Source organism: Microtus oregoni, unplaced genomic scaffold (genome assembly GCF_018167655.1).
Source record: "Microtus oregoni isolate MIOR12 unplaced genomic scaffold, Mior012 000003F_ref0000135, whole genome shotgun sequence".
NCBI lineage: Eukaryota > Metazoa > Chordata > Mammalia > Rodentia > Cricetidae > Microtus > Microtus oregoni.
The window spans coordinates 51,573,783-51,716,936 of NW_024543062.1; the positions used below are offsets into that span (position 1 = coordinate 51,573,783).

The 143,154-nt window shown below is 46.5% G+C and overlaps 3 protein-coding genes across 4 annotated transcripts in view; 1 reads left to right on the top strand and 2 right to left on the bottom strand.

Moving 5' to 3' along the window:
• Positions 1–7,722: 7,722 nt before the first annotated feature.
• Ccdc93 (coiled-coil domain containing 93) lies at positions 7,723–90,339 on the top strand. Of its 2 annotated transcripts, XM_041648114.1 has the most exons (25): positions 7,723–7,878; positions 10,615–10,728; positions 12,988–13,082; positions 16,988–17,099; positions 21,792–21,890; positions 23,940–23,996; positions 33,893–33,993; positions 35,083–35,100; positions 38,373–38,409; positions 38,786–38,878; positions 39,120–39,170; positions 40,056–40,142; positions 50,953–51,069; positions 55,293–55,355; positions 58,433–58,506; positions 59,511–59,592; positions 60,195–60,260; positions 69,472–69,525; positions 71,001–71,063; positions 75,548–75,656; positions 76,732–76,814; positions 78,411–78,448; positions 80,244–80,328; positions 82,115–82,228; positions 84,400–90,339. In XM_041648114.1, exons 1-25 carry the CDS (start codon positions 7,837–7,839, stop codon positions 84,451–84,453), a joined length of 1,908 nt encoding a protein of 635 aa, XP_041504048.1. In that variant the 5' UTR covers positions 7,723–7,836; the 3' UTR covers positions 84,454–90,339. The 2 variants fall into 2 exon arrangements, with proteins under 2 accessions (XP_041504048.1, XP_041504049.1); XM_041648115.1 differs by lacking the exon at positions 35,083–35,100.
• A 4,101-nt stretch (positions 90,340–94,440) lies between these two features.
• On the bottom strand, positions 94,441–115,622 carry LOC121446509 (5-hydroxytryptamine receptor 5B). Its single transcript, XM_041649177.1, has 2 exons — positions 114,739–115,622; positions 94,441–95,538 (listed from the first exon to the last, which is right to left on the bottom strand). Exons 1-2 carry the CDS (start codon positions 115,513–115,515, stop codon positions 95,203–95,205), a joined length of 1,113 nt encoding a protein of 370 aa, XP_041505111.1. The 5' UTR covers positions 115,516–115,622; the 3' UTR covers positions 94,441–95,202.
• A 23,166-nt stretch (positions 115,623–138,788) lies between these two features.
• Positions 138,789–143,154, bottom strand: part of Ddx18 (DEAD-box helicase 18) — a 15,596-nt gene continuing 11,230 nt past the window's right edge. Inside the window, exons 11-13 of the mRNA XM_041646175.1 lie at positions 141,957–142,013; positions 141,550–141,727; positions 138,789–140,621 (exon numbers count right to left, since the gene is read on the bottom strand). Coding sequence (XP_041502109.1) covers positions 140,479–140,621; positions 141,550–141,727; positions 141,957–142,013 — 378 coding nt within the window. The 3' untranslated portion in view covers positions 138,789–140,478. The remainder of the gene's footprint in view (positions 140,622–141,549; positions 141,728–141,956; positions 142,014–143,154) is intronic.

Genomic DNA, 143,154 nt, shown 5'->3' on the forward strand with positions numbered 1-143,154 from the left:
TGTGTTGTCACACATGCTACAGTGTGAGTCCGTATGTGGAGGTCAGGGGACAAGCTACACTCGCCAGTTCTCTTCTTCTACTACGTGTGTCCTGGAGAGGTAACTCAGGCTGTAGGTTTGACGGGAGGACCTCGGCAAAGGACTGGAAGCCAAACGAAGTCCTTCCACCCTCTAAGTGGCTTTTGTTAAGGGAGTTTCATTCATCACAGCAAATCAGAGAAGCCAGTGAAAACTCCAACTGCCCCCTGAGTACAGGCTGAGTCACTGACAGAATGCTTGGTGAGCCAGGAACTTCGCCAATTCACCTTCTTGAACTTGTGAGGGAAATTCAGTGAGCAGTACCAACCTACTTCAGCAGCATTAAACAGTGTTCCTTCAATTCAGGAAGCATACTTCATTTTGACTTTCTAAATGAAGCTGAAATTTCCTTATCTGTTTGGTGACAATTTCCTTGAGGAATTCTCTATTCAAGTCTCACACTCATGTTTCTATTCAATTTTCCTTCCTTGTTTGTAAGTCTTCTTGTCACAAGCAATGAACATCCCCTGACCGGTTTGTCTTTTAAGTGTTTAAATGTGTTCTTCTTTTTGAAAGGCACACATTGTTAATATTTATAGAGCCTCCCGTCTCAACCTCTTCTTTCATTCCTAAGTACACACTTTCATTGACAACAGAATGCTCCACAAATGCAAAAGCCATATTTAACCAGACCTTTATTAAAGGTTTTTATATGAACTCTGTTTTTTTTTTCTTAGTTCATCAGTGTTATATACAGAAGCCCTAAAAATGCATCAGGGACTGGGGAGCTGTTTCTGCCAGTAAAGCACCTATGGGGTGAGTGAGCTGATCCGAGTCCAGACCGTAGGAAAGCGGTATATAGTTAATATTAGGTTCAGAGTGGTTATTTGGGAAGTGGAGGGTGGGAGAGGAGCCTCCAGTTACATCCATGAGCTCCACCATCAGTGAGAAACCCTTTCCCAAAAGCAGAAGAAAGAGAGCGACCAAGGAAGACAACTGGGTTTGACCTCTTCTGACTCCACACAAGTGTATACATCCCACATAAATACTGACATATAACACACACACACACACACACACACACACACACACACACACTCAATGCAAGCATCATACCCAAGGATATATTTGAAGTTCTTGTCTATTTGGCAAGCTACTATTGAAACCCTACCCTTAGACCCCACAACCCAGGTTCCCAGTCTGCTGTGCATCAATTTACCTTGGGGCCACGCCGAGACCATTACACTCCACGCCCTCCTGATGACGCGCTTGCTGGTCAGCTTTATATAACAATAGGCGAAGAAACTGTTCTGAGAGGGGGTCTGCAGGGCACAGGGAGTGGTGTGCTGTGCACCTCAGTGCCCCTTCTCTGAGATGCTTTCTTTGGGGTTTCTTATGACACCTTCCTAAGCTTCAATCCTTCCCTCAAATAGCATGAGAGAACTTCATCCTGGCATTTTCCTGTAAAAAGACCCTGTCTTCAACTGTTCCCTAGCCCATTAAATAGTTTTTTTCCCCTTAATAGCATTTATTTCTACCAGACATTATCTTATTAATTTACATGCTTAATTTCCTTTGGTAATTATCTTGTCTAGTTTGTTGGCTACAGTAACTCCAGCACCAAGAAGAACTTCTGGCACAAATTCTTGTCAAATTGGATGTTCCCTGGAATCACCTGTGAAGACTTAAAAATCCATTTGCGGGGGGTGGGGAATAACTGGCAGTTGGCAAGGTGCCTGCTGTGCAAGCCTGAGGACCTAGTTCAATCCCTATCACCCACATGTAAAGTAGGTTCATTAGCATGCGTTTAGAAACCCAGCTGTTGGGAGCTAGGGACAGCTATCCATCCCTGGGGCTCAGTGACCAGCCATGCCTAAACTAAGGGACCAGCTCCAGGCCCTGAGAGACCCTGTCTAAAGAATCATGGGGTTCTTCCTGGGGAGTAAGACCTGAGGTTGACTCCTGGCCTCCAAACATACATAGACACTTATACATACACATACACGAGCACACACATGCAACTGTGCACACACTTGCACCTGAACTTACACAAACTTTCTTGCAAACACACATGCATGTGCGTGTGCGCACGCGCACACACACACACACACACACACATTCACTTGCTCTGCCATCATAGAAAATGCCAATAAAATGTTAAGTATACTTTTTTTCAGGAGACAAAGAATGCTGAAATGTTTTCATTAGGGGATATAGCAGATACTCTCTGATGTGTTTTATTCATTGCTGTGGCGCTGGGTCCTTGTCAAATCATTTTAAATCATGTTAATAGAGTATGGTTGTGAAAATTAGTTAAATCTGTTAATAAAATTATCCTTTGTTTTAGAGAATTGCTAGAGGAACTCAAGCGTGCGTGCACGTGTGTGTGTGTGTGTGTGTGTGTATGTGTGTGCATGTGTGTATGTGTGTGCGTGTGTGTGTTGGGTTATTTTATGTTTAGTTCAGAGGACATAGTGTTTAAATCAGAGGTTCTCAACCTGTGGATTATAACCCTTTGGGGTTGCATCTCAGAAATCCTGTATACCATGTATTTACATTATGGTTAATAATGTAAATGTCTGTAGCAGAGCCACAACTAGACATAGCAGTGAAATAATTTTATTGTTGGGGGTCCCTGCACCATAAAGAACAATATTAAAGGGTTGCAGCATTGGAAAGGTTGAGAACCACTTGTTTAAACCACCCTGCCGTGTACTATAAGGTCTCTACCTTTGTGTTGTAGAAATGTCACATGCTGTCAACCTTAGTGGCCCAGCATACAGGCTAGCTCCTCAGGAGTCTGGTGCAGGAGAGTTCCAAGTTCAGGGCGATCTTGAGCTCCAGAGTGAGTTCATAACTATCCTGGGCAACGTAGTGAGATGCTCTCTCAAAAGAGTGAAAAGAGGGTGGGGGAGGTAGTTCGGCGGTAGAGTGCTAGCCTAGCTTCTGCAGTGCCCCAGAGTCAATCCCTAGTAGAAAATCAAGTCATGCCAAATATAGAGCGCACATTGCACAACTGTCCAAACTTTACCACGTAAGGATAACATACGGTTACGAAATTTCAGGAAGAAGAGAGAGATTGACAGCCCAGTGGGTAAAGTGCTTGCCTTGCATGCCTGAGAACTGAGTTTTAGCCCCAGAACCAACACTTTAGAAAAGGAGGAGAAGAAGCAGCCTGGAGAGATGGTTTAGTGGTTAGGAGTACTTGGTGTTCTTCCAGAACCCATGTGAAGAGGCTCATAATTGCCTGTAACTCCTCTTCTGCCTTCCTGTACACCTCCACACACGTGGTAGACACACACACACACACACACACACATATGCAAGCACACACACACACACACACACACGTGTCACAGTTTACTTTCTATTTACTGTGATAAACACCATGACCAAAATCAACTTGGGAGGAAAGGGTTTATTTCATGAGTAGGGAACTCATGACAGGAACTCAAGACAGAAAACATGAGGAACTGAAGCAAGGCCGTAGAGGAGAGGTATTGGGACCAATTGGAGTCCTGGCCTTCAGCTGCTCTTCCCTGCTAGATTGCTAGTGATTGGCATTACTAAAAGCGGTGCCTTGAGGATCAGAGGATGGGGTTTTCACCTGTTGGCCCACTTGACTGCTGGGTATTTAAGCCTCCATGGTGCTATTAAAAAGGACTTTTTACCAGTGATTAGACTTCCGTGTGTCTGTCTGTCTCTATGTGAGTTTGTGTATTTCAACCTCCAGCCCCTTGCCCGAAGTTTGCAAACTGCATTGTACCGCATAGAGCACAGACTGTGGCGCAGTGCGCTACAGAGAGGTGGATTTCTTATTCTTTCCCAGAACTACAGGCCTAGGGGTGGCACTACCCACAGTAGGCTGGGCCCTTCCACATCAATTATCAATTAACAAATGCCCCCATAGACTTGCCTACAGACCAATCCAGGGGAAGTCCTTTTTTTCAACTGAGGTTCTCTCTTCCAAGATACTTGAACTTGTGTCAACATGACTAAAAAATGAAAGAAAGAAAAAAAGGGGGAGGAAGGAAGGAAAGAAAAGGAAAAGAAAAAGCTAACCAACACACATAAATGACAATAAAATAAATTTTAAAAGTTGGGCATGGTGACACATGCTTATAACCCCAGCACTGGGGAAATGAAGACAATAGTTCCTGCAGACTCTGGTTAGCCAGCCCAGCCACATGAGCTCTGGGCCAAAGAAAGAAAGGGCAACGGGAAAAGGGCCCAGGGAAAGACACCTAAGGTTAATGATCTCTGATCTCAACACATGTGCACATGCGACCGAACATATATTTTCCCCGCTTGTATCTGTGTGTGTGTGTGTGTGTGTGTGTGTGTGTGTGTGTGTGTGTGTGTGTTTCTGGGCAAAGATTTCTATACTATCTTCATCATTCTTTTTTTTTCAGACTTCACTCAATCCTCCTGGGCTCTTGCTATAACCAACAAGGAGAATCCTGGATATATAGATATAGATATAAATATAGACATCGATATAGATAGATATATCTTCAGGATAGGAAAGGGGTGATCATAATCTTCAAATATCCTACTAGGAAATGTTGGGAGGTAGCTGGTGTCACAGGAGGTGAATGTTGTATTTAACTGACAGTCTTCATAAATCTTTTCCCCTCTGAAGTGTGTTCTGCTCAGAGCTCCGTGACTGCTATCATGCTTTGCTGATGGGAGAGACAGGTAGAGACGGAGAGACAGACCGAGAGAATGAACACTGCTGAGCCAGCTGTGTTGCAATCATTCTACAGGAATAGTTAAATAATAAAGTTAGCTGCTCGTGTTTATTTTTAACACTGCAAAGGGCGGGTGGCTGGAGAGAGGCTGTCAGGAGTTAGTACAGCGCAACCAGTAACTCTAGCTCCAACGGTTTTGATGCCCTCTGCTGGCTTCCAAGAGCTCCTGCACTCACTTGCACAAACCCATACATAGACACATAGACATTTTATCTTTTACTTAAAACATCGTGAAGGCATTTACAACAGGGTACTGTGTCATGGTATCCCTGTGTCCTGTTCTTGAGGCCTATGACCTGGGCTGCTTTATAACCGGGTGTCTAAGTTCCCCTGTCCAGCGTCAGCAGTCCATATTTGACCCTGTGTGGCTACAGTTCTGTCTAAATGCATGTCATGTCAGCGAAGGACAGTTTTAAGGTTATAAAGTTAAGATCTTTTGAGAATTATGAGTGGTCACTTTACAAATGAGTTTTCACGTGTGAGAGCAAGATCTGCAACCCAGGGTGTTCTCTTCTTAACACTTGACTTTGTTCAGATTTCTCCTGTTATTGGAAACATCCTCCTCGTTTTGGCTTCACAGTTTTCTGGAGTTCACTGTTAAGGCCAAGATGGTGGTTAGTAAGCTCCAGGCATCCGCCTGTCTTTGCCTCCTCAGCAGGGGAATATAAGCATGCCACCACTTCTGGAATTTCCCCAGAGATTCTGGGGATTGTTCTCAGACCTTCATTCTCGAAAAGCAATCCCTTTACAGACTGGGCTCTGTCTCCAGGCCGTGCATGACGTTCTCAAGGCTCTTCCTACCACTTGTGTGCCCTGGGCCCAGAGAAGCCACTGTTCGGTTTGGATAAACCCCAAAAGCACAAAGTGCAAAGTTCTCCAAGGACAAACATTTACTTAGTATCAATTCTTAAGACTTCAGGGATAGGAGCTGTATTAGTCAGATTCTCTGTGGTAGCAACATATAGAATGAATCTCTGAATGACTTACGGGCTGCAGTCCAGCTAATCCAACAATGGCTGGCTATGGACCAAAAGTTCAAGAATCCAGTAGTTGCTCAGTTCACAAGGCTGGATGTGTGGCTGGTCTTTAGAATATGCTGGAATCCTGAAGTAAGCTCTAATGTCAGTGTAGGGATGGGTGCGCTAGCAAGGCAAGGGCAAACAGGCAAAGAGCAAAAGCTTCCTTCTTCTGTGTCCTTCCAGCAGAAGGTATGGCCCATATTAAGGGCACATCTTCCCACCTTCAGATTCAGATCAAAGGCATCCTGCCTCAAAGGTCTGGACTAGAAGTGGATTCACACACTTCACACCAAGCAAAAGGTCTCGCACAGGTGTGCTCTCCATTCTGGATTGTAGTTCATTCCGGATGTGGTCAAGTTGACCACCAAGCATAGCCTTCACAGAAACTGGAGAGATGGCTCAGAGGTTAAGAGCTCTTACTGCTCTAGCAGAGGACCCAGGTTTGATTCCCAGTGGCCGCAGGGTAGCTCACAACTCTCTGTAAACTCACGTTCCAGGGGATCTCATACCCCTGGACTTCTGCGCGTTCCAATCATGCACAAGGTGTACTGGCATACAGGGAGGCAAGACTCCATACACCTAAAATAAAATAAATAAACCTTAAAAGTTGAAGTATCAGAGGTATAAAGAGGAAGAGGGGAAGCGAACACAAAACCGCTTTAATTGCAAGCACACGTTTTTACAGTCCTCTCCCCCTCCCAGCCCTGCTTCAGTACAGATCTACAGCAAAGGAGTTCATGGCACTTCTGCCTCTATCTCTTAAAAAAAAAGAAAATAAGCCGAGAAGCCGTTACGGAGCTGGAGAGAAAAGAGACAACTCTTCGTGCAGCTGCCACCCTCTTGGACAGACAAAGGGTACGTTATAAAAGTGATGTAGCAGTCCATCTTACATGAGTGCAGGACTCTGCATTCTGCAAAGGACTTCTCCCAGCAAGACTCCAAACATCAGGATGGGATGGCGTGGGGATTATTAACTCACCCCAAGTTTCCTGGAAATAAAATGCAGAGGCAACAGACCTAAATAATCTCTTTTAGGGGTTTCTGTCCCTGCGCCCATGTATTGATAACTTGCACAAGAGCTTTTTAAAGATGCCTGGAACTGGGCCTTAGCTACATAAAGAACGCCCAAGTGCATCTGGGCGGGGATTGACTGTGGAGCTCAGAGCTTCCAAAGCTAGGCTTGAAGAGAGATCTTGCAGGAAAGGAAAGTGAAGGGAGGGGAGAGGGAAGAGAGGGGAGAAAAGGGGAGGAGCAGGGATGGGAGAAATCCTCAAGACATAGGGGGGAATACCTTTTAAGAAGCCCCTCGGAGGCCAAGAAACTAGAAGAGTCCTTGAGAGGACAAAAGAGGCTTTGAGGGAGCCGGTGGGAACGGTCACAGAACGCAGGTGGTATGACAGCTGAAAGGAGGGATACTGGAGGAGTAAGACTGTAAGAAGGGAAGGATGGGGCAATGAGAAAACAACATGGGTGTTCAAGTAAAATTAAGGATTACGAAATTGCCATAAGGAAATCTGCTGCTTTGTAAACTGATTTAAAAAAAATAGAGTTGGGCATGGTGACATATACCTATAATCTCATTATGTGGGGTGTGGAAGCAGGAGGATCATAAATCCAAGGTCCTCCTTAGCTATGCAGCAAATGCTAAGCCAGGCTGACTAAGGCACTGTGTCAAGAAAATGAAAGAAGGAAAGAAAAAAACTAAAAAAAACTTAGAAAGAAAATATTTTTAAGGGAAAATATTTTAAAATAAATAAATAAAAAGAAAGAAAGAAAAAGTAGTCCGGGCGTAATCTTCAGCTCAGTACCACCCCTAAAGGGAGGATCGGTTACTTAGGGTCCCGCCCCGCTCAGCCGCTTCTGCCCTTGCGCAGGCGCAGTGGTACAGCGCTTCCGCCCTAGTGCGCATGCTCAGCGGGGCCACGGTTCTCCGACCGGCTGTGGTAGTGTCAGCTCCTGTGAAGGAAGTTTCCGCTTTGCACCCCACCCGGATCACAGTTCGGTTGTAGGACCCGCTCCCTCCCAATCCACATCAGCGCATCCGGATCATGGGGCTACCCAAAGGGCCGGAGGGCCAGGGGCTCCCCGAGGTGAGGACCTCTGTCCCTGACACCCTGGGGTTGCTGGGGAGAGAGGGCCGAGCCCGGGGCGGCGGGCAGGGACCGGCTTGGGAGGCGGCGGGGACGCTACGCCGTTGTTCAGGGTGTCTGCCCCAAGGCGGGCCCTAGATACCCTGGAGGGACAACTGACTGGTCCCCGGCGTGCAAGGGTGCAGCGTGTTGCTGGGTGCAAACTTAAAGATTCCTGGGTCCTCTAGGGACGGGGAACATCCAGATCCCTACCCAGATGCAGCCTCACACATCACGAGGTCTCCGGGAGTCCTGTCTCGGGCTGTCTAGAAGCCCCTCACGTTGCGAGACTGGCTTCCCGAGGCCAAGACTGCTGCGCTCAGGAGTCTCAGCAGTCACGAGACAGACGTTCAGTGGGACTGTCCTGGCCCCTGGTGTCCAAGGGCGGTGACCTTGGGACCACACGTCTCTCTCTGCGGGGGTCTAGGTGACCAGCCTCTCAATCCCTTTTGTCGGGAAGGAATGCCCCCTCTCAGCTTGTAGAGCCCCCGCTGTCCGGGCCCGGGAGGACGGAGGAAGTTTGGGAGACTTGCGCACATCGGGGTGGTGGCCAGAGTTGAGGACACCCTCTCTTGTGGTGCCCTGTGCCTGGACAGGAGGATTGCTGCTTGTACTAAAGAGGGGCCACCTTTTCACGTGCGGTGCGGTTGTACTCCAGTACTTGGTCAGTACTCGTTCCATCCTAGGGATAGGATTTCTATACTTGCACGGAAATAAAAACTCAGCTATCCTCTTTGGGCCACCGTTAGAGCTTGGCTACCGGATTTCCAGTTATTCTTCCAGTTGCTTTACTCAGTGAAGAGTCCCAGTTTCCAGAGAGAAATAGGGAACACCTCTGCTGCGCCTGGACCCCTTTCTAAGGTTGGCTTTGGCAGAGATGCGCCTGGTTCTTTGACACTGTGCCTAGTACCCTTTGGTATTCTCCTGTACCGATTGTGCCTCCCTGCGCGCCTCACAAATCCGTCTGTTACTTGTTCATCCTACTCTTTACACAGTCGCAGTGTTCTGTGCTCAGGTGAGTATATAGTAGCAGAAGGGCTGGCGTGGTCATCAGTTCTCACAGCCCCTGCACTGGATAAAATTCCATGTATGTGTTGTTCTGATTTTACCGGGATTGTGCGAAGTGGGGTTTGCACTGTAATTCTTCAACTTTTCTTTGCTACTTAATATCTCTCTCTCTCTCTCTCTCTCTCTCTCTCTCTCTCTCTGTGTGTGTGTGTGTGTGTGTGTGCTTGCTTAGCATGCTTGAGCCCTGGGTTCTGTCCCCAGCACAACAAAAATTGGGTGGTGGTGCACGCCCACGATCTCAGGACTGAGGAAGCAGAAGAATGAGAAATTCAAGGTCATTGGCCTTAACTGCAGGGCAAGTTCAAGGCCAATCTCAGGTACCTCAGACCCTGTCTTGAAAGACAAAACAGCATTCTTGTCACCTGGCTCTCACTAATCCAGTTAGTTCATGCCATTCAGTTTTTAAGCCCTTTTGTGTCTCTATTAAAGAAAGAAAGATAGCTAAACCCTTCTAGCTTCTGGGAGCTAGAAGTTTATTCGAGAGAGTATTTGGCCTGGCTTAAGGGCTCATGGTGATTCTTCTTCATCGGTGTCCTGATTACAGACTTATTTATTTTTACTTATGTATATGTCTGTGTGTCTTTATGTGTGAGTGATTTTGGGTCCTTATGAAGTCCAGAGAAAGGTATCAGATACCCTGGAGATGAATTCAGGTGTTTATGAGCTGACTGGTGTGGGCTAGGGGAACTGAACTTGGGTCCTCTAGAAGAATGATCTCTTCACTCAACCACTGAACTATCTCTCTCTGACCCTTAGTATTCTGGGTTTAGTAACTGGACATATTAACCAGTGTGGGTTTCTTTTTATGGCTTTGAGAAATGCTGGTTTTTGTTCTCTGTGCATCAGCCCTTGGCCCCTTCCCATTTTGCTGCAGTGCAGATGGGTAAAGTGAGTTTGGAATCAAACATCCCCCTCGGTGTCTTGTGCCAAAACTTGTCTCCCTGGATCTCTTGTAAAAGTATAGTTCTTCATTCTAGGGTGAGTGGACGGGAGGCCTCAGCCATACACTTGCATAGTAGCCTACGGGAATGCTGTGAACGTGAGTTGAGGTGGGAGGTGGTCCTTCCAGGATGCAGTGGGCTCTTCTTGGCAGTATCTTCAAGGCACACGATGGCTTGAAGGATTCCTATTTTATTTATGCGTGTGTGGTGTCTCCACATGTTTATGCATGTATGGATGGATGTTCCCATGTGTGTGAGTACGTGTGTGTGTTTGGATACGCAAGTGCATGTGGAGGCCTGAGGTTGACATCTGACAACAGGTTTCTTCCTCAGTCCGTCTCCGCCTGGTTCACTGAGGCAAGACCTCTCAGTTGAACCCAGAGCTTACCAGTTGGGCTAGTCTAGCTACTGAGAGCTAGTTTGTGGTCTTTGCCTTCCAAGTGTGGGACCACAGGTGGTCATCATGCCTGCCCAGCTTTCCATGGCTTCTGAGGATCTGAACTCTGGTCCTCATGCCGATGCGATAAGTGCTCTGTCCACTGAGCCATCTTAGGAGTTTTGGGAAAATAGCGCAGTGATTCAGCTGAAGTCAGTAGACTCTTGGCAATGTGAGCATGGCACCAGAAGGATGTATTTCATTTCCATTCTATCAAGATGGCCTTTATCAGTTATACACATCCGTTTTCAGGTGGAAACGAGAGAAGATGAAGAACAAAATGTCAAGTTGACTGAAATTCTGGAGCTCTTGGTTGCAGCTGGGTATTTCAGAGCAAGAATTAAAGGCTTGTCTCCTTTCGACAAGGTAAGAGAAAGCCTTGCTAACCACTAGGCTATTCGCTATTCTTCTATAGCATGGTTAGTGTAAGGGTAGTGGGGGATGAAGTGGTTGTGTTTTTACTTTCTCTGTACCATTCCTTCCAAGCCAGATTCGTCATGGATGTCCTCGGACTTTCTATTCAAAGAGAACTATAAGTCAGTAGATACAATTGGATTCTTTTTCTGTACACTGTGTTTTTAGGAAATGTGAATAAGCAAAAGAACTATTTCCTCAGGCTGGGGAGATGGGGAGATGGCTCAGTCAGTCAGTAAAATGCTTACTAGGAAAGCATGGGGACCTGACTTGGATCCCTAGAACCCAGGCATGGTGGCATGCTTATAATTCCAGTATTGGGAAAGTGGAGACAGGCAAACCCCTGGCACTCCCAGACTGGCCAACCTAGCCAAATTGATAAGTTTTAGGACAGTGAGAGACCCTGTGTCAACTAGTGGCCTGTGGCCTCTACATGTATGCATGTATGTATATGTACACATGCATACACATGAGCAGTACTCACACACGAAATTGTTTCTCTTTTAAGGTGCATACAGTTCGGATAGAACAATAAAGCATATATGAAAATAGGCTGAGTTCATAGGTATACTGAACCACATACTTAGAGACAGTGGCGGATATTCTGTAGATGGCAGCTGCTATGTTTAGAGGTGGGAGCTTCACCATGGGATGGGATCTTAAGATTTTTAATTAAATGTGTAATTGTGTGTGTGTGTACAGGTGCCCATGAGGCTGACGGAGGGCATTGGATATCTTGGGGCTGGAGTTACAGTATGGGTGTTGGGAACCAAACTCAAGTTCTCTGCAGGGGTAGCAGGCACTCTTAACACTGAGCCATCTCTCCAGCCCCGGGATGGCATCTTTTAAATTAAGAGAGCTGTGAACAGTTACCGTGCATAGGACAGAGGAAGGGGTATTGAGGACACAGAGATAAACAGTAGCCCTTTGCCCAGAGATGTCCCCTGTTACAGAGAAGAATGACAAGTGAACCATCAGGCAGGGACTAAATTATATGATACCGAATAGACTGTGCTTCTCAAGCGTCTGGGACCAATGGCAAGGAAGGCCAGGGAAACCTTTGAAGCTTGAGCTCCATGCTCTGGAGTGTTGCCCTCCTCCCGTTTGTACCAGAACCCGCGAGGGATGCTGGTAAGAAGCATGTCCAGGCCTTCTTCATCAACCTTCTGCTTAGGCAGGTCTGGGCTCGGGACCTGGAAATGTGCATTTGATTGTACATCTCAGCTTTTAAATAAGGAGCCAGAGAATGTCAGCTTTGCTGCCCACGTGGCCGGTTGGTCAAACTCATAATGCCTCTCAATCTGGCACTCGGAAGCTGGGTTACTAAATCTCTCATAGGTGTGCAGGCATGAGGGTCTGAGTTCAGTCTCCGGAACACATGTGAAAAGCTAGCCATGGTGGTGGGCAGTTGTGCTCCCAGCGCTGGGGAGATAGAGGCTGTGGTGAGCTCCCAGTCCAGCAAGAAAGCCTGTCTCAAAAACTTCAGGCATAGAACAAAAGAGGACACCTGATGTCTCCCTGGCCCACAAAAGGTGAACACTCGTGCACGCACACACCTATCACAAACACACATACAAAAGAAATCTCTGAACACTTAGTGTCTGACCCTTCCCTTGGAAGAGGATCGATGAGCAACGAGACCTTTTCATGGTCACAGTCAGCTTCTCAGTGCCACGGCAGCACTTTGGTGCTCAGTAACCACACAGGGCCAGGAGCTGCTGCAGCAGTGTCACAGTGTAGGCATGGCCGTTGCCACCACTGCAGGGGGACTTCGAGCAGTGCTGGCTGGTGAGTGGTGGCTAAGGAAGACACATTCCCTCTAAAGATATATCATTGGGAGGACTGCGGAGACAGATGTCAGTAAAGTGTTATATATGCGTGACGACCCAAGTTCAAGCCCCAGAATCCGTGTACAAATCTGGGTGCTGTGGTGGGCACTTGTCATCCCAGCACTGGGGACATGGAGACAGGAAAATCTGCGGGGCTCAGGGGCCAGCCTGCATAATCAAATCGGCAAGGTCCAGGCCCATGAGAGACTCTGTCTCAATAAACAAGGTCTACCGCATCTGAGGATCAATACCAGAGTTTGGTATCTGGCCTCCACGTGCGAGTGCACACACATGAACACACATGCATCTACACCAGACAGTTGTAGCTCTGTGTACTCAAGTGTGTAGGGTCCGTGAGAAGCAGCACTCTCCCTTCTTGCAGGTAGTGGGAGGGATGACGTGGTGCATCAGCACCTGCAACTTCGACGTGGACGTGGATCTGCTCTTTCAGGAGAACTCTACCATCGGGCAAAAAATGTAAGTTCCCAGGGTTTGCCAAAGAAGGGTCTGAGGGGGGAGGGGCTTTATGGTGGAGACAGTGCTTACATGTTTATATCCTCATCCTTTTCATTCCTCATGCTGTAAAGCTGTGTTTAACGTGTGTGTGTGTGTGTGTGTGTGTGTGTGTGTGTGTTTGTGCGCGCGCGAGCAAGCCTGGGGATGAGCTCTTGTTCCTCAAGCACTGTCTACCTTTTGAAACTTGCCAAGTAGGCTAGGTTGCCAGACCAGTATTTCTCCACCTCTCGAGGGCTGGGATTCCGGTGATGTTTGCCCAAGCCTGGCTCCCCCATGGTTTTAGGATTACAGCTCAGGTCCTTGGGCTTGCAAGACGTTCCCTTTACTCACCGAGCCATCTCCCCAGCCCACGCTTCTTCTTAACCCACTAACGTTGTGTGGTTTCTCCTGGTTTCTGAGTATTTAGAGTAGACATTTTAGCATCTCTGTTTGGCCTTCCATCTCCAACTACCATCCTAACATTACCTTTGAAATGATAAGAGCAGGCAGAATGTTTATGCTAACGGTTAATTTTCTATGATTTATCTGCAGGTAGGTTCTTAAGTGTATAATCATTTTATGGTAATTACTAAATACAGGAATGAGCTCAGAAGAAAGAGAAAATACAATTTTCTTTACCTAATGGCACTTAAAAGTGTGTGTGTGTGTGTGTGTGTGTGTGTGTGTGTGTGTGTAGATCAGAAGACAGCTGGAGGGAATCAATTTCTCCTTCCATCATTTAGGTCCCAGGGATTGAACTCAGGTTGTCAGGACTAGTGGCAAGTTTCTTAACCCACTGAGCCATCTTGCCAGTGTAAAGGAGAAAGCTGAAAGAGTCTCTGTTAATCCTTTCAATAAACATTCATCAAGACCGTATGAATACTGCGGGTCAGACATTGTTGGCTCTTTGGGAACACTCAGGAGACGTGCCCTGCCTTAGCAAAGCTTATTCTCAGTATGGCTCAGACTACATAAGGATAAACTGCGGGGCTGAAGAAATGGCTTCATGGTTGAGAATGCACATGCTCTTGCAGGGGTCAGAGTTCTGTGCTCAGCATAAGGCTGGGCAGCTCACAGCTCTCTGTGTTGCACCTTAGTGATGAAAGGGATAATTTCACTCACAGTTTCACATCACAGTCTGTCTTAGAAGGAAGCCAAGGCAGGGACCTGGAGGCAGGAAGTAGAGAGGTGCTACTTACTGGCTTGCTCGCCAAGGCTTGCTCAGCCTGCTTTCTTACACAGCCCAGAACCACCAGCCTGGGTGGCACCATACACAGTGGGCTGCCCCCCACCCCACATCAATATCTAATTAAAGAAAATGCACCACCGACTTACCCACAGGTCATTTTTGTGGCTGTATTTTCTCAGCTGGTGGTCCCTCTTCCAAATTACACTAGCTTGTGTCAAGGTGACATAAAACTAGCCAGCACAGCCTAATTCTAGCTTCAGAGAATCCGATGCCTTTTTCTGGGTATGCACATACATAATTAAAAAGTAAAAAGTCAATCTTGGAGGAGTAAAATTATATGGAAGCTGCATAAGCACTGGGAACAGCTCCAACTGGGGGAGAGTGTGGGAAGGAGCGCAGTGGGAACACTGTGAACAGTTGCAGGTGGGGAGCTTGTGGGGAGGAGCATGGTGGGAACACTGCAAGCAGTTCCAGCTGGGGAGAGTGTGGGGAGGAGCACGGTGGGAACACTGAGAGCAGTTGCAGCTGGGGAGCGTGTGGGGAGGAGCACAGTGGGAGCATTCTGAGCTGTCCCAACTAGGGGAGAGTGTAGGGAGGAGCACGGTGGGAGCACTCTGAGCTGTTCCAGCTGGGGAGAGGGTGGGGAAGAGCAAGGTGGGAAGTGTGTGCAGGTTTGAGTGCCATGAGCATGGGCTGCTGTGGGACTGAGGCTTGAGGGGACAGGGTTCTAGGTGAAGGGAACCTCTTCCCAGCGCTGTGCATGCAATTTGCCATTTGTCCTGCCTTTGGTCGGTGAGATGAGGATTATTTCCTCTCCCACGTTTGAAGTGTTTTACTCTGTGTGCGTGTGTGTGTGTTCTGTGGTTTGCATGTGGAATTGGACACATGTGAAAGTTGGCCCTCTCCTTCCACCATGTGGGTCCTGGAGACTGATCTCAGGTTGTCAGGTTTGCCACGAATGTTTTTACCCTCTGAGTCATCTTCCGTCCCAGTTGTTTCTCCCTGGGTTGTTCCTCACCCAGTTGTTTTGTTGTGGGTCTGTCAACCCAAGCTGGTGACTAGCCAGAAGTCCCAGAGATGGTGATAGGGCTGGGGTTTAGATCCAGGGCAAGTCGACTATGGTGGAGGAGGAAATAGTGTGTCTATGGCTGGGTGTGTGGTACACATCTATAATCCAGGCATTCAGGAAGCTGAGGCAGGAGGATTACAATTTTGAGGCTATTTTGGGCTATGACAAGATCCTGTCTAAAAAGAAAATACCCTTAAAGTCAGATTTGTAATCTGTAATGGCAGTGGTCATGCTAAAATCTTAAGCTAGGAAGCTTGCCTGGTGACCTATACTTGTCCTTTGTTTTATTAATTTTGCTCAGTTGCTGTGATAGACACCATGATCAAAAGCAGCTTAGGAGAGGAAAGAGATTATTTGGAGTACAAGTCACAGTCCATCTTTGAAGAAGTCAGGGCAGCATCTCGAGCAGGAACGGGAGTAGTATCCATGGCAGAATCTTGCCGGCTCACTCACTTCCAGGCTCATGCTTAGCTAACTTTCTTGTACACCCCAGAGCAACCTGCGTAGGGATGGTGCTGCCCACTGTGGACTGTGCACTCCTATAGCAGCTAACTAGACAACCCCAGGCTTACACACAAACCAGTCTGATCTGGGCAGTACCTCAGTTGAGGCTCTCCACTCAGATGATCCAGGCTGTGTCAGGTTGACAAGCTCACCAGGACACCCCTTCTCCTGAGTTTTTCGGGAAGCCCGAGTTCCCCTGGCAAAGCAGAGGGTGGCTGGTGATGCTCTCTAAGACATCTTCCTTCCTTCCTTCCTTCCTTCCTTCCTTCCTTCCCCTGCCCTTCGTCCCCACCCTTTGTGCTTCCTTCCCTGTCTCTCCTGCCATCAGGGTTAGTGCTGGCAGCCACTTCCACTTGTCGCTGGGACTGTCTGGACTTGGCTGTAGTTTCTGGGAGGCAGTTTTAAGAGACTCATAAAACCCACAATGACTTGCTATATCCTTCCCTCCGGGCGTTTATGAATTGCCTGATTAAGCTGGCTATGAGGAGTGGCCAGGGAGAACCCTTTCCAAAGGCATAAGTCTGGCTGTGTGTTGTTGAAGTCTCAGCCTCTGGATTTGACGCTGAATTTTAAGGTTCATTGTATAGATAAAAGCTATAGCTCTGGCCCACTAGAGGGAGCACCCCTCCGGTTGAAGAAGATGGCACTAAAGAACAGCACGATGCTTTGCTGATCATAAAGACCAACTCTGACCCAGGAACCTGAACCAGTGGAGCTGCTTGTCTCCATTGGCTGAGCGTAGAGTCTGGGTGGATTATCCCCAGCACCACATGTCATAGGGCATGGTGGCACACGCCTGTAACACCAGCACCAGCACCGAGGTGGAGACAGAGGATCATCCTTGTCTACTTAGCAAGTCTGAGGCCAGCCTGGGCTGCATTAGACCTTGCCAAAAGAAGGAAGGAAGGAAGGAAGGAAGGACGGAAGGAAGGAAGGAAGGAAGGAAGAAAGGAAGGAGGGGGGAGGCAGTAAAGGGTGAGAAGACCCAGTTTCGTGACCGTCCATGCACACAGCTGAATTGTGTTTCCCGGGTGCTGAGATTTCTCAACAGGACTCCTTGAACGTTAGAGATGTCTTCAGAGCCTCTCAGCATGGCCTCACTCTGCTTCTTTTTTTTCTGGGCAGAGCTCTATCGGAAAAGATCGTCTCAGTTCTCCCAAGGATGAAGTGTCCCCACCAGCTGGAGCCCCACCAGATCCAGGGCATGGATTTTATTCACATATTCCCTGTTGTGCAGGTGAGGGCTTCTGTGTGGATTCTTGTGTCTGAATTAAGAGTTCCTGGAACACATCTGGCTCTCAGACAGCCCAGCCTGGACCTTGGGTTTAGTGCGTGCAGGATGGATTTGGTGCAGCATACTCAACAGGTATCCTGGCCATCATTCTTAGAAAGGTAGCTGCTATTCCATGTGCCATGGTCTCACACTGGCCTCTGCTACGATCTTTGAATGTTCCCATCAGATGCTGTTTTTCAAGTGTGTGTGTGCGCGTGTGTTGTCAGCATGCATGTTTTGTTAGTGCACACATGTGTGGGGGCCTACAAGTGTGTGTAGGTGTCCTTGTGTATGTGCATACATGTGAGCGCAGGCATATGAAAGTCAGAGGGCAGTGTTGGACATTGATCATTTGGTGTCTGCTTGCCAAGTAGACTAGAGCAGCTGACTAAGACACGCCTTTTCCTCCCATTCTGGATCTGAGTCTATGAACGTAGATGCTGTTTTGGGCGCTAGGGGGGAGTCACAGTAGAAAATGGCTGTCTGTTAGGAGGTTCCCTCATTAGCTTTGACAGCGGGGACTCTTGAACAGGTTCTCTGAGGGGCTCCTGGGATACAGCCTTCTTTCCCCTCTCTGCCGGATCACACTCTCTGTGACCCAAAGAACATCTCCTCACATGGAATAGTAACAGACACGAAAGGTCAGAACCAGCATCCAGTGAGCCATCTACAAGGAAGTAGAGATGAACTGAGATGAATGCTGCATGTTTAGTTTGGTTTTTCATTGTTGTTTTGTTGGGTTTTTATTTTTTGGGACAGGATTTCTCTGTGTATCTCTGGCTGTCCTGAAACTCACTCTGTAGACCTGACTGGCCTCAGACTCCCAGAGATCCGCCTGCCTCTGCCTCCAGAGTGCTGGGATTAACAGCATGTGCCACCACACCTGGCTACATGGTTAGTTCTTGTGTTCTCATCTTCAATGTGACACAACCTAGAACCACACTGGGAGGGGGTCGTACTGGGTTGTGTAGGTCAGCTTGGCCTGTGGGTGTGTCTGTGATTGCCATAAGGGATGTGGGAAGACCCCGCCTGGAGTGAGCACCATTCCTGGTTTGATCTGTAAGAGTAGCGAAAGTTAGCTGAGGCTAGGCCTGCATGCATCCTTTCTCTCTGGCCTTGGCTGGGCTTGGCCTGTAACTGTGGGATGAAATAAATGTTTCCTCCTCTGCTTTGCTTTATGTTGGGATTTTTTAGCACAACAACAGAAAGGCAACTAGGGCAGACACCACGTGACCCAGAGCCATGGTTCTTGGTGGAAACAGAGGAGGCTCCAATACAGCCTGATTCTCTCCCTTCCTGCCCTCTCATGATTTCAGGTGGGGTCCACTGGGGTGGGGCTGGTGCTCTAGTGAAATAAGCAGAAGAGGTGCTAATTAACAACAGAAGAATGTTCTTCCTGGGGTGTGCACAGCACAGGAACATGTCCCATGGTATATGTGCTGTGTAGCATGTTATTTTCATGAAGCTAACCTATTTTGGGCACCTGCTTCCTAAGCATGCCCTTTACATGTGCTGGCTGCAGAACATGCAGAATTTGAGCCATTGAAATGACTGTAGGTAAAGCACTGTGAAACCCTGGAGGCCTAAGTGTGATTCCCAGAGCTCACATAAAGATGGATGAGGAGAAGTGACCCCACAAGGTTGTTCTCCCACCTCCACGTCTGAGCTGTGGCATATGTGTGTGCACCCTGCCTGCATACATGTAGTTAAAAAATAAACTATAGAACTTACCTATTCCTACAGGAGTGCCCTGCTATGGGCCATATATCTCGGTGTCTAGGCAACTTGACCTGGCCAAGTATGCCATGAGTTGGTAAACCCCACTGTCCCCAAATGGCTTTGAGGATGTAGAAGTGCTCTTTGAGGAGGGACTGTCAACACTGACAAGTGGTTCTTTCTTCCAGTGTGCTCTTGAATGATGGAAAGAATGAATGAAGAGCAGGAACAAGTAGAGGCTCAGTGCTTGCATTGTCCACAGGGTGTGTGTGTGTGTCTGTGTCTGTGTGTGTTGTACATATTTGTGTTTGTGTATATGTTGTGTGACAGAACTGTTCCTGGGGGGACATACACTTATGTCTACTCACCTCAGGCAGGGAGCCTACACCAGATCAAAGTGTGGATATCACCACAGTCCAACCTGGTGAACCGGTGGGTGTTATAAGACTTGCAGGAATATGGGTGAGGAATTAGTTACAGGAGCAGAAATGACTCAGTTATTGCTGCATCGCCAAGGCCCACCTGAGCATAGCTGACAGCTCACAAAGCTGGGACCCTGGAGCACCCTGCACAGCCTGCAGGCAGCTCAGCAGGGTGGAGAGTGTCCTTTCCAGGTCTCAACCTCTTCCAGAAGGGAGCTGCCCTGGTTTCTGCTGCTCTGATCTCAGAGTCGTCTGCAGCCTTGGTTGTCTGAGAGTCTTCTTTACAGCCTGCCTTCCCTCTGTCTGGGAGAGTTTCTCAGTCTTTGTTGCAAGGAGGGGCCGAGTGAGTCTGGTCAATTTGGGGGAATTCCTGACGTTATTTTGAGATGTTTGCAGTCTTGTTTAAGGAATGTTCCTGTAGGATGAAATGTTTCAGTCTTAGAGGGAAATGTTACATAATAGCGTGTGTGTGTGTGTGTGTGTGTGTGTGTGTGTGTGTGTGTGTGTGTATTTTAATCCCAGGAGTTTTTGAACCCCAGCCTCATGGGACTGGGAACCATAATAGTCCATTTGGCGTATTTTTTTCTGCCTGAAGTCATGTTAATGTCTGTGGCCCTTGCTGCAGCCAGAAACTATGTAGAAGTCCATAGTATGTGCTCCCACTGACTGCAAAGGGCAAGGAAGCTTCTTTTGCAGGGGTGTCTGACTGCAGACTCACAGTTGAGAATGAGAGTCGCAGAAGGCTTCTGTTACAACCCCGCCCAAAAGAAACAGTCTAGACTTGAAGCCATTGAAGAGAACTCTTAGAAATTGTGATAGGCATGCTGAAGTGTAGCTCTTCACAGTTGATGGCTTCTGGGGACAGGGGTGGGAAGGACTCAGTTTTCTTTAAGGGACTGGTACCTGGGAGTTTGACCATACCCAGTGAGTATATGGGCAACACAAATTAGACTTAGCACTTTTTTCTTCTTTTGTTTTGGGGGTGGTCACAAGGGTGGGGGATATTCCTGGGAAGATTGGGAAGTAAATGTGATTGGGGTGCATTATGTGAAATTTTCAATTAGTCAATAAAAAACGCTGTGTTAGTAATAGCAATAACAATAATAAAACCATCTGTTCAGTCAGTCACCTGATGTGGCAGCCTCCCAGGTGTGACTCCCAGCTTCAGGTCTTTGTAGCTGTAGCAAAGGAATGTAGTGTCTCCACAAGATGCTATAAACTCAGATGTTCCATTCAATGATCCCAGTGCCTCAGGCTCTGTCCCCAGTACATAATCTTCTACCACCCAAGGGTTTCTCTCATCTAACGAAAGGAAGAGGGGTTGCACCAAGAATTCTCAGTTGTACTCCTTTTTACCTCATGGCAAGCAAACAGAAAAAAAAATAGTGGCATTAAGATTGGCCCCTGAAGCTGGGCTGTGGCCACACATACTTTAATCTCAGCACTCAGGGAGCAGAGGCAGGAGAATCTCTGTGAGTTCAGCTGCCCTGAGCTTCCAGGGTTCACTAAGAGCTCTAACATTGTGAGTTGCTTTATTCATGTTGTAGGTCTTTGCTCTAGAATATCTTTCCTGGGGCTGGACAGATGCCCCAGCTCTTAAGAGCATTCATTGCTCTTCCAGAGGAGCAGAGTCCAGTTTCCAGCGCAGGTCACCAGTTCCCAGCGCACGTCTCCAGTTCTCAGCCAGTGTCTCCCAGTAGCGGAGATCCTGCACTCTCTTCGGGCTTCCGCAGGCTCCCTCTCCCCTGTGCGCACATACACTCTGAAATAGAATAAAGTAAATCTTTAAAAACAAAAGACTATTGAGCGGTTGGGGAAATGTCTCAGCAGTTAGGAGCACTGGCTGTTCCCCCAGAGGATCCAGTCAATTCCCAGCATCCGCATGGCAGCCAACAGCCATCTGCAACTGTGGGTGCAGGGGAGTCTGGTTTATCTAGGCAGTGCGTGCACATGGTGTACATACATGCATGTGGGCAAAACACCCATACATGTAAAATACAAGTAAATAAACTGAGAGAGAGAGAGAGAGAGAGAGAGAGAGAGAGAGAGAGAGAGAGAGAGACATCAAGGAACTGAGAGTGGGGATGGAGTTTGGTTGGTAGAGTTCTTACTTAGCACAAATAAGCCCTGGCTTCCATCCCTAGAAAGGCATTAAGCATTGTGGTACTACATGCCTGTCGTCCCAGCACTTGGGGTCATCCTCAACTACATAGAGAGTCTGAGGTCAGCCTGGGCTGCATGAGACCCTGCTTCAAGAAAAAAAGAATGTCGAGAAACGTGCCCTTCCCACCAGGCCTGTCTGGTGAGGTGGCTGTAGATTTCAAACCCTGCACAGTTACTTCCAGCTGGTGACACAAGGTCACCAGGGCTTAGCTTCTCAGATGCTCAGCGCTTTGTTCTTCCAGTGGAGCAGTGTGTGCTTGTCATTTCTCCTCACTGGGTCAGGTCAGTCATGCCAGTGTGAGTTCTACTGCGGTAGGAGCCCGTTCCTGTCATCTCACACTTCTTTCTTCCCCAGTGGCTGGTGAAGCGAGCTATCGAAACAAAGGAAGAAATGGGTGACTACATCCGCTCCTATTCCATCTCCCAGTTCCAGAAGACCTACAGCCTCCCAGAGGTCAGTACCTGCGCACTTTCTTCTCATCTATCACATGTCTTCAGTCCTAATTTCTTTCTTTTTTCTTTCCTTCTTTCTTTTTGATTTATCTTATTTGTAGTGTGTGTATGTGTGTGTGTGTGTGTGTGCGCTTACATGAGTACAAGTGCCTGAGGAAGCTAAAGAAGTCATGTTCCTGGATCTAGAGTTCTAGGAAGTTGTGAACCACGTGACACACATACTAGGAAGCTGATTCGTGTCCCCTGACAGCAGTGAGAGCTCGTAACCCACTGAGCCATAGCTCCAGCTTGCTAGGATTTTCCCTTCTAATCTTTAATTTTACACATGTATAAAGTATCTTGATCCTGTCTACTTCCAGCTCCTTCCAGCCCACCCTGGACAGACTCTAACACCAGCCCTTACCACGCCCTCCTCCCTTACTTTCTGTTACCCACCTGGTTGGTTAGTGCTGCTTGTCTGCCAGGATATTGACTGCTCTTGTGCAGGTGTTCACAGATGTAGTGACCTCGTGGGTGCAGCAGCTGCGTGACATATTCTGCAGCTCTCCTCCACATCCTCCAGCTCTTGTGTTCTTTCTGCATTCTCTCCTGTGTTGTCCCCTGCGCCGTGCAGCAGTTGACATACATGTTTCCCTTAGGGCTGAATATGCAGCAAGCATGTATTTTTTAGCAATTTGACCAGTCAGAATTCTCGGTATTAACTGCCCACTGCAGAAGTAGCATCCCTGACCAAGCTTGTGTGTGTTCTTCCCTCCTTGCTGGTGTGAGTGTGCCCTGAGAGTGCTGGGGTCTGGTGTGGGTAGGTTCTCCTGCACCCCACCCTCCACTTGGCACCCTGGACCAGCCTTGTGCTTCATTAGAACTGCCATCCAGAGATGGCATTGAGGATAAATCTCTACAGCTCTGTTGTTCTCAAGTTTAGTATTTGACTCAGAACTTTTACTAAATTGCAAAAGCTTGCATGTATTATACACATGGTCATGTTCATGTACATGTGTAGAGACCGCAGATTGACATCAGGTACTTCCCTCAGCCACTCCCTACCTCTCTTTTTTTCCTCTCTTATTTTTGAGGCAGGTCTCCCCTGAACCTAGAGGTTATAGACTCTTCTGCACTGACTGATCCTCCCAGTGCCGTGCTTATAAATAGAGCCACTTTGCTTTTTATATGGGTGCTGGGGTGTAGCCAATTCAGGGCTCTATGACTCTGGGGCGAGTGCTTTACTGCCTGAACCACCTCCTTGGCCCACAATTCTGTTTTTGAAAAAAGCTTTTTAGGAGACTGCTTGTGTAGCACATTTTCTGTAGGCACAGTTTATAGTGCTTGCGGCTGTGAGATCACTAAGCACCGTCAAATGCTCCAGCACATCGCTGTCTTCCATCTTCATCCCGACCACTGCTCCATCCTGTAGGCGCTGATGCTGTTCTTTTGCAGATGGAAGAACTGAGGCTTAGAGTTTAGGTTCTTGCTGGAACGTTCAGTGCGTTTAAGGACTGGGCTTGTGGGTGTTTGAGTCACTGCGCTCCATGGCCTCTCTCTCTTACTTACTGTAAGGCTCTGTGGGTGTTATTTGCAGAGGCCCTAGCTTTTTCCCAGGGGAGATATATTCCCATGTATAAGAAAATTGAGAGCTGGGGAGATAGCTCCTTGGAAGCAGGAGGTACTGAATTTAATTCCTGAATAGACAGACATTTTAAAAGGTAAATAACAGCCCTGGGGACGTCGAGGCAGGCGGGTCCCTAGGGCTTCCAGGCTACCCAGCTTAGGTTACTTGGTCATCTTAGGACAGTGAGAGACTCTCTCCAAACAGAGGGTGGACAGCACCCAAGGAAGCACCTTTGGCTTCTTCTCCCCTCCCTCCCCACCATGCATGCACCTATGCTCCTGCTCATGCATGGACACACACAGACATAGACACACACTATGAAAAGTGATTCTGTACTAATTCGCGCCCTGCAGTGATAGGCAGTTGTTTGATAAGGGAGATTTGTGTGTCCAGTGTGTTTAGTCCTTAATAGAGCTGGTTGAATGCCTGTGTTCTCTCTTGCAGGATGATGACTTCGTAAAGAGAAAAGACAAGGCCATCAAGACCGTTGTTGACCTCTCAGTAAGTCCCCTTGCCCGTGTGCCTCTGTCCCAGCACTGCATGGCCTCCAAATATCCCCTGTAGAAGTCACACGTCACTCAGGAGCTGACAGCTAAGGATGTGTGTTAGTGTCCCTGCCGGCTTTACACACTCACACCGGGACACAGGCACCCACTGGCATGCTCCAAGTCCTTAGTTCCAGTTTTAAGGGAGAACAGCTGGAGTGCACAGCCCTCTTCTTACACCAGTGGCAGAAGTAACAACAGCTCTAGAGGACAGACGATGAACTGGAGGTGGTGAATGGACCTCCATGCCCCACCCCTTCCCACGATGGCTTTGGGAAGACAAAGTCGCTTTGAGCTTACGCAGGAAAGTCACCATATGTGGTACATTTTGATCCCTGGAGTCTTGCACATGACCCACTTCCAGTGGGGGTGGGAGCTGTGTGAAGATGCTCCGAGCCAGAGTGGGAGACTAAGCTAATAGAGCCTCTACGCCCGGTGCGCAAGTCTGTCTTCTAGAAGCAGCGCCCAGTGCACTGTGCATCTGATTTGTGGTGTCATTGTGTCGTAGCATGTCCAGCATTCTGCTCGATCTCATTTGCAGAGATTCGACCGTGGGTCAGAGGATGAGCGTGGGTGTCAGTTCCCACCTCTCACCTTGTTTAAGGCAGGGTATTTTTGCTGGTTTTTGGCTGTTTACAACAGGCCCCAAGAGTTTCTGGTGATTCTCCTGTTGCCACTGTCTATCTCTCTGTAGAAGAGCTAAGAATAAACATTTTCAAATTAAGCTGGGTGGTAGTGGCACACACCTTTAATCCCAGAGGCAGAGGCAGGTAGAGCTCAGTGATGTCAAGGCCAGCCTGGTCTTCAAAGTGAATTCCAGGACAGCCGGTGCTATTACACAGAGAAACCCAGTCTCAAAAAAACAATAATAATAATTCATCCAGCTTAAATATCAAATATGTGTTTGGTGAAGATGACAGAGGGTTGTATTGTAAATTTAGAAGCTGAGTTTGTGTGGCTTCTTCAGCTTTGTGAACTTACTAGGGAATCTTTTCAGAAAAACAATTCTGGACTTAAACCTATGTTGCCCCAAAATGATGGCACTGAAAAGAACACGTCACGTTTTGTTTTTAAGTCAGGGTTTTACCGTGGACACCTTGATTTCCTTGACATTGAGGTGGTCTTCCTGCTTCAACTTTTCAAGTGCCAGGATTACAGATGTGCACCACCATACCCAACTTAGTTACAGTTTGGTACAGACTCATAGAACCTGGAGGTAGCACCTGTTCTGGATCCATGAGAGGAAGGTATGGTCCGTGGGAGAGCTCTGCTCATGGAGAAGATGGACATGGGATGAGGTTAGGGCTGTGTCTGGAAAAGCATGTACAAATGAGTACCATCTGCCTGCCTGCCTGCCTGTCTGTCTGTCTGTCTCAGCACTCCATCACTTAGTATCCAGGGGCTTTGATTTGTTTGTGTGTCTCAGCATCTCTGTCACTTAGTATCCAGGGACTTTGATCTGTTTGTCTGTCTGTCCATCTGTCTCAGCATCTCCATCACTTAGTATCTAGGGGATTTGATTTGTTTGCTGTTTCAATGTGAAAAAGTAGAAGTAGAGTGGTCGTAAGTGAGTTACAGCTGTTTGCTTGAGGGATAGTTTGTGAGCACCTGTGGTGCCCTGGAGGCTGGGAAATGGTTTACCCACAGCTCCTACACTGTGTCTGTCAGAGATGCTGTGATGGTCAGCTTGACCCAATCTAGAATCGCCTAGGAAGACAATCTCGATGGAGGTTTGTCTAGAACAGGTTGGCCTATGGGGAAGCTGTCTTCATTGTTAATTGCTGTGGGAAGACCCAGCCCGCTGTGAGCAACGCCATTCTGTAGATGGGTTTCTGGACTATGGAAGAATGGAGAAATCCATCTGAGGACCAGCAAGCAAGCGAGGAGCAGCATGCATTTCTCTCTGACAGTGGATGTGGTGTGGCCAGCAGTCCCACACCTGCCTTGACTTCCCTGCTGTAACCTAGAATTATGAGCTATAACTCCTCCCTCGCCTAAGCGCTTTTTGTCAGCGTATTCTATCCCAGCAACAGGAAGGACACTAGAACAGTTGTTAGGGCTGTGGGGATGAGTGATTTAAGGTCAGCGGAGGCAGCTTCCCTTGAGCTGGGTGTGTTGTGACCCACTGGAGCCTTTGAATGTAGAACCCAGGAATGGTTGTGGTGTTTATGTCTCTGGATTCCAATGAAGAAGTTGTCCCTGGCAATTGCAAGGGCAGCGCTCACAGGTTTGACATTCAGTGGTGATCTCCCTGCCCTGCCATTCCAGATGTGAGCCTAGGGGTGTCTCTGTGACAGATGAAAGCAGCTGTAACCATCCCTGCGAGGAAAGCTGCCATCTGATACACAGGCATTCTTTGTTTCAAGGGTCACCTTAACTTTTCTTAACTGTCCTTATCACTTGCCAAGGCAAAATGTCAGAGCCTGCAAGGAGAGATGATCAGAGTGAGGGGGAGAAGTACCTGAAGAGTCCCATTCGGTATCATTTCGTCTCTATCTCTTAATGCCTTGTTAGCCACGGGCAGGTTGTTTAAACTCAGGACCAGTGAGATGGCTCTGTGATAAGGACACTAAGCTAACCACCCGAACTTGAGTCCCATACCCTGAATCCGTGGTGGAAGGAGAGAACTGACCCCCACGGTTTGTCCTCTGACCTCTTCATGTGCACCATGGCACATGTATGTTCCCTCCCCAGCCATGCACACAAGATAAATAGTGTAATAAAAGTGTAGACTCTGCAGGTTTGTCTCTAACAGAAAACTAGAATGGTGGGCAGAGCTATGGAGAAGCCAGTGCTGGCCTGGCAGGTGTTTATAGCAAAACAGTCTGGCAGGAGAGATGACTCAATGGGAAGTGCTCTCTAGAGCCCACATGGAAAGACAGGTGTGGTGACATGAGCTTGACATCCAGTTGGCAGGGGCAAGGACAGGAGGAACCTGGCACTGCTGGAAGACAGCCTTGCTGTGCATTTTGGTAAAAATGCGAGACCCTGTCTCATACAACCCACCACCAGTTGTCTTTGACCTCCACCTCCAGGTTGTGGCATGTGCCTGCATCTGGGTGCATCCAGGCATTTGCACACATGCTAAATAAACAAACAAATAAAATGTCATTTAAAACAACAACCAAACAAGGTAGGAAGCAACAGAGGGGAACTCCCAGGACTGCCCTGAAGCCTCTACAGTCATGTGCACCCCAAACACAAATGTACAGAAAGAAAAAAGAGTAAGTTGATTCTGTATAAACTTTAAAAAATGTTTTGCTTTCTTTATGGTATATGTATATATGTGTGGGTACCCATGTGCAGTGGGGTGCTCCTTCCACCATGTGGGTCCCAGCGACTAGACCACAGTCTTAAGGCTCAGCGGTAATGACTTTTACCCCCTGAACGCCGTGGCTGGCTCTCTGAAACTTTTTAAAAGTGAACATAGTCATAGACAGTATTGTTTGTTGCTGTCAGACTCGGATTGACACAATCATGTTAACAGTGAATGAGACACAGGCATATCCTATAAAATCTAGTTCACCTCACTCTGCAGCTGGGAACCTGTCTGAGGCCTGTTGAAGGGAACTGCCTCTCTTGCCATCACAGAGGCCATTAGTGGCAGAGACGGGAGAAGATGCCTTTCTCTCGGAAGATGGATTTAGCAGTAGCTCTTCACAGTAGGCATGTACACTAAGTCTTGTGAGAAGATCAGCTGGGGAGGCAGCCTGGGGACGCTCGAGTGACTAACACGTGCCAGTTAATAGAAAAGCCTTGAGATTAGAAGCCCTAATACCTGGGGGCTAGTGCTGTCCTAGACTAATGCTGTACTAATCCTAACGTTATTGTAGGCTAATTCTGTCTTAGGCTAATGCCAATCCAGGCCCAATGCTAACCTAGGTTAATGTTATCCTAATGGTGTCCTGGAGAATCTATCCAAGGCCCAATACTATCCTAGAATCTTAAACAAATTATTTCATTTATGGGTTTGTTTTGTTCTGTTTTTTCACTGAGATAGGATCTCGTGTTCCCCCACCCCGAACTGCCCTTGGCATCACTATGTAACTGAGGATGACACTGAACATCTTTATTATTATTATTATTGATTTTTATTGAGTTCTACATTGTTCTCTGCTCCCTTCCCTGCCTCTCCCTCTCCCCTTCAACCCTCCCCCAAGGTCCCCAAGCTCCCAATTTACTCAGGAAATCTTGGGTTTTTTTTCTACTTCCCATGTAGATTAGATCTATGTTAGTCTTTCTTAGTGTCCTCATTGTTGTCTAAGTTCTCTGGGATTGTGTAGACTGGTTTTCTTTGCTTTATGTCTAAAAACCACCTATGAGTGAGTACATGTGATAATTGTCTTTCTGGGTGTGGGTTACCTCACTCAAAATAATGTTTTCTAGCTCTATCCATTTTCCTGCAAAATTCAAGATGTCGTTATTTTTTTCTGCTGTGTAGTACTCCATTGTGTAAATGTACCACATTTTCCTTATCCATTCTTCAGCTGAGGGGCATTTAGGTTGTTTCCAGGTTCTGGCTATGACAAACAAAGCTGCTATGAACACAGTTGAGCATATGTCCTTGTGGCATGATGGAGCATCCTTTTGGTATATACCCAATAGTGATATTGCTGGGTCTTGACGAAGGTTGTTACCTAATTTTCTGAGAAATTGCCACACCGACATCCAAAGGGGTTGTACAAGCTTGCACTCCCACCAGCAATGCAGGAGTGTTCTCCTTACCCCATAACCTCTCCAGCATAAGTTATCATCGGTGTTTTTGATCTTGGCCATTCTTACAGGTGTAAGATGGAATCTCAGAGTTATTTTGATTTGCGTTTCTCTGATGGCTAAGGATGCTGAACATTTCCTTAAGTGTCTTTCAACTATTTTAAATTCCTCTGTTGAGAGTTCTCTGTTTAGGTCTGTACTTCATTTTTTTTAATTGGATTATATGTTCTTTTGGTGACCAATTTCTTGAGTTCTTTATATATTTTGGAGATCAGACCTCTATCTGATGTGAGGTTAGGCTGTCGTTTTCTCTTGTTGACCATGTTCTTTGCTTTACAGAAGCTTTTCAGTTTCAGAAAGTTAATTGTTTCTCTCAGTGTCTGTGCTGCTGGGGTTATATTCAGGAAGTGGTCTCCTGTGCCAATGCATTCAAGTGTACTTCCCACTTTCCCCTCTATAAGGTTCAACACTGAACTTCTGATTCACTTCCTCTGCCCTGGGCAACTCAGTTATAGGCATGTGCTACCGCAGCCCATTCATGAAGTTCTGAGGATAGAACTCAGAGCCTCATGAATGCCAGGCAGGCACTCTAGCAACTGAGCTGCATCTCCAGTCCCTGCTTCTTTAGTATTAAATTGAAAATGATATTGTATACTCTGCCTCTGCCTCCTAGTGGTGTCAAAGGTGAGATGCATGTGAAGCCATCAGCCTGCTGTCACTTTACAGAGCAAGCTGTCCCTTGGCTCTGGGTTTGCCTGTGCTATTGTTTTGAAGTCTTTTCTTTAGCGGAATCCAATTTCCTGTCTTGAGTCATTGGCTCTCTCAATGGTAACTGAGGAGAATGCAGTTAAGCTTAATTATGCAGTGCTATTATAACAGGAGAACTTGGTAGAAATTAAATTATATCCAGTCACTGTGTCGGGTTCGTTCTGGTTTTCATTTCTGTATAAGTCTGGTTGGTGTTATTTATAGTTTGATATTTGTGTGGACGCTGGGGCAAACTAGGGGGTATTTGTGGCAGAACCTTATGAGAACAGCCCTCAAGCATCAGGCTGGATATTTTCTGCAAAAACTGAGATGGGTCAGTGATGGCTTAGTGGGTAACGGGTCTTGCTGCCAAACCTGAGTTCCAGCCCTATAGAGAGAACCGACTCCCTCAAGTTAACCTCTGACCTCTACATGTGCAAGCATGAGCACACACAGTGAATAAAAGTTGAGGTTTTGTGTGTGTGACAGACACTCAGAACTTTTCATAAAGAAACATAAACTGAAGCCCGGTAAGCTAGATTATCTCAAGGGAACAGTTCTAACTGGAGTAAAGAGCTAATTTAAAAGGGCTGTCCAAGTGCTGATCTTGGGGTTGGCTAGGGACAATCACGTACTGGCGCAGTGTCCACCCGTCCACATACAGAGCCCCAGGTAATTTTCCTGAACGACTACTGACCGCCATCTCAGCAGTCAGGAAGGACATTTATTGGCGTAAAATGACAAATCAGGCCAGCAGGAGGAGGAGACTAGTGGTTATTGAACATGTTCTATTCACGTTCACACATGTTGTCATGTTCACACACATGCGCACACATCGTCCCACAATCTTGTTCAAGATAGATGCCATATAGATATATATGCACATGTGCATATACGAGCACATTCAGCCAGAAGGTATGCCATATAAAATAGCTCTCTAGTTACCATACTGTATGTTCATAACTAAGACAGCTCGAGCCAGGCATGTACCTGTAGTCCCACTGCTCTGGAGGCTGGAGCAAGAGAATTTCTTTTTTTTTTTTAATATTTATTTATTTATTTATTTGTTATGTATACAATATTCTGTCTGTGTGTATGGCTGCAGGCCAGAAGAGGGCACCAGACCCCGTTACAGATGGTTGTGAGCCACCATGTGGTTGCTGGGAATTGAACTCAGGACCTTTGGAAGAGCAGGCAATGCTCTTAACCTCTGAGCCATCTCTCCAGCTGCAAGAGAATTTCTTAAGACAGGGAGTTTGAAGCCAGCCTTGGTCATAAAAGGGGGGAAATTAAAAAAAAAACAAAAACAAACAAAAAAAAAACTCTAGGGGGCTGGAGAGATGGCTCAGAGGTTAAGAGCTTTGACTGCTCTTCCAAAGGTCCTGAGTTCAATTCCCAGCAACCACATGGTGGCTAACAACCATCTATAATGAGATCTGGTGCCCTCTTCTGGTATGCAGGCAGGCATGGAAGGAATGTTGTATACATAATAAATAAATAAATATTAAAAAAAAACTCTAGTAATTTTTAAAGTCAGCAAAAAATTACAGGGCATTTTAGTCTTCTTCAGCTTTTAGTTAGTTAAGTTTAAGAACACCTTTGTTTACAGGTGTAGCCCACTAGAGGGTTTGTCCCTCTGACAAAATCCCTGAACAGAAAGAAACTTTGACATAAAAGGGTTTATTTTGGTTTACACTTGCAAAGAGATGGAGTCCATCATGGTGGGGAAGTCACGGCAGCCAGGAAGCAGATCAGTCCCATTTCATCCACACACAAAGCAGAGAGAGAACAGGAAGTAGGGTTATGCTCAGATGCACCCCATCACATACTTCTTCCATCAAGGCTGTGCCTCCTGAAAGTCCCATAATCTTCCCAAACAGCTCAGCTGGGCCCGAGTGTTCAAACCCTCACGCTTGTCGGGAACAGTTTACATTCAAACCACAACAACCATTTTACATTTTCAGAGCTAGATCCTGAAGGAATTGAAGACTCCTTCTCTGTAGAGACCTTTAGGATGTTTGGTGTGTACACAGGTCTGATAGTGTTCTGTTTGTGGCTGGCACTGTGGAAGGTCAGCCATTCGGTGCCTGTTCCCGTGGAAAGCCGTGTTGAGAAGTACAGAGGAGACATAAGCCCTTTATTTCACAAGGCAGCATGATAAAGACGCTGTTCTTTTTTATTCTTACTTTCTGTGCATTGGTGTTTTACCGCATTCATGTCTGTGTGAGGGTGTCAGATCCCCTGGAACTGGAGTTACAGTTATAAACTGCCATGTGGGTGCTGGGAATTGAACTCAGGTCCTCTAAAAGAGCAGCCAGTGCTCTTAACTGCTGAGCCATCACTTCAGCCCTAAGATATTGCTCTTCTAAAGTCATCCAGAAATTTAGTATAATTGTAAAAAAACAAAGAGTTTGCATAAGGATCTTAACAGTCTGGTGCTAGAATAAGAATAAGAATAGGCAGGAATTTGGATAAAACAAAATGGTGAAGGCAGGAAGCAAGATCATCAAACAAGAAGACTGAAGAGACCAGCAGGTCCAGTTATTCCAGGGTCTGAAGGGGCACTACCTGAAAGAACATGGGAGAGAAAGGGAAAGAAGACCAAGCAAGCAAAACAGGATTCTGTTCTCAATTTGTCAAGGTCTTCCTTTATTGAAGCAAGCTTTAGTCTTAAATACTCCTCAGTGAGGGAACTCGGGCAGGGGGACCTGGGGAAGGGATTCGACAGCTGGGCAGCTAAGCGGGGCAGTTGCCAGTCAGTGGTTAGAACACCTGCTGTTAGTGATAAGCAGCAAGCAATGAAGACACTCCTGTGGTGCTTTCCAGAGCTTGAGTCCTCAAGGTTAGCATGGAATGTTTTGGTTAACTTTAAGTTTTCTGTCTCAGAGTTTTTATTTCAAGGCCCTGTGAGAAAGGAGAAGCCTCAAATGGCTCCTGACATAGATGCGTTCTGTGGAGTCCAGTGCCTGTGTGTGTGCGGGGGGGGGGGGGGGGGGGGGGGGGGGACTCCATAGTTCAGAAGTCTAGACTTTCCAATGAATAGTGTTGGGATCCTTTGTTTCCTATTCAAAATAATATGGCTTCCTTCCTTTCACTGCACCAAAAAAAAAAAAAAAATTTAAGGTTAAACATAAGCTGTAATATGAATATACTTGGCGACATTAACAGAATGAGGTGTTTTGTTCTATGTTTGCTTGTTTTGTTGTTCCTTGCTGCATGCTGTAGTTTCCTTTCTGTTGTCACAATAAACCATCCTAGCAGAAGGCGAGAGGGAATTAGTTTATTTTAGTTTATTTGAGGGCGCCACTCCAGGTTGCAGTCCATCATTACAGAGGTCAAGGCAGGACTTTAAAAGCCACAGGCACAGCCAGACCACAGATTGAGATCATGTGCCCTTGGTCCTCAGCAGCCTTTTCTGCTGATGCAATGGTGCTCAGCTGGACTGAGGTTTTAAAGAACATTCCTCATGGCTGTGACCACAGGCTGACCTGATCTAGACAGTTCTTTATGAGAGTCTCTTCTCAGGTGACTCTAGATTGTGTGGCATTGGCAATTAAAACTCACAGTCACAGTATAAAGTATGGAATTAAGGAAACACTGCTAAAATGACCTGAGCTTGGTCCCTCCACTCCCAAGTGCAAAAGCCAGATGTGGCAGGCAGTACATGAGTCTGTAACTGCATTCTGCAGCTGGAGGCGGGAAGATCAGAAGTTCCAGGCCATCCTCAGCTACAAAAGGAAGGAAGGAGAGAAATAAAGAAAAGAAGAACACAAATAGTGCAAAGGCTGGTCTCATCAGAGAACTTCCGCCCTGGAAGGGAGGCTTGTGGTCGGCTCGCAGGGGTGGAGGCAGCCCCAGCTTAGCTTCTCTCCTAAGCTTTCCTAAGCGTTGTGCTCTAGTTCCCTTTCTGTTGCTGTGATAAAGACAGCCTGACCAAAAAAAAAAAAAAAAAAAAAAAAAAAAAGAAAGAAAGAAAGAAATTAGGAGAGAAAGGGTTTCTTTGGCTTAAACTTCCAGGTTACGGTCCATTATTGTGGGGCACTCAAGGCAGGAACTGAAGGCAGGCAGTCACGGCACAGTCAGGACCAGAGAGGATGCATGCCCAGACATGTAGTGCTCGGCCTGCTTTCTCTCTCTTATGCAGTCTAAGGTTCCACCCAGGGAATGGTGATGCCCACCTTGAGGCTCAGTCTACCCACATGGATTAAAGCAAGCCAGACAGTCCCCCAGATAGGCTCGCAGGCCAGCCTGACCTAGAGTCTCTGTGTCTGTGGCCCCTGATGTGAGCCAACCATTCTGTATTAAAGGTCTACTTCCCGAGTGACTGGAGGCACCAGCCACAGTCCTGGGGAGCCTCACACGCTCCATGCCTTGCCTTTCTCGTCTCCTCAGGACACCTACAAGCCCCGTCGCAAGTACAGACGGCAGCAGGGAGCGGAGGAGCTGCTGGATGAGGAGTCCCGAGTCCACTCCACGCTTTTGGAGTACGGCAGGTATGGAGAGGGTGCTGTTCCACACCTATTTCATGACACTATTTCTGAGTCAGGCTGGGGCCGGAGTTGTCACATAGTTAGAAGTGCTTGCCTTGCCACAGGAGGAACTGAGTCTAGTCCCCAGAACCACATAGAAAAAGCCCCGAGTGGAGGCACACGCTTGTTACCCCACTGCTGAGGAGGTAGAGACAGTAAGATCCTGGGGCTCCCTGGCCAGCCAGCCTGAACTAAGACTACTGGGTGAGCTCCAAGCCAATGGGAGACCCTGCCTTGAAAACCAGGGTGGACCATGTCCTGAGGAGCAAGGTTGTTTTCCAGCTTCTCCTTCCCTGGACTAACAAACAAAGCAAACATAAAGGCCTTTTGAGTTTCTGTGCCAGCTCACTGGTTCTCTCAATCCCCGGGACACCTTTGCTTTCTTAACAAAGTTCTCTATTTCAGGAAGGGAGGAGGGACGGAGAGAGGAAGGGAAGGAGAATCGGACTAAAGGAGGAAGGAAGAGAGGGAGGGAGGAAGGGAAAGCCAGCAAGCTACGAATTCCTTTCTTCTCAGTTAAAATTGGACAGCTGCTGCTGAAATGGTGAGGCATGCTGATAGTCTGAGCACTCGGGAGGCCGAGGCAGACAGGTCTCAGTGAGGCCAGCCTGATCTACAGAGTGGGTTTCAGACTAGCCGAGGCTATGTAGTGAGACCCTGTACACAAACACACACACACACACACACACACACACAGCTAGCTGCTGCCTGATTGAGTTTACGGTTTGTTGAAGTTTGTGTTCTGGCCTCCTTGGGGAATTGGTGGTGCTGAGAGCAGGGCTCGCACGCGTTTCCTGGCCCTGCTTTTAAACAGTCCACAGAGCACCTGCAGTGGTCCCCTTGGGCCCTACAGAAATCCTCTTGGTTTGGGGCAAAGATTGCTCTGACTAGAAAAATGAAAACTTTAATAATAAGCTTTATTACTTCTTAAAATTATTTTGTTCTTAAGAAAGGGTTTTACTTTTACATCCTCACTTTTAAAAACACGCAAGAACAGGACTTTGCTCAACACTGGATATTAACCTTCCCTTATGACCTACGTTCTCTACCCAGGGTGACCAATCCCTTGATGTGAGTATGTGCCCTGTGCTTCCTGCCTGTGTGTGGCAGAGAGTGCCTACCTTGTTGTGTGGCTGACACTAACTCTTTCTCACGGGCATCTCCCTGAGTGTCTCATGGCCCCCTCCTCTGGGAAACAGTGGTAAACAAGAGGAAATGAGACTTACTGTTCCAGCTTTTCAAGGGAAGGCTGTGCTTATTGTTACTGTTATTATGGGGGGCAGGGGACAGCTTACAGGAGTCAGCTCTCGCCTTCCACCTCTATGTGGACTCTAGGAATTGAACTCGGGTCTTCAGGCTTGCATGACAGGCGCCTTCCACCTCTATGTGGACTCTAGGAATTGAACTCAGGTCTTCAGGCTTGCATGACAAGTGCCTTCCACCTCTATGTGGACTCCAGGAATTGAACTCGGGTCTTCAGGCTTGCATGACAAGCGCCTTTACCCACTGAGCCGTCTCGCCTGCCTCTCATGCTGTGCTGTTTGGTTTTGTTTATTTGCTTGTTTTGAGGTGGTAGTCTGAGGTCAAATCTCTTTCCTTCCCACAGTTGAAACTCGTGTGTGTTTCAAAAGCCACTGAGTTTCCTCTGGTCCCAGTCCTGTGTGGTGTCCATCCTCCCAACTCATCATTTGCTGCTGAGAATTGAATGTGTTTTTTAGTTCAGGGACCATTCAGACCGGGGACATAATTTTGAGAGGGGGCAGGAACTGTACAAAATTAAACTACACGGCCCCTTGTTAAAAATGATTAGTTAAAGCCTGGAGAGATGGTTGACACAGAAAACTAGCTTTCACCCCCAGGGAATAAAAGATAGTTCTCTTCTGGAGCCAAAGGGGGGTGACCCTGGCTTGAATCACAGATTTAAGTTACCCCAAATTCCCTGTTACGATATGAAAGAAGCCTCATGAAGCTTTTATAGTAACAAAACAAAGAAAGTCATGAATCAAGGCACACACACACACACACACGTATACACACATCTGTGGAGACATTAGGTGGCACAGGGGTTATAGACACATGGAGAACTCATGACTATAAGCCTTGGATGTTATCTGATGACTCAGCCTTTGGTTGGTGAATTCTTTTTTTTTTTTTTTTTTTTTTTTTAGTTTATCCTTGAATCAACTGTTAGTTACCGAACCCAGGAATGGATCAGATTGCCCAAATTTGCAAATGCCTACATGAAACTACAGGACTAAAGACATTTTTTTTTTTCAACTGCATGAGCAGATGTGTGCTGTAGGGCAAAGGTGCTATCTGGTGGCATCCTTAGCTGCAGGGTTAGTGGAAAGTGGAGGCTTGCTAAAGTCTTCCCAATGGTTGTATCAGATCAGAGGTGGGCAGTGGATGGCTACTGGAGGGTTAAGGCTAGCCCCAGGACAGTGTGGCTCTATCTACAACATTCCAACTCTCCGCAACCCTGAAATTGTCGTCCTTCTGCCTTATTTAACTCCGAGGTAGCCTTATCCTGTTAACTTGGCAATACTGATTAGGCTGCAGAAGTTGACATAATGTTCTTTACAGAATGGTGTTTAGGCACAAAGTTCAGCCTTAGATTAAATCCACTATACTATGGGCCACTCCCCAACAGTGTTTCCAGTTCTGTGACAACCTATGGCAAAGTTAGGCAATGTTATGACATTGTACTTTCTGCATTTTTTTTTTCGTTTGTACTTTTTCATTCAACCAACGTTAAAACTTCAAACTGTAAAGGCGGCGGCATCCGCCAGGAGAAGGGTACAGGCTTGCGCTCCAGTGATTGGTCATAGCTGCCATAGTAGGGGCCTGTGTAGGCCTAGATGGACAGGTCTTGGCTCTGTATGTGTGCACTGCACACACGGAAACTTTGCAGACATATTTTAGAGCAGAGAGCAGGTGAGGGGAAAGATGCTGTGGCGCTGTGTATCGCTCTGTGTGGACAGTAGATGGAGCAAGAGCTGCTTGCATGAGGCTGAGCAGGGCCTTGGAGGAGGAAGGAAGATGGAGGAAACAATGGGGAGGCAACATGGGAGACCTGCGTCTGCTAGGGGTGGTGGACGAGCAGGAGAGGTGAGGCTGCAGACCCTACACCAGCAAGTGCCGAGGGCTGCCACTGACCCCAGACCAGGCGTGTCCCGAGTATGGGCAGAGGAAAGCCTTCATCTGTTTTTTCTTAAATGCTCGCATGCGATTTTATTCCTTTCCAAACTAAAATCTGAACCTCGATGTTTGCACTATACCTTCTGTTTTTGGGTGAGTTGATTTTGTGTTGTATTTGCTTTTTTTTAAAAAAAAAATCATAGTTTTGTTTGTTTTATGCAAAAAAAATAAACTAAGCTGGAATGTGTCTGTGCGCCTTTTAAATTTAAGGTTTTTGGGTTTTTTTTTGTTTTTTTTTTTGTTTGTTTGTTTGTTTTTCGAGACAGGGTTTCTCTGTGGCTTTGGAGCCTGTCCTGGAACTCCCTTTGTAGACCAGGCTGGCCTCGAACTCACAGAGATCCGCCTGCCTCTGCCTCCCGAGTGCTGGGATTAAAGGCGTGCGCCACCACCGCCCGGCAAATTTAAGGTTTTTGAAGTGAGTACACATTGCTGACATTGTGTTTGGGTTGTGTTTGAAAGTAAAACACAGGTGCAGTTTCAGGTCATTGCAGTGATGTTAGGGTCTGATTTGGACTCAGGAAACACATTGTTTTCAGGGATGTTTTAAGGTTTTCAGCTTGCAGCGTGGTTCCGAGATGTAGTTCTTGATATGAAGGTCGGTGAGTGCCCTTAAAGGTTTCCCTGTACTTACTATCCTAGCTTTCTGTTGATAGCATTAGTACAGCAGATAACATGAGCGGCCATAGTCAGAGCCTGGTGGGTTATGTTTCTGGGTAAGGCATTTGAAATATTTTCTCCCAGCCTTCAGTAGCCTAAATCCTCTTTGGCGTTTTTCATAGAAGAATCCAACCAAGCACTAGAGAGAACGCTCAGTTGATAAAATGTTTGCCACATAGTCATGAGGGCCGGTGCTCAGTCCCCAGCACCCATGTTGGTTGAAAGCCAGGTGTCAGGTTATGTTCCTGTAAACCCAGTGCTGGGCAGGCAGAGGCAGGAGAGCCCAGGGTCTCACCAGCCAACCGTTCGAGCTACACTGGTAAGCTCCACTTTCATCGAGAGATACTGTCTCAGAAAGAGTTAGAAAGGACCAAGGGAGGAGACATCCAGTGTTGCTTACCCAGCCTCTACATGCACATGTGTCAAAAAATACACTTGTTGGGATTTACTGTGATTTCTGAATAGTAATTCTTTCTCACGACTTACAGGAGATACGGATTTAGTCGCCAGAGCAAAACGGAGAAGGTAAGGAAGACCTGGAGTGGGGGTGGGAGGAGGCAGCAGTTGTAGGCTGGGTAGCACGGGTCCTGCTGATCAAGCACCAGGCTGTAGGTAGGCAGGGGCCCTGAGATGAACTGGCCACCTCTGTCCCCTGCTTGTCCATTTTGGTATTTCTAGCCTGCCAACAGAAGCATCCCAGAGCTACAGATCAGGGATAAGTCCAGCAGGCAGCTCACCAGCCCATGCCTGCCTAGCCTGCTCTGAAGCCGCTAGATTACCTGTTCTCTTTTGGCTGGGCCCCTGCTGGTTTTCTTCCATAGACTACGCCTCTGCACACTTGTCTTATTTTTGCTGAGTCTCCACCTCTGGCGCTCTGCTCTTTCCTCATCTTCCCTTCTAGGTTGAGGACAAGAAAACCACGCTTGCTGCAGGGCTGTCGGCCACAGAGAAAACGGATGCTCATGAAGAAGATGAGCTTCAAGCAGCTGAGGAGGTGTGTGCTGCGTGGTGGCCCTCTGAGGTCCCCGTGTGGGTCATTGGCGGGAGATGGGCTCCCATCCACAGCTCCCTCTCCAGCCGCCTTCCTCTCCTCACAGTTCCCTTTTCTGAGCTGTTATGAGGCTCACCAGTAGCCCACATTAAAGCATCAGCTCGGGTTCTACCACAAAGCCCCGGGTGGGCACCTGCTTCTGGGCACGGTCAGACCGCTCACCACTGCTCTCTTCCTCTTTCAGCAGCGCATTCAGACACTGATGACCAAGATGACTGCCATGGCCAGTGAGGAGGTGAGGCTAGGAGGGATGGAGGCCGGGCCAGGGGACACCATCTTTAGAGCCCTCTGTCTTCAGCAGTCCTGAGCCCTGCCGTTTTTGCAGGAAGATTTTTATAATGCCTAGCCTTGTCCTTAGGGCCTTCTAAGAGGGAGAGTTTAAGGCGACTGTTGGGGCGATATATCCCTGCAGAGGTGGCTAACTGGCCTCTAAGGAAGAGCAAGGTCAGTCCTGCTTCTCCGTAACCGTGGGAACCCATCTTCTTCTGAAACCAGCTATGTAGGAGATGACATCCTTGAGTTGCCAGGGAGCCCTCTCACAGGTCAAGGCCTTTCCGAAAGAATGATTAGCTATGCCCTTGGATGGGATCGTTTATTTGAAGATCAGGAAAGACCTGTGGGAATAAAGAGATACTTTAGGACCTATGGTTTCTTTTCTGCTTCTCATCTATGAGTACCAGGCCTCGACATGGAGATGGAGAAGAAGATGGAATCCTAGGGTACCCAGGGCATGCAGGGAAGCTAGTCCAGGTGACCAGTGTCTTAAGGGAAGTTAGAAGGGGTATCTGGGAGAGGAGGGAGATAGGAGGGATACCCAGGGCCCAAGAGAAAGTTTGGTAAGGGTATTCAAGACACAAGTAAGGGGATGTTAGCATAGCCACTATGTGACTTAGGAGATGGAGGGGTGGCTTCAGGGGTTTCCAGGAACCAAGGAAACTAACGCAGCCAGCTGAGTGACTCTGGAGATGGAGCAGTGGCTCTGACTTCTGTTCTGAGTCTTGTGGATAAGTCAGTGGTCAAAGTGCAAGTCACTTCCCTGGGTAAATGCTGTGTATTTTGTAACCATACTCAGTTCTATGGTGGGCAAGCGTCCCTGAGGATAAACCTCCTTTGATTGCAGAGCCGCCTCACCGCAAGCTCCGTGGGTCAGATCGTGGGTCTCTGCTCCGCTGAGATCAAGCAGATTGTGTCTGAGTATGCAGGAAAGGTAGGTTGCCGCCTGCCAGAGCCTGGGGCTCAGGTCACACCCACAGCCTTACCCTCCTACATCCTAGCTCCTTCCCTTTGTAACCGTGGAGTCTGGCTGAATTCATGAACCACATTCGTCAGAAGCACCAGCACCAGGCTTGACCATGCACAGCTGCCAGCGTTTGCCCATGAGCTAAATTCATTTTGTTGGGAGGGGTCCATGTTTTCTATAAATATTAAGGGGAAAAAATATGTGTCTTGAAATAGCATCTGCGGACCAGGCAGTCATCTTTCCCTCCCTGCCAGGCTGCTCGTAACACAGGCATGCCTTGGCAAGTGGGCAGACAAATAGCGTTTTTGGCCATTTCGGAGATATGGCGAAAGTTTTTCTCGACTTTATTAAAAAGTGTGTATAAAGAACAAAACCTCAGTTGTATTTCAATGTTACTTTTTTCTCCCATTCTAAGAAGAGGCAGAGGGACCTTAAATATTTCAGTGATACAGAATTGAATCATTTTTAAATAGTTTTAATTTTTATTTACTAATGTGTTTGTATGGGGAAGCAGATTATCACAGCATACATGTTGGACTCAAAGGACAACTCTATGGGATAGGTTTTCTCTTTCTCCCTTTATGGGGTTCCAGGGTTGGACTTGGGAGGTCTGGCCCCTGCAGTAAGCACCTTTTCTTGTTGAGCCAACTGGCCAGCCCAGTGAAGAGTCATTTTGCACATGCCTGAGTTTGGTGTGGCTGCGCCATGGCCTGGGTAAGGTCTCCCTTGTTTCATTTCCTGATGCGGTGATAACATCCTGCACAAGAGCAGCTCCCAAGAGAAGAGACTCACAGTTCCGGGTTATGGTCCACATTGCAGGGAGCAGTGTGAAGCAACTGGTCACACCAGTCAAGAGCAGACAGCAATCAACTACTGCATGAATGTGTTCAGCTCTCTCCTTTTTCTTCTGCCCAGTCCTAGCCCCTGAATTGCTGCCTGCATACTTTCCCCTCTTGATTAACCCCACTAAGGAATTCCCTCACCGGCAGGCCCACAGGAGCAGCTAATCTAGCCAGTTCCTCACTGAGACACCCTTCCTAGGGGAGTCTAGATCACATCTAGTTTGCATTACAATCAAGCACCAGATGGGTCTTGGGGCCTCCTCCCTCCCTGGGCTGCCAGACAGTGTATTCTGTTTCTCTTGTCTCAAATCCTTTGGTAATGGAATAGTTCCTCTCTGCCCTCTGCACTTAGCCTTCGGTAGTGAAGAGGGTGTGCTTGAGGAAGAGGCCTCCCTAGACCCTGATGGGGTCTCCAAGCAATGGTGCTTCCGAGCAGGACAGTGAATAGTAGCATGTCTAGGGTGGGCTGTCTTGTTTCCCCATCATCCATCCACATGTGTGCTTCTGAATGTGGATTTTCTTGTCCAGCTCTCAAGAACTCAAAGGTCCTGTCTGATCAGATTATCATCAGAGATTGAGCCAGGAAACGTTCCACTTACTGTAATGGTTCTATAAACTCAACAGACTGCAATGCATAGTTGTAGAAAGAGGAATTAAGTCAGTGCCTAGAAGTGGCCTGGTCTCTTGTCTTTGTTCTCCTAAGTGGCAAGGCTGAGTGTTGCAGTCTAGATTGCTGTAATGATCCTTATCAACCTTTAACAGGGAAGGCAACTAGATGTGTTTCTGATCTGTGTGTGTCTGTGTCCATGTGTGTATGTGTGCTTGTTAGTGTAGGACATGCATGTGCAGGCCAGAGGTTGAAAATTGCTTGTTGGAATTGGTCCTCTCCTCCCACGCTGTGAGTCCTAGGGACTGAATTCAGGTTATCAGACTTGGCTGTAGGCATCACCTCCTGAACCAGCTCACTGGCCCTTAACTAATATCTCTCTCTCTCTCTCTCTCTCTCTCTCTCTCTCTCTCTCTCTCTCTCTCTGTGTGTGTGTGTGTGTGTGTGTGTGTGTGTGTGTGGTGGGGAGGTTTCAACAGGATTTCTCTGTAGCTTTGGGACCCGTCCTTCAACTAGCTCCTGTAGACCAGGCTGGCCTCGAACTCACAGAGATCTGCCTGCTGCCTCTGCCTCCCAAGTTCTGATCTAATCTCATATTGGAATTACTACTTCACTGATTTCAGTGATTCAGTGTATAGATCTGTCCTGGCTTTCCATTTGTATTCACTTACCTTAGTACTGTTGTCAAATACCTTTGTTTCGCTGGGACACGTAAGCTGCACTCTGCTTTCCTCTTTTCTATCTAATTCACAATACAAAGCAACCTGTGTTTTATTAGACTTCTCTTTGGTGCAGCTTTCATCATGCAACCTGCAGTTGCTGAGTTTGCTTGCTTCTTATTGCTGTCAGTGCCTCCAGCCAAAGACTGGTTGCCTTCAGATTGGCCTCCAGTTGTGGTAAGATGTGTTGGGTTTATTGCTGCTAGTGGTGAGGAAGGTCACACCTCAGACTCTGTGGTACACAGGAGACATGCAGGAGCAGGGAAGCATGAGGCTAGCCCTTAAGTTAGGCCATTTAAGGAAGGAAGGAAAGAAGGCAAGTGAGGGGAGGGGAGGATAGATAGGGGAGAGGGAGAAGAATGGAAAAGGAAAGGGGGAAGGACTCATCATACTCGGGTTTGTGTTGGGCGCTTTGGGGAAGAGTCTGAGTGTGTGGGTCTTTGCTCTGTGTTCGATGTTAGAAGGAAGGGCCTGCAAACAGCTCAAGCCCACTGCTTCGTTGTCCCCGTCTCAGCACCTGGGTTGGCTTGAAACTGGGCTCTGGTGTTTCCTCTCTGATTGGTGCTGCCAGTATTGGTTATTTCAGGAGTAACACTGCTGTTTCTAGAGATGAGGTCGCAGTGCTCCAGAGACCCCGTTAGTCTTGGAAGGGCAGGAAGAGGCAGCCCTAATGCTGCTGCTCACCTACCGCTTGCCAACTAAGTCAGCCTTAGCCGATATCTCTGTGGGATCCTGATGGGGTCCTTGGGGGTTCTGTAGGTCTGACGGTGTAGGTAGATCTGACTTCTGGAAACACAGTCTGATGCCGTCTTTTGTAGGTAGTTTGTAACCTGTTAGTTCACAACTTTCCTTTTATGCGTGTGTATATGATGTGTGCACATATGTGCACAGCACACATGTAGAGATCAAATGACAACCTCAGGAGCCAGCATTCACATTCTACATGGTTTGAAGTGAGCTTCCCGTGTTTTGCTCTGTGCTGGGTTGTACAGGCTTGCTGTAGAAGTGCTGAATCATGCCCCGAGCCCAACATTTGTTTTCACTCTAAAAGATCATTTAATTCTTTCTCTTTTTACACTTTATTAATTTGTGTGCTTGTGTGTGCTCGAGGGGCGGGGGTGCATGCCACGGCTTACATGTGGAGACCAAAGGCAACTTTCTCGACTTGGATCTCTCCTCCCCTCATGTCAGGCCTGGTGACAAGTGCCTTTACCCAATGAGCATCTCACTGGCCCAGGATGATTTGATTCTTCCAAGCTGTCTTCTTGCTTATGGCCTTCCTCTATCACCGTACTTACTTAGTCCTGTCTGTGGATGTGCGCATGGACCACACTCCATTGTTTAGCTGAACAAGTCACTGAATACTACAAGTGTTGGTGCTGGGTAAAGAAGTGTACACTAGATCCCTTTTTCAGTTGAAGAAAGTGTGGGTTATGGAGGCTCAGTCATTTCTGCACTCCTGTGCAACTCTAGAACATTCCTGGTTCAAATGTAGGACCATCTGCCTTAAGAGCAGTGGTTCTTGGCTTCCCAGTGTTGTGACCTTTAATACAGTTCCTCATGTTGTGGTGATCCCAGTCATAAAGTTATTTTCATTGCTACTTCATAACTATAATTTTGCTACTGTTCTGAATCATAATGTAACTATTTTTAGAGATAGAATTTTGCCAAAGGGGTAGTGACCCACAGATTGAGAGCCATTGCTTTAAAACCTGTCTCCTTAGCCAGATGGAAGGTCACTGGGGGGAAGTGGAACTGTGTGTGCCATCCGTGGTTCTGACTCCCGAGTCTGCAGTGACACGGGCTTCCTCAGGCGAGCTCACCATGCCACCAGCTGCCTTGGGTGCTGTTTTGGGAAGGGGTGAGTGTGCTGGGAATGGACCACAGAAGTAAGGGAACCTGGTACAGCCTGGGCTCACACAGCAGCTCAACAAGGCTGCTGGGCGCTGAGGTTTCTTACTTTTTTTAACTTTTATTATTACTATTATTACTATTACTATTATTAGTGTGTGTATGAGAGAGAGATAGGGGGCACGTGTACATGTTCTACATGTAAAGTCAGACGACAACTTTGTGGAGTTGGTTTTCTTTTTCCACTTTTAACTGGGCTGTGGGGATCAAACACAGCTCTTTGGGTTTGTATGGCAAGGGCGTTTTACCACTGAACCATCTTCTTGGCCCACGGAAGCTATAGAAGGGGTAGCTAATGGTTTTTCGTGTCACAACAGAGCATTTTATAACATTCTCATGTAGCTATCTTTAAAATATAGCATCTCAGTGCCAGAGAGATGGCTTATCCAATGCCACCAAGTCTGATAATCATGGTGGAAGGAGAAGGAGAAAACTGGCTCCCACCAGTTGTCTTCTGATCTCCATCCATGTGCACACATGCACAGCATCCCAGCCCGGGTGCTGTCCCCATCGTCATCTCATTGCTGTGTGGAAATGTGTTTTTAGGTCCTCAAGAAGTGTATTTATAGAAGGTATTTTTTTCCCTAATCACTCTTGGAAGGCCCGCTACTCCTGACCTTTTGATTCTGTGTTCTGGCAGCTGGTCAGGAACTCGCCTGTGTCTTGAGAGCACCTTTGCCTCAGCAGATGATTAGACCTGGGGTTGGTCCAAGGGTACATATGCAAAAATACAAAGGAAGGAATCCTTCCCCATTGCTGCAGTGGCTAAGCACAGGTTTGCAGGTGCGAGTCACACATATACATACATACAATGATTTTTATATTAGATATTCATAAAATACATTATACTTACATTTTGACAAAACCATACATGTATATAATATATCTTGCTAGTTCACACCCCTCTCCCACTGAACCCTTCTTCCCAACAAGCCCTCCTATCTTGTTTTGTGTTTTGCTGTTGTGTAAGTGTGTTCCCTCCTGCTGAGTTTAACCAAGGCTGCTTGGGTAAGCACAGATGAGGAGCATGGGCAGAACCTTCCAGTGGCTGCACAAGTGAAGAAAGCGGCCTTCCCTCCCCCAGCAGCCATCAACTGCCAGTGAAGCCCCATGAACTCCTCCCCTCCCCAGGATGGAGAGTTGACTGGCTTGATCTTATGAGGATCTTGTGTCGATAGCCACAGCCATCTGAGTTGGTCTGGGAGACAGTTTCACGGCACTCCTTGCCATCTTTCTGTTCCTGTACTCTTGCCTCCTGTGCTCTCAGAGGGAGTGATGTCGATGTCCCATTAAGGCTGAGCACTCAGCAGTCACCCACGTTCAGTATTTTGCTCGGGTCACGTGGCAGTGTGAACTGGCTGGGATAGAATGCCTTTGGAGTTCTGTCGTTCACTCGCCTGTCCAGAGTGTGAGTGACAGCAACCCTGCTGCTGGAGCATGCAAGAGAGAGCCTTGTGTTGCCTGGCTCCCCTCTGGAGTCCTGGAGACTCGGCACTCATCATGGCCTTTGCCTGTGCTTACCATCTTCTTTCTCAAGGTCTCGCCTGGGAGCCTGGCCACAGACTGTTTCAGTCATACTATGTCTCCCATATCTTTGTATCAAATCCTGAGCTATTCATCTCTGCTTGACAGGCTCAGGTCATTTATTTTCCCTTCAGGCCGTTTGTTGTATTCTGTGGTTGGCAGCGTACTGGGGACGGTGATTTCCCACAGGAGCAGGCTGCTGTCATGAAATTAGCACATGGTGCCTGGCACCCAGAGGCCCTCAGGACATCTGTGTACTAAATCTGATAGGATGGAGCCAGAAGGAAAACCTTAATGCTTTATCTGCCTGCTTGTGTCTCCTGTTTTCGTGTTATTTAACCGCCCTGGTTCTGTGGCTTGGCCACTCTTTCTGGGTTATGTATTAGAGCTTCTCAGGCAGTTAGTTCTAAAGACAACTCGGGGCCTCTGGAGATGGCTCAGTCACACAAGCGTAAGAACCCCGAGTCCGCATAAAAAGATGAGTGTGGTGGGTACGTTTGTAACCTCAACCCTGGAGAGGAAAAACTGGGGGGACCCCCGGGGCTCCCAGGCCAGACAGACAGCCTACGCTGATCAGTGACTCCAGGTTCCAGTGAGAGAAAACAGTGAAGAGCTCCAGAATGACACTCAGAGTTAACCTGTGGCCTCCACACACGGGCATATATGTCCACTCATGTGCATGCATGCATGTACACACACACACAGTGTTAAAAAGAAGCAGAATATGGATCAGGGAGAGTGGATGGTCACATTCCATGGGAACACCTCAGAAGATCACTTCTACACTGTTGTGTGCCCAGAGGACTGCAGACAAGGCAGTGAGAGACACTGACATCCTGACGTCCTGGTATAGAATTGTAGGTGCTCCTACATAAGTTAACTGGTGTGTGTGTGTGTGTGTGTGTGTGTGTGTGTGTGTGTGTGTTTCAGTGTTAGCAGACCTGGTTTTCTTGTCTGTTCCTGCTGGCTTAGGGTCACAGTGCTCTGACTTCTCAGAGTGCTTGTGAGGAGTTTTCAAATTAAATGTACATGTTAGCGGTGGGTATACATGCCATGGTGAACACGTGGATGTATGCACTCACGTGGAGCTCAATAGGACAACTTACAGGAGTCTGTTCTCTCCTTGTGCTGTGTGGGTCCCGGGGATTGAAGTTGTCAGGCTTGGTGACAGGTATCCTTGCCCACTCAGCCCTCTCTCCAGCCTGCTTGTGAGTTTTGACTTCAGAGTCACCGAATTTCACTGAAATTTTTCTGGGGAAATTCTTGGAGGCTGAGGTTTGCAGCTCTGTTCTTCCAGGGAGGATCTAGTTTTGCTTCTCAGGCACTGGGGGACACCTCAGTACTGGTCCATTGTAAGGTCCTAACGAGCAGAAAATTCTGGTTTTGCCTGAGATAGTGTCTCGTGGAGCATAGGATGGCATCAACTCACTGTTTCTGGGGATGATTTTGAACTCCTGATCTTCCCGCCTCCATCTCCTCAGTGCTGAGGTTGCAGGTGTGCACCACCACACTCGGCTCCTGGCTTGCAGTTTTGTAGGCATGCAGGGAGCATTGTGGATTTAGATGGCAGACCTCCAGGAAGCTGATCGTCTGTCTTTACAACATTTCATTGCATACATTTTCCTCTTACACTAATCCAAGACTAACGTGGGCCTTTGTTAACCTACTGTAAAATCAAAGCTAGACATTACCAGGTTTTGGAAAAATACCTCAGGGAAGTAGCCACCTCAGTGAAGGCGTGCGCCTCCTAGATTACCACATTCACTTACATTTTGGCCTCCCAGAATTCCATCGTGTTCTTCCTCGCTCATAGTTTTGTTTCAGGAGGGGAACTGAGCTGTACTTTAACATCTCTTTCCTTGATTTAACGGAAGGCTTACAAGATGCCGGAGACTGAAGTTCCCTAGATCACTATGGAGAACTGAGATCCCCATGTGAGGTGGTGTGCAGGGGTCCCCTTTCTCATCGTAGAGTCTCTGTTGTGGTAGGAAGAAGGGACTAATACTTCCTGAACCAGAAGAAATTTGGAGCTGGGGATGTAGCTCTGTGGTAGAGCGCTTCCCTAGCACGTGCAGTCCGGGGTTTGATCTCTAGCCCTGAAAAAAAGAGAAAACAGGGATGAAGGTTAATACATAGGTAACCTTCAGGGGGCTCATTCAATTCTGAAAGGATAGCGTTTTAGGTAAAGTAATCATTTCTTATTTCTCTTGGGTATTTAACATTTTGAACTAGGCTAATGCCATCAAATGCCATTTAGAGCCGTCTCCCCTAAGAATGGGTGTCGTTTCTATCTGTCACATTATAAAACATGAGATCTGCAGCAGACTGTCCTAATCCACACTGTGGTTTTACCGGCACGTTCTTAATTTGCAGTTGTTGAACAAAATGAGATCCACACATCAGCCCGTGCTCCTCTGTGGCACAGGGGTGTGTTTGTCGACGGCTGGCCTTTTTGGAAGATGCTGTATTTTGTAAATAGACTGTTAAGATGCCTGGGGCTTAAACTTTTTCCCATGGAGGGTTGGGTGTAAAGCTCCATCTTGTCTTCTGAATCTGACCAACTTTGTCCTCGTCACCTGCTCTCCCGCTGTAACTGTTTCTCAGCCACTGTCAGATGGGCTGCGCTGGTCCAGAGACCTGTTTCTGCCTTCAATCTGGGTTTTCCTGGCTGTTAGAAAGATAATTTGAAAGAAATAAAAGCTTTAGATTGTGTAATGAAAAGTATGTTTGAAAAGCAATCAGACTTCCATTGGCTCCTTGAGAACTCTCTTCACTATAGCTCCAGAATAAAGAGCGTCCCAGCGGGACAAACAGCTTCCCGAAGCGCCCGTCTAGACTCACAGGCTAGAATGGTGGACCTGCACATGCGTGCGTTTGTCACTGCACGTGGACTAGAGAACAGGGTCAGCGTGGAGCTGGTCCTCAGAGTGAGTTAATATGAAATGTAAGAAACTGCAGGGGCTCGACAGATGGCACAGTGGGTAAGGTGCTTACCATACAGGCATGAGGACCTGAGTTCAGATCCCCACCATCCATTTCAAAAGTGAGATGCAGCTATCCACATCCATAACCCCCTCATGGGAAGAGGAGACTGGAAGGTCTCTGAGGCTACTGGTCATCCCAGCTAGCCGAGTCAGGGACCCCCGGGTTCAGTGAGAAACCCTGTCTCCAAAGAGAAGGTTGGAAATAATTGAAGACTCCCAAAGCCTGCCCCTGGCTTCCATATACATACATTCACACACATGCATGTGACCCTCATGCACAGGTGCACATATCCACACAAACATGAACACCTGAGAAAGAGAGAGTCCACAGAAGGTGTATTTTTATTTAGCACTAACAGATTTGAAAGCCCTTGTTTCTTGGAGCATATTCTAGTAAAGATATAACAGGGTTTTAAAAAGACTTCGGGGTTCTTCCTGTATGCCTGTATTTTCTCTCTGTTTATGTGATTCTCGTTGAGAGAGTGGATTGAGAGAGATCTTTTCCTTTCTTCCTTGATGTCCTGGTGGGCTCGTTCCATGTTCTTTCCCAAACACTGGGTCAGTTGTTGCATTCCAGTAACTGAGTAGATTACCAAGTGGATTAGTTGAGGTTCTCTAGAGGAACAGAGGGGGGTGGGGGTGATCTCTATGGCCCCTGCAGTTTCTTTAATTTTCATTTATAAAGTATTAATTCATATTAATTAATTCAGGGTTCTGAGGACCAGATCCATGTTGATACATTTCTCTAGTCTAAGTGCAATGATAAATACACATATGTGCCGGTCCAGCTTACTAACCATTGAGTCATGTGCTTCAGGAAGCTGTCCAGCTGGGACGTACAGGCTGGGGTCTGGCTAGTCCAACAATGACTGTCTTCTAGTGGAAAGTCTAAGAATCCAATGTTGTTCAGTCCATTGGGCTGGAAATCAGCTGGTCTTCAACATACATCAGAATGCCCAAAAAGTAGGCTTTAATACCAGTGAAGGAATACTGTCTCTCCAGCCCCAAGTGTCTTCTGTTTCCTTCTGGACTGTCAGCCCACAGTATACAGAATGTTACCCCTGGCTCTTCACTGCACCCATACCCAGCCCACTGTTCCCAAGTTCCAGAATCATTAAACAGCAAAACAAACCAACAGAAAAACCTCCCTGGTCTGTCAGTGGTGTAAATAATTCAGGGAAAGCCCTAGCCAAGATGCATAGTACTGATGCCTGTGCCGGCTCTCCTCCTCCTCTTGGCAGTCTCTTTGTCCCAGTGCTGCACTTCCTAGACTTCCGGACCCATGAGCACTGATGAAACATGCAGGGACTGTAAGTTACCCAATAGGTTTGCTACATTTGGTTAATCGTCATTAACCCTTCTAGAAAATGTCAGTCACTAACCCTGTGACACTACCCAGAAAGCTCTCTTTTACCTGCCTCCAGTTCTTACAGTCCCTGTGTCTACTTGGCCTTCTCTGTCCCCCCCCCCCCACTTGTCCATTTCCAGTGGTTTACTCCATGGCCTCTCTTGGCAACTTTCTCCTTCTTGTGCTTCTCGTAAGTCAGAAGAACAGACGTAGGAAATAGTTGAGAGTGGTCTGTGGAGGGCAGAGCAGGCGGACCTGCTGCTTGTTATTATACATGCTCAGAAATGACTAGACTCTGCAACTGTGTATTTATAAAATTTTAATGAAAGTGAATCAGTATATAGCTTTTTCATTTTTATTACATGATTTATTTATTGTATGTGTTTACACATTTGCCACTCTACACATGTGGCGATTAGAGGACAGCCTGTACCCGTGGAAGTCTCCAGCCGAAGTTTTGGGGGGTCTGACTCATCAGGTGTGGTGGCAAATGCTTTTACCCACTTAGCCGTCTCTAGTTTGTAACTCTTGATGTTTCCAGATGGTTTCATAAAGAAACCACTAAGACATCCTGTATCCCCGCTAAGACCCCCCACAGATGCTGTTGCCTGGATGGTTTCAGCGTAACCATAGCTGGGCAGCCTATACCCATGCCTTCCCCTGCTCCCAAGCAGACTTTGATGACGTCGGACTTTCCCTGTCTGGATTTCGGTTCTGGGCAGGACATTGTAGATGCCCTGGCTGGGTGAGACCAGCTGCCCAGAACTGCCTTGCTCATACTGAGTATGGATGGACAACCTGAATGGATCTGAGTTCATTATCTGCCTTGGGTTTTCCCACAGCAGTCCGAGCTGTCTGCTGAAGAAAGTCCAGAAAAGTTAGGAACCTCCCAGCTGCATCAGCGGAAAGTCATTTCCTTGAATAAACAGATTCTGCAGAAGACCAAACATCTAGAAGAGGTGAGTGTTTTTAGAATTCCACTCGAGTTAATGAAACTTCTTCCAAGGGGAAGAATCGGAAGATGAATGAAGAGCCTTGTGGTAGACTGGTCAAAGGGGGCACTGGCTCAGGCACACTGCAGCCTTCAGTGCTGTTTAGCTGCATGCATTTTTGTAAGTAAAGTTCTGTGGATGATGTTTGCATGTGTGGCTGCTTGCGAGTATGTGGGGTACTTAGTGTATATACCTGTGCCTGATGGGCGTGCAGGAGCTAGAGACTTGCTTGCGAGTATGTGGGGGTACTTAGTGTACATACCTGTGCCTGATGGGCATGCAGGAGCTAGAGACTTGCTTGCGAGTATGTGGGGTACTTAGTCTACATACCTGTGCCTGATGGGCGTGCAGGAGCTAGAGACTTGCTTGCGAGTATGTGGGGGTACTTAGTGTACATACCTGTGCCTGATGGGCGTGCAGGAGCTAGAGACTTGCTTGCGAGTATGTGGGGGTGCTTAGTGTACATACCTGTGCCTGATGGGCATGCAGGAGCTAGAGACTTGCTTGCGAGTATGTGGGGGTACTTAGTGTACATACCTGTGCCTGATGGGCATGCAGGAGCTAGAGACTTGCTTGCGAGTATGTGGGGGTACTTAGTGTACATACCTGTGCCTGATGGGCGTGCAGGAGCTAGAGACTTGCTTGCAAGTATGTGGGGGTACTTAGTGTACATACCTGTGCCTGATGGGCGTGCAGGAGCTAGAGACTGTTGTTGGTGTCTTCCTTAATCACTGTCCACTTAATTTACTAAGGCAAGGTCTCTCTGAGCCAGCTTGGCTTGTCTAGCTAGCTAAATTGCCAGGGATATCCCATGTCTCTGCCTCCTAAGCACTGGAATTAGAGGCAAGTTGCCACGCTCACCTAGCTTTTCACATTGACCCTGGGGATCCAGTCTTCAGTCTTCAGGACTGCATGGTAGGCACTTTGTTCACTAGCCCTCTCCCCATCCCCATGAGTTAAGTTTCACTGGAACAGCTAAACACATTTGCTCTCCTATTTTTCTGTGACTGCTTTCAAGCTACTATAACAGCGTTGAGTAGTTGTGGTGGAGACCAAACAACACACAATGCCTAAACTGTGTACTGCCTAGTCTCTTATAGGTAAAGTTTATCAACCCCTGTCACGGAAAATGCAGGGCAAGGCAGGAGAGATGGCAGCTATCAAGAGCTCTCTTTGCTCTTGCAGAGAACGTGAGTTCTGGTTCCCAGCACCCACATTTGCAGCCCACAGCTGGCTGTAACTACAGATTTTTTTTTTGAGACAAGTTCTCTGTACATCTCTGTCCTGGAATAACTCTGTAGACCAGGCTGTCCTTGAACTCTCAGAGATTCTTCTGTCTCTGCCTCCCAGGCATTGGGATTAAAGGCATGTGCTACCACACCTTGAAGTCAAAGAGTTCAATCTACCTCTGCCTCCCAAGTATTGGGATTAAAGGTGTGTACCACCACACCCAACTACTCTGTTTCTTTTTTTTTTAATATGTGCAAAATTTTTTTATTTGATTCATCATTATTTCTTTTTTTTCTTTTTTTATTGAGAAAAAAAATTTCCGCCTCCTCCCAGCCTCCCACTCCTCCCCCCCTCCCCCCACTCCTCTCTCCGTCCCCCCACTCCTCTCCCCCTCCCCCACTCCTCTCCCCCTCCCCCCACTCCTCTCCCCCTCCCTCTCCAGTCTGAAGAGCAGTCAGGGACTTTCCTGCCCTGTGGAAAGTCCAGAGTCCTCCCCCCTCCGTCCTGGTCTAGGAAGGTGAACATCCAAACTGGCTAGGCTCCCACAAAGCCAGAACATGTAGTAGGATCAAAACCCAGTGCCATTGTCCTTGACTTCTCAGCAGCCCTCATTGTCCGCCATATTCAGAGAGTCCGGTTTTATCCCCTGCTTTTTCAGTCACAGTCCAGCTGGCCTTGGTGAGCTCCCAATAGATCAGCCCCACTGTCTCCGTTGGTGGGTGCACCCCTCTTGGTCCTGACATCCTTGCTCATCTTCTCCCTCCTACTGTTCCTCATTGGGACTTTGGGAGCTCAGTCCAGTGCTCCAGTGTGGGTCTCTGTCTCTATCTCCATCCATCGCCAGATGAAGGTTCTATGGTGATAGCCATAAATAAAGGTCAGTGAGTCTATAATTTGATATCCTAAAGAAGCTAAATAAGAAGGTGAACCCAAAGAAAAACATATAGCTATCCTCCTGGGTAGGGGAAGTAGACAAGATTGCCAGGCAAAAAATCGGGATCTTAAGGGTGGGGGGGGGGGGGTAAGGGGAGATGGGAAGAGAAAAGTGAGAAGGGTAGGATGGGGAGAACTTGGGGCAACGGGATGATTGGGATAAAGGAAGGTTGGATAGGGGAGCAGGGAAGCACATATCTTAATTAAGGGAGCCATCTTAGGGTTGGGAAGAGACTTGGACCTAGAGGGGCTTCCAGGTGCCCAAGGCGAGGTCCCCAGTTAGTTCCTGGGGCAGCTGAAGATAGGGAACCTGAAATGATCCTATCCTATAGCCACATTGATGAATATTTTGCATGTCACCATAGAATCTTTCTTTCTTTTTTACTTTTAAGAACTTTAACCTTTAGCCTACATAGATTTTTTAACACATAGTAAACCATTTAGACATTTTCTTTGACTTTGAATCTTTCTTTTACTGTATATGTCTCTTTTGTGACCACAAGAGTCTTTAATTTACTGAGCAACATGGGTAGGATAAAAGCCGTGTCTTTGGTGGCTGGATCCAGCCCATTCCTTAGGTTTCCAGCCTCATGGCGGAGGTACCGGCTGTAGCCATTTTTATTGCCACAACTCTATGGTGTTTCAAGGTCCCTGCCAGCAAGCAAGCTGCAGCACTGCACTCAGAAAACACACTCAAACACTCTGTAGTCAGATCGCCTGTCTGAAAGAGTCAGAGTTTGCCCTGGCAGTACGGACCAGAACACCAGCATTTTGAAACAGCCACCAGGTCAGACATGCTGAATCTTTCCTGGCAAGACTGGTGCTACACAGATTACTAAATATGGGTTAGGCAAGATAAGTCACTACCTCGTGGTACTACACACATTAACAGAAATGGGCCAAGCGGTGTTTATATGAATACAGTTTGTGTGTTGTTATTTTGGGGCATAAGCTAGCCAGGTGGCCAGGAGCTGGGTGGCAGGAACGCTGCCCGTAGCTCCTACTACAGAGGTCTGCGTGGAGATGTTGAGGAACCAGGTGTTGGCTTAGGAAGCAACATAAGCAAAGATGAAGGGAGGAAGAGTTGGCCAGCTCCTTCCTGTCTGATGGTTGAGGAGTCTTGAGTGAGGTGTGCAGTGGGCAGACCGATAACGGAGCACCTTCCAGGTCCATGTTAGGACTGTGGAAGCCACAGAGGACTGCAGCAGGGTCGTGGCATGCCACTGCCTGTTGGTGTGTATGATGTGGGATATGGGCAGAGGCTCAGGGAGTCCCAGACCTTCAGAAGACGGTGCAGTAGGTGAGCTGGTGGTGGCAGGAGTGGGAGAAACAAACCATTATTTCCCGTTTATTTCTGAGAGTAGTGCACATATGTCATGGAAGCCAGTAGACAGTTGGCTGGGTTCAGTTCTTCCCATCTACCAAATGGGTCCTGAGGGCTGAACTTGGGTGATCAGACTTGGTGGCCAGCACCTTACAGCCTGAGCTGTTCCACCAGTCCCAAATGATCTTTTTAAGAGAGCTATTGGTCATTTATAGGTCTTGGTGACAGGTGGGACTGTTTTGGAAGACCTTCATATATTCTTTTAGGAAAGCAGACCATAAAGAAGGCAGGGAGTGACTTAGGAATAGTCTTTGGATGATAAAAGTCTGCATGCCTGCTGGGGACATGGCTCAGTTGGTAAAGGGCTGGGTGCAAGCATGACACCCCAAGCTCAACTCCCCAGGACCCATTTGGAAAGCCTGGCATTCAGTATATAATCCTAGGAATGGGGAGGTGCCCCCCATTGGTCTATGGGTGGAACTCAGTGGAAGACTCCATGTTATTCCACATGGAACCCCAGGTTAACTCCCTAGCACCAAAATAAGTAAACATAGAACTGTTTTAAAAATAAAATGGAAGTCCTGCAGTTTAAATGTTTCAGTCCTTCTGGTCTTTACCTCCTCACTGTAAAAGGAGGATCCCATCTCTGTCTGGACCGAGAAAGGGATTCCATTCAAGCAAATGTCCTTTCTCTCTCACACAGCTGCAAACGAATCACACCAGCCTCCAGGCCAAGTACAGTGATATGAAGAAGACACTGACAGAGGTAAGCATCTGTCCCCTCCTCCCTTACTGTGACCTCGGGGCCCACAGCCTCCTCTCCCGGGTCAGATCACAGCGGTGTGGATAAACTGATGGTGTGGGTCAAGCACCACCATGAAACTCCCTTCCCCTGCTGTGACCAGACTCTGAGGCTGGCTTCCTGCCACCACAGCTGATGAGCAGCGTTCCTCCGGCAGCACTGGACAGACATGACCATGCTGGGCTCTCTCATGACACAGACCTAATCTGCATTTCTACGAAGCCTGCCCTTCCAGGTAGACTAATGTGATGAATGCAGGCTGCTTTTGCCACTTCAGGGAAGTGGAAGGTGGCAGACAGGTGGTGACAGCAATGACACCCTTGGAGACAACCACACAGCCACCCCAGGAAAGCCAGAACCTAACTGACTGCCGCATCAGTGGCGTGGGCTACCAGCTGTAATCTCTCTGGTTCTCAATCCAGTTCCCTAGATGGAAGCCCAGTTCCTTTTTAGATGAATACTGTCTTCCTAGGTCCCTGGTATAAAGTTTATATTTCTTTATAATTGTTCTTTAGTCGTGTCCACTTGTAAGCTGATCCACCATGTTTCTCTGTCTTCAGATGTTTGAGGACTCTTGGTTATACATTCATCTGGTTTAAATTTCCTCTCACCAATGCTCTGTACATGCTACAGCTACTTGGCTTGTTACTGTGACAGAACCCATGACAAGAAGTGGCTTTAGGAGGGGAGGCTTTAGTCTGGCTCGCAGCTGAAGTATGCAGTCTCTCATGGGGGAGAAGGCAATGCAGCAGGAACCTGGAGCAGCTGGCCCCAGCACACACATTCAGGAAGCAGACAGATGGATGCCAGCGCCCAGCTCATGTTCTCCTTTTCTGCAGTTTAGACGCCAGCCCAAGAGGTGGCGCCTCCCACTTGTAGGGTGGACTTTCCTAGAGGCTGGACTGCCCTGGCTGATCTGTCACGGGTGTGCCCAGAGCCTGTCTCTGGTGGCTCTAGATCCTGTCAAGCTGACAGTATGAACTCACAGCAGCTTGCTTCCACTGTTTCTCTGGACGGGTGCTGCCTTCTCTGTGGTAAATCAGCTCCTGGCAACAGACACTCAGAGCTGGGGAGCTTCCTGTTCTCTTTGCTCTTGCCAGCCATCTGGGGCCCTCAGATGCTCTCCTGTGTAACTGAGTCAGGCTTCATTGCTTTGTCAACCTCGCTCTTCTGATCCAGGCCTCAGCCCCACAAGCCATTCTTGTCACCCACGCCGGTTAGTTCTCCATAGCTGTCTTGTCTGTTCCCATCTGCCAACCCTCTGTCTTGTCCCCTGAGTTAACCTACTTCCATGTTGCGGCTTCATAGCCTGGATTATTTCGAGACTTGAGGTGAGAAGGGTTTGATCTGACACTGCCATTTTCAGCTAGGAACTTTTGAAACTTGATTTGTTTTGTTTTGTTTTGAATACGTCACATGCTCACATGGTTCAGAAACTTGCAAAACACAAAATGTGAATTCCTATAACCCGCCATCTCTCCGCCCACTCCAGGGCGGTGAGTACAGCCAGGATCTTCTGAGTCTAAAGGACTCTTTTATGGTTACATAGCAATTATATTCTGCATGCTTGTGCGCATTTCCTCTGAAAAATGTCTATGTATTGGAGGCAGGGGAGCTGGTCTGGTAAGCGTGCCACAGTGCATGTGTGGAGGTCAGAGGACAACTTGTGGAAGTTGGTTCTCTTCTACAGTGCAGGGTCCAGGAACTGAACTCAGATTTTGAGGAGTGGCTGCTCGTGAGCCATGTCATCAGCCCACGTGTATATATTTCTTCAGGTGCTTGGGAGTTCACTGTGTTCATGACATTAGACCTTATTTTCTAGATCATTGTAAAAGAGATATTTAAAAAAAATAACATTAGATGGGTTGGGGAGATGGCTCAGTGGGTAAAGTGCTCGCTGCGTGAGCATAAGGACCTATGTTCAGGACCTGATTATCCTCATAGCAGCCTGGCATGGTGGTGGCACTTGTAAGCCCAGCCCTGAAACACGAAGGTGATGGATCCCAGTGGGTTACTGGCCGAGTAGGCTAGCAGTACCTTGACTTTTTCTTTCAGTGACAGATCAGGTCTTAAAAGATAAGGATGAAGAAGCAAAAATTGAGAAACCTCAGGACCTGAGCCTCTACCTCCACATACACATCTCGCACTAGCAAGTGCTCGCTCACATGACACACACAAAAGTATATTTCTGTGTTTTCTTAAAGACTTTTCCATTTGCTAAATCAAAAGAAGGTAAAATATTGTTTTTAGAGTTTCTATTGCTGCGGCAAAACACCATGACCAAAAAGCAAGTCAGGGAGGAAAGGGTTTGTTCAGCTCGTGCTTCCACATCACAGCTCATCATCACAGGAAGTCAGGACAGGAACACAAGCCAGGCAGGAACCTGGAGGCGGGAGCTGATGCAGGGACCCTAATAGGGTCAATAGGATGATGCTTACTGGCTCACTTCCCATGACTTGCTTAGCCTGCTTTCTTATAGAACCCAGGGCCAGCAGCCCAGGGACAGCCCCACCCACAGTGGGCTGGGTCCTCCCCCATTAATCACTAATTAAGAACATGCCTTACAGCTGGATCTTATGGAGGCATTTTCTAAACTCAGGCCTTTTAGATGACTCTAGTTTGTGTCAAGTTGACATAAAACTGGAAATATAGCATTCAAGAGGCTGGGAAGCTTTAACCCTACCATGACAGTGCTGATCTGATAGTTTCTCTCGCTTTCCCTCCCTCCCTCTCTCCCCTCCCCTCCTCCTCCTCTGTACCACCTTAGGCTTTCCCATCTCTCCTGCTGCACTGTGAAGTCTTCCTCAGTGTTTCCATAGCCAGTGCAACATTTAGCAAATTATGGTTCTGACCTCGCTCCTGCATCTCCCCTCCATCCCATTGTCTGACCCATCTGTTCTTCTCAGTGCACAACCAAAACCAGTGGTTCAGTCATCTATCCCAAGTGGCCAAGTGAGCCAGGGATGGGGCTGGGTCATGGAGCACATTTTTTTTTTCTTTTAAGTCTCTGTAGCCAATGATGCCTCTGTTCTTTCTTGCAGCTGAAGAATCATGGTGAGAAACTAGACAAAGAACAGGCAGCCCTGGAGAAATTAGAAGCCAAAGCCGACCCAAGGTAAGGGGTTTCGGCAGGTGCTATTAGCCCTTTGACGAAATTGACTGCAGGGTCTGAGGCTTGATTTATCTGATTAAGGGACAGAATAGCCAGAGGTCATGGGCTGGGTCTCCACTTCCATTCAGATAATGTCATATGACCATCCAGAAGGGACCAGCAGTCACCCTGATGCTTGCTGAAATTCTTGTACCGCACACGGAGTCACCCACCTTCCCTTCAGCTCTCCTTGTGATCTAAGCAGTGGTGTTCTGGTTTTAAAAACAGTGAATCAGAACTGGGGCCTTAGTGGCTAAAGTGCTTGCTTTTTAAGCATGCGAACCTAAGTTTGATGTCTCTCATCCAATCTGAAAAGGCTGGGTATGGTGGTACATGCTTGTTATCCTAGAGCCATTCTCTGGCCAGTGAGAGACCCTGTCTCAAAACACAAGGAGGAAAAGCTGCTGAGATCCCTCTGTGGGGCCAAGTGCTTACTGTGCAGCCTGACGACCTGAGTTCAGTTCCTGGAGCCACATGGTAGAAGGAGACTCCCACGCCTGCTGGGCAAGCGCACTCCTCACACATCCTAAATAAATATAATACAATAGGTTTTAGTTAAAAAAAAAAAAAAACAGGGGCTAGCACCTGAAGAAGAGCATTTGAGACTGTCCCTGGCCTCCACATGAATGTGCATATATATGCGCACAAGTGTGCACACGCACACACACAGAGTTTTTACCCTGAGCACAACTGAATAAATGTGTACCACTGAAGCTCATTGACATCTCCAGAGTTGACCTTCACATTCTAGAATCCTGTCCTACGTGTTTTGTCTCCTCCTGGGCTTGAGGGTCCAAATGCATAATCAGAAATGGAAATCCTGACCGTTTGTGGCTCTCCCATTACACCCTTGGGAAAAACAAAGGAATTTAAGAAGGAGCGCCTTGTAGTCTTGATGTGGTTTTATTCTCAGTTTGTAAAAGCAGATGGTAATGGCCTGCCCTGTGCCCTTGGCCTTTCCTCCTCAGCATTCTCCAGAGCCTGAGAGCCCTCGTAGCCATGAATGAGAATCTGAAAAGCCAGGAGCAGGAGTTTAAGGCGCACTGCCGGGTAAGTGCTGCGTGGCATTGGTGGACAGGCAGAGCTCTGCCGAGGTGCTTGGCTTCCCTCCCCTGTGCTCTGGGGCCTGCTAGCCAGGGCAGTGCAGTGTAAGCTGCCTCAGGCTGAGGAGGCGACTATGGGGAAGGTGCTTTCTGCTCTTGCAAGCCCAGGAGAAAGAGCTCTTTCCCAGGAAGGGACAAGCTTGCCAGTGAGAGCAGAGTGCCTGGTTTCCTGTTGGCTTTTGTCCTGGCACACACTAGTGAAAGTAAAGATGAAACGTCTCCATTGAATACTTAAACTGTGCAGGTAAGATGGCTCAGCAGATAATGGTGCTTGCCACCAAGCCTGACAACCTGAGCTCAGTCCCTGGGATGCTCACTGTGGAAGAAAAAAAAAATTACCCCATAGGTTGTCTTCTGACCTCTACACATATGCTGTGGTGCACATATGAGCGTGAGTGCACACATGCAAATACACACCAGATACATGCATGTGTCCACACACATGCACACAAACACAAACGTAAAAACAAACCACATATGATGAAGTTAACAGTTACCTTCAGTCATTAGCTTACCCGAGCTTTGTAAAGGTTCACCTTGCTTTTCCAGGAGGAGATGGCTCGTCTGCAGCAGGAAATTGAGACCCTGAAAGCTGAGAGAACACCAGGTGACAAGGTAAAGGCTTCAGTTAGCCCTCTGTACCATCAGCTGCTTTCTGGCTGGGAAGATTGCAGCAATTCCGTGCTGTGACTCTTCCTGGGGAGACATGAAGACAGCCATTCACTCCAACGAAAAAGGGCACTGCCAGGCTGAAGGAGGGCTTCTGTCTAAATCCAGTTTGGTGAACAAAATATGTTTATTAGGGTTAGTTAGAGGGGCTTGGGTGTCACAGTCGGCTGCACAAAGGCCTGCAGCAATGCCGAGAGACCCACTTCAGTCAGTAGCTCACCTCTCACACGGCTTGAGGAGGGGAGGCTCTCATGAGCCTCTCTTCCTACATGATGGGCTGTTAAAAGGTCTGATCATGTGAGGGTCTTATGCTGCCCAACCCTGCTACTCTGTTTAAAGATGGCAACAGCTACAACAAGCCCGGAGTAGACGGCCATGCCCCTAGCACCAACCACTAATCATGTTGCCAAAGGACTGCCAACTTCCTGAGCTGGGTCTCTGAATGTACAGTCCCCAGGGTTGCTACTCTTGCAGGGCACGCATTCCCTTCCCAGTATGCACACGGCGACTCAGCCTCCTCTAACTCCAGTTCTGGTGTCTGATGATCTAGGTGGTGCACAGCATATGATGCAGGTGAAACCACTCATACATAAAATAAAAATAAATATTTCCTGTTTTAAAAAAGGCCACGCATGGCTGAAAGAGCCAATAGCCCTATCACTGTAGTGGATGGTGTTAGGAAAAAATCCTAACACGGCCGGCACAAAGAAATCCAATTAGGTCAGATTAAATCAAATTAAATGCCCATGTTTTATTAAGTAGTGGTGCTCTTAGCTAGCCGAGAGCATGGCAGGGGAGGCAGAAAAGGGGTGAACACATGCAAACCTGGAACCACATGTTCCTTCTTTGTGAGCCCACTTAAATACCCTGTGGAGTGGTCCTGACCCTTCCCCAGGGAGAGGTCAAGACCTGGCATGCTGGGATTTGGAGTCCAGAGCAAGGCAACTCCCAGGTCAGGGGGCTGGGATGGATGTCAGGGACTGGGGTTATGCTCCCAATTTAACAGATGGGGATGGGGATTTGTGGTGCTTTCTGACTGTCGGCCTTCTTTCAGGTCCAATCTACAACTCTGTCTCGAGAGAATAAGGCAGAGAAATAGAGCAGAACACTGGACACCTTCCTCCAGCCTCTACACACTAGTATACCTTAACACATACCACACTCAGCACATGAGTATACCTTAACACATACCACACTCAACACAAATTATATTTCTCAACTTCTCCTGTAATTTTCTTGGATTTTTTTGATTTGGTTTGTTTTCTCAAGATAGGGTTTTCTCTGTGTAACAGTCTTGGGACTTGTTCTGTAGAACAGGCTGGCCTTGAACTCAGAGATCTGCCTTTCTTTGCCTCCTAAGTGCTGCGATTACTCCCACCAATTTCCTTAGGTCTTATTCAAGTGATTCCTTCAGCCAAAGGTCCAAAACTCTGATCCCTCCCTTCATAACAAATGTCTGAGCAACATTTCCCACTTAGCCTGTCTCTTTAAATTTTCTCCACTTTGCCTTGAGTAGCTGGAGTTACGGCCTGGGCCATCAGATCCTGTGGATCTCTTGGATTTTGTTTTTTCTTACCACACTTCATTCAAAGCCTGCCTTCTCCCCAGATGTGGGCTAGTCATGTCCCTGGAGCCCACTCACTGAACCTGCCCTGCCCTTGTAGCAGGGGGAATGGGAAGGTCAGGGAAGGAAACATCCTGTCCAAGCCCCCAGCGCTGATGTTCTTGCGGCTGCCCTACCACCCTGCCCAGCACTCTCCAGTGGACACTAGACCATGGAGAAGTGCTGCCCCTAGCCAGAGAGACCCAGGCCTTAGAGCAGTGGTGTCATTTCGGCCAGAGGTGCCCACCTCTGTGAGGGAGAGGAGGAGTCAACAACAGCGGTAGGAATGCAGCCCAAGCTGGCCTCAGGGACTTACCCAGCGCTGAGCCTCTGGGCATTGTCAGTTCCTCTGGCCCCTGAATTGGCAGAGATCACATTTTTATCTCATTACGTCCTGTCCTGTCGGAGGGATTCTTCTATGGAAAATGAACCACAGAAGACTGAGGAGCTGGCTCAGAGGATAAGCTGCTTGGTGTGCAAGCACAAAGACTCCAGTTTGGATTCCAGCACCCTTGTAGGAGCCAGGCAGTAAGGCGGTGGATACTGAAGGACCCCTGAAGCTCACTGGCCAGCCAGTTAGCCAAACTGGTTAAGTTCCAGGTTCAGTGAAGAGACTGAGGCTCAAGAAAATAGGGCGAGGTGGCTCATCAGGTGAGAGTGCTTACCAACAAGCCTGATGACCACAGTAGAGAGGAACAACAGCAAGCTGTCCTCTGACTTAAACACACACAAATGAGAATATACGTACATTTGATACATAAATAAATACAATGGTTTTTCTTTTTTTTTCTTTTTTTATTGAGAAAAGGAGAAAAAAAAACAAGTTTCCACTTCCTCCCAGCCTCCCATTTCCCTCCCCCTCCTCCCCCCCTACGCCCCTACCTCCCACCCTTCTCCCCCTCCCCCCACTCCTTTCCCCCTCCCTCTCCAGTCCAAAGAGCAGTCAGGGTTTTCTGCCCTGTGGTAAGACCTAGGACCTCCCACCTCCGTCCATATCTAGGAAGGTGAACATCCAAACTGGCTGGGCTCCCACAAAGCCATCACATTACGTAGGATCAAACCCCCGTGCCATTGTCCTTTGCGTCTCATCAGCCCTCATTGTTCGCCATGTTCAGGGAGTCCAGTTTTATCCCATGCTTTTTCAGTCACAGTCCAGCTGGTCTTGGTGAGCTCTCAATAGATCAGCTCCACTGTCTCAGTGGGTGGGTGCATCCCTCGTGGTCCCGACTTCTTTGCTCATGTTCTCCCTCCTTCTGCTCCTCATTGGGACTTTGGGAGCTCAGGCCAGTGCTCCAGTGTGGGTCTCTGCCTCTATCTCCATCCATCACCAGATGAAGGTTCTATGATAATATGCAAGATATTCGTCAGTATTGCTCAAGGATAGGGTCATTTCAGGTTCCCTATTCTCCACTGCCCAAGGAACTAACTGGGGACCTCAGCTTGGGCACCTGGGAGCCCCTCTAGGGTCAGGTCTCTTGCCAACCCTAAAATGGTTCCCTTAACTAAGAATTGTGGTTTCGTGCTCCCCTGTCCAACCTTCCTTTATCCCAATCCTCCTGCTTTCCCAAGGCCCGACCTCCTTCCCTTCTAACTTTTCTCTCCCCATCTCCCCTTACCCCCAACCCACCCCACCCCAAGATCCCAATTTTCTCCCCGGCAATTTTGTCTACTTCCCTTAGCCAAGAGGATAACTATATGTTTTTCCTTGGGTTCCCCTTCTTACTTAGCTTCTTTAGATTCACCTATTGTAGACTCCGTGACCCTTATTTATGGCTAGAAACCAATTATGAGTGAGTACATCTCGTGTTCATCTTTTTGGGTCTGGGATACCTCACTCAGGATAGTGTTTTCTATTTCCATCCATTTGCATGCAAAATTTGAGAAGTCATTGTTTTTTACCGCTGAGTAGTACTCTAATGTGTAGATATTCCATACTTTCTTCATCCATTCTTCCATTGAAGGGCATCTAGGTTGTTTCCAGGTTCTGGCTATTACAAATAATACTGCTATGAACATAGTTGAACAAATGCTTTTGTCATATGATAGGGCATCTCTTGGGTATATTCCCAAGAGTGGTATTGCTGGGTCCAGGGGTAGGTTGATCCCGAATTTCCTAAGAAACCGAAACACTGACTTCCATAGTGGTTGCACAAGATTGCATTCCCACCAGCAATGGATGAGGGTACCCCTTCCTCCACAACCTCTCCAGCAAAGGTTATCTTTGGTGTTTTTGACTTTAGCCATTCTCACAGGTGTCAGATGATATCTCAAAGTTGTTTTGATTTGCATTTCCCTGATTGCTAAGGAAGTTGAGCATGACCTTAAGTGTCTTTTGGCCATTTGAACTTCTTCTGTTGAGAATTCTCTGTTCAGATCAGTGCCCCATTTTTTAATTGGGTTAATTAGCATTTTAAAGTCTAGTTTCTTGAGTTCTCTATATATTTTGGAGATCAGACCTTTGTCTGTTGAGGGGTTGGTGAAGATCTTCTCCCAGTCATTAGGTTGCCTTTGTGTCTTAGTGACAGTGTCCTTTGCTTTGCAGAAGCTTCTCAGTTTTAGTAGGTCCCATTTATTCAATGTTGCTCTTAATGTCTGTGCTTCTGGGGTTATACATAGGAAGCGATCTCCTGTGCCCATCTGTTGTAGGGTATTTCCCACTTTCTCTTCTATCCTTTTCAGTGTGTTCGGGCTGATATTGAGGTCTTTAATCCATTTGGACTTGAGTTTTGTGCACGGTGAAAGATGTGGGTCTATTTTCATTCTTCTACAGGTTGACATCCAGTTGTGCCAGCACCATTTGTTGAAGATGCTTTCTTTCTTCCATTGTATACTTTTAGCTCCTTTATCAAAAATGAGGTGTTCATAGGTTTGTGGGTTAAAATCCGGGTCTTCTATACGATTCCATTGGTCGACTTCTCTGTTTTTATGCCAGTACCACACTGTTTTCATTACTGTAACTCTGTAATAGAGTTTGAAGTCAGGGATGGTAATGCCTCCAGAAGATCCTTTATTGTATAGGATTGTTTTGGCTATCCTGGGTTTTTTGTTTTTCCATATAAAGTTGATTATTGTCCTCTCCAGATCTGTGAAGAATTTTGATGGGATCTTGATGGGGATTGCATTGAATCTATAAATTGCCTTAGGTAGAATTGCCATTTTTACTATGTTGATCCTCCCAATCCAAGAGCAAGGTAGATCCATCCATTTTTTGGTATCCTCTTCAATTTCTTTCTTCAATGCCTTAAAGTACTTGTCAAATAGATCTTTCACTTCCTTGGTTAGATTTACCCCAAGATATTTAATGCTGTTTGTGGCTATCGTGAATGGTGAAGCTTCTCTGATTTCCCTCTCTGTTTCCCTATCCTTTGTGTATAAGAGGGCGACTGATTTTTTGGAGTTGATCTTGTATCCTGCCACATTACTAAAGCTGTTTATCAGCTGTAAAAGTTCTTTGGTGGAGTTTTGGGGGTCGCTTAAGTACACTATCATATCATCTGCGAATAACGAAAGTTTAACTTCTTCCTTTCCAATTCGAATCCCCTTGATCCCATTATGTTGTCTTATTGCTATTGCTAGAACTTCAAGTACTATATTGAAGAGGTATGGAGAGAGTGGACATCCTTGTCGTGTTCCTGAGTTAAGCGGGATGGCTTTGAGTTTCTCTCCGTTTAATTTGATGTTAGCTGTCGGCTTGCTGTATATAGCTTTTATTATATTTAGGTAAAACCCTTGTATCCCTAATCTCTCCAAGACTTTTAACATAAATGGATGTTGAATTTTGTCAAATGCTTTTTCAGCATCTAATGAGATGATCATATGGTTATTTTCTTTCAGTTTATTTATATGCTGGATTACATTGATAGATTTTCGTATGTTGAACCAGCCCTGCATCTCAGGAATGAAGCCTACTTGATCATAATGGATAATTTTCCTAATGTGTTCTTGGATTCGGTTTGCCAGTATTTTGTTGAGGATTTTTGCGTCGATGTTCATGAGTGAGATTGGCCTGTAATTCTCTTTCCTGGTTGAGTCTTGGTGTGGTTTTGGTATCAGAGTAACTGTAGCTTCATAAAAGGAATTAGGTAATGACCCTTCTGTTTCTATATTGTGGAATACATTAAGGAGTACGGGTATTCGCTCTTCTTGGAAGTTCTGGTAGAATTCCGCATTGAAACCATCTGGTCCTGGGCTTTTTTTGGTAGGGAGGTTTTTGATAACAGCTTCTAATTCTTCGCGACCAACAGGTCTGTTTAGATTGTTCACCTGGTCCTGGTGTAACTTTGGTATATGGTATTTATCTAAAAAAGTGTCCATTTCTTTTACATTTTCCAGTTTTGTGTTATACAGGCTTTTGTAATATGATCTGATGATTCTCTGAATTTCCTCTGTGTCTGTGGTTATGTCCCCCTTTTCATTTCTGATCTTATTAATTTGCGTATTCTCTCTCTGCCGTTTGATTAGTTTGGATAGGGGTTTATCAATCTTGTTGATTTTCTCCAGGAACCAGCTTTTTGTTTCATTGATTCTTTGGATTGTTTTCTGTGTTTCTATTTTGTTGATTTCAGCCCTCAGTTTGATTATTTCCAATCTTCTACGCCTCCTAGGTGAGTCTGCTTCTTTTTTTTCTAGAGCTTTCAGGTGGGCTGTTAAGTCTTCAATATGTGCTTTCTCTGTTTTCTTTAAGTGGGCACTTAGTGCGATGAACTTTCCTCTTAGCACTGCTTTCATAGTGTCCCATAAGTTCGAGTATGTTATTTCTTTATTTTCATTGAATTCAAGGAAGACTTTAATTTCTTTCTTTATTTCTTCCTTAATCCAGGTATGGTTCAGAAGTTGACTGTTCAGTTTCCATGAGTTTGTAGGCTTTCTGGGGGTAGCATTGTTGTTGAATTCTAACTTTAATCCATGGTGATCTGATAAGACACAGGTGGTTACTAATATTTTTTTGTAACTGTGTAAGTTAGCTTTGTTACCGAGTATGTGGTCAATTTTCGAGAAGGTTCCATGAGCTGCAGAGAAGAAGGTATATTCTTTCCTCTTCGGGTGGAATAATCTATAGATGTCTGTTAAGTCCATTTGCTTCATTACCTCCATTAATTCTCTAATTTCTCTGTTAGGTTTCTGTTTGATTGACCTGTCCATTGGTGAGAGAGGAGTGTTGAAGTCTCCTACTATTAGTGTGTGTGGTTTGATGGCTGCCTTGAGTTTTAGTAATGTTTCTTTTACATACATGGGCGTTTTTATATTCGGGGCATAGATATTCAGGATTGAGACTTCATCCTGATGAATTGTTCCTGTTATGAGTATAAAATGTCCCTCTCCATCTCTTCTGATTGATTTAAGTTTGAAGTCAACTTTGTTAGAAATTAGTATGGCCACACCTGCTTGTTTCTTAGGTCCATTTGCTTGATAAGCCTTTTCCCAGCCCTTTACTCTGAGTAGGTGCCTGTCTTTGTGGTTGAGGTGTGTTTCTTGTAGACAGCAGAACGTTGGATCCTGTTTTCGTATCCAATCCCTTAGCCTGTGCCTTTTTATAGGTGAGTTGAGCCCATTGACATTAAGTGATATTAATGACCAGTGGTTGTTAACTCCGGTCACTTTTTTAGTAGTAGGGTTTGTGTGTTTCCCTTCTTTGAGTTGCGCTGGTGAAAGGTCTCTAGATGACTGAGTTATTGTGGGCATTGTTGGACTCCTTGGTTAGTGATTTTCCTTCTATAATTTTCTGTAAGGCTGGATTTGTGGCTACGTATTGTTTGAATTTGTTTTTATCCTGGAAAATATTGTTTTCTCCATTTATAGTGAACGAAAGCTTGGCTGGATATAGTAGTCTGGGCTTGCATCCATGATCTCTTAGTTTTTGCAGTACATCTATCCAGGACCTTCTGGCTTTCATGGTTTCCATAGAGAAGTCAGGTGTAAGTCTGATAGGTTTACCTTTATAAGTAACTTGGCCTTTTTCCTTTGCGGCTCTTAATATTCTTTCTTTATTCTGTATATTTTGTGTTTTGATTATTATATGGCGAGGGGATGTTTTTTTTTGATCCAGCCTATTTGGTGTTCTGTATGCTTCTTGAACCTTTATAGGTACCTCTTTCTTCAGGTTGGGAAAGTTTTCTTCTATAATTTTATTAAGTATATTTTCTGTACCGTTGAGCTGCACTTCTTCTCCTTCTTCTACTCCAATTATTCTTAGGTTTGGTCTTTTTATTGTGTCCCAAATTTCCTGAATGTTTTGTGATGAGAATTTGTTGGTTTTGCTGTTTTCTTTGATCAGTGTGTTTATTTTTTCTATGGTATCTTCAGTGTCTGCTATTCTCTCTTCTATCTCTTGTAATCTGTTGTTAGTACTTGTTTCTGTCATTCCTGTTCGTTTACCCAGATTTTCCATCTCCATTCTTCCCTCGGTTTGTGCTTTCTTCATTGCTTCCATTTCATTCTTCATGTCTTGAACCGCTTCCCTAACCTGTTTGATTGCTTTTTCTTGTTTCTCTTGGTTTTCTTGCGTGTCTTTGAGCGATTTATTCATTTCCTCTACCTTTTTGTTTGTAATCTCTAATTGTTTATGGCAGTTTTTCACCTCCTGTTTAAGGTCCTCTATTATTTTCATATAGTTCACTTTTGAGTCGATTTCTTCTATTTCTTCAGGAGTAGGGTGTACAATTCTTCTTATTTCGGGATCCCTGGTTTCTGGTGGTGTCATGTTGCCTTTCAGATTGTTGGAGGAATTCTTGTATTGGCGCCTTCCCATCTCTTCCTTCAAATGGAGCCAGGAGAGGCCTGGTCTCTTGGTCCAGTCTTTGCTGTGATTGACTCTCAGGGTATATCTCTTCAGTGTAGAAGCAGGAACCGTTCCCGTCCAGGTGGGATTCCTCAGCAACCGTCCTGATGGGATTCCTCAGCAACTAAACAGGGCCGCCAGTAGCCCAATGATCCAGGGCCAACAGGATGAATGGAGCAAGTGGGGGGAGGGGGTGGTATCCAGGAGCGCGCAGGAAGCCTGGCGCCGGAGCTGAAGGTGCCTGGCTCCCTTACAGGGGACCCTGAGGCCTGCCCGGTAGGCAGGCACTCACTGCTCTGGGTGGGTCGCCTTAGTTTAGGAGCTTAAGACTGTAGTTGAGCACTGGCCCTAGCATACAGCAGGGCAGGGTTGGGGAGGGGTGCTGGGGGTGCTGGGTCGTGCGAAAGAAAGACAGCCCTGCAGAAGGAGCTGGGGGAGGGGGTTTGTGCTCTCTCCCGGGACAGTCCGCCCCTGGATAGCACACACTCACCCGTCCTGAGCAACTAAACAGGGCCGCCAGTAGCCCCACAATGGTTTTTCTTTAAGTAAATAAGGTAGAGAGTGATCAAGGAAGGCACCAACATCCAGCCCACACTACAGTGGAGCTTGTTGGGGTGTACCTGACAAACGTCAGAGAACAGTCTGGCCACTCTTCAGAGAAACGAGGTCATTTCAGCTCCATAGTTGCCCCTTTCGCTCCTGTCTGAAGCCTAGACACTCAGCATCTCTCTGCTCCTCACTGAGCAGAGGTGCTGACCCTGTTCTCATCCTTTCAGACTTCCTCCAGTGGAGAGCCACAGGGTGCCGCGACCTCCACCATGACTCACAATGTAAGTATCTCCTCATCTGTGGACCAGCATTGTCCTGAAAGATGGGTCAGCCTCCTTCCTGCTCTTGTCCTGACAGCTTTCCTGGCCTCCTACCCAGTCTGTACAGCCACCTCCCCCGCTGCTGCCCTCCGGAGCATGGTACCATTTCAGACCTTTCACTCCTGAGATGAAAGAGGCCTGCATCAGCCACATGAGCGCTGAGGGGCGAGAGAGTGGGGCTGAGGGGAAAGTGCCTGCTGTATTGTAGCAGACCACTGCTCCAGCTGTCAAATTGTGTGTCTGGGTATCCAGCGTGCAGCTCAGCACAGTTAATCTTACTTACAATATTATCTGGGGATTTTTTGGTAACTTGATTGCACGTTTTCCAAGCATGAATGTTGTAAGTGATGACATTGTGTCGCATGTATTATAAATGAATGCACATGACTGTATTCCAGCACAACTCTAGTCAGGCATGGTTCAAAGGTATAGGCTTTCCGTAGCCTGCTCTAGTCTGCTGAACCTTGTTATGAGTTAAAACAATACTTGTCACATGTAAGGAGAAAGGAAGAGGACCAGGTCAGAAGCAGGGGCCTCCTCCAAGCAGGGATGTTAGGGTATTTCTTCATAACCTGTTAGAAGACTGGACATGGGACTCCTACAGTGATATGTTAGATGTCACCTTTAGCTGAGCCCTGTCCAAGAAACTGCATTGCTATGTGTGTTCATGTGTGCATGCGTGCCCCTTCTGTAGTTTTCTCTGGGACAACAGACTGTGCAGCTGCTTTTCCCTGTCTAGTTCAATGTAGAGCCACACCTGTGCATTAACTCTGTCTCAGAGAACTCTGTAATGTTGAAAATGTTCGCATCGGCTCTTCCCACACATAGTGCATGCATACTGAAACTGGGGGACTGAGGTTTTCCTCATTTTAATTAACGCAAGTTTAAATAGACATGTAGAATTAGTGGTTCTACCATTTTGGATGCCTCAGGTCCAGGCAGAAACATAATCAGAAAACCAGTGTTAGCTGAACACCCAGAGGCGTAGGACAAAGACTCTTAAGGTAGTGTGTGGTCTCCCTTTTGTTGATGAGTGTTCGTGGTTAAGGGCGGGGGCAGCAGGAGTCGTTAGGAGGTACTCTGTTAAGAGCATTGGATTTAGGGCTGCTGAGTACAGTACTTGCCTTGCAAGCCTGATGCCATGAGTTCAATCCCCAGAACCCACAGAAGGTGGAAGGGGAGAACCAACTCCACTGAGTTGCCCTCTGACCTCCACATGTATGCCCCCACCTCCGGGTAATGATAAATATTTTTTTCCTTCTGAAAAGAACATTGGATTCAGCCAGGATGCTGAGAGAAGAAAAGGTGTTAGGAGACAGTGTGGAACTGTCTCATAGATGGGAGGGTCTACACTTGGCCATCTGAGAGAGGGAACTTGAGACTCCATCAGGGAATAGAAGTTCCAGTCTAGGTAACTGGCCTGTTGTCGCTCTTAGGAGGACCTGGACAGACGGTACAACATGGAGAAAGAGAAGTTGTACAAGATCCGCTTGCTGCAGGTGGGTGTCCAAGGACCAGCGTGCACAGCTATGCCTGGCTGGCAGGGGTGTCCTGTGGCTGAGTGGGAGGCGTAGGTGTGTGAGAGCTCGAGAGGCTAGGCCCTGCTCACTGCACCCTGGTCTGAGCTGTTGCCAACAGCATCACGGGCGGCTTCACAGGACTGTCGCTTTCAGCATTGCTCTCTGGAGTTGAACTTCACCTTACAGAGCAGGCATGGTTAGCCTCATATACTATGTGGAGAAAATGGGGTCAGGGGGCTAGAGAGATGGTTAAGAAGTTAAGAACACTGCTCTTATGGAGGACCCCATATCAGTTGCCTCGTAACCACCTGCTTCTCCAACTCCAGGGGATCTGGCGTGCACTTGCGTGCACACACGTCATACAAACACACACAACTGCACATCAGTAAAAAGGAAAATAAGGAGGGGGCGCTGAAGAGATGGCTCAGCAGTTAAAAGTACTGGCTGCTCTTTCAGATGGTTCAATTCCCAGCACCCACTTGGCTGCTCACAACCATCTTCTGCTCCAGTTCTGAGGACTCACATGGTACATAGACACACATATATGCAGGCAAAACTCCCATGCACATAAAATGATAAAAAAAAATTAAATCTTTTTTTAAAAATGCTTCAAGTGTGCTATTTCTGCATAGGCAAGCCTCGCATAGGTCCCCAAGGCAGGATTCAAGTTCAGGTCTACTTAATAATTGGGGACCTGAGAGAGCGGTGTGACGTATGGGGTGGGGAGGTTGGAGAGCCAGCTCCAAACCTAGCCATAGCTGACAATGTATTTCTAAGCCCTTTATATTGCCAGTGCTTGGCTCCCAGGGATTCAAACCCACAGACGACCCTTGGCCTTGTGTCCCTGTTGGTTTGGACACTTTTCTTTCCGTTGGGAGGAGAAAGCCAAGCTTTGGCAGGAATGGCCAGGGAGCTTCAAGGGCCTGTGTGGGGTTATTCCCATCCTGTTCTGTGAGATGTTTGGTTAAATTCAGAGTAGACGAATATGTCCTTGATGCAAGAGTACTATTCTCTTTTTTAGTTTTTGAGAGAGAATCTTCTAGCTCAGGCTGCCTTAAACTCTGTCTAGTCACAGCTGGCCTTGAACTTCCGGTAATCCTGCCTCCACTCCCAAGTGCTGGGGTTATAGATATGCACCGCCATGCATGACTGCCTTTCAAATATTTAAAGATGGCTTCTCAGCCTTCAGCAAGACCAAGTGCAAATATTTAAAGATACATAGAATCAATACAATCTGTGCCCTGATGCTGTTTGGAGACCCTCAGTGGCTACTTCCTACTTTTTCAGCCGTGCATCGGGTCCTAATAACAAGAGCTGAGCTGACCTGCCCTCTGGAAACTGGTTATTTGAAGACCAAGATCTACTCATATGTGCCAAAGTACAAGGCTGTTTATGTGGGCAGTGCCACCTAAACTACTACTAAGACAAGGCTGAGGCCAAACTTGAAGAGAACTTCAAGGAAGCCAGTAGCTTGCTGAGGGCTGGTCTGGGTAGAGGCAGCAGGATCTGTGAATGGAGCTGCTGCCAGGGGAAGGTGAGGTGCTCTATCTGATGGAATCTAGTGATGCCTGGATGCAAGGGGGGGGGGGGGGTCAAGGTTGATGCTCAGGTGTCTGACCCAAAGGTCACGCGAAACTCATTGGGAATGGGCATAGAAAGAGAAGGGATTCAGGCGGCAGTCTGAAGACAAGTTTCTGGAAGTCAGCTCCCCGGTTTAAAAAGTACTTGCCTTACAAGTGTGTAGACCAGAGATCAAATTCCTGGAAGCCACATAAATCCCATTTGAACATAGTGGCCCACCTGTAATTACATTTCAGAGTGAGACAGAAGATCCCCAGAGCAAGCTAGTTAGCAAGACTCATCCTGTCTGAGCTCTGGGTGTGATTGAGACACTCTGCCTCAATGAATACAGTGGAAGAATGACAGGATGCTCCCTGCCATCGACTTTAGGTCTTTATGTGCATGTATGTACACAAGCAAAACATTCATACACCACATTGCACACCATACATGCACACATGAAAAAGTGAAGGGGCCAGTAATCCATTAGGTAGCATTATGGGAAGAATGATCTGCATCAGCTCCAACTCCAAAGAGTTTGGGCTGGAGAACTCGTTCCTCAGTGTGTGGTTGCTAACTAAGGCTGTGGAAGTGTGGGCAAGACCCAAGACCAAACCCTCGTGAGCACGTAAAGCAAGAACAAGAGAGAGGGGTGTGAGAGGAACCATGGGCAGCTCACAAAGGCTGGGCATTGGGTTGCCATGTCCATCTTTGGTATGATCTTATTATATTTTATTTTATCATGTTTGGTTGTTATTCTGTTCTTTTCTAATGAGAGAAAGAAAGGGAGTAGGTCCATAGGGCAGAAAGATGGGAGGAATGGGGAGGAGTAGAGGGAGAGGAAACTATAATCAGGGTCTATTGTATGAGAAAAGAATATATTTTCAATAAAAGGAAAAAAGAGAAAAAGAAAACATATATATGGGAAACAGTTCAGGACTGGAGGCACTAGAACCTCAGACTCCTCCATTCTTTGTGCCCCAGAACTCTGAAGTGGCAGTGAAGTCGTGTGAGACTTCCCCTAGCTAGATACAAGACACAGGCTGCTAATTACTGCAGTTAGGGAGCCCAGGACAGATCAAAGTAATGATCCCGCCAAAGTTCCCTTGGTGAAGCAGTGAGGTTTTATTGGGGTTACTTACAGAAGTGATGGCGAGGGGTGCCTTATAAGGAGCAGGGATGACTCCTCAAAAAGCCCTGCCTAACACAAGCGACAACTCACAAAAGCTGCAGCCCTGGAACCTGCCCCATCTGCAGACAGCTGGACAGCGGGCATCTCCTTTACGTCTTTCCTAGGCGTCACGGCTAGTCAGTCATGCCTGGCTGCCAAGTGATACAAAAAGAAGGCAAGATACTGGTGTGGCTCAGGAAAAGTTTTTTTAAGTGAAGGGCTTGAGCAAATTTAACTGTTGAACAACCAGTGTATCCACAGGCACCCACATACATGGAGAACATTCTATAAGTAAAGGCACAATGAAAAGGTGCCATGCGTGTAGATGTGAGATGGTTCCTACAATAAAGACGCTTGCCACCACGCTTGGTGACGTGTATGCTGTGTCAGCATGCGGGAGCGGCTTCATTTCTTCTGCCTGTTGACGAGTTAGAAAGCAGTAGAGACGTGTTGCTAGAAATCCCGGGGAGTCCAATAGAGACATCACACAATGCTAGGGACATCGGGGTTTCCTCCTGGGGTTCTTGGTTTCATTAATAAAAGAATTAAGAACAAACTCAAACAGAAGCTCAAGAACAGTTTGTTAATTAGAGTTGAGAAGGAAAACCCCAAGGCAGGCAGGCTGTGGATCCTAGGGGGAAGGAGAATGAAGGTAAGCCTGGAAGTCAGTCACCCAGGAGGGACAGGAGCTTTAGAAAGACAAAAACCCAGTGGCATTAGTTAGCCAATTTAAAAGTAAGGTTAGACTCTTGCCAGCCTTTGAAAGAAAAGGACAGAGGAAAGATAAAGGAATAGTTACGCCCTCCTGAGTCTGGACCCAGCCAGGCTTAATGGTGGTTCACAGGGACCGCATTAGGGAGCAGGAATTCTGGGAAGGAAAATGACCTTGTCATAGGGATAGTCTCCTGGCCTGGTCCCTGCCCTGCCCTGCTGGAGTAAGCAACCCTTCAGGGAGGAGACAAGGGCATGTCTCCACCTAGGGGTGGGTTCCATCCTTTACAACCTAAGTAAGTTCTATCGCCAGGACTCATGATGGAAGGACAGGACTTCCACAAATTGTCCTCTGACCATGGCACATGTATAATAAATAAATAAATAAAAACAAACATAATTTTTAAAAATTTTGAAGATTGATTTGTTGTACCCTAATATTCCTGGGGAGAAGAATAGCCCCAGCACTTGCAAAGAGCATACCCTTGGCCTGCATCCTTCTGTCCAGAGATGCACAGACTGGACTTAAGTTACAAGAATGGGTTTCCTGCTTAGACACTGTGTTTCCTTGGAAATTAGAAGTGTGTCCCTGCTGCTGAGACAATAGACCAGAGGGCTGGTGGGGCCATGGAGGGGAGGGACGAAGGCTGAGGAGAACAGCAGTGCTCAGCCAGGTCCTGAGAGTCAGACAGAACCAAGTGACTTGGTTCTGTGACAGGATTTGAGAAGTCAGTTGCGGACCTCCAAGTAGGCTGAGGGATTCAGAGTGCAGCTTAGAAGGGCAACAGGTGGCACCTGTCATCTGGGGCTCTCCTGTCCTCAGGTCAGTTGCCCTGTGGTTCTGTGGTTCTGGTCAGCAGCCTCTGCACAGGTCAGAAAATGGGAAAGCCAGTCACAATCCTACGTGAGGACCCCAAGCCACTACCCAAATGTGATTCTTTTTGGTTAGCTCAGCATGTGGGGGCACAAGCAAATCCAGGAATCCTTTCACCAAGTCTTCTCTCCCTGTCTTTACATTTAGGCCAGAAGAAATCGAGAAATAGCGATTTTGCATCGCAAGATTGACGAAGTGCCCAGTCGAGCTGAGCTGATACAGTATCAGAAGCGATTTATTGAACTCTACCGCCAGAGTAGGTGCATTGATCAAACACAGACTGTTGGGCCCCAGTAGGGATGCGAGGCAGGGGTTCTGTCAAGTCGAGTGTGGTGCAGCATTGGAGAGCACAGTCCACAAATGCCACCTTGAAAGGGATGTCACCTCATCATCGGGTCTGTTGGACAGCCCAGGGAGCTGTCCTGATGTCCGACTGTCCACTCTGTAGAGGGGTTCATGATCTTCCGCATGCATACAAACTGACTTTGGCCAGCTGTGTTGGTGGTTAGCTGTGTGCAGTCACCTGAGCCCCTTCCTCTTCCCAGTTTCTTATGAAGCATCCCCACCCCAGCGTCTCATGGTGGTCTTCAGTGGTGCTGAGTGGTGCTGTCACTGGCGTTGCTTTAGACCGTCATAGTCCCCTCATAATCCAGGACCAGTCTCCCCGCAGCCGACCCAGTGACTACATCATGTCAGGCTCGAAGCCACCCTCAGGATCTTAGGGAGACGGTTCAGTTAATAAAGTGCTTGCCTTATAAGCATGGGCACTTGAGTTTGATCTCCGGCCTGAGAAGTATGTTGTAAAAAAAAAAAAAAAAAAAAAAAGTCTGGCGAGATGGCTGAGTAGTTAGTTCAGTGTACTTGTTTTTGCAGAGGACCGAGGCTAAATTCCTAGCACCCACATGACAGCTCACAGATGTCCATAACTCCAGTTTCAGAAGCTCCAACACCCTCCATGAGCACCAGGCCCACGCATATGTTGTGCACATTACATGCATGGAGGCAAAGGATCCACACACTCTTCATAAAGTCAAGCATGGTACATACACCGGGGAGGTGGAGACAGGGGAGTCGCTAAAGCTTGCTGGGCAGCCAGCCCAGCTTAGAGAGTGAGCTCCAGGTTCAGTGAAGGAGTTTGTCTCAGAAATAAGGTGAACAGGGATTGAGGAAGGTGCCCAGTGTTCACCTCAGGCTTCCGCATGCACATGTACAAACAGAGACATAGGCTGCCATGATGGCTAAGTGGGCATGAGGCCCTGGCACACGCTGCCAGGGTTGGGATGCTTTGGTCGGCTGATGCTCTTACACTGGAATGCTGATCTCTTTGGCAGTTTCTGCGGTGCACAAGGAAACCAAGCAGTTCTTCACTTTGTATAACACTCTGGATGACAGAAAAGTGTATCTGGAAAAAGAGGTAAGAGCCTTTATTTGATTGTTTGTTTCCTTTTTATTACATTTGAAAGTTTATTGCAGGGGGTGCATTGTGTAATTCAGAGGACAGCTTGTAGGAACCGGCTCTCTCCTAACCCCATGTGGGCTCCAGACTAGAACTCAGGTCTTCAGGGTTGGCAGCGGGCACCTTTATACTAAGCCGTTGTGCTGGTCTGAGTGAGAGCCTGTATGGAAAGAAAACAACTCAGATGAGCCACTGACGACACACAGCTCTGGAAGATGCGGATGGACCTAGAGCCTGTGATGGAGGTATTTAGTGTACACAGAAGCCACTGACAGCATGCAGCTCCAGAAGATGCAGATGGACCTAGAGCCTGCGATGGAGGTGTTTAGTGTACACAGAAGCCACTGACAGCATGCAGCTCCGGAAGATGCGGATGGACCTAGAGCCTGCAATGGGGTTGTTTAGTGTAAGCAGAGACACTCCCTTCCTGGGCCAGGTGCAGAGGTTTGTCACTGCAAAGTGGGAGACTGCCTGGGAGTTCCCTGCAGTGAAGTGAAGCTGATGTTCGCCTGTTCTGTATCATGTGTGAAACACCTTCACAGGAGGCTCAGAAGATGGCTTCTTCCATAAAGTACTTGCCTTCCACACGTGAGGTCCTGCGTTCAATCCCCAGAACCCACATTTTTAAAAAAAGCAGGCATGATAATGTGCTTATAATCCCAGCACTGAGGAGGCAGAGACAGATCCCTGGGATCCCTGCTCCACCCCTGTCCTAGCCTTCTTGATAAGCTTCTGGCCAGTGAGAGACCCTGTCTTAGGAAGCAAGGTGGATAGCATCATGAGGAATGGCAGATGAGGTTGTCTTCTGGTCCACATGCAAGTGCACAGACACAAAAACACACGAGGAAAAACAAACCAAAAACCAACACTCCTTCCTAAGTATGAAGGGTAAGAATGTCATTCCTCTGTTGTGTATTGTGAGTCTCGAGTCCAGGTGTGATGACGTCATTCCTGTTGTGTATTGTGAGTCTCAAGTCCAGGTGTGCTGACTGCTTAGGGATGAGCCAACAGGTTGAACAGTGCACAGCCAGGAAGACTCAGACAGAGCCCTTCCCGGCATGCCTCACAAGGGCAGATGGAGGGTCCAGATATGAGGGCAGAGACAGTTTCCATGGGAACAGGACATTAAAGGATATGTTTCATCAGAAGCTCTCAGGGCTACTTAGTGTCTGGCCATGTTGCACGGTGGGAGACGGCCAGTATCTTCTCTGTGCCGGCCCCACTGGCCCATCCTGGGCCAATAGCCTCAGATAAAGAGTGATGTTGGGGAAGACAAAAATGACCTGGCGGTTTGTCTGGAGAGCCCTGCCACCAGAGTCCTCTCAGCTGGTGACGGGACTGTCCAAAGAGCTGTCCTTCCACAGTCTAACGGTCATGCATCCAAAGGAGGAAAACTACACAGGCTCTTTCTTTTCTCCTCTCGTGTGTTACTTTGACAGCTCTTGGCTCCTTTCAGTGGCGTTAGCCCAGCCCTAGGCAAACTTCCCAGCAATGACTGAGGTGCTGTGGGAGCCCTTCCGCCTCCAACTTACGTGTGTCTTTTTCACTCCCCAGATTAGCCTGCTTAACTCGATTCACGAGAATTTCTCACAGTAAGTACCATCCACCCTCCTCCCTAGCTGCCCTCCTGATCTTTCTGTAGTGTGAGGGAGAGCTGTGTGGTGCACGAATAGCCTGGTGCTGGGGCATGGACCCCTCACTCTCCCTACTCCACTCAGGGCAGATGCCTTCATAGAAGGCTCCGCAAACTGGAATACTGTGGATAACGAGGACCCGAGTTCCATCCCAGAACCCTCAGATGGAAAGTCAAGTGTAGTGTGTGATTGTAACCCCAGAGCTGAGGGGGTGGAGATGGGAAATTCCTGGGGACCACTGTCCAGCCAACCTAGCCTGTTTGGTGAATTCCAGGCTGTTGAGATAGCCTGCCTCAATAAATAAGGTGGGCGGACCCTGAAGACAGATACCTGAAGGTGTATTCTGTGAGTTAGCATACATCCTCTGAACTGGGGATTCAGCTCAGCGGAGGAATTCTTAGGCAGAGCATGAAGCCTGTGCTCAGCTCCCAGTACCGCATAACCTGGGACTACTTAGTATACAACATGCCTGTAATCCCAGTGCTTAGGAGAATCAAGAGTTTAAGGTTATTTTTGACTATGAAGTGTGTTCAGGGCCAGCCTAGGCTACATGAGATTCTGTCTCAAAAAGTAGAATAAAATGTGTAGCGAGGGCATCTCTGTAAATCATATAGCAAGGCTACCAGGTAACACCAGCTCTGGAGTGTACCCAGGGTGAGCTAGCTGCCCACCTTCCTGGTAGCCTAAGGCTTGCTTCCAGAATAGCATGCTTCCTTTTCTTAGTCCAAGCCTCTGTGGGCCCCTGGCAGGACCCCACAAACATTCTAAGACCAAGTTCTCTTAGAACCAGGGGTTTCTACGTCTTTTCTGATTTACGCACAGCAGGGCTAAGGCATTCTCCATGAAACCTGAACCTGAATCAGATCAAGACCACAGCATGCAAGGGAAAGAAGGGGGGAAAGCCAGCAGCCATAGTCCTGGGAGGTGCAGGTGTGGCACCTGCCTTTGGGCCCTGATGCCCTCCCTTCTCAGACAGTAGTGCTGTCTCCCTGATATCCACGACAGTTCTGCTCTGCCAGCCTCTCTCTGGGAGAATCCCCATTCCTGTGAGCCCCATGCTCTGAGCCTCCTGGTCGCCGTCCCTCTGCAGAGCTGGCTGTGGTAGGAAGGTGTAGCGGTCATAGCGGGCACTCTGTCCCCCCTGCTGCCTCCAACATGGCTTAGGCTTCTCAGCTCAGATCTAGGAATACTCAGAACATGGCCCCTAGTTCTAATTAACATCTCCCTGTCCTCAGATTCTTAAAAACAAAACTGAATTAATTCCTTAATATGTACTTGTCATTCATGGCAAATGGCATTTTTATTATTTTTATTTATTTTATTTTGAAAGATATGGATTGGTTAAAAGTTGAAAGGAAGAAGCTGAAAAGTGCATGGAAGGGGAACCCCCCCCCCCAAAGTTGCCTGTGTGCATTCTGCTGTTGAAGGGGGTACACTGCCTGTCTGTAGCTAAAGGACAGCATGGTCTTCTCAACTCCATGGTTTTCCTCAGAACCCATCCCCATCTAGTTAGAGAGTTGTTCCTTCTGCAGTCCATCGTCCCAGGAACTTAGGGAGAATAGGAAACGGGATTCACATTCGGTTACTAGGTCAGAGGTTTGGAGTACTGCCTGCCTGCCTGCCTGTTATTCTGCCTCTGGATCCACTGTGCCCTGCAAAGACCTAGTTGACTGTTGGGGCAAAATCCAGGTGTCCCCACCCCCTTTCTAACAGTCCCATGGACTGGGCCTACCTCTGCTGATTTCTCTTTCAGAGCCATGGCCTCCCCTGCTTCCCGGGACCAGTTTTTAAGGCAGATGGAACAAATCGTCGAAGGCATTAAACAAAACAGAATGAAGGTCAGCAAGCTTATTCTACAGCCCCTGCCAACTCCCTACCCCCGCAGCCTCTGTGGTGGTGAGGAGGTCCTAGGCGTAGGCTTTCCTTCCTGACTGCATCCTTCCATGTGGCCTGCACCAGACATGAGACTCTGTGGCGGGGCAGGCCTCCACACTGCTGTGCATCCCAGCTTCCAGGCAGTAAACATTCGTATGCCAGGGACTATGCTACCCCCTATAGACTGTGTTAAATGAGCGATCCTACCCCTCCCCTGCTCTACAGATAAGGATTGTCCTCTGCTAGCAGCCTGCCTCTCGCCTCCAGCCCCCTCCCCCTGCTCACTGATCTCATGACATTTCACTCCGAAACCTAACTCCTTCCACATAAAGGAAGTGGACGTGGTGGCATGTGCTTATGATTCTGATGCTGGGGATAGCAGTGGGGATCCCTGGGGCTCACTGACAAGCCCTCCTAGCCTACTTAACCAGTCCTAGGCCAGGAAACAAGGTGAGGGCTAGCAGCCAACTTTATCCCCTGGCCTGTGCACACATAATCATGCACATAACTACACACACGTGCGTGCACACGCACCACGGCTGCTTCCAGGCAGCATCTGCTCTGTACACGAAGTCTTCCTGCCTTCACCTCCTGGATGGCTTCAGGAAACACTGCACACACCACTCCTGGTTCTGCTGAGTTGTCCCTCCTCAGAGCAACCACCCCCACCCCCAGCCTTCTGCATCACAGAGTCCATACACCCTCACCATCTCAACTCCATTCCGTTTTCCTCAGCACTGATGCTGCTGAGAACTGTAGTGTGCATTTGCTTGGTTGATTGGCTGGTTGGTTGGTTTAGTTTGGCACAGTACCAGTTGCCAGGATGTGCCTAGTGAGAACAAAGACTTTGTTTGTTCACTGATAACTTTAGGATCTCTGTAGGTGTTCTCTTACTAACAAAGGACCTGAGTTTAGTCCCTAGAACCCTGAGAAAATGTCACATGCAGTGGTGTTAGTGTATTCTTGTATTTGTGGAGCTGGGAACCTGAAGACAGGAGCGTCCCTGGGGTTTGATGGGGTACTTGGGAAGTTTCAGGCCAATGATAGTCCCTGTCACTAAAACAAGGTGGGGCTAACTAGGTGGCTCACTGGGTATAGGCACATATTGGAAAGAGAGACAAGCTGTCCTCCAATCTCTACTCACAACCTCCCTGAGCTTTTGGCTACCTTAGAAAATCCTTTGAAGTCAGCATCTAGTGTCTGTATAAGATCAGAGGGAAACAACCTATAACCTAGTCAAAGTAATTGTAAATAGTTTATCCTATGGTGCAGTTGCAATAAATGAAAGGGTGATGGGCTATTTTATTAGAAATAAACAATAATATACATCAGGGTTACTCACCTACAACACAGCCGACATTCTGGGCCAGATAATCCTTTTCCTTACCACAGTCCCAGACCTGAAGGGTAGTGAGCAGCTTCTCCTTGCTGGTGGTGCTGACAAGTCCTTCCTTGCAGTTGTGACACCCAAAACATCTTGCAGACCCTCACAAATACCCTCTAAAGACAAAGTAGTCCCCAGCTGAGAGTCTCTCCATGCCTTTCCTCTAACGTTCCACGGCAGTTAAGCTACCGAATAGATTAGAGAGCCTGAGATGGTATCTATCATTCAAGAAAACAGGCCAGCCAGGGAAATTATGTTTAGAAGGGAGGCTTGGAAGAAACAGATGCAAATGTTAGTCAGACGCCTGTGGTAGTCACTGTCAGAATGACTATTCATTCATTCATTCTCCGAAATGTTTACAACAGATGGAAAAGAAGAAGCAGGAGAACAAAATGAGAAGGGACCAGTTGAACGATCAGTACCTGGAGCTGCTGGAAAAGCAGCGGCTCTACTTTAAGACCGTGAAAGAGTTCAAAGAGGTAAGCGGGTGCGGGCCAGACAGGTCATAGCCAAAGTCAAGTGCTCATTCACCTCACCTCAAGATGCACCCTTAAAAACCAGAGCTGGGGGCTGGCGAGAACTGAGCTCTGTCAGTGAGGTGCTTGCAATGAAAGCAGGAGAACTGAAATTTAGTCCCCAGAACTCACAGGGGAGGAAAAAAAACAGGTATGGAATCCACTTATAATCCCAGTACTGGGGAAGAGGAGGCAGGAAAACTCTGGAGCTTGTTGGCCACTCAGCCTAGTCTACCCCATGAGTTTCAGGCCAGGGAGATACCCTGTCTCAGAAAAGTAAGGTAGGGCCAGCAAAATGGCTTTGAAAGTAAAGACGTTTTCTACCAAGCTTGGCGACTTGGCTTCAGTAGGCAGTGCCCACATGGTGGGAGGAGGGAACCAACCCCACAAGTTGCCCTGTGACCTCCGTGGCAGGCACACACGTACACACAAAATAAATAAATAGAAAATATCATTTTAAAAAGAAGGTAGACAATGCCTGTAGAGAAGCAGCTAAGGCTGACCTCTGACCTCCATAAGCAATGTACACACGTGTGCAAGCACACATACACACATGAGCAAAATGAAAACATTTTCTGCTCATAGTGTTTTTGTTTATTTTTAAAGATTATTCTGCCTCTTTTTCCACCTTATTCTTCTCCACCTGGCCTACCCTCTGTTTTATGAGATAGCTTTGGCAACTGTACACCTGTCTACGGGCAGAGCAACAAATCTCATCCTTCCGAATGTTCTCCCAGCTCTGCCTGTGCCTCTGGCATAAGCCAGGTTGTAAAACAGACATGGTGTCTGTCCCTACGGGACTGTGCTGTGCTGAAGGAGACAGATGAGAAGCTAAGAAGCAAATGAGCAGAAGCCCTAGTGAATAAGACATAATAAAGTAATAGCGTCAGCTTCATAGAGAGACAGTGCAGATTTGCAGCCAGGGCAGACTCTGCAGGCTGAGCAGGGCTCGGCTGTAGGGAAAGCGAGAGCACATCAGCGAGCAGCCTAGGGTCCTGAGGCGCGGGATGCGCCCGGTGACTGGTGTGGAGCACATATGTGATGCACGTGTGTGCAAGTGCATGTCCATGCACGTCTGTGCAGAGACTAGAGGCTATTGGCCATCTGCTCTCTCATCCGCCCACTATATTCCCTTGAGGCAGATCTCCCACTGGGTCTAGAGCTAGACTGGCAGCCAGGAAGACCCAGCAGTCGTCTGTCTGTCTGTCTGCATGCCCACAGCACCACCAGGGTTACAGACGTATGCACAGTCCTGCCCATCTTTCCAGACTCGGGTCCTCCTACTTGCTCATCGGGCACACTTGCCCACTGAGCCATCTCCCCAGCCTCTCAGCTTCCTTTTGGTTAGAGACATCAGAACGCTTTGGCAAGGACCTGGGGTTGAACTGTCAGTTGGACAACTCTGGAATTTGCCAGAAGGGAATCCAGAAGGGTAACTGGTAACTCAGGACACTGGACACCATTGGCAGGGAATGGGGCCAGTGACATCCCTCAGCGATGGCACTTAGAGTGTTTGGTTCCTTTCATAAACACCTCTCATTGTGTCTTCTGTGCACTTACATCTTAAGGCCGAGAATACCCGGCATTTTCACTATTAGAACCTCTCTCTTTCACCTGCTGTGTGTACACTAAAGCTACCTTGCTCAGCTTTTAGGGTACAGTCTCCAAGGCCCCTTCTCCCCTCCTTTCCTCTCAAGCAGACTGGCGAATAAGCTTTCTGCTTCTGTCTCCGGGGAGAGTTTAGAAAGGTCTGTCTGTAGGAATGACAGGGCCTGGTCTCCCGTCTTCAGCCCAGAGGTTTCACCACACCTGTCATGACACAGGTCAGTAGGTCACCGAGCAGTGTCATGCCAGGAGACAGCATGGTAGAGTGTTTGCCTGGCAATCCAGAACACCGGGTTAGAGCCCGGCACATCTGTAATTCTAGTACCCAGGAAGTAGAGGCAGGAGGTCAGAGATTCAAGGCCATTTTTGGCTTTGTAGCCAGTTCAAGACCAACTTAGGCAATGTGAGACTCTGTGTCAAAAAGGGAACGGCAGTTGCTAAGACTGGGTGTAAAGTTGGGGTATCTTTGGAGACCCATGTGAGTGCCAGTGACTAACGCTCATTGCTGTCCTCTTCCTCTGCTTTCCCAGGAGGGCCGAAAGAACGAGCTGCTGCTGTCCAAGATCAAAGCCAAGGCCTCCTGAGCGTCCACCTCCACTTCTGTATGTTGTTGGTACTTTTCTAATGGCATGTACAGACTAAAGGATCCCGAAATGGTTCTGAAAATGGCCGTGGAGAGATGCGGGAAGATTCATTTCAACTCTCTGGATGGATGTTTTCTTCCCACTGTTTCATTTCATCTCTCCTGGCTGCGGCTGGTGGCCTCAGACAGAGTGACACCGTGACTTGGGTGGCATCCTAGGACCCTGTGAAGAATCGTGGGCAGTGCTCATTCACTCTGTCCACTCAACTTTTTTCTCCAGTAACACTGCATTTATGAAGGTACCCGGATTTATATGGGCCCTGAGAATAAAGAGCGTTATGTTCAGCAAGTATTAACTGAGCAACTGCTGAAAAATGAGCCCTGGGGTAAACGTAGCAGAATACAGAGCATTGTCCCTTTCTCCTCTGGCATCTAGCAGGGGACAGAGAGCAGATACAACCCTCTTCACCCCTAAAGCTTGTCCCTTGTAATGCTTCCGCAGGCTGCTGAGTGAGCAGCCAGCCCATTTGTGTTGCTGGCTTTGGCCATGCCCCAACCGTTGTGCCTTTTGTTCTGGCCCCTCACAGTGCATATGGACTATAGGCTGGACTGGCATGCTGAGCAATTAGCACATGGGTGTAGAACTAAAGCAGGAGAGGTTCAGGTTACTGGTGTTCACCTTGTCTATGTGGGAAGACTGATATAATATAAAGTGACCATGATGGGCTTTAGAGATGGGAACCCTTCATGTGGAGCCATGCTTCTCTGGTGTTTCCTTTGGCATGGCTGTAGGTCTGTCCACCCCTCAGGCTACATGTGGTCAAGGAGAGCTGTCAGGGTATCAGTGTCGTCCTTCAACCCTGCACATCACCAGGCTCACCTGGTGGAAACGCTGCAAATGCACCTTCCATTGAGGACTCTTCAATTAGCATTGAAGCCTCCCACATCAGGATGGGTCCTTGTTTGAAGCATACCCCATGTTCCTGCACTGCAGACGTCAGGACCTAAGTAAAGACTAAGATGTGTGTGCTGTTCAGTATCGTCAGCGCAGGCATGGGGAAAGATAACAGGGGCTGAGCAGGGAGGAGCGGCAGATTTGTACAGAGGGGCACAAGGACTCCATGCCGGAAACACCACTTGGGCTAGATCTAAAAGGAACAGGATGTTAGCTGAAATAGGAGGAAGGGCCTTTAATAGCCCCTGAAGGGTTGGTTTTAGGCTCTGGAAATGAAGAGGAAAGCGATTGCCAAGTTCTCCCCCAGCAATCAAGAACCTAGCAACTGGGTCATGCTCAGTAAACCCCAGTGTGAAGTTTGTGCTCCAGTCTGCGTAGATTTGGCACACACATGATCTGAACAGCAGGTTGGACCATTTGACAGAAGCATAGATATGGGAGGCAGGTGGAGCACTGTGCAGTCACAGAAGCACTGTTCATTTTTCCTTTCCTAATGTGCGTGGTTAAGAGAGGCAGGAGTCATACGGACTCAGAGGAAAGAGGTACTGGGGGCAGTTGGTAGAGCGCTTGCCTAGGTTCCATCCCTAATATCACTTAAACCAGGCATGGTCATGGTTGGTATACTTGGGATCCTAGCTCCCAGGAAGTGGAGTCAGGAGGAGCAGGACGTCAAGGTTATTCTAGATTGAACAGCAAACTGGAAACCAGCCTGGGCTACAGAAGATTCTGTTTCCCATGCAGGCCTAAGAGCATCATGAGTTCCTGACCCAGGAATCACTGAGTTGTGATGAGCTGGGTGGGAGCGGTAGCACCTAAAGCATCACCCCCCTATGCCAGCCCACTTCCTCCGCTGGGACCTGGTGGTCACAGGAGCACTGTGAAAGGCTCAGCTGTGGAGTGATCCCTGAGGGAGGAGGCAGGATCTTGACTGTGTTAGAACTCCCAGTTCAGAGAGGATCATCACCTTACCTTGAGAGGAAGCTCGTCCACCCAGAACACTCTGGCTGATGTCAGTGTTTGACCTCAGGGAAGTGGGAACAGATGAGGTTCAAGGTCTCTGGAGCCCACTCTCTGTGTCTGGGAGAGGTATGAAATACCTGATCTAAAGCAACCATAATTGGTTTTGGAGATGGAAACTTTTATTTGGTATTGTTTCTGGGGGTTCCTTTGGTATGGCCGTAGGCATGTTCAGCCACAGGCTGCTGCAGCCAGGGATAGCTGTGAATGTGGTCCAATATAACATTCTAAAGTGGTTTAAAACATGGAGGTTCTTTTCCCTCGCTGTTTCTTTACGCTGTGTACTCTGTAAACTTTGTAGATGACAGTATCGGATTATAACATCAAAAGCTTGATCACTCCTGGTAGGGAGAAATTGGTAGATACCTTGTCCCAGTTTTTAATTCACAAGACTTAATACAGATGGTGAGAGATACGTGTTGCTAGCTCTATAGTGCCAGGTGTGAACTCCTTCCGGAGGAGCAGGCCACAGATCTAAACAAATGCAGTTGGCTGCCCACTGTTGCATCAATGCTCACATCTTGCCGGGCTGGTTGGCATTATAGTATGCAAGTTCATAGCTGGGTAAGACTGCTGACGACACCCTCCCTGCAGCTGTCTATGCAGCAACATCTGCCACTATGAAAGCTAGCCAGCAGGGAGAAAGCCCCTGGCTTGGATCTACCGTAATTTCTCTGTTGTCCTACAGAGAATGTGTCCTACATTCAAAGTATGTGGTATCTAAAGTAGTGTCTTACCATCTGGTGTTCTAGTGGGAAACCATGAGCAATGGCTAACCTGTATTTTGAAGCCTTCTAGGTTGACTAGGTTGGTTGAACACTCTTTGAATTAGTCTGCAGAAGCCAGCACTGAGAATCCTACATTTGCTTCCAGCATCCTGAAACATAAGATAGCACCTTTGTGGGTAATTCCAGCATGAAGTAGGCTGAAAAGATTCCCCAAGGGCCCTGGTCATTTCAGAATCTACCTGGAGACTGGTGAAAGGGAGGGGCCTACCAGAGCAATGTCTTCTGTGCGCAGACATGTTATAGCATTGAGTTCTGAGCTTACTAGCTTTTTACCAGAATTATAAGACAGTAGAGAAATGTCTGTAAGTGACTTTTTTTTTCCAGTGTGCAGTTTAAGAGAAACCAGACTGAGAGCAGTGAGATTGTTGATAGGGCTGGTGCCCAGTGCCCTGCATCCTTAGGACCAGTCTGCAGATCAGGAGCTGCCTTCACTCCTCCTTGCTTCTCATGGAGGACCAGGGGTGCTCTGATAGCAATCAGGCTCAGAGCAGCTGTGAGCTGGGCTAGAATAAGGTGATAGTGAAAGGCCTGGGAGGATGTGGGGACATGTTCTCCCATGTTTGTGTTTAGTCAGCCAGCACCACAGGGCAGCACATAATACCACCCAACAACTGCCAACCTGCATCCAGAGGGGTGGTGTTTTTTCTACTGAAGCAGAGTCCATGCTGGGCATAAGCTCCTGTTAGCCTGATCTTGCAAATGGGGTTCTGGTTTGTAGCCCTTGGTTTAAGAACAGTGAAGACACAGACTGGTAGTGGAACCAAACCAGCGTGGGTCACTAGGCAGGGCTTTTCATCTCCAGAGTATTCCTGGAGATCTCTCAAAACCTTGAGCAAAAGCAAGGGGCAGGCCCTCCAGCAGCCCTCTTCCTACCTCACTGAGTGTCATTCCCATGAATTGTTAGTTTGGCAGACTCTCATCTTACCTATTTTGAGTAAGGGAGGAACTACCTGAAGGGGTATGTGGGATCCCAGCCTGCCCTGCAGCCTGAACATCCTGCATTCCCTCTGCTCCCCGTGGTTCTAGCCTGCCTCTTCTCCAGGTGGTGGATGGTCAGTTTAAGGGGACTGGGCATTCTAGAAGTAACTTCTAGCCATGACTTTGCTTGTGAAGGTTCAGGTGGTTAAATTGAAATACGCCCTGAGAAATACTGTAAGGAAGTGTTGTATGGTGTATTCATTGCCAGGGTTGGTCACCAAGAGAAAGAACACCTTCATACAGAGCAGTGCAGCGATGAGTAATGCTACTGTCCGCTCTTGGAGCTGAGCATGGCCAGAGGAGGAGCCTTATGAGATACCTCTTAGAGCCTGCTATGCTCTCCCCCTACAGCAGGTGGCGGTAGGCCAAAGTTGTACATAAAAAGTCAGTAAAGCGCTTGCCTTGCAAGCATGAGGGCCTTGGTTAAGATCCCCAGTATCCATGTAAAGAGCCAGGGCTGGCCATATGCTTGTGTATTCCTGGCACTAGAGAGGCAGGGATTGACGGATCCTGGGCCTCGCTGACCAGCCAGACTAACTGAATTGGTAAGCTTCGGGTTCAGTGAGAAAACCTATCTCATAAAATAAGATGGGGCACAATCAAGAAGCCATCTGAGTTGTCCTCTGGCCTTCACATGCGCAGGCACATACATGCACGTGCACACACATACCCCATGCACATATAGGAGCATACGCACACAAAAAAGTAATGCATGTGTTCCATCTTCTCAGAATAAATAGGATGTAAGATCATGAGTGGGCTTTGGGATCTCATCTGCAGTGTGTTTGACATTCTGTATTTCCATCAGCCTGTGTCAGTTTCCTAAATGGACCAAGCTCACCCTCCGTGGATATTTTCCCCATGTGCCCCCTGAAGAGGACTCTGTCCTCTTTCTGATTTGGGGTAGTGGGTTTTGATCACCTGTGTGTTCCCTTTTACATTGGCCTCCTGAACATATCACAGTCCACCCACCACACCCCTGTTGTCTGTCCTAATGACACATGTCACTGCTTACAGCCCCCAGGCCTTTGTAAGGTCTGCATCTTCCCTCTTTGGAATGTGTGAGGGCAGCAGAAGCAGGGACCTTGCCCGCCTCGTTGTGGTTCCCCAGTCAGCACATCCACTTGGTGAAGTTCGTTCCCCAAATTGTATCTTAACATCCTGTAACAGTAAGCTATAGATTTAACCTAATCCATACTCCGGTTGAAGCAGGCTGGCGGCTCTAGAAGCAGCATAGAGAAGATAGAGATTTATCCTAATCCATGCCCCGGTTGAAGCAGGCTGGCGGCTCTAGAAGCAGCATTAGAGGAGCTTTCATTAGTCACCAGCCTTGAAAGTCGGAATGGAAAAAGAGTTTTCCAGAAGTTTCCAGCCTTTAACTGAGATCACCTTTTGAAGTTGTCCAGTATTGCGGCAGAGAGGGCACAGCAATGTCAGATAGGATGGTGAGTTTGTTCTTCTTTCAGATGTGGTAGATGCATCTTAGCCACGTGAATCCACGAAAATGGGTGGTACTGTCCAACCGTGGGCAGCAGCATCCCATACAGGGATGGCAGAGCTGCAAACCTGTGGCCTCCTTGGAGGACAACTGAGTAGTGCGTTTATCACAAGTCCAAGTGTTCCGCCTTTTGAACCAGCAGTGCCACGTCTAGGAACTTTTCTTATGTATGGAAACTTTTATTAAAGCAATGTTTGTAATAACACAAAGTTGGAAATTATCATTAATTCAGAACAGGGGTGAAAAATCATGGCCCATCTCTAGAGTGGGGCATTTTGCAGACATTTAAAAGAAAAGGCCTGTGGTATGTACTGTTAGGAAATGTTCACAGATCTTGAAGCCACGTGGTTAAGTGGGAGAAGAAAACATGCATGAACATGCATGAAATGCTAGTGTTTGGAATAGAGATAAATACATGTGTTGTAGGTGTGTATGCATATGTATGTGTGCATATACTCACACAAATGCTTGTGATACGTCTGCTTGCCTGTGCCCAGGCTGTCCCTGAAAAGTGACACAGAATGCTGGCAACCTTGGTTGTCTCTTGGAAAATGGTGGGAATGACTTTTCACCACTTGTCTTTTGTATTCTGGAATTTTGTACCATGTACATGCATTATCTACTCAAAAATAAATAGTTTTTGAAGTTTAATTTGGTTTCATTTTTTAAAAAATCATGGGAGAAGATTACACTTCCATTAATCTGCTATATACTTCCTTCCTTCCTTCTTCCTTTCTTTTTAGGGAAGGGGTTAGACACATGGTTTTGAGACAGGGTCTCATTTGTCCCAGACTGGGCTCAAACTCTGTATAGCAAGGGTGAACCTGAGCATCTGATCCTCTGGCCTCCACCTCCCAGTGCTGGGATTACAGGTATGTTTCTCCACACCCAATTTATGCGGAACTGGGATTGAACTCAGGGCTTCTTGCATAAGTGAACATTCTACCAAATGAACTACACCACCACCATCCCCCATCAATATGTTTGATTTTGTTTGTTTATTTTGTTTTTCAGGCAGGGTTTCTCGACATAACCCTTGCTGTCCTAGAACTCACTTTGTAGACCAGGCTGGTCTCGAACTCAAAGATCCACCTGGCCCTGCCTCCTGAATGCTGGGATTAAACGTGCTCAGCTAATTTGTTTTTGTTTTGTTTTTTAACAAAAGCAAAGCATTGGAGTCAAGCAGTGTGATGCTGTTCTTGAATGTCAACTTGACCAAATCTGAATTTAACTAAAACCCAAATAATTGGGCACACCTGTAAGGGACTTTTTCTGAATTAAAATACTTAAAGTGAGAAGATTCACTTCTAATCCAGATCTTTGAGGTGGGAAGATCCATCTTTAATGTGGACCACACTTTCTGCAGGCAGACTATGTAAAAGACACAGAAGAAGGTAGCATGCCCCCTCCTTGGTCTGCTTGCTCTCACTGTCGAGTACATTTCTTCACTGGCATGAGAGGTTACTTCTTTGGGATTCTGGTATATACTGAAGACCAGCTGAGACATCCAGCCGCATGGACTAAACAGCCATTGTTGGACTTGCAGAACCACTGCCTGTAAATTATCCCCCCCCCCCCTCTCTCTCTCTCTCTCTCTCTCTCTCTCTCTCTCTCTCTCTTTCTCTTTGTGTGTGTGTGTGCTCGCATAGAGTCATGCTGTAAGTTCTGTTACTCTAGAGAATCCTGGCCAATACAGACAGCTAGACTCATTTGCTTGGGTCTTAGGCACTGGACCACATGAAGGGCTGGCTGTGTCTGCTGGAAGAGCTTTGGGGACTGGGGAAGCTGGTTCTGCTCTTGTGTGTATGTTTACCAGGGATGGGAATGAGCTGAAACTGCTCTCGGGTTGCTGTGTCTCATGAGAATCACATTATAACCTGCCTGTTGACACTTGCAGTACAAAAGATAGGGACAGTACCTCTGAACAGTTCCAGCAGCCAGGCCTAGATCACCTGGAATCTTCTGTGGGTGCTCTGATTGTTGGTTTTTATTGTCCAACTGGGCACAAACCTAGAGTCATCTGGAAAGAGGGAACCTCAAATGAAGAATTGTCTCAAACTGGCTTGTGCCCATATCAATAAGAGATGGTATCAATGGATCTGGAAGGGCCCCGCCAACTGTGGGCAGCACCATCCCTAGGCAAGTGGCCCTCATCCATATATAAAACTAGCTGAACACATGCCAGAGAGGAACAAGTAGGCAATGTTCCTCCTCTGTTGTTTCTGCTTCAGTTCCTGCTCTGCCTCCCCTCGCTAAAATTAAGCGTGTTACCTGGAAGTATAAGTAGAAATAAACTCTTTGTTCCCCAAGTTGCCTTTGTTCTGTGTCTTTGTCACAGCAATAGAAGGCAAACTAGAAGAGCAGCTGACTGTCCAACTCTGGGGCATTAGTTCTTCCTCTTGTAGCTGTGATTGGATAGCCGACAAAAGCAGCTTCAGGAAGGAAGGGTTTGTTTTGGCCCACAGTTCTAAGGGACACAGTCCATTGTGGTGGGGTTGCATGGTGATAGGAACTTCAGAAGTGTTTCGTCAACATTGTACCCACCGTCAGGAAGCACAGGAATAATGCTTGTGATCAGCTGGCACATTCGGTCTGAGATCCCAGTCCGTGATGCTATCAATTCTCATGGATGCCCGCCTCTGATGACCTAGTCTAGAAACTGCCTCACATAAAATTCCTAGAGTTTTATTCCATGGAGATTCTAAATCCCATCAAGCTGACAATCAACATCTCACTGGGTGTCGCTTGAGCATATAAAAGATCTCAAAACCTCCTTCCACAGTGACACACTTCCTCCAGCAAGGCCACACCTCTTAATAGTGCCACTCCCTTAGGGGGCCATTTTCTTTCAAACCACCACAAACTTCCTATATAGTTGAGGATGACTTGAACTTCTGATCTGCCTGCGTCCATCTAAGTGGGATCAGCAGGCATGTTCCACTAAACTTGTTTTATGTGGTGGTGAATATCAAACCCAGGACCTCATGTTGATAGAAAAGCACTCTCCCAACTGAGCTACATTCCCAGTCCCCACTCTTTCTTTATTATTCTTGGACTTACTTCCGTGTTTACATTAACATCTTCAGTTCATCTTGGTGTTTGTGATGTGTGTGGAAGAGCAGGTGAGCATTTGTTATAGAGTAGGTAGAGGTCAGAGGTCATCCTTGGGTGCTAATCTTCACCTTTAGTCTTGTTGGGGGCAAAGACTCTTGCTCACTGCCCCATAACCCAGGCTAGTTGACCTGAAAGCTTCCAGGGATTTCCCCGTCTCTGCCCCCAGTCACCACAGGAACCCTGGGATTACAGAGGCATACTTTCAGGAATCCCCATCTCTGCCCCAGTCATCATATGAACCCTGGGATTACAGATGCACACTTCCGGGGATTCCCATCTCTGCCCTCCAGTAACCATAGGAACTCTAGTATTACAGATGCACACTTCTGTGTTCAGCTTCATCTGGGTTCTGGCAAGTCGGACTCATATCCTTGGATTTCACAGTAAGCACTTTGCCTCATGAGCCATTTTCCCAGCTCTGTTTTTCTTACCTCCTAGTGTGCACTTTTCTGTCCCCACTTTGGGCTCCTGCCCATGGGGCATCAGCAGACTTAATGTGAGTTTTGGGGGCTTCGGCTTGTTCACTCTCTTGCCCTCTCTTGAGAACTCACCCTGCTCATTCCAGGGAGCCTAAGAAGACAACCAAAGCTGGAAAGGCCCACACAGACCACAGGTGTGTGGCATCTCAGCAAGGTGATAAAGGTTTGTTCTATGGGCCACTCAGGTTTTTGTAGCTGCACAGCTCACTATGACCCTTAGTGTCTTTCAGCCCAAAGGATTTGTATGATATAGAGGCTTTGTGGTGTGGATTGTAAGTACACAGTGAGCCTCACACTCTCAATCTTGGAGTAGGCACCATAAATCAATTGATAATGGGCCAAGAAAGGAACACCTTACAAGTATTTTTATTGCTTATACACACAGACACACACACAAACCACAAACATGCACACATGCACACCCATGCATGCACAGGAACGCACACAGACACACACATCCTCACTCATGCACACACGGGCACACAGGCACACACATACACATGCACATGTATGTGTGTCTGCAAGCATACATGCATCAGTAGCTTCTAACAGCTGTCCTTCCCTGTGATAGAGGAGACGTCACAGCAGGCCATGTGAGGAGCTACAAGGAGACCTGCTGTGTGGATCATACCCAGAAATGCCCATTTAACTAGTCTAAAGAGTTTCTAAAAAATGAGCTGGAGAGATGACTCAGCAGTTAAAAGCACTTGTTGCTCTTGAAGAGGAAGAGTTTGCTTTCCAGTGTCCCTGTGGGGCAACTTAGAACTGCCTATAACTCCAGCTCCAGGGATTCTGACACCCTCTTCTGGTCACTGCAGACACCAACATGTACACACACACACACACACACACACACACACACACACATACGTATACACATCAGTAAAAATAAAAAATAAATCTTAAAAAAACAAAACTTTGAAGAGTTATGTAAGTACCCAGCAGTATCTCATATGGACTAATTAAAAAACCAATAATAGCTGGGCATGATAAGATGCACGCCTTTAATCTCAGCCCTCAGGAGGCAGAGGCAGGTGAATTTCTGTTAGTTAGAGGCCAGCCTGGCATACATAGTGAGTTCTAGCCCAGTCAGGACTATATAGGAGACCCTGTCTGAAATTAATAACAACAGACACAAAACAGAAAAACCACTGAGACACCGCAGTACTAGACCAGTCTGAATCGGTCTGTGTGAATTAAAGAACACTTTTTCTATCTTTAAATTATAGCTATTATTTATTTTGTGTGCACTGGGGGAGAGGGCTGCTGGCACATATGTGCAGGTCGGGGACAACTTGCAGTAGTTGGCTTTCTCTCTTCCCTGCGACTATGTGGGTCTCAAGGCTCAAAAGCAGGTCTCCAGGCTTGGTGGCAGGAGCCTTTATCCACTGAGCTATCTTGAAGACACCTGCATGGAACACTTTTTAACAAGGCTTCAGGTGAGGTTCATATGTTCCCAAGCTAAGAATCATCACCTTGCGGAGGTGTGCATGAAGCTGATAAGGGCAAACTCCTCTGGTGGAAAGAGGAAAGCAGAAGCTATGTCAAGGAGACAATCTCAGGAAAGCCCTGAGAGGCTCTCACAGAAGAGCAGAAAATTAAATAAAACAAAAGCATATCAACTTTGTCACATGTCAAATCTATTGAATTTCCAGTACTACCTACAGTATAACCTGTAAGGATTTGGTGGGGTTTCTGCCTAGTGCAGATCCACTAGTAATGTCTGTCGTGTCTTTCTGTGGAAGGCATGGGTGTGTTGCCAAACAGTTGCGTCCTTCCTGAGAACCATTCCATATTCCAGGCTCAATGGTATGACTTTTGAAGTGTCGTTAGTGTGCAGTGGAGAGAATGCCTGCGGTGAAACAGGAATCACAAACCCCCTTGCTCTTCCCTGGCCTTCCCTTATGTCCCCCAGCCCTTCCTATCTCTGCTTAGTGAAGAGGCTCTTGAAGGCATTGTTGTAGTTCTTATTAAAGGCTGTGTAAATCAAGGGGTTGAAGAAGGAATTGGAGTACCCAAGCCACAGGAATATGCTTTTCCAGATGGGTGGCAGGCTACAGGCACAGAGCGGGCTGATGAGCTCCGTCAGGAAGAAAGGAATCCAACACAGCACAAACACGCCAATCAAGATCCCCACCATCATGGCTGCCCGCTTCTCCTTCTGCTCCCGCCACGAGTCTCCGCTCATCTGGAAAGTCACCGTGGCTCTGCAGCGTGCTGTGAACACCATCTCAGCCTCCTGAGGTGCCTCCTTCGCCTTGGAACAAAGGAAATATGGAATCAAAACAACAGAACAAGGGGAAACACTGAACAGAAGAAAAGCCAGCTATTCTCAGTTCTGTCGGAGAAGTGAGGTCACGAGGCTCAGGTTTTATTTGTTTAAAATGTTCAACCTTTTAAAGGGCAATTTTTGCTTTTTATCAAAATGGGTGAGAACCTCCACACATGGTTTATTTTATTATCTCTGCCCCTTAGAGCAGCCGACTGTATGCCCTAATTTCATTTCTACTGCTTTGATAAAATACCCTGATGAAAACAACTTAGAAGACGAAGGACTTATTTCAGTCTTATTTCTGGGTTCCAGTCCATCATAGTGGGGAAATCAAGACAACAAAAATTCAGAGCTGGTCACATCATATCCACACTCAAGAGCAGAGAGAAATGAATGAATACATGACTGCTGCTGTTTAGCTCAACATCTACTGCTTAGCCACCATCTCTTACCCAGCCCAGGACTCAAACTTAGTGAATGGTACTGTCTAAAGTGAGCTGGGTCTTCCAATGTCATTTAATGGAATAAAGACAATCACTCACAGAAATGCCCAATGGTCATCCCTCATTGAAATTCCCTTCCCAAGTGGTTGCAAATTGACGTTTTAACTCTCTCTCTCTCTCTCTCCTTCTCTCTCACACACACAGAGAGACACACACACAGACACACATACACATATATATGTGTGTGTGTATATACATATATAGGTACATTTATATTATATTATATTTATTACATATGTAGGTTTATTATTGGGCTCTCCATGTTTTTCCATGTTCCACTGATCTACTGTGTTTATATGCTCTTTTGCTAACAGAACATACTCTTGATTACTAAAACTTTATAGTGCTTTTCTGTTGTTGTTTTTGTTTCTTTTGTTTTGTTTTGATTTGTTTTTGTGAGACAGGGTTTCCTCTGTGTAACCTTGGCTGTCCTGGAACTTGCTCTGTAGATCATGCTGGCTTCAAACTAATGCCTGCCTCTATTTCCTAAGTAGTGGGATTAAAGGCGTGTGCCACCACTGCCTGACTGTAGTACTTTTTTTAAAAAAATTGTTTTTATATATAATGTGTCTTGTGTGACTATGTATGTGTCAGACCCGTGGTTGGGACTGGGCAAGCTCATCTGCCCCTCCAAGCCCACTTGCCTCCCTGTGAAGCAGGCTGCTGAGACTGCTCTGCACTGAGGATCCAAGGAAGATGAGCACTGGATACAACATCCGTGCCCAGAATAACCCCCGCTACAGGCATTCACCCATCCATATTCATGCTGGAGACTGGGACTGGAATTGGAGCCACCAGTGAAGCAGACACAACCCTGGTCCTTACAGAGTCAGCCCTAGAGAGACAGTCTGTCCACATTAGCATTGTAACGTATTGTATAATTACGATGGGAAGTGGATTCTTATAAGTCATGTAATAATTCTGCTTTGCCTAGATTAAAAAACAAACTCTAAATGGCTCTGTATTGTAAATTAGTTATTAGACTGGGGAGATGACTCAGCGAGTACTCACTTTGCCACACAAGTGTAAGGACCAGATTTCAGATTCCTAGCATCCATGTAAATGCTGGCCAGGCATGACAGATCACCTGAAATTGCAGCAAAGGAAATGGAGACAGCAAATCCCTTGAGCAAACTGGCGAGCGAGACTGGCTCAACCTGGCGGGGTGAGAGATCCTGCCTTATTAACCCTAAGATAAAGTAGAGAGCAATCAAGCAAGACACCCAGCACCCATCTCTGGCTTCCAAATTCACAAGCACACATATGCCTGTGCACTCACACTTGAAAACTAGCATTACACACCCACATACAGACATCATAATAATTAGCTACCTTTTCTGCACATTGTCTCTCTCTCTCTCTCTCTCTCTCTCTCTCTCTCTCTCTCTCACACACACACACACACACACACACACACACACACACGAGAGAGAGAGAGAGAGAGAGAGAGAGAGAGAGAGAGAGACGGAGGGAAGGAGGGAGGGAGAGACGGAGGGAGAGACGGAGGGAAGGAGGGAGGGGGCTTCTTCTGTTCACCCTTAGGTTACTAGTCCTAAAAGAATGTGCCTATGATCCTCTGAACTCACTCACTCATGGCTCCTTTTATTGCAATTTAGATGGCGTCTGAATCTGAGAGGAAGGACCTACCTCTTCTTAGTGCAGAAACTACCTATCATCAGCACCTGCTCCCTGGAACTAGCCACTTAAACAATGATTTAGTGTTACAATTAAATGGTTTGCATCTGCCTCTCTTTTGCTTCTTGGAAGATGCCAAGCAATAACTGTTTCCAGCTCTTGTCCAGGATCCAGCTGGAAGCAAGCATCAGGACCACGGCAGGAATAAGTGTACTGGACTCCATTCTCAGCACATCTGCTTGCCCACCCCTTCTCACTTGGAGTACTCTGCTAAAAATACGCACTAGGAAGGGTTCCTGGTGGCCTAGCTTTACAGTCAAAATTCTATTCACGTCTACATTCAGATTCTGTCTCCTGCTTCATCCTCCTAAGGTCCCTACCTGTTTATCTGGGAAAATCACTATATCAGTCTAAACACAGATGCATGGAAATCTGGACAAAAAAAAAAAAAGCCTTTTCCTCTGGCATTGTACATCCGAGCACCCAGCATCCTCTCCACCTGTCACCTGAGGAGAGACTAGAAAGGGTAAATAATTGAGCAGTAAAACAGTCTGGGGGGTTAGTGGGATAATTCGCTTAGTACGGTTCTTGTTTTGTGAGTGAGAGAAGCTGATTTCAAGCCCCCAAATCCATGTCTTAAAGAGGAAGGAAGGAAGGAAGGAAGGAAGGAAGGAAGGAAGGAAGGAAGGAAGGAAGGACCAAGAATGATGGATTGTACTTAGAACTTCAGTGACAGGGAGGAGACAGGCATATCCAAAGAAACCTTGTTTCAAAAAAGTGGGAAGGTCCCTAAAAAACACCCTACAACACTCCCACACATGAGTGTCTCTCCCATGAGGTTGCTGCAGGTGTATTCTAAAAAGGTAGCAGAGAACCACCCCATCTATAAATGAGCGATTCCAACTTTTCCCATTGTCCAGATCAGAGGACAGGGGACAAAATTACAAACAAGACCAAAACAAAAATCAGGGCAGTGGAGGAGACAACTAGGGCATTGTGTTGCACCAAGCAGCATCAGGTACCACAGAAGGTCTAAGGAATAAACAGTTGTGTCAGGAAGTCATTCCAGTAATTCATAGTCATCTTACGGAGAGGGAAACAGGATCCACAGAGCCCAAGCGGAAGAAAGTGAACGTTCTTTCCCCTTCCCCTCCCACTCAGGAAGTGCTCATTAGTGGGCACTGTCCCAGCCATCTTCCTACCCATCTAAAGAACCTCCCAGTCACTCGAGTCTTTCCATTGAGGAATAGAAAGTGTAAGAAATGGATGGAGTACTACACAGCAGAAAAAAATGATATCTTGAAATTTGCAGGCAAATGGATGGAGCTAGAAAACATCATATTGAGTGAGGTAACTCAGACCCAGAAAGACAATTATCATATTACTCACTTATAAGTGGTTTTTAAACATAAAGTAAAGAAAACCAGCCTGCAAATCACAATCACAGAGAACCTAGACAACAATGAGGACCCTAAGAGAGACATACATGGATCTAATCTACATGGGAAGTAGAAAAAGACAAGATCTCCTGAGTAAATTCGGAGCATGGGGACAATGGGAGAGGGCTGAAGAAGAGGAGAGAAGCAGGGAGGGGAGCAGAGAAAAATGTAGAGCTCAATAAAATAAATTTTTTAAAAAAAGAAATGAATGGACAAGTTGATTTGAAGAGATCCTGAGGGAATCAAAGTAGAAAAGGTGATCTACTGATTAAATCATTCATTTGAAATAGACTAGCTCCACCAAGGAAGCAGTAAGCTGAGTCCACCCATGCACTATCAAAATGTGTGCTCAGAAGCTCCGTGTTTACGGCTGTCCGGCCTAAGAATGACACCACACACAAAGAGGGACACTGAAAGGAAAAAAACTGCCAGCAGCAACCTCTAAGGAAATAAAAAACTTTGGTTTGTATCTCAGTGGTAAAGTCTGGATAGCATACAGGAGGCCCTGCCTTCAGTGGTCAATACTGAAAGAAGAGAGGAAAGGGAGGGAGGGATGGGGGGGACTATGAGTCAATTATACATAATAACTCATTTTCACGTTTCATATGATGTCCATTAGGAAATAGAAAGACAAAGCAGGCCATGGTGGTGGAAACAGGTGGATCCCTAGAGTACTCGGTGTACACCAAGGCAGTGAGAGACCCTGTCTGAAAAAAGTGGATCCCAAGATAAACAACTGAGGCTACCTTCTGACTTTCATCCACAAGCACACCCACACATGCTCATCATGTATACTGGGAAGTGGAAAGATGCTGGGGAGAGCACTAGCCTCTTGAACCAACCGCCACTAACTCATCCTCACATCAATCTTGTCTGATCTTTACAGGACCAGAAGCTCTGCTGCAAAAACCAGAAATCCAATATGTCTGCAAATCTAAAGCTTCTTAAACATTAGCATGACACCACCAGCAGGAAGTTTCATTCCTGACCTCCAGGAGGGGTCATCACCGATGTGCAGGCAGGCTGAAAATGAATCGTGAAATGACCTTCCAGCTACATCTTGCATTTTGAATGGGTTTCAGCTGGAGCTAGCCAAATAGGCTAGACTGGCCAGTCAGTGGGTTCCAGGGATTCAACCATCTACTCCTCCCTATCTCTGGGATTATATGAGTGTGCACAGCTACTCTTAGCCATTCGTCATGATTCTGGGGGTCCAACACAGGTCCTATACTTCAAATGACTGGGTCATCTCTCTAACCTCTGGAGTAACTATTTCTAGCCGAAGATGCCAGGCCAAGACTTGAAATACCCAAGGGCTTAGTCTGCTCTGCAACAGTCAAATGCCAAGTTTGAAAAACTGCATCTCCAACCCACAGCAGCCTCCACACGCCCACTACCATCCTCCACCACATCTGTGACCATCCGAGCCTTGGCCCAGACTGTCCCTGTGAGGGAAGTGTCTAAGTTTCCAGTTGGAGGGCTCAGTTCCCTAGGCCCTTGCCCTGGGAGGAACATCCCCACCCAACAAGCCCGGGAGACCCCAAACAGCTTCCACACACCCATTACCATCCTCCACCACATCTGCGACCACAGGAGCCTTGGCTCAAATTGCCCCTGAACAAAGTCTTGGCCCAGACTGCCCCTGGAGAGGAGCCTTGGTCCAGAATGCCCCTGGAGTGGAGCCTTGGTCCAGACTGCCCCTGGAGAGAGCCTTGGTCCAGACTGCCCCTGCAGAGGAGCCTTGGTCCAGACTGCCCCTGCAGAGGAGCCTTGGTCCAGACTGCCCCTGCAGAGGAGCCTTTGTCCAGACTGCCCCTGGAGAGGAGCCTTGGTCCAGACTGCACCTGGAGAGGAGCCCCCAGACCTTTATCAGCATCCAATAGAGGGACAGACCCCACCTGCACCCACTGGGGAAAAGATGGGCAGGCAGCTGTGTAATAGCACAGTCAACAACAAAAAGACCAATATGGCACCACCAGAATCTAGTAATCCTACAGCAGGAAGACCTGAACATTATAACCCAGAAGAGGCAGAAAAAAAATCCTTCAATGTAACTTTATGGACCTGAAAGACAGAAAAAGACTCTTAAAGAGGAAATAAAAAATTCCTTTAAAGAAATGGAGGAAAAGATAAAAATTTGTGAGAAATCAATAAATCTCTTAAAGAAACCCAAGAAAACCAAGAAAAAACAATCAATCAGGTGAAGCAAACAGCTCAAACAGTTCAAGATTTGAAAATTGAAATAGAGGCAATAAAGAAAACACAAACCAAGGGAATTCTGGAAATGGAAAATCTGAGTAAACAAACAGGAACTACAGATGCAAGCATAGCCAACAGGTTGCAAGAAGTGGAAGAGAGAATCACAGGAGCTGAAGATTTGATAGAAGAATTAGATTTACTGGTCAAAGAAAACATTAAATCCAACAACTCCTTAACACAAAACTTCCAAGAAATCTGGGATAGCGTGAAAAGACCAAACCTAAGAATAATAGGAATAGAAAGAGAAGAACTCCAGCTCAAAGGCACAGAAAATCTATGCAACAAAATCATAGAAGAAAACTCCCAACCTAAAGACGGATGTGCCTGTGAAAGTAGAAGAAATGTACAGAACACCAAATAGACTGGACCAGAAAAGAAAGTCCCCTTGACATATAACAATCAAAACACTAAACATGCAGAATGAAGAAAGAATATTAAGAGCTGCTAAGGAAAAAGACCAAGTAATATATAAAGGTAGACCCATCAGAATTACACCTAACTTCTCAATGGAAACTCTGAAAACAAGAAGTCCTGGACAGGTATGGTGCAGACACTAAGAAATCACAGACACAAACCCAGACTACTATACCCAGAAAACCTTTCAATCATCATAAAAGGAAAAAACAAGATATTCCATGACAAAACCGAAACCAAATTTAAACACTACCTATATACAAATTCAGTCTTACAGAAAGTAATAGAAGGAAAACTCCAACCCAAGGAAGTTAGCTGCACCAACGAAAACACAGGCAACAAGTAACCTCACACCTCATTCTAGCAAACCTCAAAGAAGGGAAACTCCCAAACACTACCACTAAAAAATAACAGGAGTAAAAAATTAGTGGTTGGCACGCGGTGGAGACCTGTTAGTCGCGAAGAATTAGAAACTGTTATCAAAAATCTCCCTTCCAAAAAAAGCCCAGGACCAGATGGTTTCAATGCAGAATTCTACCAGAACTTCCAAGAAGAGCTAATACCTATACTCCTTGATGTATTTCGCAATATAGAAACAGAAGAGTCATTGCCAAATTCCTTTTATGAAGCTACAGTTACCCTGATACCAAAACCACACAAAGACCCAACCAAAAAAGAGAATTACAGGCCTATCTCACTCATGAACATTGACACAAAAATTCTCAATAAAATACTGGCAAACTGAATCCAAGAACACATTAGAAAAATTATCCATTATGATCAAGTAGGCTTCATCCCAGAGAAGCAGGTCTGGTTCAACACACAAAAATCTTTCAATGTAATCCATCATATAAATAAACTGAAAAAAAAAAAACATATGATCATTTCATTAGATTTCATGCTGAAAAAGCATTCGACAAAATCCAACACCCTTTTATGATAAAGGTCTTGGAGAGATTAGGGATACAAGGGTCATACCTAAATATAATAAAAGCTATCTACAGCAAGCCAACAGCTAACATTAAATTAAACGGAGAAAAACTCAAAGCCATCCCACTAAAATCAGGAACACTACAAGGATGTCCACTCTCTCCATACCTCTTCAATATAGTGCTTGAAGTTCTAGCAATAGCAATAAGACAACATAAGGGGATCAAGGGGATTCGTATTGGAAAGGAAGAAGTTAAGCTTTCATTATTTGCAGATGATATGATAGTATACATAAGCGACCCCAAAAACTCTACCAAAGAACTCCTACAGCTGATAAACACCTTTAGTAATATGGCAGGATACAAGATCAACTCCAAAAAATCAGTTGCCTTCCTATACACTAAGGATAAAGAAGCAGAGAGGGAAATCAGAGAAGCATCACCTTTCACGATAGCAACAAATAGTACAAAATATCTTGGGGTAACTCTGACCAAGGAAGTGAAAGATCTATTTGACAAGAACTTTAAGTCTTTGAAGAAAGAAATTGAAGAGGACACCAGAAAATGGAAGGATCACCCTTGCTCTTGGATTGGAAGGATCAACATAGTAAAAATGGCAATTCTACCAAAAGCAATCTATAGATTCAATGCAATCACCATCAAATCCCATCAAAATTCTTCACAGATCTGGAGAAGACAATAATCAACTTTATATGAAAAAAACAAAAAAAAAAACAGAATAGCCAAAACAATCTTATACAATAAAGGATTGTCTGGAGGCATTACCATCCCTGACTTCAAACTCTATTACAGAGCTACAGTATTGAAAACAGCTTGGTATTGGCATAAAAACAGAGACGTCGACCAGTGGAATCGAATAGAAGACCTGACTTTAACCCACAAACCTATGAACACCTGATTTTCGATAAAGGAGCTAAAAGTATACAATGGAAAAAAGAGAGCATCTTCAACAAATTGTGCTGGCAAAACTGGATGTCAATCTGTAGAAGAATGAAAATAGATCCATATCTATCACCATGCACAAAACTCAAGTCCAAATGGATTAAAGACCTCAATATCAGTCCGAACACACTGAACCTGATAGAAGAGAAAGTGGGAAGTACTCTACAACACATGGGCACAGGAGACCACTTCCTACATATAACCCCAGCAGCACAGACATTAAGGACCTCATTGAATAAATGGGACCTCCTGAGACTGAGAAGCTTCTGTAAAGCAAATGACACTGTCGCTAAGACACAAAGTCAACCCACTGACTGGGAGAAGATCTTCACCAACCCCGCAACTGACAAAGGTCTGAGCTCCAAAATATATAAAGATCTCAAGAAACTAGACCGTAAAAGGCTAACCAACCCAATTATAAAATGGGGCTTTGAGCTGAACAGAGAATTCTCAACAGAAGAAGTTCAAATTGCCAAAAGACATTTAAGGTCATGCTCAACCTCCTTAGCGATCAGGGAAATGCAAATCAAGACAACTTTAAGATACCATCTTACATCTGTCAGAATGGCTAAAATCAAAAACACCAAAGATAGCCTTTGCTGGAGAGGTTGTGGAGAAAGGGGTACACTCATCCATTGCTGGTGGGAATGCAAACTTATGCAACCACTCTGGAAAGCAGTGTGGCGGTTTCTCAGGAAATTAGGATCAACCTACCCCTGGACCCAGCAATACCACTCTTGGGAATATACCCAAGAGATGCCCTAACATACAACAAAAGTATATGCTCAACTATGTTCATAGCAGCATTGTTTGTAATAGCCAGAACCTGGAAACAACCTAGATGCTCATCAATGGAAGAATGGATGAAGAAAGTATGGAATATGTACATATTAGAGTACTACTCAGCAGTAAAAAACAATGACTTCTTGAATTTTGCATGCAAATGGATGAAAATAGAAAACACTATCCCCCCAGCACTCGGGAGGCAGAGGTAGGCGGATCTCTGTGAGTTCGAGAAAGCCACAGAGAAACCCTGTCTCGAAAAAACAAACAAAAAAAAAAACAAAAAAAAAAGAAAACACTATCCTGAGTGAGGTAAGCCAGACCCAAAAAGAGGAACATGGGATGTACTCACTCATATTTGGTTTCTAGCCATAAATAAAGGACATGGAGCCTATAATTCGTGATCCTAGAGAAGCTAAATAAGAAGGTGAACCCAAAGAAAAACATATAGGCATCCTCCTGAATATTAACCTTCATCAGGCGATGAAAGGAGACAGAGACAGAGACCCACATTGGAGCACCGGACTGAAATCTCAAGGTCCAAATCAGGAGCAGAAGGAGAGAGAGCATGAGCAAGGAACTCAGGACCGCGAGGGGTGCACCCACACACTGAGACAATGGGGATGTTCTATCAGAAACTCACCAAGGCCAGCTGGACTGGGTCTGAAAAAGCATGGGATAAAACCGGACTCGCTGAACATAGAGAACAAAGAGGACTACTGAGAACTCAAGAACAATGGCAATGGTTTTTGATCCTACTGCACTTACTGGCTTTGTGGGAGCCTAGGCAGTTTGGATGCTCACCTTACTAGACCTGGATGGAGGTGGGTGGTCCTTCGACTTCTCACAGGGCAGGGAACCCTGATTGCTCTTCGAACTGACGAGGGAGGGGGACTTGGTTGCGGGAGGGGGAGGGAAATGGGAGGCGGTGGCACGGAGGAGGCAGAAATCTTTAATAAATAATTAAAATAAATAATTAGTGGTTATTAATATCTCTTAATATCAAAGGACTCAATTCACCTATAAAAAGATACAGGTTAACAAGATGAATAAAAAAATCCAGGATCCATCCTTCTGCTGCAAACAAGAAACACACCTCAATCTCAAAAACAAGCATTACCTCAGAGTAAAGGGTTGGGAAAAGATTTTTCCATTCAAATGGACCTAAGAAACAAGTAAGTGTTGCTAACCTAATATCTAACAAAATAGATTTCAAACTAAAGTCAATCAAAAGAAATGGAGAAGGATACTTCATACTCATCACAGGAAAAATCCATCAAGACAAAGTCTCAATTCTGAACATATATGCCCCAAGTACAAGAGCACCCACATATGTAAGAGAAACATAAAGCTTAAATCACACATCACATCCCACACACTAATAGTGGGAGAATTCAACACCTCAATCTCACCAATGAACAGGTCTGCCAGACAGAAACTTAACAGAGAAATAAGAGAACTAACAGATGTCATGACTCAAATGGACTTAATAGACATCTACAAGACATTTCACCCAAACACAAAAGAATATGCCTTCCTCTCAGCACCTCATGGAACTTTCTTTAAAACTGACCACATAATCAGTCACAAAGCAAACCTCAGCAGATAAAAAAAAAAAAAATGGAATACCTCCCTGTATCTTATCGGATCACCATAGCTTAAAGTTAGAATTCAACAAAAACATTAATTGCAGAAAGCCCACAAACTCGTGGAAATTGAACAATGCTCAACTGAATCACCCCTGAGTCAAGGAAGAAATAAAGAAATTACAAACTTCCTAGAATTTAATGAAAATGAATACACAACATACCCAAACTTATGGGACACTTTGAAAGCATGCTAAGAGGAAAGTTGATAGCAATGAGAGCCTACATAAAGAACATGAAGAAATCTCACACTAGCCACTTAACAGCACACTTGAAAGCTCTAGAACAAAAAGAAGCAAACTCACCGAAAAGGAATAGACTCCAGGAAATAATCAAAGTGAGGACTGAAAGCAATAAAATGGAAACAAAGAAAGCAATTAAAGAATCAATCAGACAAAGAGTTGGTTCTTTGAGGAAAAAAAATCAACAAAATAGACAAACTCTTATCCAAGCTAACCAAAAAGCAGAGAGGAAATATGCAAATTAACAAAATTAGAAATGAAAAAGAGGACATAAAAACAGACAAAGGAAATCCAGAGAATCATCAGGTCATACTTCAAAAACCTGTACTCCACAAAGCTGGAAAATTTAAAGGAAATGGACAATTTTCTGGATAGGTACCACATACAAAAATTAAATCAAGAACAGAAACAAATCAAGTAGAAGTATAACACCTAAGGAAATAGAAGTGTCATCAAAAGTCTCCCAAGCAAAATATTTCCAGAATAAGATGGTTTCAATGAAGCCTTCTACTGCAATTTCAAAGAAGTGCTAATACCAATACTTCTCAAATCATTTTACACAATAGAAACAGAAGGGACATTGGCAAACTCTTTTAATGAGGCAACAGTACCCAAACCACACAAAGTCATAACTAAGGAAGACCAATCTCCCTCATGAACATCGATGCAAAACTACTCGATACAATACTGGCAAACCAAATCCAAGAACACATCAAAAAAATAAATAAATAAATCATCTGCCATGATCAAGGTGGCTTCATCCCAGAGATGCAGGGATGGTTCAACATAGGAAAATCCATCAATGTAATCTACCATATAAATAAACTGAAAGAAAAAACCATATGACCATCTAATTAGATGCTGAAAAAGCATTCAACACCCCTTCGTGATAAAGGTTTTGGAGAGATCAGGGATGCAAGGAACATATCTAAACCTAATATAAGCAATATACAGCAAGCTTGCAGTCAACATCAAGTTGAATGGAGAGAAACTCAAAGTGATACCACTAAAATCAGGAACAAGACAAGGCTGTCCATTCTCTTCCTATTTATTCAACTTAGTACTCCAAGTTCTAGCTAGAACAATAAGACAACAAAAGGAAATCAAGGGGATACAAATTGGAAAGGAAAAAGTCAAATTTTTGCTATTTGCAGATGATATGACAGTATACGTAAGGAACACCAAAATATTGACAAGGGAACTATGTGGTGCACTACATAGAAGACTGCAAATAGATCCATATCTATCCCCATGCACAAAACATAATAAGTCCAATTGAAACAAAGACCTCAACATAAATCACATTGAACCTCACTGAATAGAAAATGGGAAGTAGGTTTGAACACATGGGCCCAGAAGACTAGTCCAAGAGAGGGAGGACCAACAATATGAGTAAAGAGATCAAGACTATGATGGTGATACCCACAGAAACAGCTGACCTGACCTAGTGAGAGCTCACTGACTCTGGACTGATCGTGGCGAAACCTGCATAGGGCCAAACTAGGCCCACTGAATGTGGGGGACAGTTGTGAGGCTTGGGAAGTCTGTGGGGCCACTGGCAGTGTGACTAGGATTTATCTGGTGTCTTGGAGCCCACTCTCTTTGAAGGGATACCTTGCTCAGCCTAGATATAGGGGGAAGTGCCTTGGTCTTGCCTCGAAGTGAAGTGTCAGACTTTATTGACTCCCTATGGGAAGCCTTACCCTTTCTGAGGAGTGGATAGGGGTGGGGTGGGAGGAAGGGGGGAGTGGGTACAGGGATAGCTATACAAAATGATAAAAGATTGTATTAAAAAGCTTAATAAAAAATGCATCTCCAAACATCACCCAACCATAAAGAGAGGATGCTTATCATGTCTGACAACTCAGAACAGGAAATTTTCTCTGCTGCCTCTCATGTGTAGAAAAAAGCTGTGCAAATAAAAGCACTTTTCTCTCCCTATTTCCCCTTATCCCCATCCCACCCCACCCCCAAGTTCCCAATTTTTGCCCAGCAATCTTGTCTACTTCCAATATCCAGGAGGATAACTATATGTTTTTCCATCCATTTGCATGCAAAATTCAAGATGCCATTGTTTTTTACCACTGAGTAGTACTCTAATATGCATATATTCCATACTTTCTTCATCCATTCTTCCATTGAAGGGCATCTAGGTTGTTTCCAGGTTCTGGCTATTACAAATAATACTGCTATGAACATAGTTGAACAAATGCTTTTGTAATATGATAGGGCATCTCTTGGGTATATTCCCAAGAGTGGTATTGTTGGGTCCTGGGGTAGGAGAGAAGTGAGAAGGGGAGGATGAGAAGAGCGTGGGGGAAATGGGACGGTTGGAATGGAGGAAGGGTAGATATGGGAGCAGGGAAGTATATATCTTAATTAAGGGAGCCATTTTAGGGTTGGCAAGAGACTTGACTCTAGAGAGGCTCCCAGGTGTCCAGGGAGATGTCCCCAGCTAGTTCCTTGGGCAGCTGAGGAGAGGGAACCTGAAATGACCCTATCCTATAACCATACTGATGAATATCTTGCATATCACCATTGAAACTTCATCTGGCGATGGATGGAGATAGAGACAGAGACCCACATTGGAGCACCGGACTGAGCTCCCAAGGTCCAAATGAGGAGCAGAAGGAGGGAGAACATGAGCAAGGAAGTCAGGACCGCGAGGGGTGCGCCCACCCACTGAGACAGAGGGGCTGATCTATTGGGAGCTCACCAAGGCCAACTGGACTGGGAATTAAAAAGCATGGGATAAAACCGGACTCTCTGAACATGGCGAACAATGAGGGCTGATGAGAAGCCAAGAACAATGGCACTGTTCTTCGGACTGGAGAGGGAGGGGGAGAAGAAAGGGGGGAGGTCTGTACTAGGGAAGGTAGTTTGGTCAGAAAGGTACTGGGATACTGTGGATCCTGGTTTAGTTTCTGTTGTTGTGATAAAAACACCCTGACACCACCCCCTCCAAAATGACCTCAGAGAGAAAGCCAGGTATGTGTCTTCTCATTTGAGATTCCAGTCCATCACGGTGCATAAGTGACAGTGACAGGAGTCTGAGGTAATCAGACACATCGTACCCATAGTCCTGAGCAGAGAGAGAAATGCATGCTTGCTTGCTTGCTCTCCTCCCTTACATGGTACAGGACCCCCTACCTATGGAATGGAGCCAGCAAATGTGGGTGGGTCTTTCCACATCAACTGACTTAAGATAATCCCTCAGAGACATGGTCACTAGCCAACCTGATCTAGACCATTTCTCAATTAAGACTTTCTTGCTCATTCATCATGACCAAGTCGGCTTCATCCCAGAGATGCAGGGATGGTTCAACATATGAAAATCTGTCAATGTAATCTACCATATAAACAAACTGAAAAATAAAAACCACATGATCATCATATTAGATGCCGAAAAGCTTTTGACAAAATACAACATCCCTTCATGATAAAGGGGTCCAAGGGACAGACCTAAACATATTAAAGGCAATATACAGAAAGCCAACAGCCAATATCAAACTAAATGAAGAGAAACTCCCAGCGATTCCTCTGAAATCAGGAACAAAACAAGGTTGTCCACTCTCTCTATATCTATTCAATATAGTTCTTGAGGTCTTAGCTAGAGAAATAAGACAACAAAAGGAGATCAAGAGGATTCAAATCAGAAAAGAAGAATTCAAACTCTCGCTGTTTGCTGATGATATGATAGTTTACATAAGCGATCCCAAAAATTCTACCAAGGAACTTCTACAACTCATAAACACTTTAAGGAATATAGCAGGATACAAGATTAACTCAAAAAAAAAAAGTAGCCCTTGTGTAAACAGATGATAAAAAGGGCTGGAGAAGAAATCAGAGAATCAACACCCTTCACAATAGCCACAAATAGCATAAAATATCTTGGAGTAACTCTAACCAAACAAGTGGAAGACTTGTATGACAAAAACTTTAAATGTTTGAAGAAAGAAATTGAAGAAGACAGCAGAAAGTGGAAAGATCTCTCATGCTCTTGGGTCGGCAGAATTAACATAGTAAAAATGGCCATCTTACCAAAAGCAATCTACAGATTCAATGCAATGCCCATCAAAATCCCAGCAAAATTCTTCACAGACCTCAAAAGAATGATACTCAACTTCATATGAAAAAGCAAAAAACCCAGGATAGCCAAAACAATCCTGTACAATAAAAGAACTTCTGGAGGCATCACAATTCCTGACTTCAAACTCTACTACAGAGCTACAGTACTGAAAACAGTCTGGTATTGCCATAAGAACAGACAGGAGGACCAATGGAACCGAATAGAAGACCCAGATATTAATGCACACACCTTCAAACACCTGTCTTTTGACAAAAAAGCAAAAAATATCAAATGGAAAAAAGAAAGCATATTTAACAAGTGGTGCTGGCATAACTGGATATCAACATGTAGAAGAATGAAAATAGACCCAAGTCTATCACCATGCACAAAACTCAAGTCCAATGGATTAAAGACCTCATCATAAAGCCAGCCACACTGAACCTTAGAGAAAAGAAAGTGGGAAGTACATTGGAACACATTGACACAGGAGACCACTTCCTAAATATCCCCAGCAGCACAGGCACTGAGAGAAACAGTTAATAAATGGGACATCCTGAAGCTGAAAAGCTTCTGTAAAGCAAAGGACATAGTCAACAAGACAAAACGACAGCCTACAGAATGGGAAAAGATCTTCTGATCTCCAAAATATACAAAGAACTCAAGAAATTGGTCACCAACTGGCCAGAGAGATGGCTCAGCGGTTAAGAGCACTGTTCATTGCACGATTGTCCTGAAATCCAAAGGTCTGGTGTTCGATCCCCGCTAAACGCACGGTGGCTTGCGGCCATCCGTACTGAGCTATGGCGCCCTCTTGTGGAAAAATAAAATAAAATAAAAAGAAATTGGTCACCAAAAGAACACACAATCCAACAACAACAACAAAAAAAAAACAACAACAACAACAATGGCACTGGGTTTTGATCCTACTTCATGTTCTGGCTTTGTGGGAGCCTAGCCAGTTTGGATGTTCACCTTACTAGACCAGGATGGAGGGGGGAGGACTTTGGACTTTCCACAGGGCAGGGAACCCTGACTGCTCTTCAGACTGGAGAGGAAGAGTAGTGGGATGAGGGGGAGGGAAATGGGAGGTTGGGAGGAGGCAGAAATTTTTTTCTTTCAATAAAAAAAATACAAATAAATAAATGACTATTTAAAAAAAACAACAACAACAGATGAATCTAAAATGGCTGAAAGACCCTTAAGAAAATGCTCAATATCCTTAGTCATCAGAGAAATGCAAATCAAAACAACTCTGAGATTCCATCTTACATCTGTAAGAATGGCCAAGATCAAAAACACTGATGACAACTTATGCTGGTTGTGGGGAAAAGGGAACACTCCTGCATTGCTGGTGGGAATGCAAGCTGGTACAGCCCCATTGGATGTCAGTGTGGTGATTTCTCAGAAAATTAGGAAACTACCTTCCTCATGACCCAGCAATACCACTTTTGGGTATATATCCAAGGAATCCTCAAACGTGTCACAAGGACATGTGCTCAACTATGTTCATAGCAGCATTGTTTGTCATAGCCAGAACCTGGAAACAACCTAAATGCCTCTCGACCGAAGAATGGGTAAGGAAAATGTGGTACATTTACACAATGGAGTACTACACAGCAGAAAAAAATAATGACAGTTTGAATTTTGCAGGAGAATGGGTGGAGCTAGAAAACATTATTTTGAGTGAGGTAACCCAGACACAGAAAGACAATTATCACATGTACTCACTCATAGGTGGTTTTTAAACATAAAACAAAGAAAGCCAGCCTACAGACCATAATCCCAGTGAATTTAGACAGCAATGAGGACACTAAGAGAGACTTACATAGATCTAACCTACACAGGAAGTAGAAAAAGACAAGATCTCCTGAGTAAATTGGGATCATGGGGACCTTGGGGGAGGGTTGAAGGGGGAAGGGAGAAGCAGGGAGTGGAGCAGAGAGAGCTCAATATAAATCAATTTAAAAAAAGGCTAAGAAATAAAAAACTACTTTCTTGCCATGTTATTCTAGGTTATATCAAAGCTGACAGTTAAAAATTAACCATCAGTGCACACCTTTAATCACAGCTCTTGGGAGTCAGAGTCAGGCAGCTCTCTGTGAGTTCAAGGCCATCCTGGTCTACAGAGAGAGTTCCAGGACAGTCATGGCTGGATAGAGAGAACCTGTCTCAAAAATGAATGAAAATGGGGGAGGAAGGTAAGAAGGACAAATTAATCATTTTGCAGCATTAAATATTTTTCTAGTTTTTCTGAACAAATATCTCACAAGAAGCAACTTAAGGGGGGAAGGTTTTATTTTTGCATACAGTTCTCAGACACAGTCTGTCACGGTGGGGAAGCCAAGCCGTGGTATCAAGAGTAGGAGGTATCTGGTCACACTGCATTCTCAATCAGGAAGCAGAACAGAGGAGGGAAGTAGGGCTGGGCTATCAGTGCTCATTTTAGGTGAGCCATTTCTTCTAGGGAGGCTGTGCCTCTTAAAGAACTCACATCCTTCTCAAGCAGCATCCCCAGCTGGAAGCAGGCACACAAACACATGAGCCTGTGGGGGACACATCACATCCTCACCATGACAAAGATGTGCTGTGTATTGTAGCAGTCAAGACCCAGAGCGGAGGGCACTTTCCCAGGGCCCTCCCACTACAGAGTCACTCAGCACAATTCTGGCCCTCTCCCCTGGAGCTCTTTCTCCCCATCAGAGGTTGCCTCTGATTGGCCAGTCAGCTGTCCTGTCACCTCTTCACATCACCTGCCTAAATGGGCTGCGTCTGAGTGTACAGCAAGGGCTGGGGATGGCGCCCAGTGGTAGTGTCCTTGCCTGTCTTGTAAAAGCACCTGTGTTTGATCGCCGACAATGCAACCAAACCAAACCAAAATAAATCGAGCAAATAAAAACTGTTTCTTCTGCCATAACAAAGAGCAAAATCAGGCTTGGCAGGCTTTTCAGGCATCCAGTCCACTGTGATTTTCCCAGGTGCATAACTAGATTGCTGCAGCTATTAAAAGTCAGCCCTCGCCCTGCAATCAGACGGAGAAACTATAATCACCCCAGGCGTTTCCGAGGTACCTTTCAAAGAACATCATTAATTCTGAATAAAGCTCTCCCAACATTTTCCAATTATAGACTTGACCTTCCTGTTTTGTGTTAAAAAAAAATTCCTCTGCCATTTAATTAAAACAAGAAAGAATCTGCTTTTAAAAATGCATGCACTTGTCTGGTAGCTTAATATCTGGGCTGACTTTGTAAAAGTAAAACTAACTACAGCAGCCTTTCCTATCTCGGGCTCTCTTTAATTTTGACCCCTTTTCTGGTTCACACATTGTATTTGTGTGTATGTAGATATGGGTGTGTGTGTGTGTGTGTGTGTGTGTGTGTGTGTGTGTGTAGTCCAGAGTTCTGTGACGTTAGGTGTTTTTCTCAATTTTTCTCCATAATATTTTTTTTGAGACAGGGTCTCTCTTTGAACCTGCAGCTCCACTGTTGCAGTTAAACTGTCAGATGGTGGAGACGCCCTTTCTTCTGCCAGTTCTGCCACCCTCCATGAGTCAGGGCTATGTAGATTTTTTTCATTCTTCAGTAAATGGGATCCTCACTAGGGGCTTTATACAGTAGGACCTAAAGCTGGGGATGTGGCTCAGTAGGTAGAATGCTTGCCCAAAATGGACAAGCTGCGGGCTTCATTTCCAGAACTATATAAACCAAGCATCGTGGTGCTTGCCTCTAATTCCAGCTTTTGGAAAGTGAGGGGAGAAAGATCAGAAGTTCAAGGTAAGCCTCAGCTACTCTGAAAGTTCCAGATCATCTTGTAATACCTGAGCCCTGCCTTCAAAAATTAAACTAAATCAAAAGTAATAACTAACTTATTTAAAGATGAAAAAAGGGAGGCACGAGGGTATTAAGCAATGGATGTCTGGAACTGGAACTGCAACCCAGTTTCTCTCTCCCAAATCTCCAGGGGACACACTGGGGTTGGTATAACAAGGGAGAGTGGCAATGGACCTTTTCTTTTAAACACACACACACACACTACTTCTGAGGTTTCGAGGTTCCAGCACTAGTCCTGAAGTGCAAAGAAACCATTTTCACAGGTGTATACCCCGCAGGTGGTTCGCTAGAAGCGGAAGCGATAAGTACCCCATGTGCTCTTGGAAAGAGCAGATGGCCATCTCCTCCCGCGTTCCAGATGCGACAGTTTTTCCTCTTATTCTCCAATATCCAAGCTCTGTCCCACTCTTCCCTTTCTCTAAATTCCATTCTGCCCAGGGTCCCCTACCCCCAAATCCACAGTCAGCCCCTCTCACCTGCTTGGTGGCAGGCAAAGGCACCACAGCCCTCCGTCTACGTCCAAAGCGAAACTTGGCGGCTTTGTAAATCTTCCAGTAGACGAAGAGCACCACCGCCAGAGGCAGGTAGAAGGCTCCGCAGGTGGAGAAGACAGCATAGGAGGGCTCCTGGCTCACCTGGCAACGCTGTAGCCGAGCATCATAGGCTTCTCCCCAGCCAAAGAGCAGCGGTGCGAGCGCGATGAGCGCAGACAGTGCCCAGGTGATCCCGATCATGAGGGCTGAAGCGCGGCGCCGGGTGCGCAGCGTGTACTGTAGGTGACGCGTGATGGTCCAGTAGCGGTCCAGGGCGATGGCCGCCACGTTCCAGATGCTGGCTGTGCAGCATAACACGTCGAAGGAGATCCACACGTGGCACAGACTCCTGCCCAGCTGCCAGCGTCGCCCAGCTGACAACTCGCTTACTAGGCTCAGTGGCATCACCAGGGCTGCCACAAGCACGTCCGAGACCGCTGTCGAGGCCACCAAGTTATGTGGCACGCGGTGGAAGGTGCGGACACGCAGGATGGTCACCAGAACTAGCAGGTTCCATAAGAAAGTGGCAGCGATAAGCAACACCAATAGAGTCACCACAAGCACGGTGAAGATGGAAAAGGGTGGCTCACGGCCTGGCAAGATGAGTCCACCTGGGGTGTACCCCACGTCCCTGCCGGAATTTGGGCTCTCACTGCAGCTCTCCAGTCCCTGGGTAAAGGCGATGCCAGGGGTGGCGCCTGAGAGGTTAGAGACTTCCATTGTTCAGGGACTTGGTTCTTGGGCAGATGTGCGCGTGATTGCATGGACCGTGGATAGGTAGTGAAATAGGAGGGGCACTTCGTGCTTCGCAGTGCAGAGAAGTCTAAATCGCGCCACCCTAGTCCTTTTTCCAAACTGCACCCTCCCTTTGGCGTTTCTTTTGGTGGCTTCCGTGGACCCTCTTTTCCAGTTGAGAAAAAAAAAAAATGAGTCGGATCCTTTAGGTCTGCTTTGCCAAGCGTAGCAATCTCTCCGGGTCCATTTGTGATCTTCAGGGTAGTTGGCTGCTGAGGGCTGGAGACCGATATCTGAGAGCAGGGATGGCTTAGAGAGACCTCCCCTGCTTAAGGGTTGGAACCCAGGGGCCCCCAGTGTGCGCTGAAGTGGGCGGAGTAGGTTTGGAGCCGCCACCAATAGGAGCTGAAGCTGTAGCGCTGTCCCAGCTGTCTCCTGCTGTGGCGTGTGGAGAGAATCCTAGCAGCAGTCCCCTCCACCTCCGGGAAGGTTTCTAACAATCCTATCCTGATTCTGTAGCCACCACTTCCGCACATCCCTCCTGCGGGCTTGGTGGCTCAGTTAGACACTAAGACATTGGAGTCCCAGCCAAAGGCATTGTGGTTTTCTAGAGCCTCGATTCTACCCGTATGCGGAGCAAGGTCCCAAATATTGGAGTGTGTGAAAGTCCTGAGCTCAACTCCATCCAGACCACGGCTTGGCGCCTAGCTCATACTTGAGCACTGGAGTTCATCGCCGGTCTCCCCTTGTCCCCCCCCCCCTCCCCCCCCCCCCCCCCCCACACGCTTTGAGCAGAAAGCGCCAGACTGAAGCTGTTTGGCAGAGATCTGGAAGAGGGACAGTTTCCAGCCCGCTTGCCAAACCCCTAACTTCCGGTGTTTCACTGCCTTCGGTTCCTAATAGTTCTCCTACCCTCTTCCAAGTTCAAGTCCAAGGTTTTGTTGCTGAAACTCTAATTTTGTCTTGTGGTGCTGGAAATGAACTCAGGGAGATTGCTCGCGACAGGCAAGCACCCGGCAGCTACTCTACTCTTGGGGGAAGGAAAAACAAAAACCAGACAAGCAAACAAAAATCACATAGGTGAAATTCTCTTCACTCTCCACCAACATCTACTTCCCATTTCCATACTTTAAATTATTTTTACATTTTAAAATTTGTGTGTGAGGTGTGTGTGTGTGTGTGTGAGAGAGAGAGAGAGAGAGAGAGAGAGAATCATGAGATCATAGAACAACTAAAGGAAGTCAGTTATCTCTTTCCACCATGTGAATCCCAGGGATGGAATTCATATTTGTGGAATTCAGATATTCAGACTTGGTGCCAAGAGTTTTTACCCAATGAATTGTCTTTCCAGATCCAATCTCAAATTTTAAAAAGTGTATCAAGGGTGTTTGTTGGTGGTGCAGGCCTTTTATCCCAGCACTTGGACGGCAGAGGCAAGCAGATGGATCTCTATGAGTTTGAGACCAGCCAGGTCTACACACCCAGCTCAAAAACAGCCAGAATTACAGAAAAACACTGCCTCAGAATAAATTAATAGTGTGTTACTGAGCTGTTAGGGATAGAGGCGGCCAAGCTGGATGTTGGGAAGAATCAGTGGGCTTTGCAAGTTGTTGATGAACTCCCGAGAAGACGAACTCCCAGAAAGGCCTCTCAAGGCTAAAACAGGTAAATGGGTCTGCCTCCAGCTACTTTTTGTAATATGAGTTAAGGCAGCACTCTCTCTGTCTCTGTCTGTCTGTCTGTCTGTCTCTCTGTTTGTGTGTGTGTGTGTCTGTGTGCTAATGGTCCCAGGCTAGTGTCAGCAAGGTCTCCACTCACTCTTCCACCTTATTCACTGAGGCAGATCTCTTATAATATGGCTACTCGCTGTTGCCAGCTTTCTCTGGGAATCACCAGCTCTGCTCTGCCGTCTAAGGCTGGATTATAGGTCACCACACCCTACCTGCCTTTATATGAGCTCTGGGGAACCCAAATTCCAGTCCTCACACATGTGTGGCAAATGCTTTAATTGCTGAGGCATCTCCCCAGCCCCAGTAAAAAATGGGCTTTCTTCTGTAATTCTTCCAGCAACGTCATCCTGGCCGCGGGGCAATCTTGTCCTGCAGGTACATGATCCAAAGATTTCGTGTCAGGGCACGTAACGGTTATCCTGGGTCCCAAACAGCCTATGGCTGCAGGGTGGACACTGGGTGATTCTGAGGAAACTAGTGGAATGAAAATAATCCTTTAAGAGAAGTGTTATTGCAATGATATTCCCCCAGCTTACTGAACAGAGAACGAGGATGTTCAAAAGGTAGAAAGATTCACCTGACACCAAATTCATGGCCTGCTTTCATTCTCGGTCTTTGCTCCTCTCTCCACATGCATTTTTCATGCCCCAAATCAATTTTTTATTTTGCTCATTTCCATTAACATTTTTCATGTTGCTATATATTCTTTTTGTAGTTTTTTTTAATGTTATACCATTTATCACCTGGAAGACTTTGAGAAACTGAGGCGCTCTGAGAGACAGCCTTCTTATCTTAAAAACTGGGGATAATTGGGGCTGCAGAGACAACTCAATGGCTAAGAGCACTTGCTGTTCTTGTGCAGGGTCTGAGTTCAGGTCCCGTCAGCCATGTAAAACAGCTTACAACCATTGGGAACTCCAGCTCTGCTGGACCCTCTACACAGCCTCTGCAGCTACCTGCACATCGGTGTACACACCACACAGACACACACACACACACACACACACACACAAACACCTTTTAAAATAGTTTAAATAAGCCTTGCAGTGGTGACACATGCTTTTAATTCCAGGACCTGGGAGGCAGAAGCAGGTGGATCTCTATGAGTGCCAGGACAGGTTCTGAAGCTACACAGAGAAACCCTGTCCCGAAAAATTAAAATTAATTAATTAATTAATATATAGTTTGAGTGGAGATTATCATATTTCGTGTAAGGTTGTTATGAAAACAAAGTTAGATAAAGCCAGCAGCAGGGGGTGGCAGGCATTCAGTGAGTGAGGACAATTTCTGCTCCTACTCCATGCCCAGACTTCATAATCAGTTCTTTTCTGACCTTTAGGGTGATCATGATTTGATGTAGGTTTTTATCTGTCAGATATTTGTAATGACAAAACATTTTATTTCACATGCTTTTTAGTTGACTTTACCACTGTATTAGTTGCCACCGAAGTCCTAGCTGCTTTTTGTTCTTACTGTAACAAATACCTGCTAAAGAGCAGCAGCTGAAGGAAGGGAAGGTTTATACTGGCTTACAGTGAGGGTGCGGTCCATCATAGCACCGTAGGCATGTGGCAGGAGAATGACGCAGCCAGTCAGAGACCCATGGATGCTGTGCTCAGCTCCCTCTTTTTGATTCAGGACAGGATCCCAGCCAATCAAATGGTACAGCCCACATCCACAGTGGTTTAATTCATCTCTAAAGTCATGGGCATACCCAGAGGTTCCATTCCTAGGTGGTTCTAGGTCCTGTCAAAGTGTCAATCTGTATAAGCTATCACAACTAGCAGCCTTTTAAGGCACAGTTACCATCTGCAGATGGGAAAATAGAGATTTGTCAGCTTGCTGTGACTGAATGGTGACCTTTCCCCCTACACCCCATATGATTAAATCCATTCCCAGAGCCCACATGGTGGAAGGAGAGACTCCCAAAAGCTGTCTCTGACCTCCACCTGTGTGCCATCACACACACACACACACACACACACACACACAAAACACACACACTCACAGACACACACGCATGTATGTATATACATATATAAATGTAAAATTTTTAAAGAGATAGAGTGTTTTAATTACAGAAAACAAAGATCTAAGATGCATTTTTTAAGTGCAAGAAATTTTGGTTTACAATTGGAAATATAGTTTCCAACAATTTCCAAAATAGCCCTAAGCACACTTTCACCATTTTGAGCTATGTATTTATGTGAAGCAGTGTTCAACACCGACAATTATCAGATAAAATGTTGATCAACTCTGAGGAGCACTGAAGATGCTCTACATCCCGCAGGATCAAATGTCCAGCTGAGAATGTCTTCTTCATAAAAGAAAACAAGAGCATCTACCTCGTGAGCATGCAGATTTGCTGCTGTCTTTAGTGAGCAGCAAAATTAGATGTATAGGGAGGAATTGTTTTAAAGTAATCTCTTTACGATTTACTAACAGTATATGTCTGACTTGTATGCCTATTCTCCGTTCCGATATGCCTGGGGTGGAGCAAACATTCTCAGGTGAGGATGGCTCACACGTGAAGGAGCTGGGAGGGCCCTGCCTTGAAGGAAGGAGGTGGCTTCTCCTACAGATCAAAAGGCTCCCATCTCCCACCGAGGTGGGAAATGTCAGGCTCACACTTCTCTCCTGAGACACACTTTATTGCCTGTATGGCCACTGTGGGACGTTCCTGTCACCCGCATACCACAGGACACACACCAATTTGTAGTCTTGTTTCATTTCTGTTGCTATGATTAAAAGATCCTTACAAAGAGCAACTTAGAGGAGAAGGGGGTTAGTTGAGCTCACAATTCCTGGTGACAGTCCAGTGTTACAGGGAAGCCAAATCATTGGACGTTGAGGCTGCTAGCTAGTCGGAGCACACCACAAACAAGAGCCGAGAGAAGTGAATGCACGCATGCTCGCTTGCCTGCTCACGTCTGTGCTCAGCTGCGTTGCTCCACTCTTAGACAGTTCAAGACTCTCTGTCTAGGGAATAGGACCGCCCACAGAGGTCTGGGTCTTCTACATCAATGAACTGAATTAAGATACGAGGAACTGGCATAAATAGCATGAAGTTTTAGTTCAGAGTAATCAAGTCTTCATCTCTGACCCAGAAGTCTCACATGCTCAGCTACCATACCAGAAACAGGAAGGGACGCTGCTTAGCCTACAGCCAAGTGGAATCTCCAGGGCTAAGTAAGGCTTGACAGGCATTGAGCAGTCAAGATATTGAGTTTTAGCCTTACAATTCAGCTTTTTTCCTTTGTGGATTATTTCTTGGCTGTATTTTCTTTCAAATTTAATAACTGATTTAAAACGTAGGAACAGTGTGATTATTCCTTTTCCATGTTTCTCTATCATACCTGAGAGACATGCAATGGATTGACTGTTCCTTTAACTCTGGTTTTTGAAGGCAGAGATAAAGACAAAAAGAAAAGAATAAAAAAGGGGGGGGGGAGGCATTTGAAACCTTGCCAAAATCAATTTATCATTATAAAATGTTTATTTGCTGTCCAATAATATATTTCAACAATCTAAACTTTAGTTCTTTCAAGGCTAAAGGGGCTGCATTTTTTCACTAATACATTATCATCTATGTATTCTTATCTTTGATAGAAATTATCCACTTTAAAAAAAACTTCAGTTGGGGTGTGTGTGTGTGTGTGTGTGTGTGTGTGTGTGTGTGCGCGCGCACGCGCGCTCTATGGCACATTTGGAGTTCAGAAGACAACTTTCAGAGGTTTGTTCTCTTCTTTCAACAAGTGTGACCTGGAGATTCAGCTCGGGTTGTCAGGCTTCTATGGCAAGTTCTTTTACCAGCTGAGCCATCCTGAGGGCCCAGAAATTATCCCCTTTAGAGGACTCTTGGTATTTATTTGATTATATAATAGTTAAATGCTTAGCTAACTTCCTTTTACATCCTTGACTGCCTTGCTAAGGAATGGGACTATCCACAGTGTGTGGAGCTGGAACCTACTATGTTCACTAACAATAAGACAATATCCCACAGACACACTTGGTCTATTTGGCCAATTTGGTCTACGAAATTCCTCAACTGAAGCTCTCCTCTCTGGTGATTTCCACGGTGGATCAAGTTGGCAGTTAAACTAACTTGGACAAGTATGTTCCATCTGCCAGAGACCAAAAATAGTTACAGAATAACCATGTTGCAGCAACATGTATTAAACAGTTTAGAAACACTAACAAAGGCTGTTGCTTTCTGGGAAGGGGAGAGCAGGCCAATTGGGGAAAGGCTGCTTCTGATTGGACATTAAATATGGGAATTTCACTGAGAAACCGAAGGGAGTGGAGGTAAGAGCCAGGCCTGGCAGGAGGAAGGTAGACAAAGCAGGCAACAGAAGACTAACAGAATAAAGCCAAACCATTTGTGAGGACGAACAGGCAGCACCTGGCCGAGACCAGATGGTAGTTCCTTCCTCCCTGATCTGGCGGTAGGCTGTTTACTCTACCTTATCAGTGTTTGGTTTTAGAGAAAATTTAAAGCATGGAGGTATCTAAAAAGAAAAAGATTTAAAAACATGGCCGGAGAGGGGCTCAGATGATAAAGGTGCTTGCTGCTGAGCCTCGGGACCGGAGTTACATTCCTGAGCCCCACAAGGGAGAAGGAGAGACTGCAAGTTGTCCTCTGACTTCCGCACGGCACTGCGGCACCTACATCGCCCTCTAAAACATGCATAAAGGAATATATACAATAACATTTTATTTCAGTAATTAAAAAAACAGATCTTCTCTATGACCCAACTCTACCACTTCTGAGTCCTCAAAGGACTCTGCGTCCTACTACAGGGATGCAGGTTGTAATTATTCAGCCACGGATAAGGCTGCGCTTGCGGGTTTCTTCTCACTCCCGTCAGATCATTTCCCACGTGCATCCGTGTTTATTGCTGCATTGTTCTTAATGGGAGGGAAATGGACCCAGCCTAGATGGCTTGTATTGGCTATTTGTTGTTACCGTTGCTGAGATAAAGCATCATGACCAAAAGCAACGTAAGGAACAGTCTTATTTTAGTTCTATGGAATTAGACGTCCATAATGGTGGGGAAGGCAGGGCGGCAGGAGCAGGAAGCTAGAGATCACATCTCAACCGCACACTGGAAGCAGAGACAGCAAACTAGAAACAGTGTCAAGCAATAACCTTCGGCATCTACCTTCAGTGATGAACTTCCTCCGTCAAGCCTGCATCTACTGAAGATTCCATAGCTTTCCAAACAGCATCGCCAACTGGGGAAGAGTTTAACTACCCAAGTCTATAGCGGGCATTTCACATTCAGACCACTAGAGTGTCTGCCAACGGATACACAACAGACATTTATTCAGTTGTGAAGAAAAATGAAATTATGGAATTTGCAGGAAAATGGGTGACTTTAGGAAGTATTATGTCAAGTGAGATGACTGACTAAGAAAGACAAACATGGCATGTTCTCTCTCATGCATGGGTCTTAACTTTCAATATTTGTATGTATGTATGTGAGAAAGTGACTGTAGCCTTGGGAACTAGACAGAAGACCTGGGAAAACAAAGACAAACTTTGTTTGGAAATACCATAACGAAACCTAATACTTTGTTTTGATGTTTTATTTTTAAACTTTATTTTTATTTATGTGTGTGTATACTTGTATGTGTGTGCATCAACATACATATGTAGGTGCCTGTAGAAGCCAGAAGATGGTGTTTGGGTGGCCTAGAGCTGGAGTTACAGGCATCTGTGAGCCACCAGACAAAGGTTCTGGTAACTGAACTCTGGTCCTCTGCAGTAAGTGGCAAATGTTCATAATCACCGAGCATCTCTGCAGCCCTAAAACCTGACACTTTCTACACTACTAAAAATTAATGCAAAGGGTGACAAAGAAAATGTTCGGAGAACGTGTCTACCGCTTTTATTCAGCTGGGCCTTTCGTCTCCAGACCTCCCATGTCGCCTGTGATGATCTTTCATGCCGTTATTAAAAAGCATTCATTGTTTGATATTCTTGCTCTTGTGTGCTCTTCCAGATAATTTTTAATATTATTTTATCATGCCCATTTCCTGTTTCATCAGCCCCTAGATATTAACTACCTAAAGAAACTGCTCCTGAGCTGCACTTCTGCCCCCAGCCCAGCCCTCCTGGAATCCTGGACTCTACCCGGACTTGGACTTGGAAGCCAGCGCACAGCAGGAGCTGGTTTCTGCCTCTCCACTAGATGGTATGTAGTGGATATGCCAGGGCTCTCCACAAGGCTGCCCACGGGAGACCTGGCTGACACCATGCAAACCAGAAAGAAGGGCATAAAGGAGGGAGGGACGGAGAGAGGGAGGGACAGAGGGAGAGAGAGAGAGAGAGAGAGAGAGAGAGAGAGAGAGAGAGAGGTGGGGGGAGGCAGGAAGCGAGGTAACACCAGCTCAATAAGACAGACTATTTTGGGTGTTGCAGGGCATCGGGGAAGGCATGTCATCTTAAGGAGTGAGGAAAATGTATCAGTGTGGACAAAAGAAGTAAATAACCAGAAAGAGCGAGGGCAGGAGAGCTGGGGACGCAGCTCGGTTAAAGAGTACTTGCCAAGCATGCACAAAGCCCTGGGTTCTGTTTCCAGCATCACATAACCTGGGCATGGTGGCAAACCCTGTAGTCCCAGCACTCAGGAGGCAGAGGCAGAGTTCAAGGTCATCCTTAGCTACATAGTTCGTTCCAAGCTTTACTGAGCTTCATAAGATGCTGCCTTAGGAATGAGGGGAGAACGATATAGAAAGAATATAGAATTGTTATTAATTTCTTATTTTTTGTAACATTTTTAGTGAAAAGCGATCCTTGGCAGGGCTGAGAACCACTCCTGTGATACAATGACTCAGTATTGCCCCAGGATGCACTGAGACTCACAGGAGCACATCAGTGACCTGGAGCAGAAGCTAACGGGCAGATTTCTGACCCTGCTCTGTTAGCTCTGGACTGGGGCCCAGGACACTCTACTTCTAACAAGCACCGAGAAGCTGCTGCTGGTTGGAAACACACCATGATGACCATTCTAGAGTAGCCTTCAGAGGGGTTCCATTTCTACTTTCATTGCATGACTTTATATACCCGCAGTGGGTAATGCTGCCAAGTCCTCCCTGTCAGTCTCTACTCTATATAAAACACTGTGAGACAGTTTATAAAACACCACAGTAAGTATTCTGTGTCATTCACTGTGCTAAGTGCTCCGTGGAAGTCATGCAAAGTAACCCATGTAAATCATTTAATTTTCACAGCCTTACATGATAGATATCTACGTCTTTTCAGAAGTTACCTTTTATTAAATGTCTTCTTCAACAGTTTCAGACATATAGTCCATTCCAACCACTTTCACCCCCAGCTAGTCCCCCCTGCCCCCACCTGACAAGTCTCTCTTCCAGATTCACGTTGTTTAACTGCTTCTGTGACATTGTGTTTAACAGGGGCTGTCTCTGTGCTCCTGGGTTCAGGTCTGTATGATGAAGCCTGGTGATCTCCGTGGTGTAACAGGGGCTGTCTCTGTGCTCCTGGGTTCAGGTCTGTATGATGAAGCCTGGTGATCTCCGTCGTGTAACAGGGGCTGTCTCTGTGCTCCTGGGTTCAGGTCTGTATGATGAAGCCTGGTCATCTCCGTGGTGCCTATACAACTAATGGCTGCCCCTCTCCAAAAACACATCAGTAGGTAATAGTTCAGCAGAGAGAAGTAGTAACCCTGAGACCCCTCCCATGGATGATTGACAGGCCCCGTACAGTGCAGACTCGGCTGTGCCAGGCCTAGAGGACAGCCATTCACAGCCCTTTCCCCTCTCTCTCAGCTTTCACAGTCTTTCGGCCTCCATTTCAGTATATTCCCTGATGTAGGGGGCGGTCTCAATGTCTTGTTTAGAGCCCAGCGCTCAGAGATCACTTAAGAACAGTCACGGGCCTCTGTATTCACTGCCACACTCCCATCAGAAACGAAGAATTTTGCCTTAGTCCCTCCTCACCTAGACAGCACTCAAGACCCCAGGGAAGTACATTTCCTGAAATCAAAATTATTAAATCCACCATGACATCTGGAAGGAAGCGTCAAATAAAAGAGGATGAAATGAAGGCATCGCATGAGATCTTCCCATTCTCATCCTTGTTCCAGTAGGCTCCCAGGCTCCGCTCCCAGGCTCCGCTCCCAGGCTCCGCTCCCAGGCTCCCCTCCCAGGCTCCCCTCCCAGGCTCCCCTCCCAGGCTCCGCTCCCTGGTCCCGTTCCTAGACTCCTGAGCGCCCACCTGTGTCTTTAAGATAGTCATCTCCCTTCATAACTCTCGCTTTGGCCGCATTAAGGTTTCAAAAATATACATGGAAACTAGTCAAAAAATACGTCTACAAAAAAACTGCACGTGTTGATTATTGTACCATTACTTGTGATTACTTAAAACTTAAAGACTGGGGTTGGCGAGTTGGTCCAGTGGTTAAGTGCTCTGACTGTTCTTCTAGAGGATCTGGGTTCAATTCCCAGCACCCACATGGCAGCTCACAACTGTCTGTAACTCCAGGTCCAGGGGATCTGATGTCAATGCATATAAAATAAAGTTAAATAAAAAAATTAAGAAAAATTTAAAAAAAAGCTTGAAGATTACTTCCCCAAAATATATCTGAAAGTATTTTGAATTCCCTAGTAGTGGGTTTCTCCAGTGATGCAGTAAGTCAGATCAGGTCATATTAAAAGTCCAGGTTTAATGAGCAAAGCAACTCCTGGGTGATTCTCAGAGAAGGGTGGAAGCAGGAGAGAAATCACACCTATGTGCCAGGTCTTAAATAGCTTGAAGGCATGGTCTTGGGAAGAATCTGACCCTTGGTGGGCTTTCTAAGGACAGGCTTTGGAATGGGGGAGTGAACTGGAGTGGAGATTGTAAGGGTATGTCCTGTCTCTTTAAGAGACAAGCCCTGCCCACTCCCCTCCCCTTTCTCCGAAGCAAATGGATCTTCCTTCCTCTTCCAAGAGCTCTTTTTTTTTCCTTCAGAGAGAGGGTAGCTTCTCCTCTCTTTTCTCCACCCCCTCTCTGTTTCTCTTTCTTTGTCTGCCTCTCTTTCCTTGTCTCCCTTCTCCCTCCCTCCCTCTCCCCTTTCCCTTTCCCCTCCATTACCCACTAAATATACACCCACTTTCTCTGCACGGCACGCCTATCTATCTCTGTCTCTCATTGACCTTGTAGCTCCCTGCCTGGAACCCACTGCCTCTTGTGGCCTGCTGCCTGCTTCCACCCTGGGGGACCCACAGAGTTTTATTTTTACCATTATGGAGATTCCCAACAATATCTTGTGGTTTACCTTAGCTAGGCACCTCCATTATGTACACTGGAAATAAAATGATTTACCTTTATATTCTCTCTCTCTCTCTCTCTCTCTCTCTCTCTCTCTCTCTGTGTGTGTGTGTGTGTGTGTGTGTGTGTGTGTGTGTGTGTCACAGAGCACATATGGAGATCAGAAGACAACTTTCTACCATGTGGTCCCAAAAATTGAATTCAGGTCATTGGGGTTGATGGCAAGTGCCCAAAACCATTGAGCCATTTCATCAGCCCCTAAATGTGCTTTGTTTCTTCTGTCCATAGACATTTGCCATAGTTTCATACGCTTTTATGCAACTATATTAAACGTATTTTTTCCGTTAAGTTTTCTACTGAAACTTAACAGTTCAAAGCATACGCTCCTCCTCTTTGGATGAAAGACTGTTATTGATGCTCATCCACCTGGAAGCCTTTGCTCTAGCTGAGGAAACATTTCCCAGTGTGGTTCAGGGTCCCAGCCTCCTCAGTGCTGTGGTTTTGACTTAGTTGAAAGGTAGGAGGAAATCATTCATCCAGATAAGCACCAGGCCCACCTCCAGCCCACTAACACTGTAACGTTAGTGATCAGATGGAGAGAGCAAACATTCAGGAAACACTGAAGCATAATTGCCACTTATTTTTCCTACTGCGTGGGTGTTCAAGCTAATTTGTTTGCAAGAATGCGGGGAGAGATAGTGCCTTAGAGTAATTGTTCCTCCTCCTCCTGTCTCCCAGTTTTAATTAGCAGAACAGCTCCTTCCCCTCCGTCCCCCCAGCTGCCTGGTTTTATATATCCAAAAGTCATTTTTTAAATTTTCATGCATTCAAAGGTAGCTTTTAAACATGCCTCTCCCTCACCAAGAGCAACAATCACCAAGAACTAAGGTTTTCTGAACCAACAATGGTAATAAAGAGCAACAACTTGCTGCAAGAACCCAGGTCAGTCAGGTTACCATGACACATGACACTCATGTTCTCCCCACACCCTGCTCCCAGCTCCCATCCTGCTTCTCAGCAATTTCTTCTTCTTCTTCTTCTTCTTCTTCTTCTTCTTCTTCTTCTTCTTCTTCTTCTTCTTCTTGTTCTTCTTCTCTTCCTCCTCCTCCTCCTCCTCCTCCTCCTCCTCCTCTTCCTCCTCCCCCCCCCTCCTCCTCCTCCTTCTTCTTCTTTTTAGGTTTTCAAGACAGGGTTTCTCTGTGACTTTTGGAGCCTGGAACTAGCACTTGTAGACCAGGCTGGCCTCAAACTCACAGAGATCTGCCTGCCTCTGCCTCCCAAGTGCTGGGATTAAAGGCATGCGCCACCACCGCCCAGCAGCAATTGATTCTAAACAAAACTTCCAACCAGGAAGAAAATGACTTAAGACACAGGGAAGCTCATGAAAATCCAGGAAGTCAGCAACTTCACAGCACCAAGGAAGTCCCTAAAATCAGCTAGATTCACTATGCTCATTCCTTCCCAAGCATATGTGAGCAGTGTGGAGGGGGCAGGGTTCTGTAAATGTCACAGCCAGATCTGTGTGAGACAAGAAGGAAATCTGGTTCAGTAGGACTCATAGCCAAGGTTGCTGCAAACTCCTAGAATCTGACATTGGGCAGTTTATTTTAAGTACTGTACAACTTGGGAAAAAAAGTTTCCTTATGCAACACAATCCCATGTGCACAAGAATGCAACACAATTACATCAAAACTCTTCTTAAAGCACGCGTTACTTCTTCCATGGAGATGGGTTCTAGAGATAGGCTGCATGTGTTAACTTAAGGACTTAGGGGAGGGTGTGATATGGTCCAGTCATACAGATAGCACGGGCATCATCTAGACTGTTAGCCACCTCCTGTCCTGGCTGTGGGAGTTTGAGGGGAGCCAGGTGTGGCCTGGCCCTACAGATAGTGCAAGGGTTACCTAGGCTGTTAGGCACCTTTATTCCCAACCCTTTGGGTGAAAAAAAGGTTATACATCATTTTCTTTGAAAGACAACCTGCATGTTTAACATTTCTGGTTTCTGCAGTGCTATCTTTGAGCACAAAGGCCTTTGTGCTCCCAACAAGCAGTGAGCACTGCCGAGAAACACTACAAGAAGCTTAGTCCAACTTAGCTGCCTGGAAGAGGCAGGGACCAGCTGAACTCCCAGGAAGAGGATCAGACAAACTGTCTTACCTAGAAAAGATACTTCCCAGCCTGTTGAGCTGTCTGTAAATTCTGCATTGAGCATCAGATTCCCAGCTTTCATGAGCTGTCACCCTTGCTGGAGTGGACTTTTGGTAATGCAGCTATCTTTGAATCAATTTTGCTTCTGTTAGTAACCCCAATAAAACTCATTGGTACAAACACTGATAGGGCTTGACACTGGTGATGCCATGTTATCTCGGTCCACTAACTAGTTGGTAACAAGATGGATGGGCTTTGACTCTTCTGATGGGCACACCCATCATCTTCTGAATTCCCGGGTTTGCACCAGACTGCATAGACAGCATGTTCCGGTGCCTCTATTTGGAAACTGTTTAGGCTGCAGCCAATCAGGGCCTGACAAGCCCACCGCAAGTTTGCTCCTATCCTACCTGCTAACGCTCACCTCTGTGACTCTCCCCGGGGCTGTACTTTCTGGCCATCCTGAGTGAAGCCTGGTAGATATAATGAAAGCCTGTCAGGGCCTGGAGAGATGGCGCAGAGATTAAGATCATTACCTGCTCTTCCAAAGGTCCTGAGTTCAATTCCCAACAACCACATGGTGGCTCAAAACCATCTGTAATGGGGTCTGGTGCCCTCTTCTGGCCTGCAGGCATACACACAGACAGAATATTGTATACATAATAAATAAATAAATATTAAAAAAAAAGAATGAAAGCCTGTCATCACCTGGTTAGTTCCTCCTGGTGTAGTTTCTGTCACGTATCAAGATGGACTTTGTGCCGGTCGGTGGTGGCACACGCCTTTAATCCCAGCACTGGGGAGGCAGAGGCAGGCGGATCTCGGGAAAGTTCAAGGCCAGCCTGGTCTACAAGAGCTAATTCCAGGACAGACACCAAAGCTACAGAGAAACCCTGTCTTCTTGAAAAACCAAAAAAAAAAAAAAAAAAAAAAAAAGATGGACTTTGTGATGTCCTTACTTTGGTCTCGTGTTGGTTATTCCCTAAGAATAGTGTCACACACACACACCAGAATGGACTAAAAGACTATGTTTATCTTAGTCTCTACTGCATTTTAAGCAGCTCACAGGGGGTCAAGTTAGGAAAAAAAGGCTGGGATGAAGCCTGGAAATGTTCTCCGTTCCCCTTGCAGCTGATTCACATCCTGAACCCTCAGTTCATGAGAAAGCACCAGAGAATCTAGCCTCACATCCTTCAAGGGAACCCATAGCTCTGGAAAGCCAACAGACTCAATTTCTAGCTTCAAAGAATCAAGCAAGAAAGACAGATAACAGAATGAATCAAAGAACTTAAAGGCTCATAATTTGAAAATGGCCATCCTGAAACGCACCACTGAAAGCTGTATTGCCAAGGAAACAGGGGCTCCCTCTTTTAAGTTTAGTTAATAAAAGAATTTAGAAATGGACTCAGAAGGAAGTTAAGAACAATCTCCTTAGAGATGTAAAACTTAAGAGAAAACAACATAGCAGACAAACTGTGAGCCTTGGCAGCCACTGGAAGAAGGGAGATGAAGGGGGAAAGAGAGAAGGCCATGCCATTTGTAAACAGCTGCATGGTGGACAAGCGGCTGCATGGTGAAAAGGCAGACAGAAAGGGCTCTGGGGAAAGAGTGGGGAAGCCACAAGGACCAGGAAAGCGTGCCCCAGCTTGGCCAGTGTCTGAAGGAGGGATAGGAAAAGGGAAAGGGATGCTTTTGTGAGTAGTTCAGAAGCGTGTGCAGACTCATGTGCAGATTATACAACAGAAACTCTGTGAGTAACTACATGGGCCAGATCGTCAGGTGAAGAATGCAGTATCTGTTCTAGTTAGCATCAGTTGTCAACTTAGCACATCTTAGAACCACCTGAGTAACTGTCTCTGTCAGGTTGGTCTGTGGACATGTCTGGATTGTCTTAATTGACGTACTATCAATTGGGGATCTAAAAAAGCTAGCTAAACCTAAATCAGAGAGCAGGCCAGCGAATGAACTGACAAACATCAGAGTGTTCGCTCACAACAGAATGAAGCATGAGCAGCATCTTATCAAGAGGCTGGTTACTCCTCCCATCTCTTTACGTCTTCTCAGGTTGAATCAGCTTTACTGGGTACCGGACTCCTGGCCAGGTGACTGACAGTCCCAGCTAACTCATCTCTTAAGGAAGGAGACAACAGTGTGATGTTCTAATCTTGGAGCAGATCAGAATGCCATGTCTGCACCTAAGCCCAGAGGTGCTCCAAGCAAGAGGACCAATAAAGAGAGGCTAGGCTGATGTTTACTTTTCTAGAGTGACCAGGGAAACAGAAGGTGCGTCCAACGCTGACCAGGAGGGAAGAGTTCATCCTCCACGGCCTCTAAAGCTTTTCATCAGCACCATAGTTAGAAAGATCTGGGGATGTTTAGGAGGTTGAGCCTTGTGAGAGGAAAAGTTACTGAAGGTGGACTTTGAGGACTTACAGCCTAGGCCTGCTTCCTGTGTGCAGACAGAACGAGCACTCTGTTTCCTGTCAGGAGCACTTTGTTTCCTGTCAGGTCAAACCTACGCTCCTGCTGCCATACCTCCTTCTCCAGGATGGATGAATCAAAGTTCTAGAGAATCAAATCACAGTTCTAGAGAGCCAAAATAAGCCCTTTCTTCCCTGAGCTGCTTTGGTCAAGGTATTCTAACACATCTCCAGGTGAGTAACCAATATGGACACTCACCTCCTTTGATAGGGAGCTTGTTTCACTATGCTCCCAATTAGACCCCAGAAAGAGAGGTAAGGGAGGGAAGGGAAAAGGAGGAGAGAAGGGGAGGATGGGGGAGGGGAAAGGAGAGAAGGGGAGGAGAAGAGGGGAAGGGAGGGGAGAAGAGGGGAAGGGAGGGGAGGGGAGGGAAGGGGAGGGAAGGGGAGGGGAGGAGAGGGGAGGGGAGGGGAAGGGAGGGGAGGGGAAGGAAGGAAGGAAGGAAGGAAGGATAAGCGGGAGGTAGCCCAGTCAGTAAAGTGCTTGCCCTGCAAGCAGGAATGGTTGAGTTAGACCCAAGAATTCACGTACAAGAGCATAGTGTCTTAGCTGCTTTCCTTAGCTGTGATAAAATACCCACACAAAAACAACTTAGAGAGTTTCTTCTGGTTCACAATCAAGGTTACAGTCCACTGTGGTAAGGAAGGAACGGCAGCAGGAACTAGAGACAGCTGGTTACGCTGCATCCAGTCAGGAAGCAGAGAATGGGGGACACTTGTGTTCAGCTTGCGGCCTCCGTTTAGTGCAGACCAGGATGCCAGCCAGGGGATGGTATCACCCACAGTGGGAAGAAGTTCCCTTCTCAACCCAGTCATTTACCCTACAGCCCCATCTCCCAGGTGCTTCCAGAACTCAGCAAATCGACAATTGTAGCTAACACACTGCTTATGATTGGCACATGGTTGTTACCCCAAGGCTGCGGAGGTAGGAGACAGGTGGTTTCCTGGGCTTGCTAGCTCCAGACCTCCAGTCTACCTAGTCACATTGGGGAGTTCCAGGCTAGTGAGAGAGCCTGCTTCAACAAAGTGGATAATGCTTACAGAATGACAGCTGAAGTTGCCCTCTCACCTCCACGTGTACCCCACCACATACATGAATATATGTAGACAAAGAGAGAAATGAAGGACTCTTTGCTCTCTTCCCCCTCCTTGTCCTGCTTTCTTTTTAGGTCGCCAGTGTTGACACCAATGTTCTCTTAAAGTATTGATGAATTTCTTGCCCTGGCAGCTGGAAAGCTGTAATAAACAACCGCCATCCATGCCCCTTCTTGAACTGCAAAACCTTCTAAAAATGGCCCATCTGTTGTAACATAGGCCATCAAGCCTAGATCTTTTACTCCAACTTAAGATGAGTCGGTACGTCATTCCACTGGAGAGCATCCTCAAACTTCCGCTGAAAGGGTGTCCATGGAGGCATATAAAGAAACAGTAATAGCCAGCTGTAATGAATAATATAAACTTCTCCCTTGGCTTGAATTTCCATTCACTCCCTGTAGCTGATTTCCACCCACAAGAAACCAGGAAATTAATTAATCTCAACATGTGTGGTCTAGGAGACCTGACTTGCAATAGTCAAGAGGAGTTGGATGCAGAAGAAGCAATTTCATGGACAAAAGGAAGTCTGGGATTGGAGAGCTGGCTGAGTGGTTAAGACTACTTGCTCTTGCAAACTGGATTGGTTCCTAGCACCTATGTTGGACAGTTCACACTCACTTGCATCTCTAGCTCCAGGGGATCCACTGCCTTCTTCTGACCTCTTTCGGCATCCATATACACATAAACACAGGTAAACACATAAATGCAAATAAACACAAACTTTTAAGTCTTAACAGAAATGTACATTAACAGGATGATGCAGCACAAGTCAGTGACTAATGATGTGTCATGATTTTCCATTCAAATATCACATGCACAGAAAGACACATGAGACATGAGCATACAACAAGGCAAAGCCACATGAGCAAGAAGCAAAACAAAGATGAGGGTTCCACAGTCTTATGTCCATTGGAAAAGTAGGTCTCCGATAACCTGAAGAGCTTCTGCTGCTCTGCAGAGATGGCTGACAGTTAAGAGTTCTTTGTGCTCTTGCAAAGGATTTGAGGTCAGGTCAGTTCTGAACACCAATGTTGGGTGCTTCACGAATATCTGTAACTCCAGCTCCAGGGGATCCAATGCTCTCTTCTGACCTCTGTGGTATGCACACACATGTGCAATTACACACTTGCTGGAACATGGTTCAAGAATGGAATCATGTGAGAATTCTGAGGGCTTGTGAGAAAATTCCAAAAAAAAAAAATAGATAAGAGTCTTGTGACCTCAGTTTCTTCAAAAACACAGAATTGTTCTTATAATGTGCTCTTGTGTCCACTCCCAGGAGTATCGGATGGGAGTGTGCTTCCTTTATGTTATTCATTACAACTGGCTATTATTGCTTGTTTATATGCCTCCATGGAAAAATACGGTTTGTTTTGGCCACATGTGGCTTACCTTATCCTTATCCTTGCAGCTGAACAGTTTACTCATGTGACTCTTAACACTTAGAGTATAAACTGTCTGACGTTCTGAATAAAGTTGGCTGTTGCATGAGACTTTAGTCCACCTCATTTTTAGGCCCCACTCTTTCAGGTTTATATTGCTAACCACAGACAGACAGACACACAGATACACATATAAAGAAATAAATTAAACTTCATTAAAAAAAACCAAAAAATATTTTTCTCCATGACTTTTCAATAACTCTGTGTAGACTTTATTTATTTATTTATTGGTCTGGGGTGGGCATTCAAGATTCAAAGCATGACAGATGACAATCACAACTAGACCAATGGTGAAAGAAGAGAGCCTGGACTCTGGGAGAACCACGGGGACAGCAGAGAAGTGCTGTGATGGAATTACACAATTAAATCACCAAATACTTCAATTGTGTTGGTTTGGAAACAAGGAGGGTGGGGTGTAGCAGGAGTTAGGGTTTGAGGCTGTGGCATCGATCACTGTGCGGTCACCGAGTTCCTTCAGGAAGGTGTTGCTGTTCTAAGTGTGTCCAATTCCTTCTATGTTGCTCTCAAATCATCTCACCTCCATATTTGGGGGAAAATGAACTAATCATTGTAAAGAGGCCAGACTTCCGGTCCTGACTAGTTTTAATTGTAATCTGGAAGCAGCCTAGAACCAACCACCTGGGGGAAGACTCTTGCTGAGGAATTATCTAGATCACATTGGCAAGAATGTCTGTGGGGGGCTGGAGAGATGGCTCAGCATTTAAGGGCACTGCCTGCTCTTCCAGAGGTCCTGAGTTCAATTCCCAGCAACCACATGGTGGCTCACAACCATCTGTAATGGGGTCTGGTGCCCTCTTCTGGCCTGCAGGCAGACACACAAGACAGAATATTGTATACATAATAGATAAATATTTTTTTTTAAAAGGAATGTCTGTGGGGAGATTGTTTTGTAAATTGGTGTAGGAATACACAGACCATTGGTGGTACCACTGTCTAGGCAGCAAGTCCCGAACAATGGGACCCACATGGTAGGACAGAAGTGACTCCCTCTAGTTGTCCCCTGCCCTCCACATGCATGTGATGGTACATGCACATATGAACATACACAAGAATATCCATGTAGTAACCTCAGTGGGAGGGGTGCAGACAAGGAGATTCCAGAGCTCTCTGGCCAGCCAGTCTGTCAGATCGCTCATATCAAGGTTCAGTGAAAGACCCTGTCTCAAAAAGTAATACGTGGTGTGACAGAGGACACACCTGCTATCAACCTGTCCACTCTAGTCTCTACACACTCACGCACACAGACTCATGTACCCTCACATATAAACGCGCACACGCACACACACGCACACCACACACTCCATCCTACCCAACAGTCAGAAGAGCTAGGCTTCCAGTGGTGCTGAAGAGCGCCTGTTTCCTTCCCTGTTCCAGTTCTAGCGCACACACGGCGTGGCCTGTTTCCATCACCTATTCAAAGTCAGATGTACCATTCTTCAGATTTCTCTGGTACCACATCTTGAGTTCTGATCTTGAATATATACATAAATATATATATATATATATATATATATATATATATATATATATTTGCAAGTGTGGGGAGTGCACCTGTGTAGAGGTCAGAGAACAACTTGTGGGAGCAGGTTCTCTCCTTCCACAATGGTTGGATCAGGGATCAAATTCTGGTGGTCAGGCTTGGCAGCAAGTGTCTTTATCCAGACATCTGGTTGACCCCTTACTCTGACCTTTAGCCTCATAAAGATATTGAAATTGCAGTGTGTTCATGTGAACAGTCAAAGATTATCATCTAATATCAAAACCATTATTTGGTTTTGGAACTCACTATATAGATGAGGCTGGTCTTGAACTCCTGACCCCCCTCCTCCTAGACTCTCAATTACATGCTATGAAAATGAGGTCAAGGGCATTGGTGTTGTGGCATCTGCTGTCAGCAGCTCTATGCAGCATCAGGCTTGGGGCTAATCTTTGCTCCCCGACATAGCCCTACATCTGCACTCTGGTGCTCGTGGCTTCTCCTGCCTGTGTCTTTGGATACAGTCATCATTCTTCTCTGGGAAGAACAGAGGACAAAAGGCCACCTCAGCCAGCCTTAGTCAGGAGTGGAAGAGTTTCAGCTCCGGTGCATCTCAGGTTTGCTTGAATGCTTGCAGAAGGCAAGGCACAGGAAGGGTTTCGCTCAGGAAAACCAGGTGTGGCGCATGCCTGAAATCCCAGTGCTCCTGAGTGAGGAGGGAAGATCAGAGAAGCTCAAGGCCATACTTAGCTCAGAGCCTGGTCAGCATAGGGTCAGATCCATCTCCCCAGAGCTCTGAGCAGGAGAGGGCCTGAAAATATGTCACTCAGGTGTTCTGCTTTGTGCCTCCCCACAAAAACAAAAAAATCCACTGCCCAAGTAGCCTCTGCCAACTCAGGTCCTGTCAAGGTAGCTGTCCTCTTTGGTTTGGGCATATCTGAGGCCCTCTGCTGCAACATGGGGGGATCAGGGAAAACTAATAGTATTGAAAGACTCCTTTAAGAATTATGTGTGCAGGGCAGGAGAGATGGCTCAGTGGTTAAGAGCACTGACTGCTCTTCTAGAGGTCCTGAGTTCAATTCCCAGCAACCACATGCTTTCATCTGTAATGAAATCTGGTGCCCTTTTCTGGGGTGCAGGCAGAATACTGTATATGTAATAAATAATCAAAAGAAATCATGTGTGCACACGAGTGTGCAACGTGCCACAACACACTTGAATTCAGAGAGTAATTTGTAGGGTAGGAGTTAGGTCTCTCCTTCCACCCTGTGGGTCCTGGGTATCAAATTCCAGCCATCAGGATTGGCTGCAAGTGTCCTTATCCGCTGAGTCATCCTGATCTTACTAGCCCCCAAGGCTCCTTGCAGCAGCTTCTTGGCATAAAGCATCCTAAAGTCTACTTGATGGAGAGGTGTGAGGAGCAGGACCTTTTCTGTTTGCTGATTTTGGCAGCTTTGGTTTCTGTGAGCTCATGGCTTGACCATGCATGTAATCCCTGGGCTATCATTCTTCCTCCCTTCTTATGAATGAAAAAACCATCCAGAGAGGGGGAGTCACTTCCTCATGTCTCACTGTAAGCTGCTCAAAGATGCAGCAAGCTGCTGTCTTAGAAGCTCTCATGTTCTCTGCTCTGTCCTTCTCCAGATGATTGATAAATCTCCACAGAGGCGGAGCGATGACAAAATTTCCACTCCCTAATACCTTTGAAACTTAAGATCCAGGCAGGCTCTTCCAGGCCGAGCTTACCTCATGTGTTTCCTTTGATGTGTACATGGCCTCGATGTTCCAAAGGCCAGCTGCTTGAAACTAACTCCTTTCCCTGAGCTCAGGCATTGTGGCCCCAGAAAGCAGGGATGCAGAGCAGCCGGACCAACTCACAAATAGCAGACAGAAAGCAAATCCTAAGAGCTGCATCTTTGGGTTCTTTGAATACAAAACCAGAGTGATTAAAAAGGGACCTGGGGTTGGGGATGTTGCTCAGTGGGTAGAGTGCTTGCCTAGTGCGCATTAATTCACCAATACTACAGTAATCCCAGCCTTCCAGGAGGCAGGGAGATCAGAAGTTCAAGGTCATCCACAATCAGTTTGGTGTCAGCCTGGACAGAGAACCTGCCTAAAAATTTAATAAAAATAAGAGAACTGGAAAAAAAATATTCTTAGTTTTGAGATTCTCAGGAGGCCCAGACTGGCCTCAAACTTGCTATGTAGCAGATGTCCCTGAAGTTTTGGTCCTGGGATTACAGATGTGGCCCACCTTGTTTGACAAACTATACTGAATGGCTGTAGAGAACCAGCTTGGAAAATACTTCGGAACCGGAGTGGGTAGGTATGTCTGCTGCCAATGTGATGTCAAGTACAGTTACTGCCTGGCTGTCCAGTGGGAACCAGCTGTTCCCAAAGCCACAGCCTTAGCACCGGAAGTGGTTATCCTGTTTCTGCTCTTCAATCTGTCTGATTCAGCGTGGGCAGGTGTATCTGGCTGGTTCAGACCAGGTCTCAGGAAAGTAAATGGCTTTCTTGATGGAGTTGACTAGTTACTTTCCTCACTGGTTCCTACCAGGTATTTGGTAAGAACAACTAAAGAAAAGAAGGGCTTATTGTAGCTTGCAGTCAGAGGGCACAGTCCACCGCAGTGGAGAAGGCACGCAGGAGTGGCATGAAGCGGCTGGTCAAAGCATCTGTGTCAGGGGCTGGAGGTGCAAACACTGATGCACCGCAGGGCGGCAGTCTACAGAATGGTGCTGTCAAGTGGGCCTTCCCTCCTTAGTTACACCTTTCTGGAAACATCCTAAGGTGTTTTCACAGTGAACCTAAATCCTACCAAGTTGACTGTCATTATTAGCCACCACAGGTGACCTTAGCAGTCCTCCAGGACTTGAACAGTATGGTTTGCAAACAGGAAGTCTAGATGCTGCATACAAACTCAAAACCAAAAACCTTCCTTCCCATCACAGGCATGGATGCTGAATCAAGGGGATGACTTCCTTCCAAAAGGCACAGGGCCAAGGAAAATGTTTTATCTCCTGTGTGGGTACCAACCACAGACTGAATGGGGCACAAATGAGCAATCCCAGGCTGCCCATAGCTGCTTCTTCCCACACAAGGCTGTCAAACAAAGGTACAGCTGCTTTCCTCTGGCAAGCGAGCATCTGCCTCCTGAGGACAATTATTTGTGGATGACTACACATATTACACCATTTACAGTGCCGGTCTTTCAACTGAGCAAGATCACAGCAGAGTGCCAGGTACCCATGGCCATGATGAGCACACAGGAGGCAGAGGTGTAGACGCAGGTGTGAGGTAGGAGGCAGAGGTGTAGATGCAGGTGTGAGGCAGGAGGCAGAGGTGAGATGCAGATGTGAGTCCAGCTCAGTCTATATAGCAAGCAGCAGGCAGAGTTACACAATGAGACTGTCAAAAAACACAGATGGTCAGGGCAGACAAGGTTCATCTAGATACTTACATATGGGGATTCAAGACTTTACAAACCCAACTAGACGAGAAGCACTCAGCAGGTTCCCTGCCCCACCAGTGGTCAGCTAAACAACCCCCCGGGGCTGAGGAAGACAATCTCAGTGTCTTGTCTGCAGGGAATGAAGACAACTGTACTCACACACACAGGCATGTATACACACAATTAAATAAAAATTTAAGAAAGGCTCATGAAGACATAATTATTAAGTGCCAGGTGTTAGAAACTTAAGAAGCTAAGTAGCCAGAATTTAGTGGCATCTGGCAACTTCAAATTTCAAAGGACAATAAAATACAGCTTTGTAGTTAAAGGCCACCCAGAACACTCTAGAGGGCAAGGACTCAGATCTGACTGAACCACTGTTCAACAGACTTGCTTATGGGGCTCTCGGGAAGTCAGCTCTGACCTAACGCCAAGCACCGTCCAGGATGATGTTTCAGAGTGCTGGTGGGTTGGGTTCGTCCACTGCATTGAGCTGGAGGAAGTTCACCCCAAGGTGTGCTGTCAAGAAGCTAAATGAGCATTACCATTCTGTTTTCTCACTTTCGTGTGTATAACAGACGTCTGAGGCTAATAATCACTCCACATAGAGACAGGCTCTTCTTTCACACCCAGATTCATTGATAATGCCACAGGTGGGCGGCTATGTCTACCAGGCACCTGTGCGCCAGGGATCTCTACTAGTGTGGCAAGCACTTTACCTCTGTTGCTTTAAATACTTGGGGCTACAATAGGGCCCCAAATACCTATGTGTAGTCCCCGTCAGCTGGAATAGACTTTCAAAACGGGCTACACAGCAGTCATCTCTGGCGGACCTCAGTCATCCAAGGATTCACCTGTCTTTACCTCTCATCTTGCTTTAGGAATGCTGGAAGTATTTAGGCCCTACTACGACTGTATTTTAAGTCGTTTCTGGGGATTTGAACTCAGATTATTCATCTCCACAGCCCAATTATGTGTTGGGGGGGGGGATAGCAACCAAAACAAAAGCCAACCAATAAAATCCCACTGTTAAAAAGTCAGGAATAGCTGGTGGTTATTAAAGCACACGCCTTTAATTCCAGTACTCCGGGGAGGCAGAGATAGGCAGATTTCTGAGAGTTAAAGGCCAGCCTTTAGCCAGTGAGTTCCAAGACGGGCTCCACAGTTACGGAGAGGCCCTGTCTTGAAAAACAAAGTCAGGAATATACAACAGAAGCGGCACTACCTTATGTCCACGTTCCTACGTGCACATGTAGAGGCCAGAAGTTACCTATAGCTTCCTCAGTTGCATTCCACCTTCGCTGCTGAGACAGGGTCTCTCTCTGAACATGGAATGGTATTTGGCTAGACCAGCTGGCCAGGAAACTCCAGGACCTGCCTGTCTCTGTCTCCAAAGCATTCGAGTTACAAGCGCTGCCATGCTCAGCATTTTCCATGGATGCTGAACTCAGGATCTGTGCAGCAGCACTTGATTACCCACCGAGTCATCCCAGCTGCAGCGGCACCACTAAGGTGTGCACCAATTACTCCCAACAGTCTTTGCCCTTACATACGTGTGGCATTTTCAGGGGCTCCAGGTTATTGCTAACGTTCAAGAAATAAAAATCCAGCCTATTTTGTCCATCACTGTGTCCCTCCTTATACCAAAAAGGAAAGCTATAAAAGACGTTAAAACAATGACACGATTTTTTATGGGAGTATTTAAAAATAAAAATTATCATTCATAGTAAAGACAAAAAAATCCTAAAGGTGATTTTAAAAAGTTCCTTCTTAAAGAGAAAGGGGGAAATTAGGGCAAAGTCCAGGTAGAAAGCCATTCCTGTCAGTGAGAAAACTGCCTGCGGTCCGCTGTCTTCTTGCTGATGTGTTTAAAGATCTTGGACTTCTCCACTTTCTTTGTTTTCTGGTAGCCAAATCCACCGCCACCTCCTCTCTTTTTAAGCTTGCCATCATGGCTGCTCACGTCTACAGATGAATGTTAAGGAGGCGAAGCAATAAAGAGGACTCCAAGCTGCATCAGAGAAAACCTCAACATGGCCAGCACTACCCCTGTGCCACTCTCTGCTTGACAAACGGAGACGTGGGACCTGAGGCCGGGCAATGAACATGCATGAGACCAGGAGTGAGAGAGAGCTTGTACACAAAAATGAACAGGAATGACTTTAACCAATCTGTCCCGGATTTCCCTCACGAGTTACTGCAGCATAATTAAAAGCAGCCTTCCTCATATTGAATAGCCAATACACACACACACACACACACACACACACACACACACACACACACACACGATTGCAATGGAACCACCTGGGAGGTTCCTTTGCTGTTTACCTGGAGCAAGGCTTAGGTCTGTTTTCTGTGGCTAGCCTTGCCATTTCCTTATAGATAAATAACCTTCTGATGACCGTACGAGGCCAGGAACCTTGAAAGCTCTTACCCAACTCTCTCTAGTTGCTTCCTACTTCTGCTTTTACACCGAAGACACAAATAACTACCTGCCTCTCACTGACAGTGGTACCCCCCACTGCCCTGCTCAATATCATTCTGTGTGTATGGATGTAGTGCTCTACAACCTTTGGAGATGTTTGGTTCTCCCCTTCCACCATGGGTCCTGGGGGTCAAACTTGGGTTGCTAGGCTTGCTGGGAAAATGCTTATATCCACTGAGCCATCCTTAGTTCTTTAGAGATTTAAATCCTGAGCTACCTTAGCCTGGTAATGCCCAGCCCAGTGACAAGTCCTTGCCGACCCCTTCTGTGCTACTGCAGACAGACACAGGCTAGGATGAACATCAGAGCCTTTGGCCGGCAGCCGTTCCAACTCACTGCTAAGACCCACACCCCGCTAAGGCCTGTAATTGCAATAAATTGTAATAAATAACGAAGAAAGGATACTCAGATCAACGAAGGGAGGAACCTTAAAGCCAAAGGACAGAGCCACCTGAGGCAAGTTTAAGTTGTTCACATCGAAGATCTGCTTGAGAGAGTGGGAGTCGTAGGCTCGTATGTAGGACTTGTATGCTTCCTGCGCGGACTTATGGAGAAAATAGTTCTTTTCGATCAGCTTTTCCAGCTAAAACAAAGAAAAAGGGCAGATTTCAACTATTAGAACAATTATCCTACAAAACCACTCGTCTTTGTACACTTGATCTGGCTTTGAACTCTGGGGAAAACAGGTGGAAAGGAACCTTAAGAGCAGCATCATCTGCAAGTGGGAGGGAGCCTGGGGGAGTGACTGTGAACTCCGTAAGGCAGCACTGACAGGTGACCTCTCCCCTCGGAAGACTACACAAAAAGCATACCTGAGACTGAATATCAGAAACTTTAGACCAGGAAAAGTCGAACTGATTCAGTGGAACCTAGAGAAACAAAGTTCAGGTGTTAGTAAGAGGGAACTCAGGTTTAGCTGCATAAAAGGTTGTAAGTGTCCCATCAGTAGCCACAGCAAGGGGGCAGCGCTGGAGATTCCCGGGCTCATGGAACCCCAGGACAGGGACTGTGTGATCTGCTGCTTGCTGCCTCTTGTCATTAGGTGTTCCATCTCTGGCCTGCTGAGTTGACATGAATACGCCGTGGGAGCCTACATTTCTTCCTCTTCAAAAGCTGATAGGAGGAAATGAGCAGAGGCAGGGGCCACTAAAGCTCTACCCCTAAGATTTCCAGGACTGTGACATTCAGGGTGATAAATGACTACTTTCCCCCTTTTTCCTAATAGGGTTTTACTATGTAGTCCTGGCTGGTCTTGAACTTGCTGAGACCCTCCTGCCTCTGCTTCTTGACTGCTGGGATTACAGTTATGTAATCCATACCAGGGATAACTACTTTTTTCCCCCTCTATACCAGGAGAGGGTCTTTAATACCGCTCTGCCTTGTGCCTGAGGCTTGTGATACCAAGCCTGGTGACTCTAGCTCCCCAAGGATTCATTATCACCTCTTACTTAACTAGGAAAGCACAGAAACTGTGTTTGTGCTATGGACTGGGGAAGAAAACAGGTCTGTAAGAACCTCCTGCCTTCCCCTCAAAGAGCTTGCCTGCAGGTAAGTAATGGAGCATTTGGGTGCTGGGAGCACAGAGGGTTGGAGACAGACAATTCACTGAAATCAGTGTCCTGTGGAGATCCAGAAAGAACAGCAAGGAGAGTGCAAAGGCCTCAGGGCAATTTCAGAAACTGTGCCTTATTACAGGAAGGGGAAATGCACATGGTAAGACTGTGCTAGGAAGGTGTCATGGTGCCAGTCAGGGACAAGCTGGCCCGCCATGTACCCACTAGGCCTATCAAGAAGGAGGCCAATGCAGTCTGGATGCATTCTGTTCTGGCAGGCTGAGATAAGGGCAGACAGGTGAGCTGGGGATTGAGCAGATGGTGACTGGAATATATGCAAAGCACTTTTCCAAAAAGGCAGAGAGGAGCAGAGCCAGGGCAGTGTCAGCCCCGAAGGGAGCAGTAGGAGGCTGAGTTGAGGGCTGAAGCAGGAGCTGCGCAGGGAGACTTGAGATGG

What these genes read in the sequence shown, in the direction of transcription:
- Ccdc93 (XM_041648114.1), top strand. Translation starts at nt 7,837, where the DNA reads ATGGGGCTACCCAAAGGGCCGGAGGGCCAGGGGCTCCCCGAG. An exon ending in CTGCCATGGCCAGTGAGGAG is followed by an intron (nt 39,171 to 40,055) that starts GTGAGGCTAGGA and finishes CTTTGATTGCAG; the next exon opens with AGCCGCCTCACCGCAAGCTC. An exon ending in TGTCTGAGTATGCAGGAAAG is followed by an intron (nt 40,143 to 50,952) that starts GTAGGTTGCCGC and finishes GTTTTCCCACAG; the next exon opens with CAGTCCGAGCTGTCTGCTGA.
- LOC121446509 (XM_041649177.1), bottom strand. Translation starts at nt 115,515, where the DNA reads ATGGAAGTCTCTAACCTCTCAGGCGCCACCCCTGGCATCGCCTTTACC. An exon ending in CTTTGCCTGCCACCAAGCAG is followed by an intron (nt 95,539 to 114,738) that starts GTGAGAGGGGCT and finishes CTTTGTTCCAAG; the next exon opens with GCGAAGGAGGCACCTCAGGA.